Genomic DNA, 132500 nt, shown 5'->3' on the forward strand with positions numbered 1-132500 from the left:
ATAAACATCATGTATAGTAAGGCCATAAAAATCATAGTCTAGCTATAGAGAGTATAGTTATCTTATAGGCATAAAAGAAAAGTACACTTTTAAAAAGTCATAGTAAGTAAGGTACTAAAAAAAGTCATAAAAACGAATAGTTATAGTAAGGCATAAAAAGTATAGTATAGTAAGACATAAAAAAGTCCTAAAAACGACATAGTATAGTAAGGCATAAAAGCGAGAAGACATAGTATTAGTTAATAAGGTAAAAAACAGTCCTAAAAAAAATCATAGTATAGTAAGGCATGAAAAGTCATAGTAAAGTACAATAAGGCATAAATACATCAATAAATGTCACGGTACAGTCTTGCTTAAAAACATCAAGAAAACATCATAGTATAGTTAGGTATATAACTTCATAGTTTACTACGTTATTATAAATGTTAAAAAATTTCATAGCATAGTAACAGATATAACGTCATAGTATAATAATGCATAAAAAAAATTAAAAATTTTATATTATGATAAGGCATCAAAACGTCAAAAATGTCATAGCATTGTAAGGCATATAATGTCATAGTGTAATGAAGAATAAAAACATCAAAAATTGTCATAGTATAATAAGGCATAAAAATGTCAATAAACGTCATAGTATAGTAAGACAGTAAAACGTCAAAAACTGTCATAGTGTAGTAAGGCATAAAACATATAAGTACAGTCATGCATAAAAACGTCAAAAAACGTCATATTATAGTAAGCCATGAAAATGTCCAAAACCATCATAGTATACTAATTCATAAAAACATCAACAAACGAGTATAGTATATAACTTCATAGTTTACTAAAAAATGTCATCGTATAATAAGGCATAAAAATGTCAAAAAACGTCATAGTATAGTAAAGCATATAACATCATAGTATAACAAGGCATCAAAACGTCACAAAATGTTATTGTATAGTAATGCCTAAAAATGTCCAAATACAATATAATAATAATACAATATAATAAGCCATAAAAACATTACAAAACGTCATTGTACATTAAGGCCTTTCTCTTCTGTCTCTGATTCAGTCTCTCACGGCTAGTACCCATCTGCCCATAGCATTTGTTGGTTTGGTTGGTTAGTTTTATGCACAAGGATGACAGATCGTCAGTGATAGGGTGAGAGAGAGCGGGGCGGGCCAAGCAGCGAGTCTTTTCACAGACAAACAGACACTTTTTTGGGGAGGGGGGGTTCTTTCATTTGTGGTGAAACAGGAAACATAAAGGATGAGATATAGTTATTTTTTATCATTATTCTTTCTTTCATCCTTTTGTTCTCATGCGCTATACATTTTTCAAATATTATATATTTTTTTGTAGGCTACCAAAGCCTTTGTTTAATAGTACGTTAATAAATTAATAAGTAAAGTTTGAGTTAATAAGTTGATTTCAAGTTTAAGTTAATAAGTTGTAAATTGAATAGCTACTAGTTTATTTCATTATGCATACATTACTTTATCTGCTTTTCCACTTAGGATTTGTGTTTGCAGATTATATTTAAAAATTTGCACTGTGAAATGATCTGACGATAATCTGCTGTTCATGTTCCTCCAAAAACTTTTTTTTTTTTTCCAAAACTTTTTTCATGGTCTCTCTGTCACACTCTGATGTTGGCCTAATGTACTCAGCTATGATAAAATGACAATTAGAGAATCCTGTTGAGTTATAATAAAGAGATGGAGATCATTCCTCAACATTGACTGAAGTAGAATTTATTTTGGAGTTTCTAACTTAAAAGCTATTTATATAGCTTATTTCTAAAAACATTGTTAATAAAGCACTTCAAACTTTAAGTATGAATCTTAATACTTTATTAAAACAATGTTTTAAGTTACGATTTACCACAACTAGCGCCCCACCCCAACCTTGGGCCAGCAGTGATCGGGCCCACGGAGCGGCGCCCCTGCTGGGGGGGCATCCTTTATTTTGCTGCATGGAAGGTGGCAACCATAATAGTAAGGCATAAAATGTCATAGTAAGTCACCAATGAACCTTATGTGCATGTCTTTGGACTGCAGGAGGAAGCTGGAGTACTCGGAGAGCTCTCACACAGTCACAGGGAGAACACGCAAACTGCACATAAAAAGGCCCCAGGCCCAGGGTTCAAACCAGAACCTTATCTCTGTGAGGTGGCAGTTCTAACCACTACTCCACTGTGCTGCTCATAAATGGTTAAATAACATCGGTTGACATTTTTCTGGTGAGGTTAGGTATCACTGTGATATTTTCACGAGGTGAGCCTTCAAAGAGCCCCCGTCCTTTCAGTCAATCAAATGCTAGCATGCCTAAATCGGTTGTCTTGGAGACGTAGCCTCTTGGATGGCACATTGGAATGACCTAATATGACTTCGCTGCAAACATAGTGAGAACGAGTTCATGAAATCTTGGTAGGGATAATTCTGTCCTACCAAAATATGCAAACCGACGCCCCTGTGTCATTGACATGATGTGCAAATGAGCGATAGAAAACCAATTGCACCACGGTAACAATTTTTTTTTTTTTTTCTTTGCAGGTGCCCTAGATGTCGCCCGTATCTACATTGCCGTTGTTTATTTTGAAAAACAACACATCTCAGATTGGCTCTGGAACATGACAGGACAACATTATTTTTATTTTAAAAGAGGCTAGAGTACACCGGCTCTTATGTAAAAAGAAATGAATGCGTCTTTGATGAACACTAACATAAACAACCAGCATTGAGAATAAATAAAGAATTTTAATGTACATTTATATACTGTAAATGTATCCAGAATACATGTAGTAAACATAATTGTACACAGTAACAGGATATACTTTAACTTCCATACTTTGACTGATATTTCAAGTGTGCAGATCAGTTATAGCATCAGATATGTTGCACTGCTTTGTGGAAGATGGAAGAATATTCAAAGAATAAACAGCATAGAAGTTATCTGGAAGAATCCCATCATGCAGTGCAGTATATTGCAGAGAACTTTGGTATGTTATCAACCAAAACAAAGCATGTTAGTTAATTTACAAAATCAGAGAAAACAGCATCTGGATCCATGTGGATGTCAAACACATTTCCCCACAGTTCATTAGTCTGATTCCTTCTAAACTAGAATAAACAAACCACACCTGTTTCTACTTCTCTTCAAATCTGAACTTTGTGACAGGTTCACTGAGATATTTTGTCATTTCTTCATCGTGACTGAAATGAGACCATATTTAGGATTACAGTTTGATCCTTATTCTCTGATCAGATATTTTTTGATAATAAATCTTTACATTATGGAGTCTGTGCTGGCACTAGTATTGTATTGACACCAACATCCAAATATTTAAAATGATTGATATTGATAAGCTTCATTTATGGACAGTAAGAGCAAATGTAACAGATGAGAAAGTCAGTTGTGTGACAGCTGCCTGTTTAACCCAAAGACATCAGACTGGAGTTTCATTAATTTCACAGTAACTGCTGGTTTTAACTCTTAAGTGTCTATTGTGACAATCAGAAACCAGGAGTCAAACCTGTTGACTTGTGAGGTGTTAACATGTTTAGTTTCCATCCATCAGATATGGCCACCAGGTCTACTGAATGGTCTGGATCATTCAGGTGACGTCTGAAGAGAGACGGCTGATCTAGTTTCAGATCTAAATGCTGTTTTCTCTGCAGTTGAACAGCAGCTGGAGAACAACACGACACTGCAGCGTGCAGGTTAAAAACTCTGATTATCTCTAATAATCAATAACTCTGTACACATTATTATTGTAAACTCAGTCAAGTTTAAACTACTGACCACATCAACAGTTTGTAGTTACATTCAACAGTCATTCATTAACAAACACTCTGCATAAACATGTGTGAAGCTTCACTGTGACTCAGAGTGTCTGTTTGATTCACAGAAACACAGAAACACTCTGAACTCAGATTTACTGCCACCTTCTCCACTTTTTCTTGTTTTGTCACTTTGAATGTCAGTGGATTTTAATTGAAACATTTTCATTATGAGCAACAGAAAAAATATTTTAAACTCATTCTTTAAAAAACTCCAAACAGACCTAAATTATTTGAAATATTAAACACAAAAACTGCAACATTTTCTTGTTTCTGTCAGATATTTAACACTTTGGAAATTTAATTGTATTTCTGTTGTCTGATTGCTGCTTTAAACTGGACATAAATTATTTATAAGGTTAGATTTGTGGAGATTCTGCTGATCAGCATCAAGTTGATCCACTGATATTCAGGAAGACAATAAAATATAAAGGTGTTCTCTTCATATATTTTATATTTCCAACCTCTCACATACAAACATGTACATATTGTGACATTTTACAGCAGATTAAGCCCCAGATTCCTCTGAGTCAAACACATTGATATTAACACTCTGATAAATCATTATTGTCTTCTGATCAATACTTTTCTATTGCTAATGTTTCATCACATCTCTTTAAAAAAAAAAATGCTTGTAACTCTTAAAAAAAATTGTCTGAAGGAACGAGAATCTGAAGAAAATCTACCCGAAACTGATGAACTGTGGATAAGTCCCGCCCACCGACACCTGGACTCTGAGCAGGTGAGGTTAAAACTTCATGAGGCTCTCAATCAGTTTAAAATGTTTTAGTTTGTTTCCACAGACAAAACTTCTGTCAGCTGTAAATAAAGACACAAAAAACAGTTTGTTCTGCCTAAAACTTAGGCCTGATCTTCAGTTCTATTTGACTTTGAATCTAAACTGAAAGGATGAGGAAAAATGTCTCCAACTCCCAAACATCTGGAATTTCCAATGAAATCATCACAGATGTGACAGAAAAACTGATCGTCAGCTGAACGATGGCTATCAGCTAACTGTCGGCTGACTATCGGCTGAACGATGGCTGTTGGCTAACTGTCGGCTGACTATCGGCTGAACGATGGCTGTTGGCTAACTGTCGGCTGACTATCGGCTGAACGATGGCTGTTGGCTGACTGTTGGCTGACTGTCGGCTGTATGATGGCTGTCAGCTAACTGTCGGCTGACTATCGGCTGAATGATGGCTGTCAGCTAACTGTCGGCTGACTATCGGCTGAATGATGGCTGTTGGCTGACTTTCAGCTGAATCATGGCTGTTGGCTAACTGTCAGCTAACTGTCGGCTGAATAATGGCTGTCGACTGACTGAGTGCTCATTGTCTTGGCTCTGAAACAAAAACTTTAGGTGTCTTTGAAGTAAAACTTTTCGCTGTGAGCAAAGTTTTGTTTTATTTGTGAAGCTCTGACTGAAGCACTGAGTCAGTCTTTGCAGCGACAAACAGAACTACGCCAGCCAATCAGAGCACTGTCCTTTGACATGTCATATGGTTCACAGAGGAGACAGCAATGATGTCACTGAGGCCCTGGTGACATCACATTGTCCTCTCCTGGTTCCCAACAGTCTCAGTGAGAAAAACAACTTATTAACCAACAACAAAAATAAAAACAATAAGTTAATTTATGAATCCTGTTGAAATAAATGTAGCTGTAATAAACAGCACAGGGAGAGAAAACAGCTGCTCTGACTCACAGCTGTTCACTGAAGATGTATAGTATTACTGTGTAATATTTACAGTATTACTGTATTTTTACAGTATTTGTATTTATATTAACAGTATTACAGTATACAGACAGAGTGTACGACACACATGCAGAACAGCAGAAACCAGTTTCATACTTTCAGAATAAAAGAGTCACTTCCTGTTTTCTGCAGATTTCTGTTCGAACAGTGTTTTATAATAACACTGTATCGTATTGTAGATACTGTACTGTTGTTTTAGTACTGCACTATGGCAGAAACACAGATTATAAAGTTCTTTAAACTTTGAAGAGCTACATTTTATAAACGTTCTTCGTCAGCATTTAATGTAAAAGTAATTCATTTAAAATGACCTTCTCTCTCTTATTACTGCAGATACAGTTGTTATTTACAGTTTATACTCAGTTCTGAATATAAAACAGGTGAAAATCAATCTGTCTGCAGCACTTCCTGTCTGACCTGATGATAAATTCTGATGTTCTGCTTTTAAAACAAATGCAGCCATAATTTAAGGTATTAACCTATTACAGCCCTCCCTGTTCTCTGATGTGTTTCTATTACTTTTAAAAAATGTGAAGAGAGTCCCATCTGTCACCTGTGACATCATCAATCTGAATGACTGTGATGTCATTTTGTTTACTGTTTCATCACTGATGTTTCTCTGTGAAAGTGAAACAGGGTTAACTGAAACAGCTCCACTGCAGACACTGCAGGTGTTCACACAAGTGACACTGTTTCCAGGTGTTTCCAGGTGTTTCTATGACAACAAATCTTCATGATATAATTCCACTTTTTCCAGGATCCTATAAAGAGTCTTAAGTTTTAAATCTGTGCAGTGAAAATGGAAGACATCTGTTCAGTAAGCTTTAAATCATTAACTCATGTCTTTATCTCTTCATGTACTGAGGTGAAGCTCTATGCTTTTCTGTGATTGGTCAGATGGCTGCTGTGATTAATTACTGTGTCTCTAGGCTTCTTCTTCTTCTCTTGTTAGTTTTCTTCTTCTTTTGTTTTACCTCCTGTTCCCCAGCAGCATTTCCTCCTCCAGAAAAAAATCACCACTTCCTGTCCTTTCAGTTTCCCTTTGTCTGTCCTGTGACAGACGCCGCCCGCAGATGATGTCAGAAGAACAGATCCCACCTCCTGTGAGACCATTAGTATAGCCTTCGCCCTGGGGGTGTCAGAAGAGCAGACTCCTCCTCCTGGTCGGACTGTTTGCTGAACAGAAAAAAAAACTTTATTTTAAACCAATAAGTCGACAAATTTTACTCTTCCACTGTGGAGCTGGTCTGGAGCTTTCCGTCATATCACATGATTTCCTCCATGGATGGAGTTACCCTGTTGTCATAAGTTAAACATGAAGCCTTAAGGTATCCTTACCGATACTTAAGGCTTCATGTTTAACTTCACTCTTCACAGTTTACCCAGCTGCACCACTTCTATCTGTATGCGTTTCCCTTCATGTTTTCTGATTTCTTGTATGTGGTTTGTCCTCAGGGGCCACCGTAGTTTTCCCTTCAGGTGGACCTGGTCCAGCCTGATCTCTCATCCTCCTGTCCTCAGGCTGATGAGACTTGTAGTCCTGCATCTGTTTCTAGTTCTGGTTTAGATCTAATGGTCACTGACGGGGGGTGTGTGTGTATGTGTTACCTGTCAAGTGTGTGTATGTGTGTGTGTGTGTGTTAACTGTGTAACCTATGTCATTTGTGTGTTAGGGTTACCTGTGTCAGGTGTTGCTGTGGGTCTTGTTGTTTCTTTTTCCAGCTGGATCTCTGGCAGACTAAAGATGGACGTCGCTGAAAGAACAATCACAGTGACTTTGTGATGTCATTGTACACAGTGACATCACATAACTCTGGGTTAAAGGTTGTGTTTAAACTTACTGTCAGGAAGTGACATCACTCTGACTCCAAGGTTACTGAAGTAACGATGATTCAACGACTCGACTGCAGAGATCCTCTTCTTCCCTTCAAACTACAGTTCAAAAGTTTAAATTAAAATGTTATCATCCAGTTCTCGGTGAAAACAGTTTCAGATATGATGATGTCACTTTTTCTCTGTGACACATTTACTGACCTGCAGGAATTTTGACAACAGCTCCACTCCTTCACTGCTGAGCCTGAACCACACACACACACACACACACACACACACACACACACACACAGTGTTATTTTATTTGGTGCATTGAGCCTTTATTAATAGGGTTATTGTCACATTATTATATCTCCCAAATTTAAATAATGAAGGGGGGGGGGTACTGTTGTGTACCTGTGTGTAGTATTGTTGTGTACCTGTGTGTAGCACTGTACCTGGGGGTGTGGTTACTCAGTCTCTCTGCTCTATACTGAGGGTAGTTGTATGTCACAAACTCCTCATTAGAACTGATCCCAGGCCAGCTCTGCTCTGTCGGAGTACCTGCACACACACAAACACAAATACATCAAATACACAAATACATCAATGTTTCCATGAACAAAAATATCAGGAGCTTATTGGTTCTCACCAAGCAGTTTGAAGATGAAGTGAAGCTCCTCCTCCACCGTGGAACCAGGAAACAGAGGTCGACCTGTGGCCATCTCATAGAAGATACAACCAACACCCCTAAAGACAGTCAGTCAGGCAGAGAGACAGACAGAGAGATAGACAGACAGTTTAGAGATGAACAGAGAGATAGACAGAAGGACAGACAACAGTTTAGAGACAGACAGACAGAGACACAGAGAAAGAGAGGATCAGAGTCTGATAACTATAAAACACCTGAGTCTCAGGTCGTGTTCAGAAGAAACATGATTGTTGTTACAGTATATAATAGTAGTAATAGTATTGACACTACAGTACACTGTATTAGTACTACAGTATGCTGCAGTAGTAACAGTACTGACACTGCAGTATACTGTAGTAGTACTGAAACTATACTACTGTAGTAGTGCTACAGTAGTAATAGTACTGACCACATGTCGATGTGAGTGGAGTAGTCGGTGCTGCCCAGCAGGATGTCCGGTGGTCGGTACCACAGTGTCACCACCTCGTTAGAGTACGTCTTTGTCGGGATCGACTTTGCTCGAGCCAAACCTGAAACACACACAGCACCTGAGCAACATCGTCCCGGTGACATCATCATTATCTCAGTGACATCATTATATCACATTCATTTGTCCAATGACCACTATAATAGTGGGTCCTGATCTGACTGGTCACCTGTGGGGAATGAGTGGGCTTGACCAGAAGTGGGGGGCTGAATGTGAATGGCTACAGAGCAGTGGAGGATGACATCCTGTAAACTGTAAGGTAAGTTAGCATGTGAGAGCCAGCTCTCTTTGGGTGGAGGCCATCACTCAGGCGGAGAGGTACAGTACACAGCATAAAGGACTACACCCTCACTTATTCCTAACAAACTGTGATTTCTCTTTACACACAAAAACTCAGACTTAACCCATTGAATCACTCAGATCTGAATCACACAAACAGTTATAATTTTTATTGAACACAGACATTAACTTCTGGATTTAATAACTGGTCAAACTGTGACTCTGAGCTTCTTTGTTGAGCTTCTGGGGTCATCTCAGCTGGACGTCCACTTCTTTGGAGAGTAGAACTGAATTATCTCCATTTATAGACAGTTTGTATGGCTGTGGACTGATGAAGATCTAAACTCTGTGACCCTTTTAGCTTCATGCTCATCAACTCTTCTTCATCCACAGTCTCTGAGATCTTTGTTGTCAGGCCTGGTTCACATCAGATGTTTCTCTAAATGATTATATCTTGTTTAAGAGTCCAAGTGTCTCTAACCCACATCTCCAGTCTGGTTTCACTGACTGGACTCCAGGTCTGATAACTCCAGACTCCAGTTAGCTTCTATTCATGTCATTAGTCGAGGTTCACACACTGTTTCAGCAACACTGAGAATGTTTGAAGCAATGTTTGTTGCAATGATTTCGACACAAGAACAGCACGATCATGTGTGTTTTTAGTCACAACAGATTGTGTTTGTTCATAATTGTTACATATAGTTAGTTCAATCATGGAAATTTAAAGACAAAATTCAACCAAAACATAAAATTTGCAGCAAGAGTAAAAAATACACTATAACTGACTCATATCCAAGTTGTTGCTGCTAAAGTCAGGACTGCTCAGTCTCACCGTTACGACTGTGTGGTGTTTGTGTGTCTGTTGTGTTGCACTGATGTCCTTCATTTACCCTGTATGTTAAGCATTTGTGTGTAAATGACAAACCTGAACATGAACGTGGTGGACTCACCAAAGTCTGCCAGCTTGAGCTCTCCTCGCTCGTTGATCAGCAGGTTTTGGGGTTTCAGATCTCGATGGAGAACTTTCCTGCGGTGACAGTATGACAAACCTCGCAGCAACTGGAAAAGAAAGAGCTGGGGAGAGAAAAACCAGTTCAGTTCAGAGATGAGTTGATGGTAAACTGGACCAACAGAAAATAAACTGGAGAACAAAGAGCTGCGGAGAGAAAAGCCAGTAGAAAGAAAACAAACTGTTTAACTATGTTCAACTGTACTATGATCAGGGCTGCCACTAACGACTATTTTTCTATCAATTCATCTATTGACTATATTTTCAATTAGTCGATTAATCTAAACAATTAATTTTCCTCCAGAAAATCTAATTGACAAACTCACATGGTCCAGATTCAGGCCTAAACATTTTCTCAAACACTTATTCAGTGTAAATTCTTACAGCAGATGACTATGGCTTTATTTTTTATTTTTTTTATTTTTTTAAACTTTATTTTCATGAAGTCATTTTTCAGTATACTTAGAAAGAGAGAAAGAAAGGAAAATAACAAGAAAAGGAACAAGAAAGAAAAGGCACAGATAGAAAAATATACATACGCATATATATTATTACACAGGGAGAGAAGAATCATAGTAACAATGTGTACAATTATAGAGGTAGGTCCAGGGTTTAGAGATATTTCAGTCATATGTGATCCATTTGTCCATAGTCTATCCTTCATATCAAAACAGGACAGAAACATTCTCACACTAGTGCCCAACTACACTGAGAGAGCACATCAAATAGGACAGTAGGGGGCACTGTACTCAAGCAAAAAAGAAAGAAAATGAAACAGAGCACATTATTAGTTGTTATTAACTGCTTCCTGTTGTAAGTGTCACTTATTCAAGATGAGCTGTCCATTTCCTCCAGAACATAGTGAATTTGTCCATGCACAAGTTCAAGGAAAAAGTCAGTTTTTCCATGTCATATATTTCTTTCACAATTGCAATCCACTCCTCTTTAGATGGGGACTCTTTCGATAGCCATCTTCTTGTAATAGCTGTTTTACTGGCTACCATCATTATTTTAATCAAATACTTATCAGTAGCACTGATTGTGGGGGAAATATTACCAAGATAAATTGTGCAAAAATCATTATTAATCTCAAAGCCTACTATTGAATTAATTTTCTCCACTACAACCCGCCACTAAGTGGAAGACCCATTAAATGATTGTAAACAGGAGTAGATTCTGGAAATCAATTTCCGGTTTAATTTAGATTTGTATGCATCGATCAAAATGTTTATTAAATCAAAACTGCCTTCCTCTGTTGTTCTACATCACAGTTAAAATGAGCTCTAACTTGAAGGTATCTGAAAAAGTCTTGATTTTCTAAGTCATAATTGTCTTTAAATTTTTGAAAACAGTTTAGTCTCCCTTTATCAAAAATGAGACAGTATGTTGTGATACCGTTGGAGAGCCACTGTTTGAAGCGTCCATCCATCTGGGCAGGTTTAAAATCTTTATCATGTGCTATCCATCGTAATATTTTAATGTGGTTTTCCAGTTTGTTTTTACGGCATTCACTAAACCAAATGTTTAGGGGTGTTTTTGTCCAACCGCTTAAGTTTTGTTTGTACAGTAAGTATAGATTTCTGTCTCCAAGTAAGCTCTGGAGGGGAATGTCCAGTTGACTTGATTCTAGATTTTTCCATTTGGCATTGTAATATGGGTCGCACAAATAGATCAAGTATCTAAGCTGTGCTCATTTGTAGTAGTTCTCTATGTTCGGCAGGGTCAATCCTCCTTTTTCTTTAGACAATTGCAATGTTTTGTATCTGATCCTTGGTTTAAGGCCTCTCCATATGAACCCAGATAGCATTCTCTTCCACTCTATTAATTGTTTTTCAGGTATTTCTATTGGTATTGACAGAAAAAGAAAAAGCAATCGTGGTAAGATGTTCATTTTAACTGTATCTATTCGGTTATGCAAGTCCAGTGGTAATAAACTCCATTTGTTTAAATCTGCCTTTATCTCCTTCGTAATTGGAAGATAGTTAGTTGCGTAGAAGGTAGATAAATCCTTTGGGATTTTTATTCCTAAATATTTAATAATATTATTGACTATGGCTTTATGAGAGTATTTATCAGCTACAAGGACAAAAGATATTGAAAAGCTCTCCCCACAAATGAACAGACAACACTTGAAGGAATCCACATTTGTGACTGATTGCACTGTGCGCCATAAAAAATAATAATCAAAAAATAACACTATAAACCTTCTTCATAGGTGAAGATAATGGTGACCTCAGAAAACACTTTTTAGCCATTACTCGAGATTCACAAATTTCACACAAATGGTTCATATTTTATATGCCACATTTTCTGAGCATAGACTTTTTTCCACAGTGTGATCGCTTCCCACAGGTATTCATTTTTTTTTAAGAAAGAAAGAGACAATTTTATGGATCTCTGATACATCCAGTCTTACTTCAGTAAAAGCGCGTCCATGCTAGCTAGCCTGAATCACATGGTAGCACGACTCCAAGGTCCCGTAACACCAGAGTGGGTCCTGACCCACCTGGGGCCCTAAGCAAAATTCTGTTAAGGGGCCAGGGGCCCTCCTACTTCACCCATGAGCTATGTAAACCAGAAATCTGGCTAACCCTCAGCCAACAGTCCTCACCCATATGTGTCTTCCTCTCTGTTTGACTATGGACCTGCCAGTCTGCAGTTAACAAAGCTGATTTAATTCCTGCCTCTGCTTACCAGCTAACCCTTCAGCTTCTGGCTCTCACTGAGACCTGGATCAGACCTGAAAACTCCTCTCCACTAACTACACATTCTCCCATACTTCTCTCCCATACTTCCTGTCTGTCCGTCCGAGGAGGCGGGACTGGTCTCCTAATTTCCAACAAAACGACATTAAGCTGTTGCCTCCAAACAAATCCTCCATCTACAGTACCATTTTGTTATGGTGACTGCTCTGCTAAAAGTCTCTGTGGTTGTCATCAACTATACTCCGGGACAACTAGGTGATTTTGTGAATGAGTTAGACACACTGTTGTCTTCTGTTCCTGAGCATGTCTGTCTGTTACTGATTCCAGGTGATATGAACATCCACTCAAGACAAGCTGAGCTCTGTAGTGATGTGATGTGATGATATGATGAGTAGAGCAGTATAAATACACACTATCAGCAGCATCAGGAGAACTGACGGTAACAAATGAATAAAAGTGAAGCTTCCTCACTTTGACGTTGTGAACATGGATCATGTTTCCACAGTCGTCCAGGTACTGTTTCAGATCTTTGTCCTGTAACACACAACAGACTCACACATTAACGCACACATTACAGACCCAAAACGCTAAATACGGTGTGTGTATGTGTCTGAATATGTGTGTGTGTGTGTGTGTGTGTGTGTGTGTGTGTGTGTGTCTCACCAGGTACTCAAACACCAATGTGAGGGACTTCTGTGTGTGGATGATGTCATGAAGCGTGACGATGTTAGCGTGTTTCAGATCCTTCAACAGAGACACTGAGGGAGAAAACACAGTGAACACACTGAAAACACACAGCGTGTAATAAACACACACACTACAGTAGTAGTACTGATACTATATTACTACAGATACTGTAGTACTACTGATACTATATTACTACTACTACTGTAGTACTACTGACTACAGTAATAAAACAAATATTGTAGTAATACTGATACTATTGTACTGTATTGTAGTATGAGTACTGTAGTGCAGTATTAGTACTGTATCAGCATTGTAGTCCAGTATTAGAACTGTAGTATAAGTACTGTAGGGTGGTATTAGTACTGTAGTATCAGTACTGTAGTGCAGTATTAGTACTGTAGTGCAGTACTAGTGCTGTAGTATCTGTACTGCAGTACAATATTAGTATTATAGTATCAGTACTGTAGTTCAGTATTAGGACTGTATCAGTGCTGCAGTGCAGTATTAGTGCTGTACAGATACTGTAGTATTAGTACTGTACTGTGGTATTAGTAGCCTAGTACCAGTGCTGTAGTGTTGTATCAGTACTGTACTTTAGTATAATCACTGTACTGTAGTATCAGTACTTTAGTATTGTAGTATAATATCAGTACTGTAGTACCTTCTCTGATTGCAGTACATGGAGCTCCTTCTTCATGTTCCAGTCGAATTTCCTTCAGAGCCACAAGGTTTTCAGTCAGTTTACTGCGACCTTTATACACTGTAGCGTAGGTCCCCTACAGACAGGTGAGAAAGAGACAGGTGAGACAGACAGGTGAGAGGAGGACAGGTGAGAGAGAGACAGGTGAGAGAGGGACAGGTAAGACAGACAGGTGAGAAAGACAGGTGAGACTGACAGGTGAGAGAGGGACAGGTAAGACAGACAGGTGAGAGAGGGACAGGTAAGACAGACAGGTAAGAAAGACAGGTGAGAGCGGGACAGGTAAGACAGACAGGTGAGACAGACAGGTTAGACAGACAGGTTAGAGGGAGACAGGTGAGACAGAAAGTTAAGAAAGACAGGTGAGACAGACAGGTGACAGGGAGACAGGTGAGAGAGAGTTTAACTTAAAAATATTCAAATTCTAGTACTTTGAGCCCTTTGTTGTTTTGTTTAGTACTTGTACATGTCGGTACGTATGACATAACTGACAATAAAGTTGACATGTCTTTGAAACTTAAACAGCTGGAGATGAAAGTAAATCAACATGAACACAAGTACAAACATGTGTGTCGTCACCTCTCCCAGTTTGTCCAGTTTGATGTACGTTTCTAGTTTCCCAAAACCAATCTCTGACTGCAGACAGACAGACAGAGAGAGAGAGAGAGAGAGAGAGAGAGAGAGAGAGAGAGAGAGGATTAATATAATCTGTGTGTAGACCGCCTTTTGTGCTTATTACAGGAATTGAAACAATATTTCTTTACACTATTCACTACTGGAAAAAGTAAAGTTATTATTGGACACTGGTCTCCATATATGTCATATAAATCACATACATGATATATACATCATGTATATGATTTATATGATATATATGATATATATCACATCATGGAGACAAACTTCACCTCTCGACTCTTAGTAATCATAAATATGAAAAGTGAATGACAATAAAAAATTTCAAATATTTGGTTGTGACACCAACAGTAAGTTTTACACAACATCCACCCAGTGATATTGTTTCCATTATGACACTCACTGTATATCCATTCATTACTCCACCAATGTTAGTGCTACACTAACAACACACTGAAGAATATGAAATCCACTAATAAAGCACTTAACTTTATGTTTAAGTAACGAAGGCTTCTAGGACAGAGGCCCAGTTTCAAATAAGAAAATACTATACTGTAAGGCCATAAGGAAAAGATGTGTGGTGCCCCCTATTGGCCAATTTTAAGCCTTTAAGGTTTTACAAGCTCAGTTCAACATAAATAGCTGCCATGTTTCGTGATGATTGGACAAACTTATTGATTTATAGCGCAATTTGCATCGACTTCATGCACATGTTCCTGTGAATTTTGTAATGACCGGACAAACATTTTCTCATTTATATTTGTACATTCATATTTTTGTAGATTTGAATGAAACTTTCAGGGTGTGTTCCAGATGCTTATGGGGACACATCCTGCAAGTTTTGTGATGATCAGCACAACAGTAATTGACTCTGTACTACTCATCTGTTGAGCCACGTCCGCTTCATTGGTAAATATCATGACAAACAAATAAGATATCAACAAACTTCATACAATTATTGATCAGCTTGATCCAATAATGATCCACAATCCATTTGGTAGCAATCAAACCTACAGCTTAGAAGGAGATGTCAAAAATGTGCTTTTTTTTGTGTGTGTGTGTGTGTGTGTGTGTGTGTGTGTGTGTGTGTGTGTGTGTGTTAATTACTGTTAATTATAGCGCCACCATCGGGCTGATTCTAATCAGATTTCATGGGAAGCATTAGCAGATCATTTTCAGTTAGGGTACCAAGTTTCTTTTCCAGCTCACAGCAGATTGCGCAAAGGTATAACAGGGCACATAATGATGAATAGGCCACGCCCACATGCACCAATCAATATAGACAGGCAGACATACCAGAGACACTCTACGCAGCCTCCTGCTGATTGGCTGCTCAAACAGAGCTGGACCAATCAGATTAAACTTCTCCAGGTAATCATCAGGAAGACGAATATCAGCCGGTAACGAGAGACGTTTATTAATGTCCTGTAACACAACAGGAAACAGACAGACAGAAGGAAACAGACAGGAAACAGTTAGACAGACAGACAGACAGACAGGAAACAGCCAGACAGACAGGAAACAGCCAGACAGACAGGAAAGAGACAGACAGCCAGACAGACAGACAGCCAGACAGGAAAGTAAGTATAAGTGAGACCCCATTACTCCATATGAGTATTTACCCTCTCCACTTTGATCATTAACCAAACACTCGATAACTAGTAAATAGTATTTACTACTTACTAGTATTTACAGAGAACATCCGGTTCTCTGTGCTTCAGTCAAATTAAATGCTTTGTAAGTCACTGTCAAACAAAGTCTTGGTGTGTCACTCTGTCTGTGTTTATGTATAAGCGTTTGTTTGTGTATAAGTGTGTGTGTTTATGTATATTTGTGTGTGTGTGTGTGTGTGTGTGTGTGTTTGTGAACTGTGTGTGTACCTCAGTAGAGATCTTCTTGTTCCTCAGTCTGACTCTAACTGGACTCTGTACGTCATCTGAAGAAGAAGCCGGATCACTTTCTCCATCTGAACTCATCTTCACGTCTTCATGGACAATCTCTGAAAACACACACACCAGAGGTCTGTACTATGAAGCAGGATTTGAGGTTATTGAGGTAACTTAAGGTTTAACTCTGGGTTTTCTGTCCTACAATAACGGGGTAAATCACCATGGCATCTTATGCTGCACTCCTAACCTGCTTCGGAGCAGGTTAGGAGTGCAACATAAGAAGAACAATGACACACACACAGTTAAATATTTCTATGATTATAAATGAACATTTCAGTCTGACATTAACTTTAACTGTTTTATCTGATTTACATGTTCATAACAGTTTGTTCATCGTTCGAAAAAAGAGCGAAAATACCAGTGAGAAACTTCATGATAATTCATGAATGCACCCGTAACCAGATAGAAAAACCCAGGGTTAACTGAGCCAGTTAATAACCAGCTTCGTAATACAGGTTATCCAGGATGGTCACTGTTAGATTTAGTTAAACCAGATAACGAAAAGTTATCCTGGACATGTTGAACTTGCTTCGCAGTACAGGCCTTTGGTCACACACTCACACAATCTAAGTCTGAGCTGAGTAATGTACAACAAAGGACCTGTGCATCAATACTGACATATACACAAATGTGTGTGACACACACACACACACAAAAGTATATTGTATGTATAAATGCACATATATACATGCATTTAACTACTATTTTTATTGAATTCATTCACACAGTGTGATCAGACAACAGGGCCAGAATTTCTTCTGTGACAGTATTATAGTATCAGTGACCTGTCTGTTGGTCAGGTTGTAGTTCACACTGATCAGCCTCAACACTGAAGGAAAAACTTCAGCAGGTTTGAACCTGTGTCGGTCAGTTAGTTAGTTTGTGTTGTTGTGTTTACTTGTGTTATTCTTACTGTCTCTACTGTTTTTTAATCTGTTGTGTTTCCTTATGGAGCACTTTGTAACATCTGCTTTGAAAAGTGCTGTATAAATAATGATTAACTATTATTACTACTATTATTATAGTGTGGTATTTGTACACATGTATTTGCAGTATTAGTACCCAGTCTGTTGGTGTGGTTCAGGTAAGAGCTCAGGCTGCGTCCGAGGCCTCGAGGTTTCCTCAGTGAGCTGCTGTACGACTGAAGGAGAGACTGAACAGAAGAAGAAGAACCTCGAACCTTTAAACCACCAGAAGAAGAACGAAGAGACACCTCTGAGAGAGAAGAGAAGAAATAGGAGGTTACATAAGAATGTAGACCCCAGATCAGAAGGTCAGTGAGGAATCAAAGGTGCCATAAACGCAGAACAGACTTTAAACTAAATTTTTCAGTGTGGTCTACATCAGAGATCATTTTTCAGAGAGCAGATGTCTCCATGGAAATACCTTCAACACATTCTTCTGGTGATAGGGTCAGAAAACACCAACTGGAACCTCTGTGGTCCAGGGTAAACATCATCTTATATCTCATCTGTTTTCAGTTTATTTCTCCACACAAAAGGTATCTCTCACAACTCTGGAGAACAGAAAAGGAGAATAGACCTGCTACTGTAGCGGTGTTCTCTCTTCCTAATGATCCAGCCACTGAACTGTCCATTCAGGAAATGAAATCATACAGATCCTAACCTCAGAATTGTCCAAGACCAGGTTCAATACCAGGACCAAGTCCAGAACCAGGTTCAGGACCTCTAAGGGGCTTGGCTCAGTTATTCATAGATTTATAAGACAAACCTGATTCTGGATCAATAATCCCATGTTTGATTTGATGTCCAAGCTGTAAGTGATCTACCTGCTGATCACACATTAAAATGTCTGTTTGTGTGAGTGTGTGTGTGTGTGTGTGTGTGTATGAGAGACCTGAATCACTGTGCGATGTCACTTCCTGGTTGATGGTGTCACTCAGCGTCCTTTCCCCTCCCCCAGCCCCTCCCCTCCCCAGAGTGAGTGACAACTGCCGTTTGATCTTCCTCATCCTCTCCATGAGTGGGGGCCGGGGAGGCAGTGGGGGGCGTGACGCTGAGGGTGGCGTGGCAGCCAGCCTGGATTCCACACCTGGACAGGTAAATAAAGGAAATAAAGGCTAGAACACCAACGCTGTCTATCACTACTATTATGGCAACCGTCTTGATTCTCTTGTGAGATCAGAGTTTTCCCTGTTACAGAGGGGTGAACTTTGGCAGCTCAGTGAAGTCTCTCTATACAGGTCACAAGCTGCTCCACAGGGATTAAACACACTGTCAGAACAAGACAAGCATCACGTAGGTCCATCACAGACATACAGATCGAGCAGTGCTGCAGTGGCACCTGACAGAGCAGCATCAGGCTGCAACACAAACCCACAGCTATGAACAGTTGAGACTTTGGACATCAAGCCCACACAGACAGGTAAACGGCCCAGTATAAACAGAGTTGTTCTGATACCGATACTAGTGTTGGAAATGACTCAGATACTGCCTAAAATAGTGGATCAGGAATTAGCAAGTACACAAGTCTATGCACCAATCGGATACCATGTAATGTATTAATAAATTTTATAGTTTCACACCTGGATAAAATGGCAATTTATTTAAAACATTAGCCTACACAGGCTGCGCTGTACAGCCACTGACAACCACTGTTATAGAGCACTGAAGAAGAGTTCATTTCTGGTAAATAGTGTAGTGTTAGCTGAAGTCTGAGGTCACTAAGAGGTCCCAAACCCAGATGCTGTCCTATCCAGACCTTGACCTATAACCAATAAATTATTGAGAATTATTACATTTCGACTGAGTGTTTGTTTTAACTGGAGCAGCTTTTCTAGACTTCACAGCACTAGTCACATGATGCTACTTAGCCAATCACTAAGACTGGAGTCAATGAGTGACACACACACACACACACACACACACACACACACACACACACACACACACACACACACACACAGTGAACTCATGTAGGGATCATGTAGTGACGGTCGTTACACACTGTGTCTCCAAAAACCTTGTAAAATAATTCAGAGAGCCTCAGCATATGACAGCTGCAGTAGGAGACAACAACCGTTTTAGATTCTCCTTTCACATGTTTTCATGTATGAAAAGACCCTGAATGAACTGCTGGGTTACTATAGGCTGTTTGATCCATATGAGCTGTTTCCATTGTAATAAAACAGAGATTCTGTGTCATTCATGTATCTGTTCATGTTTTACCTGAGCCATACTACTTGATTACATTTCACTAGATAACCTGAAAAGACAGGAATGTTCACAATTACTGTGGAGGCACAGCTAGTACACTAAATACTAAACAAAGTAGCCCCTAAAAAGCTAAAAATGAAGACAGTACTGTGGTAAGCTTGACACCTCCATGTATCAACACCATGTGAAATAAAATCACCACAATTCACAGGGTCAGCAGACAACTGAAGTACCTGGTCTCTGAGGTACCTGGTCTCTGAAGTGAGACAGGCAAAGATGACGAGTCAGAGACTGACTCTGTTTTTACAGCGCAGGAAGTTAGGACTACACCACTGCTGTATCTCAGTACTTCCATAGTGCGTCCATCCTGGATACATAGCGAAATGGGAGAGACCATCAACGTATTTTCAAACTTGTGCCAGAGGAGGGAGGACACGTCAACAACACTGATGGCGTCCTAATTTCAATGCCATGTGAAACAGGAGGCACATAGGAAAGTAAAATGTTCATTTTGAGTCACCTGGACAAAGCAGCGGGCAGATATATTGGTGGGAAACTATCACAGTCAATGTTGTGATTGTGATTTCCACTAAGTGCACAACTGCAGTGTTGGATTTGAGACAACACTACACACTGTGTACTACATGTGAGTATAGTGTGTACACTGTGTACTACATGTGAGTATAGTGAAGTATCCTGTTCAGCACTGGTCTGGAGAAAGAAGGTGAATGTTGTTTCCACTCATGGAAACGCTGAAATATAACAGTGAAACTAAACTGAACAACACTAACAGTATGTATCTCTCATACAGCTAACAAGTTAATATGGTACAACCTGACTGGTATATTATATCACTGTTTGATGTTGTGACATCACGGTACGTCATTAACATGTCCGCCGAGACAACTGAACATAAATAATTAAAGCTTCATGAATGTTTCAGTTTAACCCCCAGCTAACAACAGCTAACAGCAACAGCTTACCACAGCTACAAGCAACTGCTAACAGCTAACAACAGCTAACAGCCAGTGTTTATATTATCGTGTTGGTTCTGTGTGGTATTGTTTATGTTCTGTGTCCTCTTTGTGGTACTGTCTATGTTCTGTATCCTCTCTCTGGTACTGTCTAGGTTCTGTGTCCTCTCTGTGGTACTGTCTATGTTCTGTGTTTTCTCTCTGGTACTGTCTAGGTTCTGTGTCCTCTCTCTGGTACTGCCTATGTTCTGCATTCTCTGGTACTGTCTATGCTCTGTTTCCTCTCTCTGGCACTGTCTAGGTTCTGTGTCCTCTCTGTGGTACTGTCTGTGTTCTCTTTCTGGTACTGTCTATGTTCTGCATTCTCTGATTCTCACTGTGTTCTGTGTTCCCTCTATGGTACCGTCTATGTGGTACTGTCTATGTTCTGCATGCTCTGGTTCTGTCTGTGTTCTCTCTGTGTGACCTGGTACCATCTATTTTCTGTGTGTTTTCTCTCTACATGTTTATGTATTAGAGGGACCCGTCTATTTGCTGCAGTTAATGTCCTCAGTGTGTGTTATAAATATCAGCGGAGGCGGAGCGGGTTAATCTCTGAGACGGTCGCTCCGTTAACGGCTCCGTCATTCTTTCATAAAACGGTTTCCCTGTCATAAAGGGATCGGCAGTAAGGGTTACTCACCGGGAAGGTTTGTCCCGGTCTGTCCCGGGTTATTTTTGGCTCGGTTCAGTCTGACAGAATCTTGGGTTTTCCTGGCTCCCAATAATCTGCAGCCATGTTGCTGCTCCGCTCCGCTCCGTTCCTCCGGTGAGTCCTGAAGTGGACATCCACCGCACCGTCAGTGACGTCACTGCACGGCGCCCCCGGCACGTGCCGTCCATTGGTTCTGTATTTATTTTAAATTAATCAGTTATAAAAACAACAAACTCAGTGGGAGTCAACAAGGTAAACGAATATAATGCAGACATATACACGAATTTGTATAAAAACTAAAAATTTAAGTATGATATAAAAAAAACATGTTGTGTATCAGTTCACTTTAAATACAATATACAAAATATTTCTAAATTTGAACTGTGATGTTCGAATAAGATAAATAAACTTCACAGGAGAAAAATAGCATCTGACCTCAGAAATAATTCATAGAGTTAAACGTGTGAGGTCATTAATCTTTATTTATATTTGAATCCGCTAACCTTATTCAAATTTGAACCCACTAGCCTTTATTTAACCTGCAAAGACACACACAGGTATCTGCGGAGAGACCGTGTTCCTGGTGCTCTGTTTGTCCCTCTCCCTCTCCTGTTCTGCCCAGGTGCTACCTGATTCACCTGGCATGGGAATTAAGTGTTTAAAGGTTCCTGTGCCAGCATCAGAAGATCAGAAGGAGGAAGCTCCTGGTATGGGCACTGCTGGTCTTGCTACCTCCCAGTCTGGGTCGGGGTTTCCTGGTTCTTTTGTATATTTATGTTAATAAATTTCATGAACTTTGTTTTAAAAAACTTTTCTGTGGTTGATTTGGGTCAGTGGTGGAGTGTTGTACACCCCATAGAGCCACCCAAGGGTGGGGCGAAAGAGACAGACAGACAGGTGCTGTACAGAGACAGACAGTCTGCAGGATTAAGAAGCTGATTGGCTGAAACAGGATTAAAATGAGCTGCTGATCAGCACTTTACTGTACTTCAGATTTACAAAGATATCAGTTTAACTCAGAGACAAATAATACAACAGACACAACGACAGACAGACAGGACTGAAGAAGAAGAAGAAGAAGAGGAGGGAAACTACAGAGGAAACAAAGGCCATCACAACAGCAGCTGGTACTGATACTGTAATACTGTTAATACTACAGCTACTACTGAATGCAGAAATTAGTGAACTGTGTGATAATAATAACTTATGAACTCACTCATCCAGGGAGATAATTATCATTACAGATAAGATCATTTTAGTCAAAGTGTGTATGACTTTAGAGGAAAAGATCTTGCTGAGGTCAGTCAGACTTCTGACACTGTTGTTAAACAGGATTATTTTATAGGAGCTAGTTCTCTTTATAGGCTTAGTAATTGTATTAGACTCCACAGGGTGCACACACGAGTCTTCTTGTGTTGTATTGCATATTTTGTCTCAGGGAGTCCTTGAATAAGAGAGCTTGCTCTCAATGGCCTTTCCTGTATAAATAAAGATTCGAATGAAAAATGAACAAATGTTGCAGAGTTGGGTCCAAATAAGAAAAGGCCCTGATGAATTTGTATTGTGCTGAGGCCAGAGGCAATTCCTGCTACCCGGGAGTAGACAGATTTAAAGTCTCTAAGTGGTATGTCACTCTTACAACAGTCACATGAGCAGTTTATAGATATGGCTTGAAGGATCAAAGGTGTCGGGTGGGTGTCCTGGTTCAGGTACTGTGCAGGACACTCAGCTAACTCTGGTGTGGAGGGTCAGGCCCTCCAGTGTCGTTGAAGATACTGCCGGACCCCCACAAGACAGTACTGATGATGACTGTCTGTCTCTGCCTGTCTGTCTCCCAGGATGTCTGTGCTCACAGTGTTGGTGGTCCTGGTCGGTCTGTATGCTGTGTGTCGTTGTATGATTCCCTGGTTGGTTCAGTCTAACTCCACTCTGGCTCTGCTGTGGTACGACTTCGTGCTGGAGATGACCCTTGACCTCCTGACACGAACAACACGACCTCAGGTGACCTCTGAGTACCTGTCTGTTCGCCTGTCTGTCTCTCTCTGACCTGTTGCTCTATCTGACCTGTCGCTTTCTCCGACCTGTCTCCCTCTCTCACCCGTCTGTCTCTCTCTCTGACCTGTCTCTCTCTCTCTGACCTGCCACTTTCTCTGACCTGTCTCTCTCTCTGAATCGTCTGTGTCTCTGACCTGTCTCTCTCTCTCTGACCTGTCTGTCTCTCAGCGCCTCCTGCGGGCTGTCATTATAAATGCAGTCAGAGGAGATCCAGACAGCGTCATCAGAGCCATCGATCACTTCTGTAAACACACAGAGTGGGCGATGAACATAGGAGACGAGAAAGGACACACACACACACACACACACACACACACACACACACACACACACACACACACACACACACACACACACACACACACACACACACACACACACACACACACACAAACACACAGACACACACATACACATACACACTCACCCAAACGTATTTAGAGATGTGTGTATTCTGTTAATCACATGGCACTCTGTCTCCCAGGCGCCATCTTGGACTCAGTTGTCATGGAAACATCTCCATCCACAGTACTGGAGTTGGGAACGTACTGTGGCTACTCTGCTGTTCGCATCACCAGGCTGTTGCCTCCGTCAACAAGGCTGATTACTGTGGAGATGAACCCCGAGTACGCTTGCGTGGCGCGACAGGTCATCCAACACGCAGGCCTGCAGGACAAGGTCAGAGATCAGGGGTCATCAATCACTCACATGTTCTCAGATAAAACTAACCTAATAAACATAAACATCGAACATGGCCCAGGAATTAGCCAGTACCTCAGCATCAAACAGGTGGATGGTCACTAGGTTTACCTGACAGGAAGCAGAGAGGACACATAAACAAGTTCTAGTCAACAAGAACCAGATCATCTGTAGTGAATTAAGTTCCACCAAGATGAGGCTGATCTGTCCCACCTGGTCTCTCTGGAGGAGTGGTTCAGGAGGCTGAAGGGAGAGGAGGCATAGAGGAGGCCCTATGGGCCCTATGTGATGGCACATCAGAGGTGCCATCACATCCATGTCCGAGGCAGGACCGTGACAGGACAGTGAGCTGTTTCCTAGAGGCAAAGAGACCAGCTACAGCTGCAGTAAAGCAGTCCCAGATCTCATTTACCCCCCTCTGGGTTCAGCCTCCATTATCCAGAGGAAGACCCCCCACATGGAGAAATACTCTTCATTAAAACAGTTAAAGCATCTGTTCACTTCCTTAAACAAAGTCTGATTTCTTGCGGGACAATTGCTGCACACATACAAAGTGAATCGCTTTCTAGATTAAAGTAGTTATGGGTGTGATTATTGATTACTGACGTCACTCCGGCAGGTGTGCGTCCTGGAAGGCCAATCAGCTGACCTCATTCCTAAGATGGCCGAAATGTTTGGGATCCAGACATTTGACTTTGTTTTCCTTGACCACTGGAAGGACCGCTATCTACCAGACATCAGATTGCTGGAGGTAATGACCTCTGACCCCTGAACCCACTGTATGTTCTGACCACTGACTTCTGACATTTAACCAACACCCCCCACCCTTGCAGGACTGCAGTCTCCTGGCCCAGGGGTCGGTGGTCCTGGCTGATAATGTGGTCTGCCCTGGAACTCCAGACTACCTGAACTACATCAGATCCAACCTGAATTACAAGAGCAGGTTCTACCAGGCTCACCTTGAGTACACCAGAGTCCTGGATGGACTGGAGAGGTCCGAGTACCTGGGGTGCAGACAGGGAAAGAGACAAGTAGACAGAGACACAGACAGGTAGACAGGGAGACAGACATACAAAAAATTAACGATATATGTCCTGAGTTTATCCTCAGAAACTGCCAATGTAGGAGAAAAGTCAAGCTGCAGTTTAACATGTTGACTGTTGTCAGACAGGAAGAGAAACAAGTGCTGTAGTTAATGTTTCTGAGTGAGTCCATCTGTGACAGTATCACAGCTGACTATGTTTTTCTATTAGACTCATTCCTTCCATATGTTATGGACAGCTCCTATGTCCTGTGTTCACGAATACAATTATTATTTATCATATTGTATTTGTCATGATGATTGATAGTATCATATTATTGTATATTTATTGCTAATCATCTGTCAATGTTAATAATTTCCTGTACTGCTCTGTCATGCCAATGAAGTATATTTAAATTTGAATTTGACACACCTCTTCACTGGTGCATGGAGGTTGGGGACAGTGCCTGTGGACTGGCAGACTGGGATGATGGTTCCCATTTTCAAATAGAGGACTGGAGGGTGTGCTTGAATTATCGGGGGATCACACTGCTCATTGTGCTGCTCAGAGAAAGCCTACGCCAGGGAGCTGGAGAGGAGGCTCCCACTGACTGTCGAACCTCAGATTCAGGAGGAGCAATGCATATTTCCTCCTGGCCATGTAACAGTGGACCAACTCTTTACCCTGGCAAAGTTACTAGCTTTTATCTATGAAGCAAGATGAGACTAATCAGTCAGTCAAACTTCAGGCATGTTATTCATCTGAATTCCTACAAAACTGAAGTTATTGTATTTGGCCCTAAACACCTCAGAAATACATTATCTGATAATATAGTTACTTAGGATGGAATTACCTTGACCTCCATAAATAGACCGCATCTTGTACCCATCCAACCTGTAAAGAGATAACTGGTGTCATTTGTTTTACTAGAGATTATTATAATCATTCAGTCCATTTGTGGAAGGTGTTTTATATTTATATTGCACATTAACACAGAGATTGTCAATCTGTTCACACTAATAACATAATTACCTTACCACTGCCAGTAAAGTTTAGTGTGCATTGATTCTTAGAAATGTATATATAGTTAACAAGAACTTTTGCTGTAATTACTTCATTATATCACAAGAAGTCCCTTAACAAATCAGAGACAGCAGGTTCCAAACAAGCATTTTAATCATAATATACAGGCCACATAATATTCTTAAACATGTTTTCCAAGACTGCAAAATAACAAAATGTAAAAAAAAAAAAAAAAAAAAGTGACTGAACACTTTCTCAATGCACCGTTATGTCTGATTGATTTGTCAGAGATATCTCTGTACTCTTTAACAGTCGCTTCCCACCAGGGAATTTCTCTAGGATCTAAAACTGCATGGTAAAAGGTTTTGAAAATTGGCATACTGATTGGGGACACACCCATGATGCTTTGAACTAAGTTTCATGTCTGTGTCTCAAGTGAGAGGTCTAACACATGACTTAAATAAAAAGCAGGTACAGGTGAGTGATGAGGGCATCACATTGATGATCAATAAGTGATAACAGATTCTAACCAGTGAGGAGGGAAAGTCAAAGGTCAATAAACAGCTCACTGAATTTTATTACAACAAACACACCAGTTCCAACGAGCTCATCAAGTCGTAAAGAACAGAAATTGGATAAAAAACTCATGATAAGTTGAAGAAAATATGCTCATTGGCTCCACCCCCCCAGCTCAGAAGGCCTGTGATTGGCTGGTGAAGATGAGTGTGTCAGCACAAGTTCATCACAATCTGCCTTTTGTTTCTATTGAAACAGTCCTGTCCAACAGCCAATCAGCTGTCTCTCTGCTGTCACTCTGATTGGTTTGAGTTGAAAATTTTGGTCAGCAGGGAGACATTTGATTGGCTCTTCTGCTGTATGAGGCGGGCCTTCTTCAGGTGTTTTGCGGTAACCGAGTCTTTCTTCTTCTTCTTCTTCATCTGGATCTCCTCCTCCGTCTGACGCTGAGTGAAGTCCCAGGTCTTCTCGTCCACCTGATGACAACACATAAACGTTTTACAACCAACGCCACCTACAGGAATTTTTTAGTCTGACTCTACCTGTATTGAAACTGTAGGTAGATTCAGGTGAGATAATCTGTAGTTTAGAGTTTACCTGTTGTCCGTCTTTCTGTTTCTTCCTCCTCATGTTGTCCATGTGGGCGCTCTTCTCCACATTGTTCAGGTAAAAGTTTGTTTCCCTCTTTGCCTGAGAAACTTCAGTTCTGAGTCTCTGCTGCAGAACTGTCTGCTCATAGGCCAGCCGCTCGCTCAGGTGAGTCCACTGGAACCTGTGCAGGTACTACAGACAGGGAGGGAGAGAGACAGGCAGGTGAGTCCACTGGAACCTATGCAGGCAATACAGACAGGTAGATTTGGTCTGACAGTGGTTCAAAGTGGTCAGTCTGTCCGTCTGAAATAAAATATGTCAGGGTGATGTCATGCGTTGCCGGGCAGACTGTACCTTGATGCACCACAGGTCAGAGGAAAAGCGTTGGCGTTTCCTGGTTCCCATCGGTGTGTTGTGGAGAGATGCAGCCACACTCTTTGCCACTCGTTTATCTCTGAACTCCACCCATCCTTCAGTGAAATCACACCTCCTCAAACCAGACTTCCTCTTCCTCATCCTCACCTGTCGGTCTGACAGTGTTGGAAACAAGGAGAGGAGAGAGGAAACAGTGATCAGAAAATCAACAGGTGTCTCCTCCTCACCTCATCATCAGACAGATCAATACATCACTGTATTGCTCTATCGCCATGGTAACTAATGCTGAATTCTAACTCTAACCTTCTCTGGAGCAGGTTACGTTTAAGATAACAGATCAGTGCATATAAAATCTCTGCCTTTGTTGTGCATTTGTTTAAACCAATCACAATCGTCCTCTGAGCCCAGGATGCAGTGACGGTGACCCTGCAAAATGGTTTCGGAGTGGAGCTTGTTTTGGGGGAATATTTGCACATGTGGAGGTGAGGACACAACAGCAAAGACTTACGTCGACTGTGTGACTACACATGATCCAAATCTCCATCAAAAACTCACCATCTTCAGTGTGGAGGTTTCAGCTTGTTGTTGTTTCCCGTAGTGACAGGGAAAACAGTAACAGGCAGAGAACGCCTCCACAACAGGCTTATACCTACAGCCTCCGTCCAGTGAGGCAGACTAGGCTGCTGGGAGAACTCCCATGATGCACTGAGCACTTCTTCTCTCTTCTCTCTCCCCATGCATTTATATCACACTACTGCATGTCATTAACTGTGTGTGTGTGTGTGTGTGTGACCCTGAGACAGGTTTCTTCCCGTTAAAGGGAGTTTTCCTGAGATGATGTCTGTTGATTTGAAGCTGATTTCTATGATTACAGCGTTTTGCGCATGTGTGTCTGTCTGTCTGTGTGTGTGTGTGTGTGTGCGTGTGTGTATTTTCATTTTACCTTCAGGTTGTAGAAATATTCGTCCAATCTCTCCAAACACTGACAGCAGGTTCCTCATGTGTTTGGGGCGGAGCCTAGGAGGAATGTGACCCAGGTAGATGATACCTGGAACACATTTCCTGTCTGAACAGGAAGTCTCTCCAACACTTTTCTGTTTGGTCTTCTTCTTCATCCCAGCAGCATCTTCATCATCACCTCTGTCTGTAGCTGCTCCCCCGTCCTCGTCCTCATCCTCCTCGTCCTCTCCCTGAGCTGTAGTCGTCCTCTCCTCCTCCTCCTCTTCCTCTCTTTTCTCCATCCCTCTGCACGGTGATCACTGAACAGAACCAGTAGAGACAAGCTAAAGACAGAATGACAAAAGTATGTGGACAGCAGTGCTGTAGAAATACACTAGATCTGACTCCACAGTCTGACCCGTGTATCTTTCCATTAGTTCACTAAACAGACCTCAGATCACTTTTTTCTGTTCACAGGACAAAATGTTCAGCATCATGTACTCAAGTCAAGATGTTGTGAAACATCTTACGAGATTCTATGAACTTACTAAACACATGGTGGAAGTGATGAACACAGTAACTCTCAGTCCCAGACTCAGTCTCAGTCCCAGAGTCTCTGTCCCTTTACCAGGCTCTGTTATGTTAGATGAGAGCGTGTGTTGAGTATAGTCTCAGACCTCAGGGAGAGATGATGGCTTCTCAGTGTTTGGTCTCTTACACTGACAGGTTGTATTTGTAATGGATCCACCAGGAAAAGAGAGATTTCTCCAGTTTGTTGACACTTTGATCTTATTTCTATTCAATGACTGTACATAAAAAAATAACTGGACACCTTCACAAGCAGGTGAAACTAACCTGTGAAAGACTCAAAGGCAGGTGAGATCATTTCTCAGAAGCTAAACACAGCTGAGAAAGTTGTTCCTTAATAACTATGACACATGTTCTTTGACTAGACTTGACTGATATTAAAACATTTGATGTTAACAGTCTTTACTTTAAATATAAAGGTGAGTTCAGAATAAACACTCTCATGTTTTCTCACACTAACTTTTAATGTGTCACGTACAAACCTTTGTATTGTTCTAAATCGCGTTGTGTGCAGTAGACGTCGCTGTGTTAACATCAACAAATGAAGCTTCGTGTCACCGTCACTACACCAACACATCTTAGTGTCTAATCAATAACTGAAAATAAGTGTCTGTTCTGCCTTCTGATCAGCTCCGTAATCATCACTTCCAGATTTCACTCTTTCACATTAAAACGCTGTAATTAAATGAATAAGAAATAAAATCTCACCTCCAGTTTGGCTTAAAAACTTCAACACTTTCCTCAAGACGAGTGCTGATCGCTCTCACATGTAGCAGCTCTGTCGCGTTTAAATGACGAAACAGAGCACAACGACCATCAGCTGTTATACAACTTCCGCTTATACCTTCAAAATAAAACTTTGATAACTGAAAAAAAAGCCTGGACATAAAAAGAGCGTTAACTTGACTCTTCTGTTGCCAGTTTATTTTACTGATGAGTCATTTTTTTGGTACTGGTGTTTAGTTGTGTTCAGTTTATCATTTGGTTTAGAAGACTTTTCTTCATTTAAACCCAAAATAAATATTTTCTCTTTACTTATTAATTATTATAGAATACATATATATAGTGTATCAATATAGAATATCAAAAACCCTTAAGCATACTTTACATACAAACAATATATTTAGAAAACAAATCTTTTTAGAGGTAAATTTCAGATGCGGACCTCATTGTAAGAGAAACAGACATATACTTTGTTGTGTTATTTAAAGAGCAGGCCGGACGGAAATACATTATCTACAACACTAACCTCTGAAATTTGAAGATGTAAGTGACATGGTACAATAAATAAAGGAAAATCTGTTTATATAATTTTTGAATTTAATATAGCCTATTAAAATTTGATTACTTGTAAACTGTCAAATCAATAGTTTTAAAGTATTCATTATTTCATCACCAGAGTTTTATTTCTTGGGACACAGATGTGATAAACAAAGACGTAGAAAAAATTACATTTATCAAAAGTTTGATTGAACAATGAATTAAATACACTTTGGAAGTCGAGTGTTAAAGCTTCTCGAAACTGAACACAAATTAAACTCTTACTTTGAAAAGTAAAACAGGAACTCTATACGTTTTTCACCCGGCTAGGTGCTGCCCTGCGGAGAAAGGCATGCTGGGATAGCAGTCATGGCGGTATGTTTTGAAGAGGAAGCTAACATTAGCAGTTAGCAGTGAAGATGCAGAGGGCAGTCTCCAGTTTGTCTTTCAGTCCCAGTGTAAAGGTGAAACTGGTCAGCGCTGGTTTCCAGTTCACCTCAGACCTGCTGCACCTTGAACCGCTACAACTCAGCAAAGGTAACCGTGGTGTTGACCCGCACTCCCACCAAACTGCATTCAAAATAACCCAGTTTTTAACATGCTGGTTTATGAGTGAACATCAACAACTTGTCGAAAGTACCGTAACTATGCTGAGAATCACGTGCAGTGTAAGGTCTAAAACACTTTAAATCTGATCACAGAGCTTTATTTACTGTGACACCGACTCTGCTGAAGCTCCACAGGACCGAGGTGTGTGTGTGTGTGTGTGTGTGTGTGTGTGTGTGTGTGTGTGAGAGAGAGAGAGAGAGAGGCGGGAGGGTCTCTGAACTTATTGTTAGTCACTTTAGGTAAAACTGTTAATACATGATGTTTCTTGTTGCAGAGGCTGGTCTGTCCCAGCAGGAGGCGCTGGAGGTGCTGCAGACTGTGACGAGAGCAGGAGAGGGGGTGTCAGCCTCTCTGACAGCTCTGGAGCTCCTGCAAAAAGAGGAGGAGACGAGGAGCATCGTGACCTTCTCCTCTCAGCTGGACGCTGCTCTTGGAGGAGGATTTCCTATCGGGAAAATAACAGAAATATGTGGAGTTCCAGGAGTTGGAAAAACACAACTGTGGTCAGACACACACACACACACACACACACACACACACACACACACACAAACAAACAAACACAGTTATCGGTCCTCCAAAGTGTCGTCAGATGTCATTAAAATAAAGGTTTAGTCATCAGTCTGACGTCTTTCCTATCTTCAGCTGCTCCAACAACAAACGATCCACAATCCTTTGCTCCATCACATCTATTTTAGCTCCACTATATCCTCATGTTTACATTCTGGGTCAGCATGCTGACAAGGCGCCGACCATGGGCCAATGGTGTGATGATGATGTGTGAGCTCTGTTAGCTTGTCTGAAGTTACAGCATGGTGTGTTTGGCATGTGTTAATTGATTAATTAAGACCTGTGGTGATGATGTCAGTGATCATGAGACCTGTGTGTTGATGATGACGTGACCCGTGTGTTACTCAGCCTGCAGCTGGCGGTGGACGTCCAGGTGCCCCAGTGTTTTGGGGGGGTCGGAGGTCAGGTGATGTACATTGACACTGAGGGCAGCTTCCTGTTGGAGAGAGTCATCGACATGGCCACCGCTGCCGTCAGACACTGCTCCCTATTGGTCGAAGATGACGAGCAGCGTGTTGCCATGACGACCTTCACTGTGGAGACCATCCTGTCCGACATCTTCCTGGTAATAATGACAGGTCATCATGGTAACTAAAATCACACTCAGATGTTAATGAGACTGATTCTGATTGCCCATCTGCCCCTCAGGTACGTTGCAATGACTATATGGAGCTGCTGGCCGAGCTCCACCTGTTGCCTGACTTCCTGTTAAACCACCCGAGGGTCCGCCTCCTGGTGATTGACAGCGTTGCGTTTCCATTCAGACAGTTTGACGACCTGTCACAAAGGACACGCCTCCTCCAAGGCCTTGCCCAACAGCTAGTCGCCATGGCATACAGACACCATGTGGCCGTGGTGATCACCAACCACATGACCACGCGGCTGCAGGGCAGCCAATCACAGCTTGTCCCTGCCCTTGGGGAGAACTGGGGCCATGCCCCCACAACCAGGCTCCTCCTACAGTGGGCGGGGTCACAACGACTTGCGGCCATTTTAAAATCTCCAGGTCATGTGGACACCACCATCCAATACCAGATTTCTTCTGACGGGTTCAGAGATGCCGACCAATCAGAGCTGCCACAGAACAAACGGCCCCGAACACATGCCAACCAATCAGCTGCCAGCCAGCCGGACTCCTGAAAAGAATGAGTGAATAAAAATCAATTAATACAACAGGATTCAAACCACAACCTCCAGGATGACTGTAGAGTCTGGTATGTGATACTGGTGCGGACTGTGTCGCTCTTTATATGATCTCACCTGACTTCTAAAGCATTTCTGGCAGAGGAAAGCAGATTCAAATTTGTGCCTAAAGGAAGGAACAGCAGTGATGTTATTACTGACCAACACACATTATATGAAGCTTGTGTTTAGAGTAGATGGAGAAATTAAAAATCACCTGGAAGGAAACAAATGATTTGAATCCAGTTTATACTGAGGTGAACTTCAACCTCTTGTGGCTGAAATCAATATTACAACAACATACACAGACACAACTGATGTGTTAATCAGTGAATAAGTGGTCCACTTTGAGTGGTCAATAAAACAAGAGCTCCAGTTTCTGTTCTGTTTAATGATTATAAATGTGAAAGTTTTTATGTCGTGTCTGTTGGTCCAATTCAAGTGTTCAGAAAAGTGATTTTAGTTTGTTTCACTTTACAAAATCTAAACCTCATGAAACATGTAAATGATTATGATTGTTTGACTCTGACTTGCTGCTCAACATGGACTGACAGTTACTTCAGGTGGAGAATAAACAGACTGATGTCACAACTACTCAGTCCAATAACAAAAGTTTTAACCAGCGTGCATTGCGTTAAGTGAGTTCTGTGCAGCACCACATGAAGCGAGAGAGAGAGCTGTCTTTCTCTACATACTCCTGTCTTTCCATTGGCTCACTGAGCTGAGGTCACACCTGAGGTTTGCAGGTGAATCGTGTCCTCACACGCTCAGTGTCTAACATCACCTCCAGAGTGTTCACCTGTTTGTCATGTCCAGGTACAGAGTGGTGGTTGTGTGTTATGATTCTGCCAGTTTACAGTCAGTTCTGATGTTGACATGAAGGTAATATGAGACTGGACCTTTGGGAGGTAAAGACTGTTGAAACAGGTGAACTCTCTCTGACAGCAGCTTCACCCTGTCTCTGTCTCCATCCTCACCTGTGGCTGTGAAACAACCTCTAACACTGTTCATCATGTAAAGTGGATTTTTTTTTTGGGGCCTTATTACGATAGTGACAGTGAGAGAGAGAGACAGGAAAGTCAGGGAGAGAGAGAGAGAGAGGATGACCTGCAGCAAAGGGCCTGAGTCGGATTAGAACCCAGGCTGCTGCGATCAGGACTAAGTCTAAATGGTATGAGCTCTACCAGGTGAGCCACCGGGGTGCCCCAGGTAAAGTGAATGTTTAATATTTTCATACAGACACTGATCCTGGAACTGTTCATGTTCAGGCTTAGTCACCATTACATGTTTGGGTAAACTACAGGCGGGGTTCTACTGTGAGATCCAGGTGTTACACTCAGGTGGGTGGATGTGTGTCCTGTTCAGTCTCAGTTGAACATCAAACCTCTCTAGGTTTATTTTCCTCATGTTTTATATTCTTTGATCATCTGTCCTCCACAGTCTGTTACTGTGCCCATACCTGTACAGGTGTGTCACAGCTACTGGACTACAACAGAAACACTAACAACAAACAAACTCTGTCTCCCATTATGTATTTCCACTGACCTGAGGTCTGTTCTATGAAGCAAGTTCAACATACCCAGGATAACTTTTAGTTATCTGGGTTAACTGAACCTCACATTGACCGTCCTGGATAACCTGTACTACAAAGCAGGTTATCAACTGGCTCAGTTAACCCTGGGTTTACCTGTCCATGAGCGCATTTGTGTGAAAGAGGCGGAGTTATTAATTATAAGCAACATCATCAGAACCAGGAACAAAGTACTTAATATGATATGAGAAGAAACGCTGATACCTGCAGGTAAATTTGTTTTTAACCACATCCAAAAGTGATATTAAACAAGGTGAGATGTAAACAATATGATCACATGACTGGGATGTGAAAAAAATGTCTAAATATGATTACTATTAAAGTCAGACTAAGGATATATTGTAAATAAGTGCATGAATTATCATGAAGTTTCATTTAAAATCATGTAAATATTTAACAGTATGTGTGTGTCATTGTTTTAATCAAAGACATCAGAGGTTTCGTTTTTATTTCCAGTTGTGGTTGTTCCCGTCAGGATTCTGTAGGAATGAGAATGATGACTCTGATGATGAGTTTTTCCAGTGATCTGATTGGTCAGTAGTTGGGTTGTTGACAGGTTTTGATATGATCTTCTGAAGTTAACCTGCGCAGGAGCAGGTGAGGAGTGCAGTTACCATGGTGATTTACCCCGGTAAGAAGTGAAGCACCGTCGTAGGCCAGAGTTAAACCTGAAGTTACTCACATGGAAACTTGTTTATTGTTTATAACTCAGTGAATATTTACAGACTTCTGCTCCCACAGCAACATATGCTGTTATCAACACACACAAGCAATTCTCTGTTTGTGTATGTGAGAGAGAGAAGATCAAAGTGAGTTCAAACATCAGGTGTAAACACTGAACACCTGTTTAACACTTCAACAGGTAAACATACAGACAGGTAGAGAGACAGACAGGTAGAGAGACAGACATTTAGAGACACAGACAGGTAAACAGTCAGACAGATGACACCTGATCAGAGGTCTTCTCTGACAGAAATCGTCTACTCTGAGTGACCTCAAACAACTGAGTAAAAATCAAAGGAGAGTCCTCACAGAACAACACACACACACACACACACACACACACACACACACACACACACACACACACACACACACACAAACACTCTGAACCTGACGGGTCAATATGTCCTCACTGTGCAGGAACGCCCTCAAACTGATAGTGGTCCTCACAAAGATAGATTGACACGCGCGCAGCAAAATGTTAATGTGCATGTTTCAATTAGAGACGGAGTGAGAGAGAGAGGAAGACAGGCAGAGAGAGAGACAGGTAGAAAGAGAGAGAGACAGACAGGCAGAGAGAGAGAGAGAGAGAGAGAGACAGGTAGAGAGAGAGAGATAGAGAGACAGGCAGAGAGTGAGATAGCCTACAGAAAGACACAGAGAGAGAGAGAGAGAGAGAGAGAGAGAGAGAGAGAGAGAGAGAGAGAGAGAAGAGAGAGAGAGAGAGAGAGAGAGAGAGAGAGAGACAGGTATAGAGACAGTTCTTCAGTCCCGCGCTGATTGGAGGAGCAGGACGTGAACCAGAGCTTCACATTAAGGGACTCACCGGGAGCAGCGGGTTCAACGGCGGCTCTGTGCGGAGCTGAGCGGGTTGAGGACTGTGATGAGACCGGGAGGAGACGGGTCCTGCTCCGGTAAGTTCCGCTCTGGTTGTTTGTAAATTAACGAAGTGACGGAATGAAAGCGGTTTAAACATCCTGATTCTGTTAAAGCTCGGCAGCTTCGTGTGAACTGAAGAGACACGGTAACTTGATATAGCTGCTTTTTTTTTTTAACTAATTGATGATTGATTATCATGATAAATTAAATCAAACATTCAAAAATACGTGATGCTAGAGTTATGTCAATTCATTAGTCAATAAACAGGAAATGTCTTAGCAGCTGTTTTTTGATCTATTGATGATAGAGATGATTGATCAGTAAAAGCTCCTCCGTCCTCTGAAGACAGGTGCTATCTCATCTGGATCTTTGTCTTCTGGACAAAAAAGACTTCGGACTTTTCAAACTGTTGAAGATATTTTTTTAACTAAACAATGAATCGATTAATCAAGAAAATAATCTTCAGATTAATTGATAGTGAAAACGATTATTTCATATATTGAGTTTATTACCTCAATTTGAGATCATTGTTCATGATCTAATCAATCTCTGTGAACCTCGGACTGTAAGAGTCGACAGCTGAAGACACTCAGCTCAGGTTCAGGAGTGAAACACACTGAACCAAACACAGACTCTCTTTTCCTTTTTTTCTCTTCATCTTTTCTAGAACTCTAGATCAAACTCCAAACTCAGGTGTTCTGAGATTGACAGAAAGAGTCCAGACAGATTCAATTACATTTAAACACAGAACAATCATCAGCTTGAGGATAATCAATAATCACACAGGTGATTATTGAAAAGTGTCTGACTGTCAACCTGATTCACTGAAAATCAAACTGATTGATGGATTGGTCTCTAGGTGTTCACAGCAGGATGAAAACTCTCACCTGAACATACCTCAGTATGACATCATCAGGCCCTGCCCACTCCCCCCTCCCCCACCTTCATCATCATCATCACCACATCTTACTCAGGATTGGACGAACATCCCGTCCTTCGTCCTTATGGCCCTGCCTCCTGCTCTCTCTATGGTTCTGGATTGGTGAAGAGGTGATCCAGGTGAGCGCCTCCCACCAGCACTTCCACCCCCACTCTATAAAGATACCTGGTGACATCACTCTGGGGGGGCTGTTCCCCATCCACGCTCGCGGCCCCCACGGGCTGCCCTGTGGTGAGTTGAAGAAGGAGAAAGGGATCCACCGTATGGAGGCCATGTTGTACGCTCTGGACCAGATCAACAGCGACCCTGAAGTCCTGCCCAACATCACGCTGGGGGCCCGGATCCTGGACACCTGCTCCAGAGACACCTACGCCCTGGAACAGTCTCTCACCTTTGTCCAGGCGCTGATCCAGAAAGACACATCCGACATCCGCTGCTCCAACGGAGAGCCGCCAATCATCCGCAAACCAGAGAGGGTGGTGGGCGTGATCGGAGCGTCTGCCAGCTCCGTGTCCATCATGGTGGCCAACATTCTGCGCCTCTTCGAGGTAATACACACGTGTGAATATCCAGGTAACACACAAGTAATACACCTGTGAATATACAGGTAACATGCAAGTTGCTGGTTGCTGAGCTGTACAGTAACAGATGTACAGTGTGTTTACAGAGACGTGTGTGTGGATGTTAACACACCGTGTGCAGTCATTGTGTTCATGTGGTTGTGAACAGACAGACAGGTGAACACACAGACACCATCAGTACTATCCTGTGTGGGAGTTCAGTCCAGGATCTTGGCCACAGAATCAACAGACCCAGGAGGACTGGCCATAACATGGCTTCACACCACCAGACCCTCACAGAGTCTTCTGCACAGTCCCTCAACCAGAACCCTGACCCTGAGACCCTTGATCCTCCAAGCCCTTTACAAGACCCAGCAAACGCAAGACCACCAAGTCACACTGTGAGCCCCAAACTTTTCAGACCAAGACCACTGAGACCATGACCAGTGTCCTACTGAGACCATGACCAGTGTCCTACTGAGACCACCTGACACCAACCTTTAAACTTACAATGATTTTGGGACAAGAACTGAAGGGGATCAGGACATGAACAGACATAAGACCCCAATCAGACAGACAGGTTAACAGTGAGAAAGATGAACAGACAGACAGGTGAACAATGAGACAGGTAAACAGTGAGATGGGTTAACAGACAGACAGTGAGTGGATGAAACAGTCTGGTTGCTGGATTAATGTTTTAAACAGACAGTTTGTGTCTGGATGACTGACTATCTCTAATGAAAGCTTCTAATGACTCTGTGTGCGTGTGTGTGTGTGTGTGTGTGTGTGATTTCGGCAGATTATTATATTATTATAACAGAGGCCTGTTAAAAACAGCAGAAACACTGAGGAACAGATGCATCATGGGATATTTTCAGAAGTATCTGATAACTGATCACTTCCAGTCAATACAGAGACAGATCAATACAGATATCTGTCATGTGGGTCAAGTTGATGTGAAATCTTTCATCAGGAGTGGCTCAGGTGATCAGTGTGTGTATTACATCATCATGTGATCAATCCAGACAAACACACACCAGAAACACACACTGATGTGTTGATGACCAGATCGTAGAGACTGAACAAGTTTCACTGGGGAGGTCATTTAACATCAACACACAACAACACACAACAACCACACAACAACACACAACAACACACAACAACCACACAACACCACACAACACCACACAACACAACACAACAACCACACAACACAACAACCACACAACACAACAACCACACAACACAACAACCACACAACACAACAACCACACAACACAACACAACAACAACACAACACAACAACCACACAACAACCACACAACACCACACAACACACCACACAACAACCACACAACAACACACAACAACCACACAACACACAACAACCACACAACAACCACACAACAACACACAACAACCACAAAACAACACACAACAACCACACAACACAACACAACACAACACCACACAACAACACTACACATCACCACACAACACAACCACACAACACAACAACCACACAACACAACACCACACAACAACACTACACAACACCACACAACACAACCACACAACACAACAACCACACAACACAACCCCACAACACAACAACCACACAACACAACCCCACAACACAACAACCACACAACACAACCCCACAACACAACAACCACACAACACAACCCCACAACACAACAACCACACAACACAACCCCACAACACAACAACCACACAACACAACCCCACAACACAACAACCACACAACACAACACCACACAACAACACACAACACTACACAACACCACACAACACAACACAACACCACAACACAACAACACACAACACCACAACACAACAACACACAACACTACACAACACCACACAACACAACACAACCACACGACACAACACAACAACCACACAACACAACACCACAACACAACAACACACAACAACCACACAACACAACAACCACACAACACAACAACACACAACACAACACACCACACAACACCCACACAACACCACACAACAACCACACGACACAACACAACAACACACACCACACAACACCACACAACAACACACAACACAACACCACACAACAACCACACAACAACACACAACACCACACAACACCACACAACAGCACACAACACAACACCACACAACAACCACACAACACCACACAACAACCACACGCCACACAACAACACACAACACCACACAACAACCACACATAAACCACACGACACCACACAACAACACACAACAACCACACGCCACACAACAACACACAACACCACACAACACAACAACCACACGACACAACACACAACACAACACCACACAACACAACACCACACAACAACCACACACCACACAACAACCACACGACACAACACACAACACAACACCACACAACACAACACCACACAACTACCACACACCACACAACAACCACACATCACACAACAACCACACAACACCACACAACAACAACACGACAACCACACGACAACACACAACAACCACACACCACACAACAACCACACAACACCACACGACAACCACACGACACCACATGGTCCACATGCAGGTCCAGGACCATGTGATGACAGATAGTTTCAGCTGGTACAGAATTATTCTTCTTTAACCAATCAGCAGCGACTCTGAGATCATGTGACACCATCATCAGTGTGATGGTTTAAATATGGAGAGAATCTCTGCCACGTTCAGACTCGCCCACTCTCTCACCTGCACACAGCTGACCAATCATTGACTGAGGATCTGTGATGTCACAGCATTTGATATTCAGGTTTGTTTCGCTCCACTGAAGCGTCTCTCTGACAATGATGATGATGATGATGAAGATGTCATAACGAGGTCTGCTTTTAGGAGCTTGTTAATGTGGAGTCCTTCATTAAGCTGCACGCTCACACACACGGAAACACACACACACAAACACACTAACACACAGTCTTGTGCACTAATGTGATTGTTATTCAGTTTATTGAAGCTCTGACACACATTCATGCTGTTATACAACACTAATCCTCTGTGTGTGTGTGTGTGTGTGTGTGTGTGTGTACACTTGTACTTCTATCTTTGTGAGGACCAGTGTGAGGACATGTTGGCTGCTCCTCACTCCCTCACAGGGCTGTTTTATGGTGAAGACCTGGTTTTAGGGTAAGGGCCTGGACAATGATTCATGTAAATGAGCGTCCTCACAAAGATACAAGTACAAGAATATGTGTGTGTGTGTGTGTTTGCGCATGCTCCACCACTGTTTACAGTTTGACCTGTGGTGTGTATGTGTTTGATTTGACCCTCAGCACTGACTGAAGGATGTTTGTGGACCAGACCTTGACCTATTTCTTCAGGTCCTCAGGTGGCCTCTGTGCAGGTGTTTAGTCCAACCAGTTTGATTGACAGGTTCAACCAGACAAACACACCTGAGTCCACCAGAATCTATGATTTCAACATGAATTCAAAAGCTCAGTGTTTTCTTTGTCATAAAATGTTACAGACACATTTCCTGGTTATTGATTATTGATCTGTCTCCCAGATCCCTCAGGTGAGCTATGCGTCAACAGCTCCAGAGCTCAGTGACAACAACCGATACGACTTCTTCTCTCGGGTGGTTCCTCCGGACTCGTACCAGGCTCAGACCATGCTGGACATCGTCAAAGCTCTGGGCTGGAACTATGTCTCCACGCTGGCCTCCGAGGGAAACTACGGAGAGAGCGGCGTCGACGCCTTCATGCAGATCTCCAGAGAAGCCGGTATGTTAGGGTTCTGGTTTGGTCTAGTCTGGTCTGGTCTCTTCTGTGCTGAAGACAGATTCTAAACAGCTGCCAAGCCACAGTTAGAAAACCCTGTCTCCCTCTCTCAGGCAGGGCGTTACCTGTCTGTCTCTCTCTCAGGTGAGGTGTTACCTGTCTGTCTCTCTCTCTCAGGTGATTGGTTACCTGTCCTTGCTCTCTCAGGTGGGGTGTTACCCGTCTGTCTCTCACTCAGGCAGGGTGTTATCTGTCTGTCTCTCTCTCAGGTGGGGTATGTATCGCTCAGTCTGTGAAGATTCCTCGTGAGCCGACAGATGGAGAGTTTGATAAGATCATCAGACGCCTGATGGAGACAAGTAACGCCAGAGGAGTGATCATCTTTGCCAACGAGGACGACATCAGGTAAAAACATACATCAAACACACCTGAGATCAGAGATCACATCAAGTCAAGCTTTATGTTCACATGACTCCTCCCCTCTCTTCCTGGTAGGTGTGTCCTTGAAGCGGCCAAGCGTGCTAATCTGACAGGTCACTTCCTGTTTGTGGGGTCAGACAGCTGGGGGGCAAAAAGTTCACCAATCACAGAGCTGGAAGATGTGGCAGAGGGCGCGGTCACCATCCTCCAGAAACGAGCGTCGATAGACGGTAAAAACAAAAACACTGTGTTACTGTCTGTAACTGTTTATTACTGTGTATCTGTCTATGTGTTACGTGGGTGGCAGCATCTGGGCACATAGTTGAAGCCAAGGGGCAAAAAGTCTCAGCTCACCTTTATTATTATTATTATTATTATTATTATTATTATTATTATTATTATACAGATAAACCTGCTCTCTCACTGGGCAGGCAGAGAAGTCATGACCAGGTTGACCTCAGATGGACAGGAACTGGAGTCAAACAGGCCTGACCTAATTCACAGTCTCTGTCTCAGTCCCACTCTCAGGACTCAGGACTCAGGAGTGGCTGCAAACATGCAGGACCTGACATTGTGTGTTACTGAGTGTGTTGTTGTGTGTCTGTTCTCCAGGCTTCGATCAGTACTTCATGTCTCGTTCTCTGGAGAACAACCGCAGGAACATCTGGTTCGCTGAGTTCTGGGAGGATGACTTCAGGTGTAAACTGACCCGACCTGGAATCAAACTGGACCCTGACAAGAAGAAATGTACAGGTATAGCCACACCTGTGGGGGCAGGGCCTGCGTGTTGAGGTGGGCCTAACAGACAGATTAAGTGGGATGTCATGTGACATGGTGTGTGTCCCTACAGGTGAGGAGAGGATCGGTCGGGACTCGTCCTATGAGCAGGAGGGGAAGGTCCAATTTGTGATCGATGCGGTTTACGCTGTTGCTCATGCTCTGCACAGCATGCACCAGGACCTGTGTCCGGGCAGCTCCGGAGTCTGCGGCAATATGGACCCTGTGGAGGGACGCTCACTGCTCAACTACATTAGATCCGTCAACTTTAATGGTAAGAAAACCCCCTGAAAAATAAAAATATACATTAGAGCAACATCTGAGATGTAGCACCCCACCTGGAACAGGGAAACCAGCGCCCCCCTCCTGAACTTGAGGAGGAAAGCTCACTGGTGCGCGTCTGTTGGCCAGGCCTTGATGAGCGGGCCCTGGTCAGACACAGCCCCACAGTTACATTGTGCTGCCACCCAATGGACCCACCACCTTCAGAGACTGGCGTCACCCTTGCCATTGTTAGCTGGTTCTTAGGAAAAGGAATATCACCCACTGGGACCCAGAGGTGGTGCAGGAGGCGGACCTGTACCAACCAGGTATAACTGGGCTCAGTTCTACTCACAGGACCAACTCTGGAAACCAATCTCTGGAGGGATGTGGTGGTACTCAGGTGTCCCGAGAGCTGCTGTGTTGTGATGTCTCCTCAGAGTAACACTGTCTCAGTGCTCCATACTTTTACTGGAGGATTTCAACCCGTGGGTAACAATGGACAAACCTGGAGGGAGGAAGGGTCTGATGTGAACCTGAGTGGTGTTTTGTTATAATTGAGCCAAAGATCAGTGATCAACTTTGTGGTGATTTCATCTCCTGTCAGCAGGATCTTAAAATCCCACCTTCAGAGGTATGTCCCATTTGCCCAGGGGAAGGCTGGCAACATGAAGTCTGGGACAGCTGCTCAGAGTTGCGGTCAGAGTGTCATTGGTGTCTGTTGTGGCGACAAGTGAAGAACCTGCTGGTGGACACCAGAAGTGAAGGAGTCCTTTCAGGTTTGAATGGTTCAGGAGACTCCTGGAGCAACAGACAGGTATCAGGAAGTCAGAAGTACTGCAGTCTCAGTGGTCACCAAAGCAAAAAAACTCAGCTGTGGATGGAGTTCAGGGTGAAGGGCTTTCAATCATCCTCAAGGTTCTGGCTCTGAACATTCATCAGATGAGCCGAGACGGGAGGTGAGGCTTGGCCCAGAACTGTTGACTTGGACTGAGGATATTATTGGACAGTCAAAGGAGAGCCTGACTGACACGTCCTCCAGAGAAAGCAGATTCTTTCTGATGACTCTAGACTTGAGTCCTGGTTGTTTTCTGGAGGTCTGGGACAGTAACTGTGGAATGGAGGTTGTGCTCTGCTCCACTTCCTTGGGAAAGCTTCTGTCAGATGTGGATTCTGTCCTGGTCCTGGATCAGTAGACCAGCTGTTTACTCTCGTAGGGATCCAGCAAGGGTCAAGGCAGTTTGTCCATCCAGTTTACATGTGGTCTGTGGACTCGGAGAAGGTTTCTGACCTTACCTGTTGGACTCTACTGGGTTGCCCCTGTCCCAGATTCAGTTTGTGGTTTTCATGAACAGGATCTGAAGTGGTAGTCGAGGTGTGGAGAGTGTTGGTGTGGTGGCCTCAGGATTGTATCTGTGTGGTTCTGTTGGTTTCATCAGACTGGGACAGTTTACAGCTCAGTGAGAAGCAGCTGTACGAGAGTCAGGACCGCCCAGTATGAGGTCCTGGTACTCTGCTGGAAACCAGTGGATTGTGCATTTCAGGTCAAGTCACTGCCCCAAGTGAAGGAGTCCAAGTATCTCAGGGTCTGGTGCACTAGTGAGGGTCAGATGATGGTGAGATAAAAAGATGGCCTGGTTCAGAGTCAGCAGTGATATGGACTGTTGTGGTTCAGAGGGAGCTGCTCTTGAAGGAGATTACTCTGGACTCACCAGGGGATCTCTGTTCCAGTTCTCTGTTGTGGTCCTGGTCTCGGAGTAGTGTCTGAAACAATGAGATAGTGGACTCAGTCTGGGAGACTGGGCTCAGAGATCCAGGACAAGGAGGAGGAGAACCACTGCTCCTCCATGTAGACAGGCTTTCCAGGCATGTCCAACTAGGAGGAAGCTCAGGGGTAAGCGCCAGAACATCAGAACAAGCTTGAGAGATTTAATACCTCATCTTGCCTGCAAACATCACACTTGTTGAGGTTAATTCACCTGGATGTCATCTAACAGTCGGTACAGTCCAGGTGTGAATTGAGATTGTATTGTAAGAGTCAGAGAGTCTTCAGACACTTTGTTCAGTCGGTTTAAAGTCCATCAGGACAAACCAGAACCGTTCAGGCCAGGATGAGGTTTTCAAAGATTTTCAAAGCAGCGGAACAAACTGCAGCAGCTTCATCCTGTGAGACATCAAATCCATATTTTATTAAGACGAGAAGCTGCAGCAGCTGGAAGAGTGAGAGTATTTAATCTGTAAGAGCCAGAACTGCACGCCATGAAACCGGTTTGTCCCTCTGCCTGTCTCACTGACTGCTCATCTCGCTACACGAGTCCTCGACTTCTCCGTTGGCTGAATATTTACCAGTTCAGTAGATGTGTGTTTGTAGTTAGGATGTTGCTGTATTTTGGGAGTTTGACTTTAATGAACTTCACATTTGCTCAAAGAGAACAGATGGAAACCTTAACAAGGACATCAGGACTAAGGCTGACACCGGTGGCCTGACAACTGATGGTCAGGCGGCTGGTGTTTCAGCAGCTTGTTGGTTCTTAGTCAACAGATCCTCTGATTTTAGGGTAAAACAGTCCGTCAACTACGTTGTCAGTTAATATTATTATTAGTTTATTAGTTAGATTATTGGTTAATAGTCTCTAAAAGAAGCTGGGATTGAACATCAAAGATAATATAAAGGTCTGTTTAACTGTAGTAAAGAAAGAAATGTCCAACACTTTGGTTTATGATCAGATACCTGCAGAACTAATGAGATTCCCATCAGCCTCAGCTGGATGCTGCGTTTACTGCTGACCATCTAATGTTAGCATGCTCACATGCTAACTAGTTTCTTTGAAGCAGACTGATGTATGTAAATGTCACAGTTTACAGACAAATCAAGACGCTGTTCTGTTCAGTTCTGGTTCTGGTTCAGTTCCGTTCTAGTTCAGTTCTGATGTGGTTCAATTCTGTTGTGGTTCAGGTACAGGTCTGAGCAGCAGGTTGGTCACAGCAGGTTTTTCTTTATTTAGAGAGATAATAAGTTAATGCACTTTGCATGTTTCCTCTGAGGACACTGTGTGTGTGTGTGTGTGTGTGTGTGTGTGGTGTGTGTGTGTGTGTGTGTGTGTGTGTGTGTGTATGTGTGTGTTAATAATTAAAGTGAGCAGCTGCTGAACACTGAAAGAAGAAGAAGAAAACATCCCTCACATGTTTTTATTCACATTAAAAGAAGAGAGATAAAACGTGTAGAAGAAGACGTTACTGATGAACTGAAATCTCTGATATTTGATTTAAATAGTCTCACTTTAGCCTGTCTGTCTCTCTGCCTGTCTCTCTGCCTGTCTACTTGTCTGTCTGCTTACCTGTCTGTCTGTCTTTCTGTCTTTCCATCTACTTGTCTGTCTGTCTGCCTGCCTGTCTGTCTGTCTGTCTGTGTCCAACAGGAAGTGCAGGTACAAGTGTTTTGTTCAATGAGAATGGAGATGCTCCCGGTCGCTACGACATCTTTCAGTTTCAGATGACCAATCACAGCCACCCCGGATACCGTGTAATCGGCCAATGGACCAATAACCTGAGACTCAACGTAAGAAGCTAATTGGACAAAACAGACACATGAAAAACAAAAAACATTAAATGACATCAGCTGGTTTTTAGTCTGTCTCACGCTAAGTCACTGTCTGTTTCTACCTGTCTCTCTCTCTCTCTCTCTGACCCGTCTCTCTCTCTCTCTCTTTACCTGTCTCTCTGTCAGCTGGATGAGATGCAGTGGTCCGGAGGAGATAGATCAGTTCCTGAGTCCATCTGTAGTTTTCCCTGTAGACCAGGAGAGAGGAAGAAGATGGTGAAGGGTGTCCCCTGCTGCTGGCACTGTGAGGTAAAACATCGCCATGAAAACACCTGACAACTGAAACAGAGCAGAAACAGACCAGCTGTAGTCCAGCTCCTCAGAGGGTCAGTGGTTCTGGTTTCAAACGGTGGCTTTGGACTTTTAGTCTTAATGGTTCAGATATTACTGTCTCACTCTCTGGGGCCCCCATGACAGGAGACATTGCGAGACAGGCTGAGTGATAGTCTGAGTGACATGATCACATCTATCCTCATGATGTCATACTACCACTGATAATCCTGAAGGAAAGATCTGTTTTTCTCCCTGACCTATCTGTCATTGTCTGTCTGTCTCTCTCTCTCTTTGACCCGTCTCTCTGACCTGTTGGTCTCTCTCTCTCTGACCTCTCTGTCTCTCTGACCTATCTCTCTCTTACCTGTCTTTCTCTCTGACCTGTCTGCAGCTCTGTGATGGGTATCAGTACCAGCTGGATGAGTTTACCTGTGAGACATGTCCGTCAGACATGCGCCCTGTCCCCAACAGAACCGCCTGTCGTCCGACCCCGATCATCAAACTGGAGTGGAACTCCCCCTGGGCCCTTGTTCCCGCCTCCCTCGCCATGCTTGGTATCCTAGCAACCAGCGCTGTGGTGATCACCTTCATCCGCTTCAACGACACGCCCATTGTCAGGGCATCAGGAAGGGAGCTCAGCTATGTACTTCTGACAGGTGAGTTCTACCGGCAGTTGAGTACTGCTGACAGGTAAATACTGACAGGTACTACGGCAGGCCAAAGACAGTAACAGGCAGAGAAACCAGGGCTGAAGGGAGCACAGGCAGCTGCATAGACTGGTGAGATGGGACCACAGGTGTACCGGGCAGTGGCTGGAAGAGACCAGCAGGGAGCTCTTGTGCCAGGACCATTAAAGGTGATGTCTGACTCTTTCGGTCATTCAGGTCGAGGGAAGGTTTCTCAACTTGTAGTTGACATACTCCTCAAAACTTTTCCAGAGAGAAACCCAACTGTTCCCACCATGATCAAGCACAAACCAGACTTAAACCAGGGTTAAACCAGATTCAAACCAGATTTAAACTAGATTTAAACCATGATTAAACCATTCATATTCACACAGGGATTTGACTCAGCAGGTTAAAACCAGGTCTGGTTTCCTGATGATAGAAATGATGACATCGCCTTCCATTCTGTCTGTCTGCAGGTATCTTCCTGATCTACCTGATCACATTTCTGATGATTGCGGAGCCAGGTGTGGTGGTTTGTGCGTTCCGGCGCCTCCTGCTGGGCCTTGGCATGGCCATCACCTACTCTGCCATGTTGACCAAAACCAATCGCATCTACCGCATCTTTGAACAGGGCAAGAGGTCGGTGACACCGCCCAAATTCATCAGCCCCACGTCCCAGCTCGCCATCACCTTCATCCTCATCTCCGTCCAGGTGAGAGCACAAGGGTCACATGACCTCCTAATACTGACTGCAGCAGCTCATCACATGACTCAGGTTCATCTGTCCGTGTATCTGTGTGTGTTTGTGTCAGGTCCTTGGTGTGTTTGTGTGGTTCGCCGTCATCCCCCCTCACACCACCATCGATTATGAGGAGCTCCGCCCCCCAAACCCTGACCTGGCCCGAGGCATCCTGAAGTGTGACATGTCCGACCTGTCAATCATCTGCTGCCTCAGCTACAGTATCGTGCTCATGGTAACGTATTGATTAAGTATTGATCTGTTATTGCCGATCTGTCATTTATCTGTGACAGAGAACTTGTATGAAATGTTGTAGAAGTCTGTACTGTCTGTGTTGCCAGGTAACCTGTGCTGTTTCTGTTGCTAGGTGACGTGTACGGTGTATGCGGTGAAGAGCCGTGGTGTCCCGGAGACGTTTAATGAGGCAAAGCCAATCGGTTTCACCATGTACACCACCTGTATCGTCTGGCTTGCCTTTGTACCAATCTTCTTTGGTACCGCCCAGTCCACAGAGAAAGTAAGAGCCAGCCCAACACCAGGAGAGACTGGAGTACCATGCTGAACCAGACCAGAGTCAGACTGGATCAGGGTTGTACAAGTGCTGAGTAACAGTCCGCTGAACTTGTTTTAGACTCTTTTTTTGACTTCATTTCATATCCGACAGTCCAGAGACAGTAAACGGGTGGGGGAGGGGTATGCAACAAATGTTCTCCCAGCCAGTAACTGAACTGTGGTCCCCCCTAGTGGACGCACCGATCACATGGCTCACACCCCAACCACTAGACACCCTGTTTGAGATCCTTTCTGGTCTCATACTGAATTCTTCTTAAAGCAGAACTTAACAGTAAATCTGGGGATTCAGCTGTTTCTGCTCTAAATGAGACAATGTGTGTCATCTGGCCCGTCTCCAACTCTGATGACATAGACAAGACTCTGTTGTCTTCATTGAGCCCACTTAACTGGGGTAACAGATGCAGGACCCAAACGGCAAGTTCAACCAACAAGAAACAGGACTCAGAACAGAGGAGCAGTAGGACAGATAGATTCAGGTCCACAGAGAACGTGAAGACCTGGAGTAGGGAAAAGAAAAATCAATTAGGGAATGGGAAACAGGAAGAAACAGGCGGCTGGGTGTGAACAGTCAGAGCCTCTCATACAGTCCATCACTGCTGGTGGTGTGATCAGTAACTGAGGCACCATGTCATACATGAAGGAGATTTATGACCACAACACAATTTACTGAGTGGATGAGAAATGAGCTGCGTGTGAACACAGTAGAAACATGGTGAACTCAGAGTCACAGACAGTTTAGTTTCCTGTGAGGAGAAAATAAATCAGTGAGTCAGTTCAGTGTGAGTTCAGGGAGGGACAACAGATACACAACAGCAGAATTAGACACAAAGTGCAGTCATTTCCAGGCAGAGAGGAACAGATGGATTATACAGATTATAATCCAACACAGGATGTCATTATAGAATAATAACTTCGTTAAAACCACTGTTACAAAGAGCTTCAGCAACTAGATAAAAAGAGACAATAAAGCCAGAAATAACACGAAGAGAAACAGCAGCATCAGACTGAAACACAAGAGATTTAACCAGAAGAGCAAAGAAAAGAAAATAATTAACAGATGATTCATCTCCATGTGTCTGGTTCTGCCATTTAGATTATCAATTTATAGATCATTTAATATCAGTTTATAGTTAATTTAATATTAGTTCATAGATCGTTTATATCAGATAATTTAATATCAGTTTATAGTATTTATATTGATCAGGTGTTCAGCTGATGGTATCTCTGGAAATGTACAAAGATATTTCACCTCTCAGAAGCTATTCCACCCCGAGGACACAGCAACGAGGAATATACAGAGAAAACAGCAGCTCTATCATAGGGAAGAGGAATCCCAGGAATCCTGGAAAGAGAGGGAAAGAGAGAGAAGTAATAACTAGAATTAGAATTAAAATCATAGGAAATCCTCCTCCTGCTTCTCTGTGATAAGATTCAGTCCCCTTTCCTCATTTCTTCTGTTTGAGTCTCAGAGTTGAGGAGCATCACAGAAAATAAAAGAAGGGAAGAAGTATGTTTTCTATCTGAAAAGGACAGAACAAACACAGAGCTGCAGGAGGATTAACACTCAGAGTGTGTGTTGAGGTTTTTACAGCTATGTAAGACATGTAGGAGTTCTGCTATTGTCTAATGGCTTAGCAGACACACACAAACTTAAATCCCTATAATAAAGAAACACAATGGAAACAGGCAGCAGTCTGTGTGTGTGTGTGTGTGTGTGTGTGCGTGTGTGTGTGTGTGTGTGTGTGTGTTCTGTGAATCACCAGCATTTGTTGTGTTTGTTGTACAGACAGGTGACTTATTGAAGCAGAGGGATCGCCATCTCATCATGATGGAGGGATGTTTGTGTCTCTATAACCCTGGGGTCTGTGTTGTTGGAAACAAGGAACAGCAAAGGCAGAACTTAAATGCACAACAGTTCCTTTAGGTGGAGGTTAGGTTCTAGAGGTTACTGGGGAAATTCTACAGGTGGTTCAAGTCGTCAATGGTGTCACATGCTACGGAGCACTGGAGCTGTTCTGTAAATATTAACAAGGTCCTACTAGTTCTTCAGGAGGTTCTTCCTCACTGTGTCTATCTCTGTCTCTTCAGATGTTTATCCAGACGGGCACCCTGACTGTCTCCATGTCTCTCAGTGCGTCTGTCTCTCTTGGGATGCTCTATATGCCGAAGGTTTACGTGATCATTTTCCATCCTGAGCAGAACGTCCAGAAGAGGAAGAGGAGCTTCAAGGTCTCAACTCAGCTTTACTGTGTCACCTGTTGATTGCTGTGTTGTTGTGGTGCCCTACAGTTGCTGTGTTGCCCTACAGTTGCTGTGTTGCTGTGTTGCAGGCTGTTGTCCAGGCTGCCAGATTGTCTCAGAAATCTTCAAGTGAGAAACAAAACGGAGAGACAAAGATTGAACCTGACAGAACGCAGTAATACTGCATTAATACTAAGTAATCCTACAGACTACAGGTACTGAAACACCACAGTACACACTGATACACACAGATCAACAAATAAAACCACAGTAAAAACATTCACTTCATCTACACCGCTTTGGTCCAGACCAAAAATCTCAACAACTGTTGGATGGATTGTGATAAAATGTGGTTCGGACATTCATGTTGCACTAAAAGATGAACTGTAAAAACTTTGGTGATCCTCTGACATTTCATTAGATTAACATTTCAATTTCTCCAATACATTTGATTTATGACCAAATAACTGCAAAACTACTGACATTCTCATCAGCCTCAGTTGTATGCTGTAGGCTCTCAAGAGTTAGAGCCTGGTTTACTCAGAACTGAGGCTGAGTCACTGTAGGTCTTTATTATTTTTTATTCAGTCTGATGATTGACAGTTTTTTTTATGTCCTTGTCCGGTGAGGTTATGTCCCTATATGGTCAGTAGGTGAGTTTATGTCCTTATATGGTCAGTAGGGGAGGTTATGTCCTTATATGGTCAGTAGGCACACTTTCTGTATATGACCTGTGGGTGGACCTAACATGAATAGGATGTGATGAATCCTGACTTTTGGAAGCTGCTGCAGATATTTATAGAGATTCTGATGAATATTTCAGCTGCTGGTTAATGATTCATGTGTATGTTAACAGTGTAGTTGCTCTGTGTCCTCTCAAGCAAGGCACTAACACTGCAGGGTGATGGTTCAATTCTTTTTAGAATAGGCTTTTAGAATAATAATAATCATAATCATCCACATCGTTATTACATTATGTTATCACAGAGAGACAGGTACAGAAAGATAAACTCAGGTACAATCAAGTCAGTCTCTTACAATCAGATATAGACAGGTACACTCAGGTCAGTCAGCTATAGTCAGGTCAGTCAGGTACAGTCAGGTCAGTCAGCTATAGTCAGGTCAGTCAGGTACACTCAGGTCAGTCAGCTATAGTCAGGTCAGTCAGGTACAGTCAAGTACAGTCAGGTCAGTCAGGTACAATCTGGTACAGTCAGGTCAGTCAGGAACAGTCAGATACAGTTAGGTCAGTCAGGTACAGTCAGGTAGAGTCAGATATAGTCAGGTCAGTCAGGTACAGTCAGGTCAGTCAGGTACAATCTGGTACAGTCAGATATAGTCAGGTACAGTCCGGTATAGTCAGGTACAGTCAGGTCAGTCAAGTCAGTCAGATACAGTCAGCTATAGTCCGGTATAGTCAGGTACAATCAGATACAGTCAAGTCAGTCAGGTCAGTCAAGTACAGTCAGGAACAGTCAGGTACAGTCAGATATAGTCAGGTCAGTCAGGTACAGTCAGGTACAGTCAGATATAGTCAGGTCAGTCAGGTACAGTCAGGTACAGTCAGATATAGTCAGGTCAGTCAGGAACAGTCAGATACAGTCAGGTCAGTCAGGTACAGTCAGGTATAGTCAGATATAGTCAGGTACAGTCAGGTCAGTCAGGTACAGTTAAGTACAGTCAGGAACAGTCAGGTACAGTCAGATATAGTCAAGTACAGTCCAGTATAGTCAGGTATAGGTGTTTACAGCTGTGTTGAAGTTGAGGTTAGGCCCCAGGAGTTTGTCTTCAAATCTGAATCTGGACTTGATGATCTATGTATGACTGTTTTACTATGTATTGCTGCTGCTAAAATAGATAGTGAACCAGATCAAAGTGGCTCAGATTAAAGTGTGATCAATAACAGCTGTTGATTCTCTTGAGGAAGGCACTGAACCTTCAGTTTGTGGAAGCACACCTGATGGTTTTATTCTCTCTTCTCAGATTGCTGCCGACCAATCCCTGTACAGAGCCTGATGACATCATCGTCAGGAAGATCACATGGCTAAACACACACACATAAACACTGATTGATCTTCAAGATAAAACTATCCACTGGACTTTAATTGTGAAAATCTGGAGTTTTCAGACAGGCAGTTCTCAGAAGGATGTATTGTCATCACAACAAAGTGAAAGAGTGAAACTGATCAGAGGTTTGTACAGTTTGACTCTGAGCGCTGTGTTCAGGTGACAGCATGAAGCTCTGGTGTTCAAATGTTCAGTCTCATTAACATGCAGATAAACTGAAACTGAACCAACAAAAAATGTACATCTTTGTTGAGAGAGAAACCAGAGGAAGTCTATGACACCACCTGTTCCCCACCTACAACCTACTGTCCTTTCCTCCTTTGCCAGGAAATTTAACAACCATTCACACTTGGCCTCATATGACTCCAAAAACTCTGAGAGGCTAGATACCTGGGTCTCCTCACCAGTCAGCCAGAACTGAAGAAGCCTTGGATGAGAGGTGAAACGTCTTAAAGTATCTACAACCAGGTCCGGTTGCCCTCGATTCAACTTTTTTTTGGATAATTCATTCAACTTCAACCAAACATCTCAAGACAAACATCTCAAGACAAACGGCTCATTAAAACAGGAGGAGAGGTTAGGAATATGATTGTTCAGCGGTTGAAAAGTGTAGTGCCAAAGGAAAGTGCTGTTTTCACGGGAAGATAAACAGGTGAAAAGATTCTACATGAAGCGTACATTTAAACGGATATTGGATACATACGGATATATATCTTTTTTTCATGGTCCCGTGCACAGCAACACATAACTCTGTCACACTCAGTCAGGAATCCTGTCAGATTAAAGAATCTGCGTTCAGTTCAAATGAAGCTATATTAGTTATTACGTAGTTTTTTAGTGTGATAAACTCTCCTCTGTTTGTTAGAAGCTCTGTTTTAAAACCTGAGTGGACGCTTGGAAAGACTCAAATAGCAAAACCATACAGTGATTTATACAAACATTACTGATCTTTATTATTTATCACTTAATTGTAAACTGTTTTGTTCATCGCAGGAACCTGTGGAAATGATGACTCAGTTTTTCCCCTGATAAAAGAATATAGATGTCCTGATCTAAATTTACAGACCTGTGGTGTACGTGTGTTGTTACCATGGTAATAGGGGTCCTCTCTGATTGGTCAGGGGTGTAGTAAAGTTGCTGACAGAGAGGAGTATCTTTGAAACCTGGGGCATGTTCAGCCTCGACAAAACACTCATTTACACAGAAACGGTGGCGCATTGAACACTCTGTTGTGTCACACATGCACGCTGGTGTTTATATACACGTCTGCTGATTGGATAAAACCTCGGACACACCCACCATACGTTCAGACTGGACGTGCCCCTGAACCGAATCAAACTGAACCAGCTAATGTGATCACAGAATCTTAACCAATCAGGAGTCGGACACAGCTTTGTATGGGCGGAGTCTAACACATGGACCAATCACAGCAGGTGTGTTCAGATGGTCTTCTGTCAGAAACAGGACATTCAGAAACAACTTTTAACCTAAAGCTCCTCCTGTGCTGCAGCTGCATCACTGCTTTTAAACCTCCTCATTTGTTCATTCAATTATTCATTCATTCATTCATTCATGTTCAGTTTGGTTCAGACACGATTTAATATTTCAGGCAGAAAAGCTGATGAAGTGTGTCTGGATGGTCAGTGAAACTGGCTGCAGCTTGTCCAGGATCAGAGTCTGAGCTGTGTGTGTGTGTGTGTGTGTGTGTGTTTTCATTTTGAGCAAATTCAGATCGTTAAAAAATCATTCCAGACTGGGTTGTTTAAATTCTCCGTACGATCAGGTTACACTCTGTCAATCATGTGACCCAAACCTCTAAACTCAGGATGAAGTGTCAAGAAGTCAAATTAGATCTGCAAATACTGTATGGTAGTTCAGTTGTTTATAAGATGTGTCTTATTATTATTATTATTATGATTATGATTTGCTTCCACCAAAAACCAGTATGATCCCAATCTTTTCCAGCCAGAGTCAGATCCTGATCCTGATTTAAGAAGTTCAGTTTTTATTTTGAAAACAACTCAATCTCTGGAAATCACCAACAAAACACATCAAAGGTCCATTTAGTATGCAGCTGTTATAAAGCTTTCGATCTCTTGTCATTATCCTCTATTGATTCCAACTGGACAACTCCATCTGAGGAAGATCATGTCATATGAATTGAATGCTCATGAACAGCTACTGAGTTAATTCTGAGTTAGTAATTAAATCAGTAGAAGAAGAAAAACTATAGAAGGAGAAAGATGAGTGATTTCTGTCTGAATGACATATTATTCAGACAAGGTGAACAGGAAGTGGTATCTTTCACAATAAAAGGGTCCTTACAGAGACAGAAGAATCCTAGTCTGTAGTTTTTCTGCTGCCCTGCTCACAGGCATGTCTGCAGCTGCAGGTACAACCCTCAGTTTCCTGTCTGTAAGGAGACAGATTAATTTCAATTAGATATTGAAAAGTTATATAATAACATCAATATGTTTTTCTTTTTTTATTCTTGTGATGACCTGTTGACCCCTCAGATTTATCTGAGACCCTATAAAGGGTTGTGATGCTCAGGTTGGAAACCATTGTGTCAGACAACAGTTTGTTTCAAAACTGAATCACTGCACTTTCACTTTAAAATCCCATTGATTTACACATTAATAATGATATTAAGGTATTCTTACTAAGATTGATTACAGTTATCTGCATGGTGTAAGGGGTTTCAGTGTAAAAAATAATCAAATAAAATGAAAGCATCCCTTAATTATACCTTAAAAGATCTTAATAAAAAATAATTTTTGGATGTGTTAATGTTTTGTGTTACGTTTTAAGTGTTTTTAATGGGTCCAGCCTACTGTTATGAGGATATTTTTAAACTGCTGAGAAAAAAAACAATCTCTCACCCTTTAAATTGAACTTGTTAGGTAGACAGCAGGTTGTAAGATACCAAACTCCTCATGAACTTAAAATAAGATGAAATTAAATAATTAAGGTATATTTTATTACCTCTTTCCTGTTTCAACACAAAGATCATAGAAAAAGCAGATTCATGATCATTGTGTCATGTGTTCACCTGTCCACATATTTCTGTCCATGTGTCTATGTTTTATATTTCTGTGTATTTCTAACGTTGATGTTTCTGCACTAAAATAAACAAATGTTTTTGATTCAGAATCATATTTCTGATGGTAATATACATGTAACATACACACAACATATACACAACATACATGAAACATACACACGAAACACATGTAAAATATACATCTCTGATATGATATTGATATGATTTCTCTCTATTATAATGTTTTCTTCCATCCAGCCAAGGTCTGGATCTTTGGGGACACCTACAACCTCTTGCAGCAATGATGGAGGCCCTGCACCACCTCCACCTGCAGTATCCACACATGAAGATCTTCTCTTCCCAAACATAGACACAGTGTCTTATATGATAATATAGTATTTTTTAATGTAACACTTGTGGCCATAACATTGTTCAGTCTTATCAGCTATGCTCTTCCTTGTTCCCTACACCCTCACTGTCGTATTACACTCTCTGCCTCATGTCAGACATACAATCACATGACTTTTGGACTTCACTGTAACTGTAACAAACTGTCAATAGTTTAAAACATTAGAGTCCATATTTCATAGTCCTCAGCCATTATAGTTAATATCAGTGTACTGTTCCAACAGCATCACTTATGTAGAGGGAGATTGTTACTGGAGCAAATAAATATTAACTGTCTCACACATTAGGACTATGAACTATGATGAATAATGATTATACTTGTTTCTAAAAATTCTGTTGCACTGTTGATTCAACTACTTTTTATAAAGCAAACTTACATATTACAGTGAAATTCAGCTTTAACTTCATCCACAATATTTTTTGATTTTAAATAGTTAGCTGATTGTAAATTGTACACTATAATATTTAATTAATCCATTTATTATTCTTTTATACATGTTTCCAGTGTTGTAAATTATTTAAATTAGTGTAGTTTATAATGTCCAATAAAGTTATTTATGAAGCTCTTGCTTTAACTTTGTTGATGGTTTTTATAGAGCACATATGGTATGAATTTTCACAATAGTAACAACATAAATAGTAGAAATATTTAAATGTTGTCCGACAACACTGACAATGAAGGATCAAAAAATATGCTGATGTCAATTGGCTTGAAAGACTCAAATAGCAAAACCATACAGTGATTTATACAAACATTACTGATCTTTATTATTTATCACTTAATTGTAAACTGTTTTGTTCATCGCAGGAACCTGTGGAAATGATGACTCAGTTTTTCCCCTGATAAAAGAATATAGATGTCCTGATCTAAATTTACAGACCTGTGGTGTACGTGTGTTGTTACCATGGTAATAGGGGTCCTCTCTGATTGGTCAGGGGTGTAGTAAAGTTGCTGACAGAGAGGAGTATCTTTGAAACCTGGGGCATGTTCAGCCTCGACAAAACACTCATTTACACAGAAACGGTGGCGCATTGAACACTCTGTTGTGTCACACATGCACGCTGGTGTTTATATACACGTCTGCTGATTGGATAAAACCTCGGACACACCCACCATACGTTCAGACTGGACGTGCCCCTGAACCGAATCAAACTGAACCAGCTAATGTGATCACAGAATCTTAACCAATCAGGAGTCGGACACAGCTTTGTATGGGCGGAGTCTAACACATGGACCAATCACAGCAGGTGTGTTCAGATGGTCTTCTGTCAGAAACAGGACATTCAGAAACAACTTTTAACCTAAAGCTCCTCCTGTGCTGCAGCTGCATCACTGCTTTTAAACCTCCTCATTTGTTCATTCAATTATTCATTCATTCATTCATTCATGTTCAGTTTGGTTCAGACACGATTTAATATTTCAGGCAGAAAAACTGATGAAGTGTGTCTGGATGGTCAGTGAAACTGGCTGCAGCTTGTCCAGGATCAGAGTCTGAGCTGTGTGTGTGTGTGTGTGTGTGTGTGTTTTCATTTTGAGCAAATTCAGATCTAAAAAAAATCATTCCAGACTGGGTTGTTTAAATTCTCCGTACGATCAGGTTACACTCTGTCAATCATGTGACCCAAACCTCTAAACTCAGGATGAAGTGTCAAGAAGTCAAATTAGATCTGCAAATACTGTATGGTAGTTCAGTTGTTTATAAGATGTGTCTTATTATTATTATTATGATTATGATTTGCTTCCACCAAAAACCAGTATGATCCCAATCTTTTCCAGCCAGAGTCAGATCCTGATCCTGATTTAAGAAGTTCAGTTTTTATTTTGAAAACAACTCAATCTCTGGAAATCACCAACAAAACACATCAAAGGTCCATTTAGTATGCAGCTGTTATAAAGCTTTCGATCTCTTGTAATTATCCTCTATTGATTCCAACTGGACAACTCCATCTGAGGAAGATCATGTCATATGAATTGAATGCTCATGAACAGCTACTGAGTTAATTCTGAGTTAGTAATTAAATCAGTAGAAGAAGAAAAACTATAGAAGGAGAAAGATGAGTGATTTCTGTCTGAATGACATATTATTCAGACAAGGTGAACAGGAAGTGGTATCTTTCACAATAAAAGGGTCCTTACAGAGACAGAAGAATCCTAGTCTGTAGTTTTTCTGCTGCCCTGCTCACAGGCATGTCTGCAGCTGCAGGTACAACCCTCAGTTTCCTGTCTGTAAGGAGACAGATTAATTTCAATTAGATATTGAAAAGTTATATAATAACATCAATATGTTTTTCTTTTTTTATTCTTGTGATGACCTGTTGACCCCTCAGATTTATCTGAGACCCTATAAAGGGTTGTGATGCTCAGGTTGGAAACCATTGTGTCAGACAACAGTTTGTTTCAAAACTGAATCACTGCACTTTCACTTTAAAATCCCATTGATTTACACATTAATAATGATATTAAGGTATTCTTACTAAGATTGATTACAGTTATCTGCATGGTGTAAGGGGTTTCAGTGTAAAAAATAATCAAATAAAATGAAAGCATCCCTTAATTATACCTTAAAAGATCTTAATAAAAAATAATTTTTGGATGTGTTAATGTTTTGTGTTACGTTTTAAGTGTTTTTAATGGGTCCAGCCTACTGTTATGAGGATATTTTTAAACTGCTGAGAAAAAAAACAATCTCTCACCCTTTAAATTGAACTTGTTAGGTAGACAGCAGGTTGTAAGATACCAAACTCCTCATGAACTTAAAATAAGATGAAATTAAATAATTAAGGTATATTTTATTACCTCTTTCCTGTTTCAACACAAAGATCATAGAAAAAGCAGATTCATGATCATTGTGTCATGTGTTCACCTGTCCACATATTTCTGTCCATGTGTCTATGTTTTATATTTCTGTGTATTTCTAACGTTGATGTTTCTGCACTAAAATAAACAAATGTTTTTGATTCAGAATCATATTTCTGATGGTAATATACATGTAACATACACACAACATATACACAACATACATGAAACATACACACGAAACACATGTAAAATATACATCTCTGATATGATATTGATATGATTTCTCTCTATTATAATGTTTTCTTCCATCCAGCCAAGGTCTGGATCTTTGGGGACACCTACAACCTCTTGCAGCAATGATGGAGGCCCTGCACCACCTCCACCTGCAGTATCCACACATGAAGATCTTCTCTTCCCAAACATAGACACAGTGTCTTATATGATAATATAGTATTTTTTAATGTAACACTTGTGGCCATAACATTGTTCAGTCTTATCAGCTATGCTCTTCCTTGTTCCCTACACCCTCACTGTCGTATTACACTCTCTGCCTCATGTCAGACATACAATCACATGACTTTTGGACTTCACTGTAACTGTAACAAACTGTCAATAGTTTAAAACATTAGAGTCCATATTTCATAGTCCTCAGCCATTATAGTTAATATCAGTGTACTGTTCCAACAGCATCACTTATGTAGAGGGAGATTGTTACTGGAGCAAATAAATATTAACTGTCTCACACATTAGGACTATGAACTATGATGAATAATGATTATACTTGTTTCTAAAAATTCTGTTGCACTGTTGATTCAACTACTTTTTATAAAGCAAACTTACATATTACAGTGAAATTCAGCTTTAACTTCATCCACAATATTTTTTGATTTTAAATAGTTAGCTGATTGTAAATTGTACACTATAATATTTAATTAATCCATTTATTATTCTTTTATACATGTTTCCAGTGTTGTAAATTATTTAAATTAGTGTAGTTTATAATGTCCAATAAAGTTATTTATGAAGCTCTTGCTTTAACTTTGTTGATGGTTTTTATAGAGCACATATGGTATGAATTTTCACAATAGTAACAACATAAATAGTAGAAATATTTAAATGTTGTCCGACAACACTGACAATGAAGGATCAAAAAATATGCTGATGTCAATTGGTAAGGTGGTGGTTGTGCTGTAAAGGTGCAATATAAGATCTGTCCAGAACTTTAGTTCAAAGTGTGTGAAGCAGCCACAGTGATGATGTCATGATCAAGATCTCCATCTGTTGTATTTCGGCTAGCTCGCGCCCCCGACTTAGCCCCCGGTTCAAATTAGGCACAAAATGATTGAGCTTATAAAGTAATGTTTACTAATAATTCCAATATTTGTAGTTGTAAATCAAATTTTGTAAACCTGGAAAATAAATCTACATGAGAAATTCAAGTTTGTGCATGTGAAAACAAATTGTGCCTGTGGCAAATAGATTTGCATTTGTTAAGACAGTGTGAATCAAAACTGAACAAATGATCAGTGGTGAGGTTAAACAAAGACACAGGGAAAGAAGAAATGCTTTTGTGGACATCTGTGTACAGAGATAAAAAGCAGAAAACTGTAAAACTCAGTGTGCAACATTCCTAGTGTGACACTGACCAGTACAAATTTTGATCCTTGTCACTTCAGTGTCACACTGTGGGAACTTTTGAACAGAGTTTCACAGTTTTCCTCTCTATCACGACAGATGCTGACAAAACCACTTCTTTTACAGTGTCTTTGTTCAACCTCAACACTGATCAGTTGAGTTTTGATTCAGACTTTCAACAAATACAAATCTCTTTGACACAAGCGCAATTGTTTCACATACACAAACTTGAATTTCTCCTGCAGATTTATCTCTCAGGTTTACAAAGGTTGATTCACAACAACAAACATTGGAATTATTTGTAAACATCACTTTACAAGCTCAAAATCATTTTGACCCCAATTTGAATTGATATACATAAAGCACACCTGGTGGGTCCTGAATGCAGCTGAGGTGGCGCCTCTGTGTCTCCTTATGTCCTGGACGCAGAGAGAATCCAGCAGATACGTCCTCCAACAGTGGAGCCTCCACTCCTCCCAGGAGATCCTCTGGATCAGCCAACAACAGTTTTGTTTTTAAAAAACATCTCCTGCTAACTAACACACATCTCTCAGCATAAAGCAGGCTATGTTAAACCTTACATTTACATGGTAGTTTACTATTTGTAGAGCTTTCGTCAGTGGAGTGATAAACAGTTGTTACTGAGTAGTTCCGCATTACTCCATCATAAGTTCCTTAACAACAAATCAGACACAGCAAGTTTCCAAACAAGTATTTTAATTGTTCAAGTCAAATAATCACATCCACATTGTTTTCTGATGCATTCAATATGACGACAACTTAAATGTAATAAACAGATTATTTTAACTCATCTTAAACATTGGACTATGATCTGTGTGGAAATGTAATTACACAAAATACAAACTGCTTTTAACAAAAATTAACAATCGTTTAACTCATTTTGTAGTTCAAGTCAACCTTTTTAAACCTGTGAAATAAATCTGCATGAGAAAGTCAAGTTTGTGCATGTGGTGGGGGGGGGGGGGGGGGGGGGGGGGGGTTGGGCGGAACAAAGATTTGCATTTGTTCAAGAAAAATAAATCAAAACAGCAGAAAACTAAAAGTCGGCACACAACTCTACAGTTTTCCTCTGTGTCAGGACACAGATGTTGACAAGACCATTTCGTCCTTTTACATGTTTTGGTTTAACTTCACTGATCATTTGTTCATAATTTACATTCAGACTTTAATACAAACCTCTTCTACACATACAGAAACTTGAATTTGTCATGCAGATTTATTTTACAGGTTAACAAATGTTGATTTCCAACTACAAACTTTGGAATTATTAGTTAAGGTCACTTTACAAGCTCAGTCATTTTGACCCTAATTTGAACATATATACACATACGGGGTGGAGTCATGTGCATGACTTACCATTTCTTGCTGGGTTCTGCAACATGTGGTTCTTGCCTGAGGTGGATTCTGCCATCCCTATGAAAACACAAAAGGAAAAACATCATAAGCAGCTGCTCTTTTGACTGAAATGTTTTTGAAGCATTCTAAGGACTTCAGAACATAAAGTATACCAGTCATCCATTTAAACCTCATTTAGCATATACTGTAATAAAAACAAGACTTTATGAATAAATGATACAGGTACATGTGACAAATTTGTAGAAGAGATTAATACACACACACACAATTAGTGGTGAGGCAGCAATTTAAGTGTTTTAGAATGACAAAACTCCTGCTGGTCAAGATGTGCAAAAGGTATTGATTAGGGGATGTGCAAAAGATCACAGTATAGACAATATCTGTCATGTGCAGGGATAATACCTCAAGGTATTTGATGTAATGTGGTTGTTGATTGATGAGGACAGATGCAGAAGAAAAGGCAGGTGCTGGATCATCATTGGTGGTGATTAGACCGGAATTGATCATACAAGTTCTTCATGTTCAAACATGTGAGGTCTGTTGTGTGAGTATAATAAATTGTGAGGACAGATATTAATATGCAAAAATAAATACTGTATGAATATTATGAAATGTAAATGCAAAGAAATGAGGGGTAAACAACTAGAGGTATGATGAATTCAATTTACACACTATGTAACCAACAAATTCAGTAATACAAATATGGATATACTGTAAAATACATTATAGGTAGTGGTATATTCATTATTAAGAATCAGCAGTATGAACATGTATACACTGTAGGTCTGATTTAATCATTGGTATAGACAAGTCTTACTTTTCAAAGTGAATGATAGCATGTTACTCACCTAGAACCTCATCGTGTCTGGACTCTGACGTTGGTGAGACGGGTGGAGGCGGTATTGCATCTGTACAGGTTTAGGTCCTGATAAAGACAGAGGTATGATGAAATCTCCTGAGAAATGTAAAGACATAGTGCACTTTCAATCATGGCTGACCTCCTAACAGTAATGTAAAGTGGTAACAACATGGTCTACTGGGTCCATACAATCTCAAATTAGTCAGTTACAAAATGAGCGTAAAGTTACTGACGTAACTAGCTGCACAGCAGCCGAGAGCAATAGACAATCCTACTAACCGCTGAAAAGTCTGTCGACAACGTCAGTATCACCACTTGAAATGTTTGTCGGTACGGTTTGTCAGTAGTTGCATTGATTATACTTTTAGCTAAAAAGCTAACATTGATGCTACTCACTTGGCTAACAGGAAAGTTGCGAGCTCGGAATCAAGCCGCATCTCTTTACACTCAGGAGCTGTCTCCAGCGGTGGAAAGCCACACCGAGATTTACTCGTGTTGCTTCTTTTCTTTGCCGTTGAACGTGGTTTATTGTCAGGAGCGGTCCTTTGGGATGCAGATGAATATCATCTGAGGAGGTTCAGCCATCCCTGTGTTTCTGTGATGCTAACTTGAAGCGCTGCCGGAAGTTGTTCTTCTTCGTGGGACTGAGGGCAGACTTGACGCGCCACTGACTCACACAGCGTCTAGTGTCAAAAAGTGGCATTACAACACAGGACAGGTCGGGGCTAGCTGGTGAGCATGCGCATTTCAGTAGATGACTGAAAAACAACAGATGGAGATCTTGATCATGACATCACTGTGGCTGCTTCACACACTTTGAACTAAAGTTCTGGACAGATCTTATATTGCACCTTTACAGCACAACCACCAAAGTGGACATTTAAAAGTAAAGCTATATGTTCTTTGCCCACATTGCAAACCAACTTAAAAGTTTAGACACTAAAGTTAAAACAAAGACATTGAGCTTAACTTGATTGATATTGACACATTTGATGCATACAAAACATTTTTGTTTTTACAGTATATAAATCTATGCTTGGATTATAAAACACAATCATGTTTTCCCTTATAATTACATTCAATTTGTGACACACAAACATTTGTATTTGCCCATTTTGCATTCAGGCCAGTAGATGTTGCAGTGTTCACATGAAGCATCAAGATATAAACCCTTTGTGTAACCACTTTGCTGAGAAAGTAAAACCCAACACTGTGGAACTCACATCCAGTACCAGGCAGTTGATTTCTGCAAGCAAAGAAGATACAACAGCCCGGGAAATTTTACTCACCGAGCATTTCACTTACTGACTGAGGACTGCTCACAGAGCCAGGTTTCAGTTCACTGCTGCCATGTTGGTTACTCTCGTCAGTATATGAAGTCATGGTGGTGTCTTCCCAGTCACCGTATGTTGGCAGTCTTTATGTTACGACCCAGCTAGGGGAAAAGGGAATAAACATAAAACCCAGGTGTTATTGGTAAATCACATTTACTGATTTAATTTATTGCGTAACCAGGAGAGTAAATAAGTAAACAAAAATACAAACAAGGCTAGAGGCTGACTGAAGTAGGGGAACAGGAGCCAACAAAGAGCCTAACTATGCGATTCTAACCAACCCAAAAACACAAGAAGCAGCCCCCCTGTTCCTAATGTGTCAAACAGTCTTTTCTAAGGGTGTGATGCACAATCAGAATGTTAAACCTAGCTCAGTCCACATTAATCANAAGCAAAGAAGATACAACAGCCCGGGAAATTTTACTCACCGAGCATTTCACTTACTGACTGAGGACTGCTCACAGAGCCAGGTTTCAGTTCACTGCTGCCATGTTGGTTACTCTTGTCAGTATATGAAGTCATGGTGGTGTCTTCCCAGTCACCGTATGTTGGCAGTCTTTATGTTACGACCCAGCTAGGGGAAAAGGGAATAAACATAAAACCCAGGTGTTATTGGTAAATCACATTTACTGATTTAATTTATTGCGTAACCAGGAGAGTAAATAAGTAAACAAAAATACAAACAAGGCTAGAGGCTGACTGAAGTAGGGGAACAGGAGCCAACAAAGAGCCTAACTATGCGATTCTAACCAACCCAAAAACACAAGAAGCAGCCCCCCTGTTCCTAATGTGTCAAACAGTCTTTTCTAAGGGTGTGATGCACAATCAGAATGTTAAACCTAGCTCAGTCCACATTAATCACAACCAGCATCTCAAACCAAATCACAAATTACACACAAATGTTCACAAAGACGGTACAGAGGCGAGCTGCATATCATGTCAGCTGCCACTAATGATGTATGGGCTGGGCTCTTAAACTCTCTTCCTCTGATGCTCAAACGGCAACAGCTGTGGAGAGGACTCGCAGGATCATTGCCGCACCAATAGGAGAAGCCGACCGGAGGCTCCTCCTCTCTGCTCCGACAGGGACAAGTAATCCATCCGTTAATGTTAAAATGCCCGAGCTTTGTGCAGCAAGAGTCTGTAATAACAAGACAAACTGTAGAGAGAGTCTTTGCTATGCACGGCCGCCTACACCGGTTAGCTGACCGCAGCAGGCTCCTGGATACACAGTATGAAGTCGCTGCTAACACGGTTAGCATTCATAATTCGAGGTAAACTTTATATTTTAGTGTTAAAATAATCTCAGTAGCGTTAACTCAGGGCGCCCCATATATAGAGGCTACAGCCCTCGCTGCAGCTGGCCCCCGGTTCGACTCCCGCATCGGACGGCCCTTTCCTGCGCGTCACTCCCCCTCTCTCTGCCTCCCTATTTCCTGTCTAGCTACTGTCCTGTCCATTAAAAGGCACAAAAAGCCCCAAAAATTCTTAAAAAAAAAAAAAAAAAGATCTCATGTCTACATTCGGTAAATATCACATATATGAGGAGAAACCTTGTAATATTAGCTGAAGTTACTGTGTGTAAGATAACTGTGTGGTGTAACCGCTTGTATTAAAACCATAGACCAAGGGAAAACATGTTATAACGTGTTTTACAATTAGTTCTGCAAAGCGAAGGTGACGTCACCGACCTTAGTGTTAACAGTGACAGCGGGTTGTCATTGTCGGTAAGTCACGGTCACTAAACGATCCCGTTATTACAGTGAACTGTCTGTCTGGACGTGCTGTTAAAGAGCAGAGCAGCGGACGTGTGTCGTGTTTGTTCATATTAAGTTTGGTTCAGTGTTAGTCGGCTAGTTTTCAGCTCTAGTTCATTTGATTATTGATGACAGGAGTCAAAACATCTGTTGGAATGATTCTGTCTCGGTTTCAGAATAAAGAACATCACTGAGAGCTGAGAACCATCATCACGTGCACCTGCACAAGGACTCCAAACTAAGGATTAGTTTCTATTCTATTGTTATTTAATGTAAAACGGTTCAGCAGACTGTTTATTACAACTAAGCTGAGGGAATAATGTACACGTTTGTCCAGTTCTCTTTGGCCTTATCGTGAAAACCAAGTCTTTTTTTCCTGGTAAAATATTTGATTCTTTAATAAACTTTTTATTTGACTTTTTTTTAATTTTTTTTTTATCTTTAATTCATATTTAATAGAAATAAAATAAAGTTCTGTTTCCTGGTTTGACCATCGGGTCCGGAATCTCCGAATCAGGATCGGCTGTTTCTGCCTGATCCTGGTTCTTAACTCTACTGCTTCTGTCTGTCACATCCAACATGGCGGCCTCCGCAGCTTCACGTGAGCTCTTCACGGAGGGAGTGAGAGCGGTTCTTCATACCTGGCCCGTTCTACAGGTAACTGTCCGCATAGTTGACAGGTTGACAGACAGGCGACAGACAGACAGGTGACATCAGACAGACAGGTGACAGACTGCAGTCACTGCGGTGCAAACGGGCCGAAGCTAACGGGCTAAAGCTAACAGGCTATAAGGCAGTGATGGTGAGATGAAGCTATATTGAACACAGAGAACAGGTTTAGTTCTTCATGTTAGAGCGACATCCACTGGACACAACTTGAAATAGACTAATGCAAAGGTTTGTATGTGACACATTAAAAGTCAGTGTGAGGAAACATGACTTTTTATTCTGAACTCAACTTTACAGTCTAAGTAAAGACTGTCAACATCAAATGTTTTAATATCAGTCAAGTCTGCTTTAACTTAGTCAAAGAACCTGTGTCACTGTTATGAAGGAACTTCTCAGCTGTGTTTAGTTTCTGAGAAATGATCTCTGTCTGTCTGTTCTCATTAACACCTGTCTGTCTGTTCACATTGAAATCTTTCTGTCTGTTCCGATTAACACTTGTCTTTCTGTTTACATTAACACCTGTCTGTCTGTCTTCCTCAGATTGCTGTAGATAACGGGTTTGGGGGCGTGTATGGGCAGCAGAAAGCAGATTGGATGGTGGATGTTGTTCAGCAGTATTTCCACGACAATGGTAGGTAACCATGGTAATCAGTCAGTTCACAGCCTGTGATTGGTGAGGTGGACTGTTATGTTCAACAGGTGTTTACTGTATTTGTTTATACTATTAATCGATCAGCTGATCACCAGATCACCAGACCTGCAACCAACCATTGTTTTGATTGGCCAATAATCTGCAGGTGATAATCGATTATTGGTTTATCTGACGGCCTCAGGTGCATCTCCCTGTTAGCTCAGAGCAGTAACAGCAGCTAACAGCTAATCCAATAATAATAGTTGAATAAAACACTGTTAAAGTTTCCATAGACACACTTTGATCAGCAGGCCATCAAGGTAGATAAAGGAAAATCCAAGCATATGTTGTTAAGTGTTGCTAGACAGAGTTCCATTCCATTACTGTGGTTTATAGGATTCACTGCTCAGTAACCATGGTAACTTATATTGCTGAACTAGCTTGCTCCATAGCAGGCTAACTGTCAAGCTTCATGTAGCTGTGTTTCAATGAATTTCCAACAGCTGGAAACATAATCTCAAAAGACAGTTCCATCAAGTCTCTTTTTGCGCTCGCATCACTTTTTTCATGTCCATGTTTTGAAATTAGGGTCAGTGTTAGATTCTGATTAGATTTTGCTCTTGAATACAAAAGGATAGTTTGATTTTGTGTATGTGTGTGTGTGTGTGGATCAGCTGACCTGCAGCAGTGTGAGGTTGAGGACTTCATCGCTGACCTGATGGATCAGGAGTTTGACACAGTGGTGGATGATGGGAGTTTACCTCAGGTACGCACTAAAAGTAACACATACGCACAGACAAATTTGTTAGATTATTCCTATGGGGAACACCCATTGACATAATGCATGCCCTAACCTGATGCTCCACCTGTTTACAGATGTAGATGTTAACCCTGCTCCACCTGTGCACAGGTGTAGATGTACGTTAACTCTGCTCCACCTGTGTACAGGTGTAGATGTTAACCCTACTCCACCTGTGTACAGGTGTCCATCAATCTGCTGCAGATGTTCACTCAGTGGCAGCAGGGGGCATTGCAGCAGCTCCAACACAGCATCGACAGTTTAACACAGAAGAAGAGTCAGAGAGTGAAGGTGACAGCTCCACCGACACAGTCTGATGAAGAGAGCGATGATGAAACACAGGTACGTCTCCCCTGTCAGGTAATGAGCTCTGATTGGTCAGTTTAGACACAGGTGAGTCCAAGAAAAGTGACCTAAACATTGATTATTATAACATATAACAGGTAACTGTTACAGAAGCTGCTGTATGAGGCTTTTTGTTGAATATGATGTACTGTTCTAGATAAGTGGTTCCCAACCTTTTCCAACTTATGGTCAGAGTACTTTTTATTTTAATAGTAACAATCGAACAGTCAAGACTGAACTGAAAGCAGGGAAAACATGTAGGTCTTCTGTTAATTCACCATCTGTCTCTTGACTCTTTCCTTTTTAATTTTTCCTGTTGCTAACCAGCTATCCATTTTGATGCTCCAGTTTTTGCCATAAATGTAATCTGTTAGCATGCAATCAGACTGAGATAGCAAACAAGTATACGATGTGGTCCCATTATTGGCTTATCACAGTGATAGGCTTTAACACATGACAAAAACAAGAATCATAGCATTTAAAAACATCTAAAAATATTATTCATGTTTTTATTATTTATCTTTTTATAATTATAAATGATTTGTTGGCCACTTTAAGGGAACCACTGTTCTAGATTAAACTGCGGCATAGGTTACCATGGTGATGTACCCCAGTTAAAAATAGGTGAGGCAGACAGAATAGAATAGAAAAGAACAGTGAGGATGAACTGTGATCAAGTTTTTGTGTTCTCAGGAGATGGAGTGTGAATCCTCCAGTTCATCAGTCAGCAGGACAGATCCTCCACCTCCTCCTCCTCCTACTCAGGATGAAGAGGATGGCTGGACGGTGGTGAGGAAGAAGAAGTGAAGAGGAGGATGAAGAGTACTATGAACTGTTGAACTCAGAGACTGAAGCAGCTGACCTCTGACCTTCAGGATGAGAGTGTGTGACCCACTGAAGCAGATCTACGTCAGTCTCAGATCCTGCCGGGTCAAGCCAGTCGAATGTGTCTGATCTGAACCTGATGTTTGGACCATGTAAACCTGCAGACACAAAGTCTTTAGACCAGAGTCACTCTGGTTTTTTTTATATTAAACCTGTTCTACACACTGTGTCCTGTGTGATGTCATCATACTACACGTTCACAGCTACTACACCGTCGCATCATACTATACATTTTACTATACTTTTACACCATGCTATACCTTATACTACAAAATTACATCATAATGTACGTTTTACTACACTAGACATTCAACTACTTATTAAACTGACATTATTATACCTTATTACACTATGACATTTTTATATCTTATTATACTATAACATTTTTATGCCTTACCATAGAATGTCATTATTATACCTTATTACAGTGACATTTTTATGCCTTACTATACTATGACTTTTTGGCATTTTCATGACATACTATACTGTGTAGTTTTTTTTATATTTTTATATCTTAATATACTATGACGTTTTTTGACGTTTTGATGCCGTACTATACTGTGACTCTTTGTGGCATTTTTATGATATACTACACTGTAACATTTTTATGCCTAACTATACTATGATGTTTTTTGACGTTTTTATGCCTTAATATACTATGACTCTTTGTGACATTTTTATGACATACTATACTATGACGTTTTGACATTTTTATGCCATACTATACTTTGACATTATATACCTTACTATGCTATAACTTTTTATAACATACAATACTATGAAGTTTTTTCACATTTTTATGAAGTTTTTTCACATTTTTATATCTTCATATACTATGACTTTTTTTGGAGTATTACTATACTATGACATTTTATGTAAACACTGTAATATTACAGTACAGTCATTGTGTATGGAACACAGTAAAATGAAGGACTTGACCAACAGGAGTCTAACTTTAAAGCTCTGATGTCAACATGCTGAGTACATGACGCTGTTATGAAGTCAACATTTCAGTCAGTGGTTTTAGGTCCTGGCGTTGTACATCAACTTACTATACTGTGACATTTTTTGACGTTTTATGCTTTACTATGACGTGTCTTTTGTTTGTTTTTTAAATTTAGATTTTTATTGTTTCCCATCTGGGACACCTGAAAGAGCAGTATGAAACCTTTTACATAGATCACTCACTTTTTCATAAGAATGAGAAAAGAAGAAGACAGTATAAATACAATTGAATAAGCTGAAACATTAACACAATCCAGACAAGAAATGAGACGATATAATAATGATAATAATAATAATCGTAATAATGATAAAATAATAATAGCAAAAATAAAAATGACACCACCAATAACAATAATAATGAAAACAATAATTACAATGATGTTTCATGCCTTAGTGTATTGTGACGTTTTTTGACATGCAATATTATAATATGACTTTTTATGACATTTTTATGCCTTATGATACTATGATTTTTTTTACATTATTATGCCTCAGTCTACTGTGACATTTTTTGATGTTTTTTTTACACATTTGTACCTATATATAGTATGACCTTTTTTTTTTTTTTACATTTTTATGATGTAGTATACTACGACTTTTTATGCCTTACTGTTTTTTTTTTTTACATTTTTATGCCATAATATACATGACGGTTTTTTTACACTTTTGACGTTTTTGACATTTTTAAAAAATTTTTAAAGTATATTTTTTGGGATTTTTTAGGCCTTTATTTGATAGTACAGAGACAGGAAATGGGGAGGCAGGAACCGGGGCCAACTGCAGCGAGGACTGTAGCCTCTACACATGGGGCGCCTGCTTAGACCACTACACCACATGACGCCCCCTTTTTGACATTTTTATTACATAATATTTTATAACTTTTCATGAAATTTTTATGACATACTATACTATGACTTTTTATAGCATAATATACTCTGACATTTTTTGACATTTTTATGCCCTACTATAGTATGATGTTTTTGACAATTTGATGTCTTAATGTACCATAACATTTTTTGACATTTTTGTACCCCATTGAACTATGACATTTGTATACTTTAATATACTTTGCCGTTCTTCTGCTTTACTCTACTATGACATTTGTAACCTCAGAGTAGTATTACATTTTTATACCTTACTATATAATAACATGTTTAGGCAGTATTATATACTATTTGATTTTTCTACCTTATTATAAGTGGCTGAAACAATGATGATAGATTGAGGCACCTGAATGAGTTGCTTTGGCAGAGTGTGTGGACTCTGAGATCCAGGAGGAGGACCACTGCTCTTTCATGCTGAGGTGGTTGAACATCCAAATCCTCCTGGACTCCCTGTGGACACGCCCATGTCTGTCACTGTCTGAGTTGCTTCCTGTTTAACTACAATACAATCATTTACATTATAAAACATGATGATGATGATCTGACAGATCTTACACATTAAACAAGTATAAACTAAATTTCCCGACTTGTTGATAAATCTTTAGAGATCAGTTAAGTAACAACAGATGGGACAAATCTCAAATAATAAATCATTACTTACCAAAAAATTGATTGATTGTTTGTCATGTTTTGTCCAACAGATTTTCACTGAGACATAAATAGAAAAACAAATGTCACTGTGACACAGGAACAGAAAATATTTACAGATCAATTAGTAGAATAGCTGCTGATAAATATAAAGTGTGATGCAGGAAGATATACAGACGCCACAATGTTATAATGAAGGTGAAATAACTGATCAATCATTGATTTATCAATGACTAATAAAGTACTTTGCAGTTTAAAAACCCTTTATGATCATATTCATTCTGACCACCAGAGCAGCAGGCGGACCACTTTCCTGTTCAGATTGTTGATTTGACTCAATCCTGCAGGCTGAGTGAAGAGCAGCTTAAAGTCAGAGGTCAAAGGTCATGACAAATGTCAGACCAGCTTTCAATATCATCTTTATTTTCACAGAAGAAATGTTCCACACAGATGACACATGTAGAAAAAACTATGTCTCTGGTGATGTCACTGTGACTGGGAGGAGGGGGTGGGGTCAAGGTAATTTCAAGGCACTATTTCTTATATGAACATAGAAACAGGTGAGAGAAGGTGAACAGGTGAGGAGGTCAGATGTCATCTGAGGACGACTCAGTTTCAGCTACAGAGATCAATACTGTGATCAATACGATCGATACTGTCGTCAGAGTCAGTGAGAGGTCGGCCGCTGTCAGGAAGCTACAGTGTGCTCATCTAAACCAAAACTCATCACCATCATTACAAGTCCTTAATCAATAACCAATAATCAAAAATCCTCTCACAGTTTTCATAAAGGTACAGCAGGAGTCAGTTCAATACAAACTAAAATCAACAGAAATCACAGAAATCAGCAGAAAAACAGGAAAATTCAGTCGAACAACATAAAGAACAAAGTTTACAGCAAATTCATAAGAAAAGCAGAAAATTTCAAATTAGAAATCAGCAGAAATTTTCAGAAAGTCAGCAGAAATCAACAGAAATCTACAGAAATCTACAGAAATCTGCAGAAATGGTTTGAAATCAGCAGGTACAACAGAAAGACTGATCAGTTTACAGAAGATGCAGCTGATTCCTGTTTTGTTTTCGTTTCCTGTCAGACTCTGTTTTTAATAAATCATCAGATCAACATGTTGTGATGTGAAATCTGCCGACTATCACTGTGGTGACATGATGGAGGTCAAAGGTCAGCAGGGAGGAGAAACCCAAGGCTGAATCCAGATGTGTCCATGTGTTCTCAGATGTGTACATTTGTTGGTTGTGTCTGTGGTACATTCAGGTCTGGACTCTGCAAAGAACCTGGAGTTCATATCTGCTCGGATCAGGATCAGGATCATGAGACTTGTTCTGCAGCACAGCAAAGAGGACTAGACAGTTTGACCTCCTGTATCTTTATACTATTCTAATGTTTAACATTTACAAACTTATCACAGATAAAACACCAACTGTTCTTTATTAAACCTGAAGTCTCTGATCTGTTTATTTACCACATTTAAAACTGAAGAAGCTACGACACTGCTGTGAGGATGATGAAGTCCACCTTCATCCTCTTTATTTCTCTGTGCAGCAGATCTAAGACCTAATCCGACCTGCTCAGACCTGTTCAGAGTCTAAGAACTGGATCATCACAGACATTTGGATGCAGCCTCAATTAAATCTGTTGACCTGCACAGCCAGCCAACAAATTAACCAACTAACCAATCAATCAACCAATTTAGGAATCAGTCCACAGAGCATTCAGACAGTCGAGATGATAATTTCCTACATCAAATTAAATCACCACCGAGATAGAGACACTAAAACTCCTCAACCACTGTGTCTGTGTGTGTGTGTGTGTGTGTTTGTGTGTTCATGTGTGCAGCCATGCGTGCTGTAGACACTGAGCTGCCGTCGCTCTGCGTTCAGGCTGCAGCTCCAACATGGTCAACAGGAAGTCACTGAACTGAGCCGCCTGGTCCAGAGGCCACTCGTACTTCTCCAGCAGGACTTCAAACAGTCCCCAAGGCTTCAGGCTGGAGATGTGCCGCAGCTCACCTGAGACAGGTAGACAGGTACAGAGGTGAGACTAGTAGAGAATTAAACTGACTAAACTGCCAACTACAATCCCAGGGTGCATTTCACTAACAAACAGCCAATCACAGAGCAGGTCTGCAGGTCTCACCTCTCCTGTTGAAGTACTCTCTAGAGTACCTGCCAGACAGAGCAAAGGGCAGAGGGATGGGTCCGAGAAGCTCCATGATGTGAGCGATGTGATCTGAAAAAAATACACACAGTGAAGTACTCTGAAGTACTTGATAGTACTCTATAGTTCAGTGTAGTCCTGTAGTACTCGGGTACCTTCGTCTCTGGTGTAGTCTTCTCCTGAATGAGGTTCAAACAGATAATCTCCTGTTGCCAACTCAAACGCCTGAAACACAAATAACAACCAATCAATACACTGATCGATCAATAGTTTAACATGAAGAGCAGTTAGTGGAGTCCAGAGTGAACCTGCTGAACACATGAGGGCGTGGCTAAACACTGAACACCAGAAGGCGTGGTTAAACACTGAACACCTTTAAAACGAAACGGCCTACACTCTGTCAGAGGATCTGGATTGAAGGAGACTGATGATAATTCAGGAGCTAAAGACCAGAGACCACAGCAGCAGGAGACTCAGACCTGACACCAACAACTTTACTTATCTGACTTTAAAAGATGAAACAGGTGTTTCACAGGTTCACGTTAAAGATCCAGACTTGATTTGGTCTGTGTGATGTTCGGGTTGGTTACCGATCAAAATGCTCCAGTATCAATAAATGATTAGGTTCCACATACACTCAGTGATCACTTCATTAGGAACACCACACTAGCACTGGGTAGTTCCTCAGTTTTTCATGTCATGGATCCACCAGATGTTGAAACATTATCATCATCATCATCATCATCATCATCATCATCATCATCATCATCATCATCATCATCATCATCATCCAATCTCCTGTCCTACCACATCCCAAAGGTGTTCTACTGGATTAAGGTCTGGAGACTGGGGAGGTCACTCAAGTTCACTGAACTCACGTTGATGCAACCAGTTTGTGACATGGAGTATTATCCTGCTGGAAGTAGCCATTAGTAGATGTTAAATTGTGGCCATGATGGGATGAACATAGTCGAAGCAATGCTCAGATAAACTGTGACATCACACTATTACACCACCACCATCAGCCTGGACTGCTGACACAAGGCTGGTCTCTGACCCTACCATCTGCTGCCTCGGCACAAATCCAGATACATCAGACCAGGTCTTCAACTGTCCAATGTTGGTGAGCCTGTACTCATGTTAGTGTGTGTATCGTTGAGAGAGGGAGTGCGTGTGCGTGTGCATGTGTGTGCGTGTGTGTGTGTGAGTGTGAGTGTGAGTGTGAGTGTGAGTGTGTGTTGTTGTGTGAGTGTACCATGCAGGCGGTGCTCCAGATGTCAGCAGGTGGTCCGTACTCTGCTCCAATCAGAACCTCCAGAGCTCTATACTGTCTGGTCTGAATGTCTTCAGTGAAGTGTTTGTGCTGAGAGAGAGAGAGAGACAGAGAGAGAGAGAGAGAGAGAGAGAGAGAGAGAGAGAGAGAGAGACAGAGAGAGACAGAGACAGAGAGAGATAGAGAGAGAGAGAGAGAGACGGAGAGAGACAGAGAGAGACAGAGAGAGAGAGAAGTCTGATTGTTCATAAGATGAAAATTACAGAGAGAAAAAGGAGGAGGAGATTATGAAGGTGTCTCACCACCCAGCATGCATTTCCCAGATCAGCGATCTTCACTTTCAGTTTGTCCGCATTTTGAGGATCCAGAGGACTGAGGACGAAGTCTGACGCACTGAACACTGAGGAGACAGAGGGCAGGTATGTCAGGTGTGTCAAGTGTGTCAAGTGTGTCTGGTATGTCTGGTGTGTCAGGTATGTCAGGTGTGTCAAGTTTTTCAGGTGTGTCAGGTGTGTCAGATGTGTCAAGTCTGTCAGGTCTGTCAGCTGTGTCAAGTGTGTCAAGTTTTTCAGGTATGTCAGGTGTGTCAGCTGTGTTACCTTTGTGTCTACATGTATCTGTTTTCTCACCGTCTCGCCCACTCGAGTATCCTGACTGAGTAGAAAGTGCTGATTCAGACGTCGCTGACATCACAGAACTGGAGAAACCTGATAGGCCAGACGCAGGGCTGGAGAAACGACCAGGGGCGTGGCCATTACACCTGTCCTCCAGCCAGGAGCAGGTGGACTCTGGACTGGCTTTACTGTTGGCTGTGGAACAGATGGTGTTGCCGTTGATAACGAGAGAACCTGAGAACACAAACACTGTGTTTATAATTACATGTACTGTGAGTACTGTGAATACTGCATGTACAGTGAGTACTGCATGTACTGCGTGTGTCGGTGTTTATCAGTGTGTACTTACAGTGTGCATCTGTGTGTGTTAGTGTGTTTCAGTGTGTATTCACAATGTGTATCAGTGTGTTTCAGTGTGTACTCACAGTGTGTGTCTGTGTCCTCAGGTTGATACACTCCTTCTTCCTCCTCCATCTTCTGAACACAGGAGAAAAATTTAACTTATTTTGAAGGGGTCATTTGTCATTTCCTGAATTATTCTGATTGTCTAACTGCAGTATTAGTAGTAATAGTAGCAGTAAATATCGCTGTAGTACAGTAGCAGTACTGTAGTACAGTAAAGTACCTGTATATCTATCAGTCTCTCTTCCAACAGTCTCTGCTGACGCTTCGCTTTCCTCTTCAATTTCTTCTTCTTATTCTTAGACAGTTTACCAACCTACACACACACAGACACAGACACACACACAAACACACACACACGCACGCACACAGGATGATTAGGGAACACAGTAACTCAGCTGTTTAAGTGCTCACACACACACACACACACACACACACACACACACACACACACTTTGTGTTGCTAACACTGCAGCGTTGGGGGGGTGACATCATGCATGGTGTCTCCTCTCTAGCTGCACAATGCTGGTCACAGCTGGTTACAAACACCTGAAACAGGTTCTCAATCTGAAATGGCAGTAACCAATGAGAACACAGCAGGCATCACATCTGGACACTTACCTGTAGATCCCTGGGAGCCGTGCTAACTAGAGAGAGAGACACATAGAGGCAGACAGACAGGGAGAGAGAGAGAGACAGGAAGAAAACATCAGAAACACAGGAAAGAAAAGATGGAAGAGTGGAACAGACAGACAGTCTACAGACAGACAGACAGGTTACAGAGAGAGAGACAGGAGGAAACAGAAACAGAGGAAAGAAAAGATGGAGGAGTGGAACAGAAAGACAGGTCACAGACAGACAGGTTACAGAGAGAGAGAGACAGGAAGAAAACATCAGAAACAGAAGAAAGAAAAGATGGAAGAGAGAGAGACAAGTTAAAGACAGATAGAGAGACAGACAGGTTACAGAGAGAGGCAGGCTACAGACAGAAAGACAGATGGGTTACAGACTGACAGGTTACAGAGAGAGAGAGAGACAGGAAAAAAATCAGAAACAGGGGTAAGAAAAGATGGAAGAGAGAGACAGGTTACAGACAAACAGAGAGACAAACAGGTTATAGACAGACAGAGAGACAAACAGGTTATAGACAGACAGAGAGACAGGCAGTCAGACAGGGTACAGACAGATGACAGACAGATGACAGACAGAGAGACAGTTAGACAAGTTAAAGACAGACAGAGAGACACACGGACAGGTTACAAATAGACACGCAGACTACAGACAGACAGGTAGACAGACTACAGACAGACAGGTTACAGACAGACAGGGTCAGGTCTATGGTCTGGGACTTCAGTTCTGACTTCTTGTATGCGATAGTATGAAGATGTGTTCTGTCGTGTTCAGTCTCAGTCCCACCAAAACTGTCTAAAGAAACAATAAGGTCAATCCTATCGGTCATGTCTACCTGATCAATCACATCACTGCTCCTCACCTGATGATCCTGAGGGGGGTGGGGCTCCAGCTCTCTGCCAGACGGTGGCCTCAGCTGCCAACCTCCTAATGTAGACCTCGTCTACATCCAGTAAGATGTTCTCTGGTTTGATGTCGGTGTGGATGATCTTACACTTGGTGTGAAGGTAATCCAGACCCTGAAGCACCTGGTGGCAGACACAGCCCAACGATGGGAATTGAATTTTATTGATAACAATTTCATTATCGATTCTGCTTCTCGGTCTGATTATTGATTGTGTCCCTCCTTTAAAACAGCTGGCTCCATCTGTTGACCTACACACAAACTACATCTATACAATCCTCAGATCAGTGAATATTTACATTAACATAATAACAATAACACCGGTTATTAGTCCAGTCCTCACAATAATACAATTAGCTTTAGCTACACAATGTGAATTTTAGCCTATTGACTATGGCTGCAGCTTTATCATTATTTAATTAATTATTAATTGGCTGCTTCAGGTCCATTGTTATGACTCTGTCCATGTCACTCTCATGGACGTGACCTCTCAGGAACAGCTCAATAGAACTTCTTCAAATTTGGCACAAATGTCCACTGGGACTCAAAGACGAACTGATTCAATGTTGGTGGTCAAATGTCAAAGATCAAGGTTGCGATGACCTCACATAACACATTTTTGTCCATAACTCACAAATCCATTCACTAATTATGACACAATTTAACTCAAATGTCTGTAAGGATAAAATGGAAGTTACATACATTGACATAATAATGTTCAGCAAAAAGACTTCTGGCCATTATTCAACACTGTAACTCAAGAAGAAGACACTGTGTTTCCTGAAACTTGACTGATTGGTGGAGGAAACAACATGAGGAGGTGATTCTACTTCAATATAAAATACTGATTCAAAGATGTTTCTGGCCATTAACCAGAGACAGAGACAGCTCGTTACAGACAGACAGAGACACTGTCCAGCTTGGTAATTTGCATGGTCCTTGTGTAATTTGCAGGGCCTTATATAATTAGCGGGGCTTTACGCAGCCTGTATGGCCACCCGGCACTAATGAAAGGAACGCGATTCCAGTGGTCCAGACCAATTTGAACCAGTTCTCAACTAGACCTATTTCTCAATTTCCATCACCATCCCAGTGACTGCTGAGGTGAACTCCAGGTACCTGAGGTGATGTCAGAGTCACAGGTGTTACCTGTTTGATGATGGTCTTCACACACAGCAGAGGAAGTCCCATGTAGTTCGACTTGATGATCCACTAGACAGGTGGACAGGTAGACAGACAGGTAGACAGACAGACATCTAGGAGAGGCTGAGGAAGTAAAATATAGACAAGTGGACAGACAAGTGGACAGACAGGTGGACAGAACGACAGACAGACAGGCGATGAAGGATACGGACTCCATTGACTCCAGAGATCTTGAAGTCATCGATCAGCTGGACGATGGTTTCTCTGTGGGGGTCAGAGGGGTCACTGTCCCTCACCTGGAAACAATGAATCAGTTCAGTCTCCTCATCTCAGGACATGCTACCAGTCTGTGTTTGTGTGCATGTGTGTGTGTCTTACACATCTGAGCAATTTGATCTCATCCAGAGCCGTCTCAGTGTAATGTGGAGCACTTTTTACCACCTTCAATGCCACAAAACGCTTCTTCCTAAACACACACAGAGAGTCAGAAGAGGTGTGATATGTGTGTGTGATTGATGTATGTGATTGATGTGTGATTGATGTGTGACTGGTGTGTGTGTGTGTGTGTGTCGTACTGCAGATCCCACCAGAGCCAAACAGTAGAAAAATGTCCCCAGCCCAGTTTTCTGACCACGTGGTATCTCCCATTAAACAGGTCACCAATCTTCACCGGGTAGTAACCACCTGCAACACAAACACAACAGACATTACAAAACACAGTGGGGTATCGATGGGTATCCCTCAGAGTTCAGCCTCCTGGACTCACTAGGTGGAGTCCTGGAGACCTCAACACTACTGAGAGGAGGAGGTGACTGAGAGGAGGAGGAGGTTGGAGGTCACAGAGACAGAGACAGAGACAGAGACAAAGTCAGACACAGAGACAGAGACAGAGACAAAGACAGAGTCAGAGATAGAGATAGAGACAGAGACAAAGTCAGAGACAGAGACAGAGACAAAGACAAAGGCAGAGTCAGAGACAGAGACAAAGACAAAGACAGAGTCAGAGACAAAGACAGAGTCAGAGACAGAGACAGAGTCAGAGTCAGAGTCAGAGTCAGAGACAGAGTCAGAGTAAAAGTCAAAGTCAGAGACAGAGACAAAGTCAGAGTCAGAGACAAAGACAAAGATAGAGTCAGAGACAGAGATAGAGACAGAGACAAAGTCAGACAGAGACAGAGACAGAGAGAGTGTCAGAGAAAGAGTCAGACACAGAGACAGAGTCAGAATCAGGGTCCAAGTTAAAGTCAGACACAGAGTCAGAGTCAGAGTCAGAGACAAAGTCAGAGACACTGACCTTTACAGTAGTCTGACGGGTCTTCCTGCTCTTCATCATCTGAGCCCAGCAGCTGAGCAGGGGGCGGGGTTAACTCAGGAGGGGGCGGACTCAGAACCGGAGAGGGTGTGGTCAGTTGATGGGTAGCTGATGACATCATAGGAGGCAGACCAATGGGAGGACCCAGAGAGTCGAGGGAGCGGAGGAAGGAGGCAGATGAGGAGCAGAGTGGGGAGTAGAGGTGGGAGGAGGCACTGGAGGTGAAGGTCACTGACGTCAGCAGCAAGGGGTCAGGGTGGGAGGGGCTTAATGGAGGGCTAGGAGGGGCTTTGACAGGATGTGAGATAGACAATGAAGGTGATTGAGGTGCATTGTGGGTAACATTGTGGAGTAGGATTGGAGGTGATTCCAAGGGATCTGTCTCAGAAACACTTGGATTAACAGTCTGAAGAGTTCTGTGAGGCAATCTGGAGGAATTCTGGGTAATATTTTCGTTTACAGTTGGCGGTGATTGGCTGGGACTGTGGGTGGGACTTTGAAATGTGGCAGGGGGTGATTGGGTGAAGATCTGAGGAGTCAATGGTGCTGTCAAGGGCGTGTTTGAACGGGGCTGCGGGGCAATTAACAGGGTAGTTCCAGGAGGTACCAGGGGTGCTACATCTATTGCATCTAGAAGGGTGGATGTGGTCTCGAGTGTGTCCTGGAGAGGTGGGGAGGAGGTTCTGGGGACACTCTGGGACTGCCGGGTGGTACGTAGAAGATTTTGTTGGGCTGGTGAGGTGGTTTCATGGAGATCTTCTGGATGTGATGATGTGATGGTTTTTGGAGTACTTTGGGGGCAAGTCTGCATTGGTGTGGTGGGAAAGCTACTCTGAAGGTCACTGAGGTCCTCCAGCCTGAAAAAGACAAAAATAAGCGATTACATCAGAGCTCAACAGGAAGGGCCTGAAGCTGGCGCTCTTCAGGTCTGAATGTCTGTGGTGATGACACAACATCAGGAATCGATAAACTGGGAGGGGCATACAATTCCGATAGAACTGGTTCTCAACTGGATCTGGTTCTTGATTCCCATCCACAAGTGAACATCTGTACAACACGCACACACCTGGACCACACACACACCTGAACACCTGTACAACATACACAACCTGAACACCTGTACAACACACACACCTGGTCACCTGTACAACACGCACACACCTGAGCACATGTACTACATACACACATATAGCAATGTTTCCAGTCTGAACACGGTCATTCTAACCATGTTCACTCAGCGCACACACACACACTCTGCTGCTCTGAGTCATGGACATTGTTGGGGTCAGACTCGACTGCACTGAAATAGATTGAAGAGTGTGTGTGTTGTGGGATCATGATTCAAGCTCTGGGTCTATTATTGGAGCTGAGTCTCTGCAGGCCCAGCACCAAACCTGTTTCTGTAAGCAGGACACCAGTTAGCTAAGCACAATGACTGGGAGCAGGGGGAAACTGTTAGCCTTGCTGTTTCATTTACACGCTGATCTTGTTTAGTGAACAGGTGTGTATCATTCATCAAAGACTCCAGCAGTTTTATGTCATCACTGAGTCGTTACCATGACACGCAGTCTTCTTCATGAACTGTTTAAACCCAGAGTGCAGTAGATGTTGTTGCCCTTAGTTTATTCTGGCAGGCACAGCTCTTCCCTTTATGCCATGTAAACATGCCATAGACCATCTGAGCCTTTATAGAGATCAGCTGTTTCTCTGATGGGATCAGCCAGAGGCAGCAGATGAAGAGAAGAGGGACTAAACAGGTGAGACCACCTTCAGACAGCCATCTCCCCCTGTCAGCAGAGACTCCAGTTTGGAGTGGATATTACCCAGTAGTCCAGCAGTCAGCTGACAGCCCTGACCTCCCACTATAGAATGTGATATATCAGGGGGTCTTTAGATGGTACCACCTCCTTAATGAGCATTAAATCACAAAAACCACCTCTGAATTTGAACTCTTGAACTGACGTCAATTTTTCCAATTAAGATCCAGAGTCAGGGAAATCAGGACCTAGTCACTGTGATGGGCTGGACCCCAGATTTGGGGCTAATTACAGGATAATTAATGGATGTAGATATATTCTAGTTTTTTGTAATGTTTTCTATGTCTGATTAGACCTCAGCTCAGGTCAAAGGTCAGCAGGCCAATCAGCGACACATGAACTTAGAGCTGCTCGATCTTATCATAGTAACATCATCCTATCAGCTAATCACAGAGATCATCAGCACAACCCTACAGGAACCTGGTCCTGAACCATCAGGACGGTAAAGATCAGTGGACTGCACAAAGAGACAAAGACAGACAAGAAGTCAAACACACACACACACACTGCTAAATATAGCCTCTGAGTGTGGTGTGTATGTTTGGGGTAATCAGTAAGTCTCATCTAACATCTCTGCTGGTTTCTCACCGTTGCTCGTCGGTCCGGACTCTCCGGTGCTTCTTGCCTCTGCGCCGGTGTTTCTTCCCGGTGGCAGCAGAGTTTCCAGTTCCAGCACTGACCGCTGCTAAGGGGAGGAGCCACAGAGTCAGAGTCACATTCAGTCACACTAACAGATCATCACAAAAATCTGGAAATGTAGGGATTTGATTAACAGGAATATAACTCCTGAAATATGAGTTAACCCCTTTACAGACTTATGAAGAGTCACTCTTTATTTTTACACCAAACTGCACTTCTACATTTTCCTTCAACATTAGTAAATTTATCTGCTTAGACATTCAATGACACCCAAACAGAAACATTATTACTCTGGCATAAAGTTCAATTAACAAAATTTCAGACCACAGGTCCTCATTACAACAAAAACATAAAATATTAAAGCACACATTCACAACTGTTCAAACATACATTACCACTTACATAAACCACACACAAGGCAAAAATCTTAACTGTTCAGATGTGATTGTGTTAACACACCGCTCAGTGTGGCAGCCACCACAAGGAAGCAAACACATGTGTCATCTGGAGGAATTTACCAGAAGACATTAGTGTTTGATACTCTAGCTGCTGAAGGTAATCACCTGTTAATACAAGATTTTTTCAACGGAGTCTGGCAGTGAAGCCCTGAACCACAAACCCGTTATGTGTGTTGTGTGTGTGTGTGTGTGTGTGTGTGTGTGTGTGTGTGTGTGTGTGTGTGTGTGTCTGACAGCAGCAGCAGTCACAGCCTGGTACCGTTAGCTAATGCTAACTAGCTTAACAGAGTTCAGCGACACTGAATCAGATACAGACTGCACCGACAGCACTGACAGTTGACCCGGGACACCGACCCGGGCCAGGAAATCTTTACCTATCAACATTGTTGCTCCTCAAACGGAAACGGGTCAAAGCGGTCTCTCTCTCTCGGCTGGACTGACGGTACTCTGACAGTTAGCTCGTTAGCCTCCGTTAGCCGGCTGAACTTCACCAGAGACCGGCGGTGAACCGGAGACAGTCCGGCTGGAGACGGTTCAGGAGGTCCACAAACTAACCCGGGTCAGGACGTATGAGTGCAGTGCAGCGTGGTGAACACGAGTCAGTGGCCTGTCCGTTAGCCTGTTAGCCCGTTAGCCCCGTTATGACAGCTGACGGTCTGCTGCCAGTTAGCCTGTTAGCTCCAGCTGCAGATCAGCGGCTCCCTGCAGTATCCGGCCCGGTCGTGTTCTACCTCTGGACCTGGTCTGTACTGGGTCCGCACCGGGACCACTCGGTTATTCTGGGTGTGTTTTCTCTGCTGTGTCGGTCCTACCGTTCATGGTCTCAACAGCTGCTGACAGTCTGACACCGGACACCGGGCTGCGCGCATGCGCAAACACCGGGCACGCTGCTACTGGACCCAAACTGGGACCAGTGGCGGATCTACAGTAAGGAGGGAGGGGGGCAGATTGCAAACTAAAAGTTCTCATAAATATAATAATAAGTCAGAGTTAGAAACACTTCCTGTAAACTCCTCTATTCTAGTGAAACTAAAAACATGTCATCACTGACATGAGACAAACTCCTCTATAACTGTCTGAGAGACAGGTTTAATTGTTCATTTTCTACATTTCATATGTGTCATATAAATTCATGATAATTTAAGTACATAAGGTAATTAAATTAATGTAATAAATACGATATGAAAAGGGTAACATTGATGGATGGTTTGATTAAGAATATACGAGTTTGGTTGTAAATTCGATGCCCTTCATGTAAGGTTTTGTTTTTTTTTTAGTAAGAGTCACATGATCAGAACTTGGCTAGGTGTATGACCATGGCATTGTGGGTCAGCGCAGAACACTATGGTGGCAGAGGAGGAATATGCAGCTCCAAATTGACATTTTTCTGCACATTGTTCAAGAGGCACACACAGTAATTGTATTGGATTTATATTTGTGTACATTGTAATTAACATGCTTATATGAACATTAATGAGAAGTTGAAACAACAGAGAGACATGTGCTTCAACTTTCATGTTTTTATTTTTGGTAGTTTTCACAGTGTCTTCTGATGTCATCGAGAGGGAGAGAAATAAATGTTGAAAGATATCTGTATGAAGCATGGCCATTATTGTTGAACCAGTGTAGCTACATCCTCTATTCTAGTGAAACTAGAAACATGGCATCACTGTCAATAATGTACTGAAGTCAAGAAAGAGGATGACTGAGCAGAAGTTATTATCAAGATTAAAGATAAATAGTCAATAAAAACAGTGTCAAGATATAACATGTGTGACATCATCAGTATGTTTGTGACATCAACAGATATTTTTGGATCTTCAAGAAGATAAAACGGCAGCAGCTGACAGTGAACATCAGCCTGGTCTTTGATCATATTGATCCTGATCTGAACTAAAACTCCAAACAACACAAACTGTTAAAATTATAACTTTATTTTTACATGATACAAACTGTGTTTGGCCTTCTGCCATTTCACAATAAAAACACATTTCCATTGCAGACGGAGTCGTATTCACCATCATCATCAGCATCATCAGACAGGTATTTACAGGAACATTTACACACTGTTAGCAAACTGTACAGGGTCAATAGAAAAGCAGTCTGTGCTTCATTACTTCATCAACTGATCCTGGATTTATTTGTACAAACATGTTAAAGTTTTTATTCCCTTGTAGAAAAAACATTTCAGTAACAAACAGCTCGCCCAATCAGAGCTGAGGATCTGTTTCATTACTTCCAGAAGATTAGAAAACTGTACAGAGACCAGATAGAGATAGATATACATCATCAGCGACGCAGCAGAGTTTAAACACCGCCTCCCGTCTTCATTTAAAAAACAAAATAACAAATTAGCTTGAAGAAGCACCGTAAATTATCATCATCATCATCATCACACGCATGCAAAGTCTAATCTGATCAGAGAACTACAACTACGGGTCAAACACAGACTCAAAAAACACGCAAGGCAAAAACACAGAGAAGATCAAAGAGCGATAATCAGAAATACCAGAAGAAGAAGAAACGTAGAGAAGCTGCAGGAAGATCGTTCAGATACGAAGACCTGGTTCAGGTTTCTGAGTCAGACAGTCAGAGTCTGTTTGTTTATTTATTGCCTGGTGGGTTCAGTCTTCAGTCAGAGTCCATTTACACTTAAAAACATAAGTCCAGGAGAGTCCCCATGAAGCATATTTTCAAATGAAGACTAAATAGTACAGTGTCATCCACACAGAGAAAACACCCCAACAGGTAAAACAACAAACTGTTGCCATGGAAACACAAAAATCTCCAGGATGAATCCAAACCTTGAATGTCTTGACTCACAGACTGAGTCCTGCAGACAGTTAGGTTGGGGGGTTAAACTGTAAGATCAGATCAGATCTATGTCCAGGTTCTTGTGGGAACTGTTTCTTCATGCTGAAACAACACTGAAACATCATAACGACATCATCTCTGATGATCCTGTTCTCTGATTTAAAGTGAAGTCTGATGAGGGAACTATGGTGACTGAGTCTATGACCCTCTGATCAAAGTGTTGTAATATTTATGTGTCTGTGTTAAGCTGCTGCTGATGACACTGATCATTTCCTCCTGTTGCAGGTTCACATTAACAGCATTTTACTAGTAATACAGGAGCCAACTTTTATTATGAAGTGTTCACAGAAGATGCAATGTGTTTGACAATAGGCTTAGCACTTGTTCTGTTGAAAATACATGTACAAAACAGAACAATATCAATTTTTAAGATCAGTTTGAAATGTTGCAGGGAGTGATGAAGAGTCAGGAGCAGCCAGAGTGAGTTGACGAAGAGCTGCACAGCTCCACCTGGTCAGCCAGGTAATCAGCTCCTGTCACTGTGCTGTTGTTCAGACTCAGGCCATGTGCAGCATCAAACAGACCACAGCTGCTCCCACAAAGATGGAGACAGGCAGTTTATTCTCTGACTTATTTATGCCCCCATAATTCTGGGAGCTTTAGTGCTAAATTGTATTTGCTGTTACCACCAGAAACTACAGGTGTCGCCAAGTTAACCAAGACTGAAATCAGTGATTTTGACTTTATTATTGCTGTTAATGATTTGAGGATATTTGGATTCAGCCTGTCAGATGGTTCAGCTGGCTGAGATCAGAGCCAAAAATATAACATACCTGTACAACTCATGTTGTTAAACCATCAGCTACACACACCTGAGCCCAGTGTTCAGATGGGTGCTCTGTTAATTCAGTGAAATTAGTTTTATTCTACTGACAAAATTCATCAGTTTTTGTCTCAGGTTGTGTTCAGGTTAAACAAACAACCTCCATGTTTGTATTGAGCTGAGCCTGAGGATAAACAAACATTTCAAACAATTAGCATGCCAGATGTTATGCTAAATGTTTCATAAAATCTCACATGCTACCAACTACAAACAGCTAGCTGTTTTTCACTAGCTGCTTGTTTTAATATACATTTAATCAGGGTGTTTGTTGATACCTTATGCTTTCTACAAGCAGCTAGTTTCAAACAGCTCACATATCTGACATTACGCAGGCTGTAAGGAGCCATCTTTGTTTAAGGATGTTACATAACCATAACCTCTTGTCAATGCAATCATAGCTCAATATAATTTATTACAGACCTCTAACAGCTTATATAGTTGTTGCTACCAGTAACTCCTCATGTAGCATTTGAACTTGACAGATCATTGTTGATGACAGAAACAGCAGCTGACACAACAATCTCAACTCCAGAAGTGAACCATGAGTTGAGACTAGCCTAGCATAATGTTATGCTAGCTATTCTATAATATAGCATGTTATGCTAGCTGTTCTGTAAAATAGCATAATGTTATGCTAGCTGGTTCTGCAATATAGCATAATGTTATGCTAGCTGGTTCTGTAATATAGTATAATGTTATGCTAGCTGGTTTTGTAATATAGCATAATGTTATGCTAGCTGGTTCTGTAATATAGCATAATGTTATGCTAGCTGGTTCTGTAATATATGTTCAGTGTTAGACTGGGTTCAGTGTGGGGTATTAGTACATAATGCAGGGTTTGTTGTTTTCCCTCCCTGGTTCAATAAAAGTTAAACATTAAAATGAATTTATGTTCCCATGATGCTCTGGGACACATGCTCAATAAGGCTGCTGTCAGAACAGACAGACAGTGCCACCTAGCTGCAAGAGTGAAGGCACAGCTGGGATAAATAGGTATAAATAGGACTTACAGTATGTACACACAATAAGTTAGTGACTCTCTCTCTCTCTCTCTCTCTCTCTCTCTCTCTCACACACACACACACACACACACACACACACACACACACACACACACACACAGTTTAAACCCCCAGATTTCAGATTGTTTTGATCGTTCTTCAGCTCTTTGTTCATTCAGCAGGTTCGACTTAAAATGTTCAGTCTGATTCTAGTTTCTTGTCTCTAAACTTTTTATTTTACATACAAAAACTTAACCAGCAAGTTAACTTCAGTCAAACTACCTGTTTCAGCAGTTCAGGTAGATCTCCAGCTATCAACCTCCTTTTATCTTGTAAGTTCAGGTTTTATTTGAGCAGAGAAAACAGTATGTCATCATCGTCAGTTCATTTCAGGTGACCTGCCTCGATCAGAAAGTTAAACCTCCCTGATCATTCAGCTACAGAGTCTGGCTCTGATTGGTCGGTTTGATGATCAGACTGGGCTTGTTGAAGTTACATGTTGAATGACTTATGTTACCCGAATATGAGATCAACTCATTCATAAAAATAAAAACCCATGAACTGGACCTAGACCAGACTGGACCAACAAGCAATGAATCCAAACCTGAATGGACCTAAAGAAAATCCACCTAATCCTGAACATGCTGCAGACAAGAGGCCTTCAATGACCAATGGAAACCCTTCTCAGACCTGACATGACAATACTGAAGATCCACATGAGACCCAAGGTTAGTCATTCAAATCTGATCCATAGAGTTTGGAACACAAGGAAGGAGGGACACTCAGGCATGACCTGGAAATCTACTTGGGACCAGAAGGACCATTGAACCCAATCCAAATGAGGTCTAATGAAGCTGAACTGGAGCCAAGGACAACCAGACCCAAGCTAAAAGGGAACCAAGGAAGCACAATCAAACTCAATTTGAAAGAGACTCAATAAAAGGTGACCTCAATCGCACTATGGTCTCCATAGTAACAAGCATCACTGAATGATGCTCTTCCATCTTTCTTCAAGCCACTCATCTGCTACACGCTGATTGGTCGATAAATAAAAATTCAGTGCTTGTAGCTTGAATTATCCAAACCTGAGAACCCTGGTGAGTCAATCTGGACTCAACCTGGAACTGAGGAAGACCGGAGAGACTGGGAACCAGTGCAGGCCTGATCCTGAGGTTGTACTAGAACTTTTAGCTCCAGCTTGTGTTGTTAAAAAACGACCAGAAACTGGAATCAGACTGAAACAGTGTTTTCAAACCACTCCCTGATTCTGTTATTGCATTGAGTCAAACCTCCACATGTGGGGGGAGGGGGCAGACCTGCATCACAACGCTGGTTTCAGTAGTGAAGGCAACAACACTGTCGATAAAAAACATCCAGCAGATCAATACATGTCATCAGTAAAAACTATTACAATTGTGCTTTTTGACTCTTGACAGACAGCAGAACAGCACAGCAGGGAACTCTGGGAAATGTAGTGCAAGGCAGCAGGAGACGATATTCCCTGATCTGATTGGTTAGATTGTCATTTTACATCACAGACTGGTGTCAGATGGGTCTAACATCTGGTTTAAGTATGGTTTAAGTCTGGTTTAGGTCTGGTTTAAGTCTGGTTAAGTTTTGGTTTGATTAAGTTTCAGGTCAAGCAGGTTCAGCTGCTGCTGCTGCAGAGTGAAGGGATCTAAAGACATCCTGAGTCCAACTATAAAAACCTTGTATATTATATCCCAAGCGGACACGGACACACACACACACACACACACACACACATACACACACACACACACACAGCAGGAAGACACAATGTTAACAGGAGTACGATGGTTTCCAGAATTTCAGTCTCTCAGAGCTGCTGAAGGAGCTTCTTCATCCTCTCCTCCTCCTCAGTGGGGCTCCAAGTGTCTCCAGGGGTCAGAGGTCATCAGAGGCCAGTTCTTCCTGTGGGCTGGTTGATGGAGTCAGAGGTCAGTGACCTTGTTCTCTACCAGGGCAGCAACCTGCTGCAGTCGGTAGGCCAACTGCATCTTCTGACCCGAACTGTCCTCCTCCAGAGACATGATGATCTTAGAGAGAGACAGGTACAGAGACAGACAGGTGCAGAAACAGACAGGTGTAGAGACAGACACGTACAGAGACAGACAGGTGTAGATCTGTTAGTGCTTTAAAGTGTCTATCACAGATCTCAGTGGTTGAGAGTCTCAGAGTCTCAGTCTTCTTTAGTCTTAGTCCTGGAACAGCCAGTGACCAAAGGAGTCACATGGCTGCAGCAGCTTTAAAGGTGCAATGTGTAAGATCTGAATTTTAGCTTAAAATGTTCAAATGAACTAACACTATCAATAGTATGTGAAGGAGCCACAGTAATGATGTCATGACCAAGGACTCCATCTTTTGTATTTCAGTGATATCGACTGAAATGAGAATGCTAACCAACTAGCTGCATCCCGCACCGTGTTGTAATACCACTTTATGACACTAGATGCTGTGTGAGTCAGTGTAGCTTCTAGTCTGCCCTCAGTCCCATGAAGAAGAACAACTTCCTCCAGAGCTTGAAGTTACGCAACAGCTCCCAACTTAAAAAAAAAAGTTCCCTACTAGCATCACAGAAACGCAGAGATAGCTGGAGCGCCTAGAAAGCGATCTTTATCTCCGTCCAGAAGGACCGCTCCGACAAGAAACCGCGTTCAATGGCAAAGAAAAGAAGAAAACGTATGTATATTTATCTTTTTGACTGTTGCAGTATTTTATCTTTTTATTGTTATTTCCTATAAATGTGTTAATTGGATACTTCACCATACACCAAGCCAGATATCTTGTAAGTAAAAAACTACCTGGCAATGAACCTTATTTTCTGATTCTGCCTTTGTGATGATGTCATCATCTCTTCCTCATGCTGCTAGAGCCTGACACACATGTGTCATGCAGAATCCCCTTGCCTTAATATTTTTATAGGTAAATAAAAACATACTGTTTATATTACAAGTACTCATAATTTGTTTCAGTGCTATCAACAATTTTAACAATCAACAATAAATGCACATATAAATAATAAATTATAAAGAACATGGGGAAAACAACAACATAATTACCTGGAGGTGAAATGCTGCCCCCTATGAAGGTGGAGCAAGTAGCACAATCTTACACATTACACCTTTAATGCAGGCAGGTGTCAGACCATGAAAGGCTCTTGAAGTGTAAACTCATCGGCTCTCAGGACAAGAAGGCTAAAGATGATGCTGAACCCAACCTTGCTCTAAAGATCATGTTTTTCAATCTGATACCTGTGGTGATGTCAGGTCACATGACCTACGTGTGTGTGTGTGTGTGTGTGTGTGTGTGTGTGTGTGTGTGTGTGTGTGTGTGTGTGTGTGTGTGTGTGTTTTACCTGGTCATAGTATTTGTTAATGTACTTGTAGAGTTCATGAAGAGCAACAACACTGTTCATCTCCGAGGCGAAACTCTGAAACAGACACAGAGAAGTTCATGCTGATGTGAAGTTGTTTTCTTCAGTCACATCTGTAGTTCAGGTTTGAGTTCACTGACCCCTGAGAGTTCAGTCAGAGTGGAGTTCATCTCCTGGTAACAGCCTGACGCAGCGCTGTGGATGTCACTGTAGTACCTACACACACACACACACACACACACACACACAGTTTACATGATGTGACATTAGTGAACACATTTCTATGGGCATTTCTATGGTATGAGTGTGTTTCTTTAGTAACTGTAAACCAGAGAGCGTGTTTCCACAGCAACTGAACTGTACATGTTAAAACTTAGTGCACCCTGACAGGAAGGCGCCTCACCTCTCTACCAGCTGTTTGTATCGGGGGATCTCTCTGGCGTACAGCAGCTTGTTGACAGGAGAGTCCTGAATGGACAGAAATATATTATGAGATCCACATAGAGTTAATATGTGTAGAGCCAAATACTACATGCTATAACGGACAGCGGGACAGACAGAGAGACACACAGATCATACCCGTCCCACTTTGTGTTCAGAGGTGGTGCAGGAGTCGATGAAGGTCTGAGCAATGACTGACAGGACGGCGTCGATGCTGTCGGTCACCTGAACATCCAAAACAAACTGAGGGTTCTTCAGGATGTTCACCCAGAATCTGAGAGGGAGACTAGAGACAGACAGACAGGTCAGAGAGACAGACAGGTGACCAAGTATGTCAGATGATCAGGTGTATGTCTTACCTGTTGGTCTTCCAGATGTGAACCGTCTCGGGGTCGTCAATGCCGTGTTTCTCAGCCATGTCGTCCAGGAAGTCAAAGAAGAATCTTACGGCAATTGGAGGAGGACGCTTCGTACTGAGGATGGCCACAAAGACATCGTCCACAAACTTCTGCAGCGTCCCCTAGGTAGAGGGAGAGAGATAGAGGGAGAGACAGGTAGAGAGAGAGAGAGAGAGATGTTGCAATTTTGTGTGTGTGTTACCTTCATGGACAGCAGTTTGGTCAGGTAAATCTCAGATATTAATGTGTGTGTTACCTTCATGGACAGCAGTCTGGTCAGGTAAATCTCAGGTATGGCCTTGGCTCGCTCTCTCTCCCTCATGCTGCTCTTTCTGTGTTTTGGAATTTCAGGATCTTCGCTGCTCTTCACCAGGTGCCACAGACGAAGACCCTCCTCCTCCTCACCCTCCAGCATTGGTGTTTCTATGACAACCACACACAGAAACCGTGTTGTGTTGGGTCTGGGTTCTGTGTATTTTTGATACCCTAAATGTTCTAAAATGGTCTGTTATTGTATATGTTCTATATATTTCTCTTTATAGTTGTTAATGGTGTTCTTTGCATTGACTCTGGGTTCTAGATGTTCTACATGGCTCTCTTTGTTCTGGTTCTGGTTTCACATGTTCTATAAGTTCTAGACTGTTTGGACGTGTTATGGTCTTACTCTCTCCAGTCTGGAACACCTGATTGATTCCAACTCCACCTGAGTTCTGAGAACGAGGAATCAGAGCCACAGTCGCACCGTCTGGAACCTGAAGAACAAGAAGGAGAAGTAAGGATTGTAAACAAGGACGTAAAGAGGAACAGAGTACACGAGAGAACATGAAGAGAACATGGGAGAACATGAGAGAACATAAGAGAATGTGAAGACGCAGCGTGATTGGTCAGTCGTTGCTACCTTGTAGTGCTGCAACGTGTTGATCCGTTTCCAGCGACCCTGAACCACTGCTGTGACATCATCATCTGACAGGGTCAGGTGACCCGCCTGACCTGAACGCCACTCTGACATCAAACACAGACACACAGGTCAGTATGAGCTGTCAATCAAACCACAGACAGGTAAGACAGGTGAAACAGGTGTGTGTGTGTACCCAGGTCCAGACTATCAGCTGCTGGTCTTTGAGAGAACGGAGCTCCCCTGTAGACTTGATCCAGGATCTTATCCTTCACCTGAAAACAGGCAAACAGGGAGACAGAGAGGTGAGAGACAGATAGGTGACAACAAGACATGCAGGTGGTAATCAGACAGACAGGTACCTGTGTGATAGTGTCGGTGTCGAGCACTTTAACAGGACACGGCTGAACCTCAACTCCGTTCTTCACCAAGACTGTCAGGGTCTGAGAGACAGACAGATACAGAGAGAGACAGGTACAGAGAGATGGACAGGTAGAGAGAGACAGACAGGTACAGAGAAACAGGTACAGAGGGACAGGTAGAGACAGACAGGTAGACATGTTAAGGGTAAAAAAAAAACATGACTCATGTATTGTTTGCGTATACCAATCAGCACACCTGTAGTCCATTATGACTTACCTATATTGTCAAGGTGAATATGAATGAATAATACAGACAGGTGAGATGTGTGTGTTGCTGTGGTTACCATAGCAGAGTAGTCAATGTCCTCTCGCAGCAGGTGACTGTCGTTAAGTGTTCGTTTGGCTTTTCCTGTCACGGCGTCAACTGGCCCTTTGTCTACCTGATACTTTATAGCTCTGTAGAGCATGTAGAGAGGCTCGCCTGCCACCTCCTGACAGACAGGTAGAGAGGTAGACAGGTGAGGGTGAGACAGACACAGCTCAATGCAAACACACACATATAGAGACAGACGGGCATTTACCTTCAGGAAGGAGTAGAGGCAGATTGACATCCAGTTGGTCAACATCTTCTCTACAACTGTCTCTGTCCTGAAACACAGACAGACAGGCAGGCAGACAGACAGACAGGCAGAGACAGGCAGAGAGACAGAGAGGTAGACAGACAGAGAGAGAGAGACAGAGAGGTAGACAGACAGAGAGAGAGAGAGACAGAAAGAGAGAGACAGACCAGCAGACAGACAGGTTAGTTATCAGCTGACCGTCTGGATGAACTAAGGACCAAATCAAAGTCCTACAATCCACCAATTTCTGAAAACACTGGATCAGAGCAATCACCCAGTCCCACTGTGGATGCCAACACTGACCCAAAACTGGCCCCAGTGTGAGTCAGCTAAACCCTGTACCCTTGGGACCTGGTTGGTGATGCTCCCACATACAGACGTGGTATCTGAGGCTTGCTGAAGGCTACTTTGACTTATTGTTGTGGTTGGAGGAGGCGGTCAAGCTCAGGAAGGAGGCCTCTCAAGCTGGTTAGTGGAGGACTGCTGACCCAGACAACAGAGGTAGATACAATTCATCTTTTCTATGTGGGTGTTGGAAACAAAGAAGCAGAACACAGGGTGGTGGTTCACATTCTTAAAAAAGGAGGCTCACAAAACCCAGACTCCATGGCAAAGTCTCTGTCAGGCTGCTGAATGAACACTGGCTGATTGTTGAACCTCAGATTCAAGAGGATTTGATGTAGATTCTTTCCTAGTCATGGACCAGTGGACCAGATGTTTGTCTTGCAGACATCCTAGAAGGATCATGGGAGTTTGTTCATCCAGTCTACATATGTTTTGTGGAGCTGTAGAGGGCTTATGACTGTGCTCCCCAGGGTATGTTGTGGGGTTTTCAGTGGGTGTTGGACCAGGGTTGTCCATCATCACAGATTCTCTTTTTGGCTTTCATGGACAGAATCTGAAGATTTGGTGACCTCATTGCATCTTTACTTTTTGCTGTAGTGGCCTCCAGCAAACAGTTGTGTGGTTTTTAGCTCAGAGCACACTTGAGGGATTACGTATGACATCTAGTCTGGGGAGACCTTGAAATCCATTGGGTCCGTTAGGTGGATTTGAAGCAGCAGAAAATAGATGGGTTGCTAGACTTTGTAGTTTTCTAGCTACCATCAAGTCTGCCTGTGCAGCTTTTCAGAAAGCAGAGCAAGAAACCCTGATGTGCTAAGTCTAAGGCAATAGAATCAAGAATCTAAAGAAAGTCCAGCTACTGTGAACTAGATGCTGTTTGTCCTGGATGATTGAGGATTTTTACTGACATGTTTTCAAGCCTATAAAATGTTTCCATGGTGTTTAGACCCAACGGGCTCTTTCTGAAGGACTGGCTATCTGTGGTGACTTTACTCAAGCTGTGATCTAAAATCTGATGGTATTTGGAAAATGAATCAGTTTGAGGATGAAACAACTCCTCTGTAGTTGTTTGAACTTTTCTAAGGTTGACTCATTTCACAGATTAAGGTGTGTTTGTTTTACGTACCGGCGTAGCATGAGTTTGGGGTTCTTGGCAACATACTGCTGGACCAGGTCCTGCAACAGACTCTTCATGACCTCAGTGAAGTACTCCAGTTTATCATGAAGGGCCATGGTGAGCAGACTGGCAACATAACCCCGGTCTCTCTGAGAGAAACCCTGCTGGGCCTCCAGAGTGTGGATGAACTGAGACAGAGACAGAAGACAAACATCACCTGCAGGTCTCCTGATCCGACACTAAGTTACATCAGTATTACATGACCCTCCTGCCCCCTCGGCTAACAACCCACTCTAGTAAGGAAGAGTCTGTTGTTGAGCAGGTTGTTGAGCTGCTGGAGTCCCTGCTCCACAGTCTGCCTCCTGGACTCTGGAAGATCCAGCTGGCGGCTCAATGGTGCCGTCTGCTGGCCGGGAAAAAAGACTCTCTCTGCATACGTCCTGTAGTCCAGCAGGGGGAGTCCTGGTCCTCCAACATCACTGCTCAAGTCCATCATCTCTGTCATTAGGTCTACACAAAGAAGGAGAAGAAATTGCAGCTGAAGTAACTGAGATCCAGTGGGAAAACTGATTTAATGTAAATTCATGATTCTTTACGCTTAAAATTTTAGATCGTGCTGTTGAACTCAGGAAACTGAGATCCAAAGTTAATTCTTGACTGTGGTTGCCACACTCAAGAACGAACTTTAATTCTCAGCTTTCCAGCCAACATATACTGAGGAAGACCATGTGACGCAGTCGAAATCTTAGATCAGCTGCTGAGTGAATGTTGTGGTGACATTTCTGTCCGACTGGACCGTCTGCAGAGTGTGTATGTGTACCAGTGAACTCTTTGCGACACTGATCTCCAACATTGATTTCCAGAGTTTCCAACTGCAGCAAAACCTTCTTATAATCTCTGAGCGCCTGTTTACTCTTCCTCCTGCACACAGACACACAGACACACACACACAGAAACACAAGTCATGAAATACAACAGCTGTGCTTAGTAAAAACTCCTTGTACATTAAAGTATTATATCCTCTCAAGCAAATGTATTAACCCCAGCAGATACCTAAACACACATTGTCTAAACTTTATTAAAGCTTTCAGCGGAGATCCCAGAGTTAAATGATAGTATGTAGAATATTTCCATCTAATGGAGCATTGAAGTTTTAGACAAGATGAAAAAGATCTAAAGGGAAACTTCAAACCATATCTACCTTTTTGAGTAAACGATCTGTACAGTCACTTTTTATTACATACAGTCACTTGTTGCCTCAGTCTAGAAAAGTTAGACAGCACTGCATTGTGCTGCACTGCACTGTGTAATACTATACTGCACTGTATTGTAATGCACTGCACTGCTCTGCACTATACTGTACTGTATGGCACTGTACTATACTGCAATGCACTGTATTGCACTATATCATACTGCACTGCACCACACTGCACTGTACTGTATTGTTCTGCACGGCACTGTATCCAACTGCACTGCACTGCACTGTTGGTAAAACAGACTGAATAACACTAAGACAGAAGGTAAAACAGCAGGAAACTGCAGTAAAAACCTGCAACCTGCAACTGAACTCTGAAGACACATGGAGGCAGACAAACGGGTACCTACCTGTACATCAGGATGACCACTAGCACTGACAGGATGATTACACCTGTTCCTGCCCCCAAACCGATCTGAGCAGCCAATGGAACGGGAGACAGCAGAGAGTCACTGTCGTACTGAACCATTCCCAGGTCCACCTGCAGGTTTCCCATAAACACCTGGGAGACAGACAGGGAGATAGGGAGACAGGGAAATGGGGAGGAGCCAAACAGACAGACAGGGAGACACAAAATGTTTAAAAACTTAAGTCTGAGCTGGAGCGTGAAGATTCTCAACACTGAAGAATAAGTCTGTTTGCTCTGTTCACAGAGACCATTTGTGTTTGTGTGTGTCATTGTAGCTGACACATATATCTATCTTTATATATTGATGCATGTGTGTGTATTCATATGTACTGTATGTATGACCTTGTGAGGCAGCTCCTTGCTGATGTCCAGACTGTGTGTATACTGTATGTGTTATGTATATCAGGTGTATATCAGGTGTATATAAATACATGTGGGAAGCTCGACACTGTTACAAACGTGTTCTGTGTGTTTATCAGCATGTAGGTTATGTATTCATGGCTCTGTGTATATCCTGGTGTAGGGTATATGAATGTGCTACCTTGAGACTTGGCAGGTCGTTGCTGTCGTCCACACTCATTGGTTGGATCTCTGGAGGTTCACAGTACAGGTGTGTGTTGTCCAGAGTTTTCACCTCACACTCCTGATCTCCAAGACGAGCGGTTACTTCCTGTCTGGACATGGCTCTGGTCAAGTCCTGACCCTGAGAGACCAGAGCAGACATCAGGACTGATTCATTGTGTGGGTTCCTGAACAGACGTCAGTGAACTGGTTTTGTCGGTTTACCTCCACAGCGATCACTCCTCCCGGTTTGAAACGATACGGAGCATCTGGAGCTTCTCGATTCAGATGAAAAAACTCTGGGTTTGGATAATAAGTGAAGCTTTTACCCTGAGAGACAGACAGTAAGGTGGACAGAGACAGACAGGTTACTCTATTAGACAGACAACTGATGATCCTGTACAACCCCATTCATCCTGGATCTCTGTCTGTAGGGGAGGTTTGTCATCCACCACCACATGTAGTCAAACGGTCTGATTAACAGCATCTAAATCAACAGTGATCAGCTCCTGTCTGCAGTGTATCAAGATGTTGAGACAACTATCACTGCATTACTGTGATACTGAAGGACACTTCAAAACAGGAGGCTTCTGAATGGACTTCTGCAGCATCTGTTTTCTCTGGAGCTTTTTTGGAGGGTCATCAGACATACTGATATCCTCAGGAAGTGACGTCACACTGAATCAGATCAACGTGGTTCAGGTGTGTGGGTTCAGGTCTGACTCAGTCAGGAGGAGAAGGACCATTTTGACTCTGTATCTTTGCTCACCCTTCCACTCTCGGTGCCCCCCCTGGGGAGACAGACAGGCAGACAGGTAGAAAGACAAACAGACACGTAGACAGGCAGGCAGACAGACAGACAGGTAGAAAGGCTGAGAGGTAGACAGACTGAGAGGTAGACACAGACAGACTGACAGGCAGGCAGGCAGACAGACAGACAGGCCGGCAGAGAGACAGGTATACAGACAGACAGGTAGACAGACAGACAGACAGGCAAGCAGACAGACAGGTACCTTGATGCTCTCGTAGTGTACTCTGACGTTGTCCAGTTGAAACCAGACACTTTTTACTTTGACCTCTGGGGTCACTGTGGGGGTTGGACAGGTCATCTGAGAGGATGAAAGGACCGAACAGTGCTCCGATACCTGAGAGACAGATGAAGACACACACAGGTGTAGAGAGAGACAGGTTGAATAAAAGTCAGCACAGTGAGCAAGATACATCTGATTCGTTAGTTCATCTCACCGTTGTCATGGTGCTGTTGAAGACCAGCTGCTGCTTGGCGGTGAGGAGAGCCAATCGTCTTCTCCGTTTCACCCTCTGGACCTCCAGAGGCTCCACCCACACAGATATGATTGGCTGCTGGACCACATCCAGGTTCCTGCCTGTCACCATGACGATGCGCCCCCCTCTGTGGACAGGAAGTCAGCACGTTATTATGACATCAGGTTGATTAGTGATCGATTATTGGTGACAAAGTTCTTACGCATAGAAGCTCTCTGAAGGTGTGGCGTCAGTGATGACGGGGTCATCAAGGTAACGGAAGGTAACGTTGGGAACAATCCGCTCTGCTTTACCGAACAAAACCCGAACTGTGACTCCACCAGTCTGAGTACTGGCACCAGTCTGACACACCAACTGGGTGTCATTCACCTCCTCCACACTGAGAGGAGACAAGGAAAACCAGAGGACAAGGAGACCACGAGGGGGAGTTAACATGTCAGTCAGACATAACTGTTGTTGAACAGCAGAACCAGTAGTAGTACTATAGTACTGTAGTATTCACATGTAGTAGTAGTAGTACTGCAGTACTCACATGTAACAGGGCTGTGGACCCACGAAGGCGCTCAGGTCAGACGTCTGTCCAGTCAGCAGCTGCCATCCTCTGATGGTCAGTCTGGTTCCTCCAGAGACTGGACCTTTATTAGGAACCAGATCCAGGAGCTGAGGGTCCTGAACAAAAGAACACACAGGAGTTAGAGAGGATCTGGATCAAACCCTCTGTCCTCTCTACTTCCTCATATGAGCAGTAGAGACTGAGACTGTGGGGGGTCACATGTGTGGTCCTGGTTTCTGGACAGTGACTGAAACAATGAGATGGTGGATTCAGGCAGCTGAAAGAGTTTTCTTGGCAAAGAGTCTGGACTCTGAGATCCAGCAGGAAGAGTAGGAGGAGGAGGTGGAGGAGGAGGAGGACCACTGCTCCTTTAACATCTCTGCAGGACCCACGTCACACTCACCTGATAGGTGAAGATCTGCGTTGACCTCCCAGGTGGGGTTGTTCCCACGGTAACCAGGATAGGTCCCTCTCTCTGCTTCCCACTGGGCTGCAGCTCACACACAACCCTACACACACACACACACACACACACACACACATTATTGGATGTATTTTAAAATGGCTCTGCATAATGTAAAACACTGTGTCAAGACTGCATGTGCGTGCATGCGCGTGTGTGCGCGTGTGTGCGCGTGTGTGTGCGTGTGTGTGCGTGTGTGTGTGTGTGTGTGTGTGTGTGTGTGTGTGTGTGTGTGCGTGCGTGCGTGTTACCTGGTGGAGATCTGGTATCCTACAGATTGGGGCAGACACTGAACACCTGCCACTGTGACTCCATCCACCACATCCTGGTACCTCATCCCCAGATTTGACCCTATGATTGTTACCAAGACTCCACCCTCGAGAGGACCAGAGAGAGGTAACACCTGCAGACAGACAAGTGGACAGACAGTTTGAAAGTTTCCATCGCAACAAACTAGCCCTGTGACAACAAACTGATCATTAGATTCACCTGAGTGATCTGAGGAGGTGGGCAGGTGTCTTCAGGTATGCCAGTACATGATTGGTTGTAAACACAGCTGGGGGTGGGGCTTCCCGGACACCACACGCAGCCATACTCCTCAGGTACCGCCCTGCACTGCGAGCAATCTGATTGGCCAGCTGAGCAGTCGTACAACTGGACTGAAGAACACAAGAGATAGAGAGACAGTTAGTGATACCTGTCTGACAGACACACACACATGCACACACACACACACGCACACACACACACACACACGGTTCTTACGTCGGAGGCCAGGTGAGGCATCAATGCGTCTCTCTCCTTTTCGCAGGTAGACGGGGGCAGAATACTGAAGCTGACTGACTGCATACTGAAACTTCAGAGAGACAGACAGGTGAGAGAGAGAAAAGTGAGAGACAAATGAGGGAGAGACAGGTGAGAGACAGACAGGTAAGAGAGAGAGACACAGGTAAGAAACAGGCAGGTGGATAGACAGACAGGTGAGAGAGGTGAGAGACAGACAAGTGAGAGAGAGACAGATGAAGACAGACAAGTGAGAGAGAAGGGAGGAGAGAGAGATGAGAGACAGACCTGTGGACAGAGAGACAGTAAACACACCACTGTGTGCATTACCTGGTGTGGGCTGCAGGTGAAGGTGTGTGTGTTGTCATGTGATTTCTCCACAGCAGCTGTCAGGTTGATCTGGACTCCTTGGATTTCCACAACACACAGGTACTGAGCTTCATCCTGCAGAGACACAGATGGAGACTTGCTCTGATCCAGGTCCTGTGGTAAACTGGACTGATCATAATCCTCACACAACACCTGAGGAGTCACCTGGTCACTATGGTCATTTATTTTTACAGTTGTCACAACAACACATCCACATTCACAGAGTAATGACCCTCTGGTTCTGGTTCCATGTGATACCATCTCTGAGTCTAAATAACAAACAGGTCTCACGGTGTAGATGTCCAGGTTTCGTCCCTCTAACACCACAGTGGTGCTCAGGCCCATCGGCACTAAGGCAGAACTCTGCAGGGAGAACACCAGGGGACAGGGACCAGGAGAGTCCTGCAGACAGACAGGAGACAGGGTGAGACAGGCAGACAGACAGACAAGCAGGTAGACAGTCAGGGTGAGACAGACAGAGAGACAGACAGGCAGGTAGAGATACAGACAGGTAGTCTCACTCTCTGGTTCAGGATGATGTGTTGGTTGGGACAGCTGTGGTTGTGAGTGCAGAGTTGATCCAGAGGACACCAGTTACACTTCCACACACTGCTGACACAGGCCAGACACCTGAAACACACCATCATCATTATCACCTTCATCATCACCGTCATCATTAACATCATCACCATCATCATCATCACTATAGACACACTACTGTGTGTGTGTGTGTGTTTTCTTACTGGGAGCTCTGGTTGAGTCGGCTCACTGCTCCACAGTCATAGAAGGTCATGTGACCTGTGGTGATGGTCACGTGACTGAACCTCAGTGACACAGGCAGGATCATGTGATCTGGAAGCAGAGCAGGAAGTTCTGAGTCCTGATCAGCTGATCTTGAAACATGAATCCCTACGAACATGCTGTTTCACTCACCACTTCCTGCGGGCATGGGTGGCAGGAGCTCCGGTGCAGGTGATTGACAGGTGATGCTGGTTCCCATGACAATAGCTGGCTGAGGTGGGAGGAGCCCAAAGGCACAGGACAGAGACTCGGCCTCAGTGAGGGTGGGAAGTTGGATGACTGACAGCGTTACCTTGGATAAAACAGAAACACACACATGGTCATATCAACATCAGAGGCTGAGGAGACTCTCAGGATAGAGGTCTTCACAGATCCACTGAGACCCTACCCAGGAAACCAGTTTTACTGCAGTGGGTCTCGGGTCTGTGTGTCAGTATCTATCTGGATCTATATGGACCCAGTGTATCAGCTGTGATCACGTGGTCTGACACAGTGAGACCGACACAAGCTAAAACCAGGAAACAAAAATCAGCCCAACAACAGACCTGTACCTGGGTCTGCTCATCTTTGCTCTGATTGGCCGGCTGCAGGCTCTGTACTGTCACACACTGATTGGTTGGTTCGAAGCTCCAGAGCCAGTGATTGGACTGAAGGTGACGCTGACACTGATGTTTACGGGAACATCTGGACAAAAGAAACACAGACAGTCAGACAGACAGGCAGCCAGAGAGAGAGAGAGACAGGCAGACAGAAAGGCAGATGGATGGAGAGACAGACGGACAGGTATGCAGACAGAAAGAGAGTGAGACAGGCAGACAGTGAGACAGACAGGCAGACAGACATACCTTCCCTCCAGAACACACCAGCCACAGTATGGATCTCTGACGGCGAGACAGGACTGACAGTCTGTCTGTCTCTCACATGACGACACAGGAACCTTTGACAACTGAGAGGAAACAACAACATGTCAGTTTGATCATCAGAGAGAGAGAGAGAGAGACAGGATGAAGACAGAGACAGACAGGAACCATGGAGGAGGATGTCTCTCACCCTGCTGCTGGTTAAAACATAAATGTACTGCTGGCTCTCGTCCAATAGGAGGTCAGCACTGACGGCGCTGCCGCTGTTCACTAACACACTGCCATACAGATCACCTGACCAGTCAGTGCGCACCAACACCTGGAACACAGGGGAGTTCAGTTATTAACATGTAATAGTAAGAGGTTCAACATGTTTGTGTTCATCATCACAGTGATGATGATGATGATGATGATGATGATGATGATGATGATGATGATGATGATGATGATGATGATGATGATGATGATGATGATGAAGTGGCCTCACTGGTTTTAAAGAGACTAAGAAACCACTGCACTCAAACAAACCTTGACTCAACAGGAAGTGCTGTTTTAGCAAGTGGCCAGCAGGTGGTGCTGTTTCACCACAACCACAGATCCTACACCCTCATCTATCATGTAACTTATAGAAAATGAACAGAGTCCATGCTGCTGCTTCGATCCACCTCCAGAGTAACAGATCACATGACCACACCTGGATCATCACAGGTAGTCGCACCTGACAGTGGCTGATCTCTGCTGCTGGTCCCACCTCAGCACACCTGGATAAATGATGCTCAGCCGGAACCAGTCCAGGTACACTGGTCTGACTCCAGGTGCCGACACTGGGCTTCTTAAAACACTCTGATATCAGAACCACGCACTCATTGATTGGTTCATTTGTGCAGAGGTTATAAAGTAAGTGGGGTTTTAACTCCTCTCTCACTGAGGTGACAGTGTGAAGATGTTCTCTACAAATATAAACGATTTGTGTCGAGACAACAAAAAGAAACAAGACGTAAAGACTCAGAGTTGTTGAGAGGAGGGGGGCGGTGATGAGACTGAGTCCACCACAGACAGAATCCAGACCAGGACACATCATAGGAGGAGGAGCTGCTCTGTTTCACCTTAACGCTGCGTTCACACACAGATGAGGAGTAGTAATCTGTAGCTCTGTGTTGTGTTGAACATGTCTACTGTACATCCTCTGCTCTGATTGGACAGTGTGTGAGCTGACAGATGGATCAGTGCTGTGGTCTGTGGTCCTGTATCTGAGCTGGTCTCATCTCTGCGAGTGAACAAGCTCAGAATTTATCTGAACAGAGCAGAGCTGTAAACTGCTGAGAGCGTGTGTGTGATTAAATATTAACAGGATGAATCAAAGCTCTGCTGTTTACCTCATTAACACACACACACACACACACACACACACACACACACACACACACACACACACACACACACATACACACAAACACAGTAAATGTTTCAGAGGTGTCCTTCTGGATCCTTACCCAGAGTGCACCTGGGGGACCAATAACCAATGAACAACAAGAGTCTGAGCATGCTCCCCTGTGACAACCCCAACCCACCCAACCCCCCACCCCCCGAGCTAAACGCCCGTTAGTCATCACACTAACAGCCGTTTGTTTGTTGATAAAGAGCCTCAGGCTACAAGCTGTTCACTGTTTATGTGTGTGTGTGTGTGTCTGTGTGTGTGTGTGTGTGTGTGTGTGTGTCTGTGTGTGTGCGTGTGAGAGATGTAAATTTGTTGTGTTGTGTAGCTGTGTGTAGTTCCTGTGTATTTTCAGCCTGGGAGGTGTTTCCTGGTGCAGTTACAAACAAACACAAACAGGAAACTTCAGGTCCAGAAACCGTCACAGCTGTGATCTGATGGTCCCTGGACCAGCTGGGGGTTTCAGGCCTTGCTCAAGGGCACCTCAGTGTGGCAGTACTGCTGTTCTTACCCTCATCCTGCTGATCCAGGAATCAAACTGACAAAAGGGAACAATGAAAAAGTATATACTGTGCTCATGTTGTCACCTTGTGCAGTTGTCCCTCTCTGTCTCCCAGGAAGGTGATGGTGTGTCCCGCCTCTGTAGCCGTGGTGACGGCGGTCAGCTGGGTGGTGGAGGTAAAGGTGGGCGTGGCCGGGAGTGGCACAGCACTGGCGATGGGGTTCGGCGTGTGTTCCCCCCCACAGGGGTACTCAGAGAGAGAGACCTTACAGATAAATGGAGAGAGAGAGAGAGAGAGAGTCAGTGACTCAAACAAACGTCAACATGCATGCGAACAGTGCTGAGGGGAAATAACTACACTAGTGGAAGTTTTATGACAGTGTAATGAGACTGTGGTGTCAAGGTCTAAAAGCCTCCTGGTCCTGGTTTCAATGTGACCAGCAGTTGCAGGGACGGTCTGGCTCAGATTTCCCTCTACTGGAGGGATTTGTGACGTAGGTAATTTGAGTGAACAACACTGTGTTGTGTCATATTAGATAAAATGTTTGCTTCATCCTCATAAACCTGGAGCCGCAGGTTGTGTCTCACCAGAAAAGAAACAGGAATATAGTATCTTGATAAGTTCTACGCTCAAACACCAACTGTACTAATGACGTGTGTGTCTGAGCTGTGAGCTTCTTTACTTTAATTATTCACCACTCATGTTGATCTTTTATCCAGAGGAGCTTAAACTTTACCGTTCTACAGTTCTTGAGCGGAAATGTTTTTTAATCCTCTTGATGTTGTTTATCATCTCACGGCCCCTCTGGACAGACTTTAAGAACTCCCATCATTTGAACTAAAAGCCACAGATCAAATCCCAGGACCAGCTCTGGGTGATTTTGGCGTAGTGACCACACTCGGCAGCATCATGTGGAAGCTGTTAGTGCTGTTACTGAGCATCACAGAGGAGAACTTCAGTGAGCATCCTGCTCTCTGCTCTCTCTTCTTTAGGGCTGTCCACAAACTTCTGGACATATGAAGGTGTAAAGTGCTACTACAGGTGTGAACAGATGTGCAAAAAGACTCATGTGTCCATTCACCTTTAACACTCCTGTTTTTATCCACTCAACAACACAAAGGCAATGCAGTTAATCTCTGTGTGTGTGTGTGCGTGTACACGATAATATCTGGGTCAGATCAGTCCTACCAGCTGTGTGTGACTGTGTATTTGAGTGACAGCTGTCTAATGATAAATCCAGCTGCTGAAGATAACAGCTTTAATCCACACACACACACACACACACACACACACACACGCACACACACACACACGCACACACACACACACGCACACGCACACCATCCAAACCATCTGATGTCATCAGATTTAATCTGTGATGTCATCAGTCAGACCAGATCAGAATATTTACTGATCGACAGTCAGACTCATTGCTATGGAGACAAACTCCTGGTGACTGTGGTGGATACGTTCAGGTGTCACCCACAGTGACAGCAGAGAAGGAAATGAGATGTGTGTTTACCTTTGGTAGTTTGAGACATTTCGATGACACGGCGTACTCGATGTAGGCTTCTTCCTGTCCGCTGCTGCCTCGTCCTCCCTCTGTGTAACACACTTCCTGTGCCTGTCGCAGCATGGCGTCCAGCTTTGCCATCCCAAAAACACACAGTGCAGATCGACCAGTCGCTACAGGTGTGGACGCCTGCCCCACTGCCATGACGACAAACAGGGCGGGTTCACCTGAGTGGTTTCCTAACCACGCCCCCTGAGCCAGGTTGTATCCACCGTGGCACAGCAGTGGCACCTCCACATATGAGTAGAAACTGCGGTCAGAGGTGCAGAGGCGGGAGGCATAGGTCCGGTACTCCTTCTTGTGCCACATGTCCCGCCTCGAGAACAGGAAGTAGACGTGTTCACCGTGGGCAACAGCCTTCACAAAGTGGTTGTTGTACTCAGAGTAACTTCCTACGACAAGTTTCCCCAGCTCCTCCTCCTGAGAGAACGCCCGGCGAGGTGGGACCACCGGGAACAGACGCCGCGTCGTGATTGGTGGGATGTCACCGGGACCTTTACTGGTGTAGCCTCGACCAACCAGCATGAGACGCAGCACGCCGTTCACTTCCTGTTTGTTCTCTATGGTTACTACCACAGCGACAGTGGAGACCCGGGGGTCGTTGGCGGCGACGTACTGAGTGTCTACGGGGTTAGACGTCTGATAGATGAGCTGAGAGATATTGGACAGACTCCTGCAGAGAGAGAGAAGGCCAGACTCAGTGGACTCCCTTAATACAGTTCATGATTTAACTAATCCAGACCACATGACGCTGTCAGGCTAAAACCACTCTGATAAAACAGTAAGAGGACTGAAAGGTCGGCTAAATGTCGGCATAGTCTCGGCTAAATGTTCACTAAATGTTGGCTAAATGTTGAAAGGGATGTAGGGAAGCCTCCCAGCATGCACTGGGCTGTTAGAGTCTAATCTCTCTTCATCGTTACTGGTCGTCCTCTGAAAGGAGGAAATGATGTCATGCTTAAAGTCATGATGCAGCTGACTGTTGTTCTTCTCTTACTGACTGATTCAATCATGATGAACTCTTACCTTTTATCACAGATGCCCTGATAGAGTGAACCACAGACGATCAAACTCCCTGGCTCCGCTCCCTGCCCCGCCTCCATCAGCAGCAGTTTGTTGTGGTTGTGTGTGGGTACAGCTGAGGGACAGTCCTGAGGGACAATGGGGGGCAGGCAGTCCGGGGAGTCCAAGTGAGGGCCGGTCCTAACATGTGACATCACTTCCAGGTCAGATGTCAACTGGTAAAGGTGGTCAACCCCGCCTACATACAGACGCCCTGTCCCCGGGTCCAGCAGTAAGTGAGAGAGGGGGGCGCCATGTAGCTCCACCCATCGCACTGAGGGGTCTGAGGTCACAATGACATCAGCAGAGAAGGAGGGAGGGAGGAGGAGGAGGAGGAAGAGAAGAGACGGGAGGATGGAGGAGGCCAACATGGCAGCTCCTCTTTACCTGTAACAGGTGAGACAGAGAGACAGAGAGAGAGAGAGAGAGAGAGAGAGAGAGAGAGAGAGAGAGAGAGAGAGAGAGAGAGAGAGAGAAAGAGAGATTAAAAACAGAAGAGGAACTGGTACTTGTCAAAATCTTAGTCTTAATCTAGTGTTATCAGCAAATAGAAAAACAGACACGCTGATCATCAACGAAGTGTTGGCTAAATGTTGGTTAAATATTGACAAAGTGTCTCAGCATGTGTACACACTGAAAGATTAGAGTTGACACACACTGCAGTGTTAGACATCATCAGTCCTGTTTGCTTAGGGTTAGGTGAAAGGTCCTCCAGCTCCAGCTGTTCGACATCAGACTGAGACTGCTACAGAACAGAGACTCTGCAGAAAATGATCTGTGATGTGAGCCTTATTTTAAATCCACAGAGGGATTTGTTCTTGACTTCACCTTCAGCCCACAGAGACACTGATTTCTGACTGAACACTGAGCTCCCGCTGCTGTTTCAGAGCAAAGCTGAACCGTAACGTCTCAGATTAAAGTCAAGGAACATGAATCTGTTTCACAGCCTGAAATATCAAATATAAATATGTAAATACACCTGAGCAGGTGAAGCTGAGCCCTGCAGACTCTCTCTGTCTGTTTCTCTCTCAACTTATTAATAAAATATTTTGCTGCTTCACACTTTTCATGTGACGGTCAAACTGTAATTGACTGTGGTAACGTCACCATGGCAACACATCCGCAACCACGGCAACACAGTGAAATGACTCAAACCTCAGTGGGTTGGTTGGTTTTTATGACAGACTGGAGACTGGTGTCAAACTGGTTACAGTCTGAAGGCAGTTTTCTGTCACCAGTCACCAGACTGTAAAACTCTTACCTCTGACCACAGCCAACATCCCAGCAGGTGTGGTCAGGTGTGATCTGCTGCACCTGTGACCACACCCAGATATTAGACTGTTACTGTTCACGACTAGATTCAGGACTCAAGGGGACCTGGTCTTTGCTGTCAAGACTCTTTGTATTCATTCTGTCAATAATCTGTATGTTCATTAGAGATGAAATGATTGGTCAGTTGATCAATAAGTTGACTGACAGAAAATTAATTTTGATGAAGTTGAGATTCTGTTTTATGTTGTAAACTACTGTTTGATCAAATAAAATATCTGAAGATGTCGTCTCCGTCTGTGATGAATTATTTTATACATTTTATTATATTTTTTTATCAGTAATGAAAATCATTATGTTTTTTCCTCTCAGATTTATGTGATGTTCCACTTGAGACAAAGCACACCTGTATGACCCCATGACTGGGTCATGTGACCTGAGGATGAACATTTATAGTGTCATACTTTGGCTGTTGTGACGTCTGCAGCCTGTAGGTGGCGCTGTCAGGACCTCACTCTGGTCTTATGACCCAGTGTTTTTTTTTTTACAGTGCATGTTTCCCTCTCATACAAAACACTATTCATCACTCTCTCTCTTGTGTTTGAGTCATGCTCGCTCGACCCTCCCTCCCTCCTGCTGTGTGTTGGTTCAGACTGAAACTCTCGCTGTTTAACTTGCCCCAGTGCATGCTGGGAAACACCAAGAGAGGCCTCAGGACATACACACACACACACACACACACACACAGATGCTTCAACATTTCCATGGTAATACTGAACATCCTCACACTGTCTGTATGGTAATAACTTCCTCCTTCAGCCTGATGGGGGGCCTGTGTGTGTGTGTGTGTGTGTGTGTGTGTGTGTGTGTGTGTGTGTGTGTGTTGGGGGATAGAGAGAGGTTCATCTATAATTCATGCAGCTGAACAGAGAGAGAGAGTTGTCGGTTGTCAGAAAGTAAAATGAGAGAGTTAAAGTTGGAAGAAAGAGCGAGAGAGAGAGAGAGAGAGAGAGAGAGAGAGAGAGAGAAAGAGAGAGAGGTCTGGAGAAGGACAGAGGGAAGAGAGAGGGGTAAAGTGTGGGGTGAAGAGAGGGAGGGGAGAGAGAGGTAGAGATGAAGGGGCGTAGATGGGGGGCTTCTGGAGGTAACGGAGCGTTAAAGTCAAAAATGAGGAAAAAGACAGACAGAAAATAAATTCATGTTTGATCAGTCACCTGTCTGTCTGTTCCTTTTTTTCTATCAGACTCAAAGGATTCTGAGGATGAATGAGCCACACCCTCTCTGTTCACACTGACTTAGTCTGATAACATCTGTGTTTGATCATCAGATCAATATAAAGATTATTGAAAATATTTCGTAGTTCAGGTCAGAAGATAAAGGTGTTTCACAGAGGAACAGACACACACACACACACACACACACACACACACACACACACACACACACACACACACACACACACACACACACACACACACACACAGACAGTAAGCTCTTAGCTGCTGGTCAGACTGGTGACATGGATTCATCAGAGGTTGGAGCTCCTGTGTGAGACGATTCGATCAGTGATTGGCTGCAGCTCTAGTGTTTCTGTTTAACAGCACCTAGACAGGTAGGAAAGGGCTAAGCGCTGTTCACCTGATGTCATGTTTATATCACTGCTGATCACAGCTGATAAACACCTGGAGACTACTGTAGAGTCATGTGACCTGGGAGTGAACGCTGATTGTACCTTTCAAACTGATGACAGAGGCCAGGGGTTAGCGGGTGTTAGCAGGTGTCAGCAGGTGTTAGCGGGTGTCAGCAGGTGTTAGCAGGTGATAGCAGGTGTTAGCAGGTGTTCAGTTGTGGTTTGAAAGTCCACCTTTGCTGCTCAGAGCATCAGAGAATCCAGTTGCAGCTTCAATGAGGACACGACTGAACACGTGAGAGCTTGCAGGGTTATGTGAGATTCAGAAACATGTCTGAGAGAATCCAGCATACTTCCTTTTTCATACCTGTCAGCTCGCACCTTCAGCGGAACACCTCAACATGTCTCCTGAGTCACACCTGGACCTGATGATCTCTGACGACATACCTGACCAGCAGGTGAGCCACCACAAACCTCCTCACACCTGACTCCTCCTCATCATCAGCTTCACCTCGTACCATAGCAATGAAGGGTGCTGCTCTCTGATTGGCTGTCATGTGTCACACAGTTCAGGTGTAACTACAATCTGATTATTAACCGGCAGGTAACCATGGCAAAAGGACTGATGCTCCAGGTTCTGTCAAGAGTCAACTTAAGGACACCTGGGAACCATTCCATGATTTCTGAAAATTCATCAGCAGTTTCCTTGAAAAACAAATGGAACCTCTGGTACCTTCCTCACGCCTGGAAACACATTAAAGGTTCCTGGAACATCTATAAGTCTGTTTGGAACCTCCTTAAAGGTTCTTCCATGACCCCTGGCAGCTCCTCAAGGAAAGCTATTCAAGAATCACTGAAACCACGTACTGGACCACTAGAACCTGCTCTGGTACCTCCTCATCCTCAAGGAACACTGTAACATCTTCCAGGATCCAAGGAGTGACCTGATACTTTCTTAGGGACCCCTCCAGGCTTCTCAAGGACTCCCAGAATAAATTAGGACCATAAAAAATGCTTCCAACTGATTGGCTGTTAGGTGTGTGTTGTAATCCTGGTGTTTGTTCCAGATCTCCAGGTGTGCTAACCTGCAGGTAACCATGGTAACATGACAGATGCTGCAGGTGCAGTGGCACATTCAGCAGTTTACTTTGGTAAACACTGCAGTTTGTACTTCACTCCTCTTTTGTTCCCATCACCTCCCCACCCCTCCACCCCCTCCCTCCCTCCCCCTTTCTCTCTCTCTCTTTTAATTTTCTCATTGGACCCCCCCCCAATCTCCACTCCTTCCTCCTCTCTCTGTATGTAAATGAAGGACAGGCTGCTTTCAACACGTCGAGGTGATGATTACAGGCTGCCTTACCTCAGGCACACACACACACACACACACACATACACATACACACACACACACACACACACCACCTCCACCCCCATATTATCTCTGTGGTTTGCTGCTGACTCTCACACTCACTCTTCAAAGAGATGGCACAATCCAACACAGCTGTGTGTGTGTGTGTGTGCGTTGCGTGTGTGTCTGTGTGTGCGTATGTGTGTAGTTACATTTCCTCTCTTTGTTTCCTCTCCCTTGCTCTCGGGGACTCTCCCTCAGTGCATGTGTGTGTTCAGTTTGTCCTACTTTCTCTCTGCTGAGGAGCCTCAGAGCCAGGCATCTGCAGACTGACCCCAGCACAGCCAGTCCACTTCAATCCAGGACTAGGACTGAGCCTGGTTGTGGACTGGGTGTGGTTTTGTGCTGAGGCTGCAGCAAACGAATGACATTCAACATAATTTAATTTACAAAAACATCTGAGAAGAAGAATAAGACATGGACATCTGTGATTAAACATGACATAGCCCCGCCCACTGTCACCAGCCCCGCCCTCAGACACTAATTACTCATCATCATGTTGTGTCATCACTAGCAGGTGTAAAGTCACACTGGAGAACTGATACATAGGACTTTAGAGTAAACAGGGAGGGGGCGGTTACATCAGAGTCCAAATCAGCTTCACTGATCTGGATCTAGACTTTGAACTGAAAATGTGTCTCCAGACAGTCTACTTCCCCAGAGACCACACCAGACTAGGAGAGGCTTTGACCAGCTGGAGCTGACATCACCGCCGACAACAGGTCAAACACTGTGAACTGACCTGAAGTGTTTTGACCACAGGCTGTATCTCTGAGAAAATGAATAAGCTTCACAAAGCGTCATTATGATCTATAACCTGAACGGACAGGATTCACTGCGATGATTCATGTCTTTGTTCACTTGTCACCTGTTCACCCTGAGGGAGGCTTTTCAGCAGATGATGATAAAGTCAACCTGCTGGTTGTTGTGACCAAGAATGTAACCTCAGTGGTAGATATTTCACTTATACATTTAGTCATATGTCAGACACTTTTATCCAAAGAGACAAGTGAGGGGCACCACTAAAGCATCAGTGCAGCAGGAGACCTTGGTGTAAGTGCTAAGTACTTAGAGTAGAGATAGACAGAGAAAGACAGAGATGATAATAGACAGAGATGGATGGACAGAGATGAGCAGAGATAGAGATTGACAGGTCCCTCTTTCCTGGTTTGAGTCCACAGGAACAGAAGCTCTGTGAGTTACATACTGTCAGTACTACATCAGTACTTCATCAGTACTACAGCAGTACTTCATCAGTACTACAGCAGTACTTCATCAGTACCTCTATTTTCTCTGCTTCTTTCTTTGTTTCTCTATTTGTCTTTTTCTTAGTTTCCTTCTTTGTCTTTTTTTCACCTTCAGGATGCCTGTTCAGATTTATTATTATTCTCTCTCTCTTTCTCTCTCTCTCTCTCTCACACACACACAGGAACACACACTCCCCTGGTGAGCTCATGAATATTTTTCGGTGCTCAGAGAAACGAGGATGTTTTGATATCATCGAGTGTGTGTGACAGCCGTGACACACACAGACACACACACACACACACACACACACACACACACACACACACACACACACACACTTTTAGTCCCAGTGGGATTGATGTTGTCAGTGGTTGTCAGAAAATAAAAATGTAATTTCCCAAAAAGGCGTTTTTTCTTCTGTGTGTGAGTCACAGAGCTGACTGTACACACACCTTCATCATCATCGCTGTCCCCACAGGAAGTCAATTTGTTGCCGTGGTGACGCAGCGTGCTGCCGCAGGGACACAATGAGCTGTTTACACACAAAGACCTCGTCACACCCCGACACAGATTTTAAAGTTTAGCATTTCCCTCAGTGTCATGTCTCCGTCCTCCATCTTTGATCCGACAGCTATACCACGGTCTGAAGATCTTCGCCATCATCATCTTCACTGAAGAGTCCAAACCCTGCCGCCTTTTTTAGATCACTTAGCGTCTGGGCCTCTTGAAACTGTTCGGACCAACAGGCAGCTCTGATGCTGTCAGACTGAACCACACCTGCAGAGGACAGGACAGGGTTAACTGCTCCTCATCCTCTTTGACCAGGGTCATTCAGTCTAAGTGAGGCCAGGTGAGGCCAGGTTAGACCAGGTGAGGCCACGCCTTCTACATGAAAACACATTCAGACTGGTGTGTGTGGTAGAAATAACATGAACATGATCCAGACAGTAAACATCAGACAACCTATCCTGATTTTCGCCTGACGTTACCTGAAACTTCCTGGAGCCTCAAAGACTCACACGGTTCTGAAGAGTTCAGGTTCCGGCGTGAACCAGGTGAGTCCCTGAGACTTGTGTTATGTGTTGGTGAGTGTGAACAGTCTGATCCTGCTCTGTCAGGACTTTAGTCTGTTTCTGCAGCAGAAAGAATCTCTGATTCTGGGCCATTGTGTTCTGATCCAGTCCGAGCTGAATGGAGCTAATTCCTCTTTTCTCCTCAGACAGAACAATAAGGGGCTGTCACATAATCATCAGTTCATGCCAGTTTATTTTATTGATGACGAGGCTGCAGAGCTGCTATTCCTGCCTCTCTGTTTCTAATCTGGATTAAATCCTGTTTGTACTGATGTAAACACACAGAGTTCAGTGTTTGACAGGAGGATCAGATGAGAATAAGAAGAATTAGAGATTCTCCTCAGTTTAATCCAGGACAGAAGATCAGAATAATAAGAGAATAACAACAGATCTCAGAACAGATTAACAGACTCAGCTCTCCCTGCAGCAGGAAACAACTGCTACAGTCTAAAAATATCAGAGGAATTAGAGGCATCAGATTCAGTCTGAGGCAGCTGCAGTTTACATGTCCCACAGCCGGGACCATCAACACCGATCTGGACCTGAAGGGACAGTCCAGCCTTCAGTGGATCCCCCTGTTCTCAGTGTAATGTACAGGTCACAACAGACCCCAGACCTGGACCTGTCAGAGCTGTTCATTACGCTGCGGAGACACCGACAGTGACAGTGGTGTTCAGGTCATCACTACTAATAACTACAACTACTCCACCTTCATGACAGGCAGCTGACCAGTTACAGATGACGAACACTGTGGTGTCAGAGCAGCAGGAGATGTCTCCTCAGGACTGACAGGTGTCGTCTTTTCACTGTAAAATCTTTTCACAGTAAAATCTACACTGGTGAATTATTCTGGTCCAGTAATTAAAGCTGAGACTGTTTCTACTGCAAATCTGTTGTGTCTACTCAGTAAAGACAAGCTGTCTTTCAAATCACCTTCTCAGCTGTCAGTTTTATTTTTCCTGTTTCCCTAAATTTGATGTGTTTTATTTTATTATTACAGTTCTGAGGTAAAGCTGATTCTTCTCAGAGGTGCACTCTGCGGTTAAAGCACTGAACAGTGAAGAATCATGGCCTCTATTATACAGTAACTGCCTCTCCTTTAGTCTAATGTTTTTCTACTGTACTCTACTGTAAGTGGTTCTACTGTGTTTTACTGCAGAGCTCTGCAGTAGCAAACTGATCTGAGCCAAACCTCCACAGACTGAATACTGATCACTGCAAACATGAAATATTAATAACTATGAGACTTTGATACTCAAACATTATAACACACACACACACACACACACACACACACACACACACACACACACACACACACACACACACACACACAGAGTGATGGAATTAGCATCAATATCATTAACGCCCATCACCTCTCTCTGCTTGTTCACACATTTCCCCTCAAACACACACATCTGTCTGAGAGTGTGTGTGTGTGTGTGTGTGTGTGTGTGTGTTTGTGTTAATGCGTGTATGAATATATTATCTCTGCAGCCTCCTCTCCAATTAGTAGAGTGTGTAAGTGGTTTTGATCAGCAGGAGATGACGGGGGTTTACCTCCTCCACCCCCGCTCACAGGTTCATCACATCCACACTGAGGCTGTTAAAACACCTCACTGTATCAAACACACCTCACTGTATCAAACACACCTCATCTCACTGTATCAACCACACTTGACTGTATCAAAAACAACTCACTGTATCAAACACACTTCACTATCAAAACACAACTCACTGTATCAAACACACCTCACTGTATCAAACACACCTCACTCGTATCAAACACACCTCACTGTATCAAACACACCTCACTGTATCAAACACATCACACTGTATTATACACACTTCACTATCAAACACACCTCATTGTATCAAACACACCTCACTGTATTAAACAAACTTAACTATCAAACACACCTCACTGTATAAAACACACCTCACTCGTATCAAACACACCTCATTGTATCAAACACACCTCACTGTATCAAACACACCTCACTGTATCAAACACACCTCACTGTATCAAACACACCTCACTGTATCAAACACAATTCTCTGTATCAAGACAGAGATGAGCCCAGCTGTATCTGTCTTGTATCAATGAGATCCCATCTCTCCAGGACCAGGTTCTGCTGTTGGGTTCTATTTCACCTGAGGTTACACTTTCTTCTGACCAGCAGGAGTGGATAAATAAACAGGCAGACATGTCTGTGGCTTAGAAAACATATTACATAACTGTCAGATCAAAGCTCTTCATCGCACTGACGCACAAACTCTGTAAATCCAATATGACCACAACTCAGCTCTGATTATTAACATTTAACATAGCACACAGTGACCTGCAGTGTTTTATAGTGGAGGCAGAGCACCTCGCACTGACCGGTTACCTGAGGGAGACCCTGTAATCCTGCTTCGTATCAGCCAGCCAACCAACCAGCCAGCATCACACCAGAGCAGATTCTCATTCAGGTCAAAGTCTGACCCCCAGGCTGCTTGTTTCTGCATTTCATTTTCAAATCCACAGATTGAAGCCTTGTCTGAGCCCTGACCTGAGACCAGTCCACCCTGAGAGACTCACCTGGAGCTACAGGATCCAATAACATATCATCTATTCAGGGCCCAGAACTGCAGCTGCTGGCATAACTCCTGAGCTGCTGCACTGAGACCCTCCATTAAATCACATGTTTAGTTGTCATGACAACAACACAGAGACGAGTCAAAGACAACAGCTGGACAGAGACACTGTAACATTAAAACAAGAATCAAACAGGAAGTCGACCTCTGAACGGCGTCAGTGACTGGAGATAATCCGGCGTGAGGATGGCGGTGACAGAGGAAACACCAGATTACTGAGGACCAGACTCAGAGAGGAAGAGCATCAGGGTGGAGATGGAGTGTGAAGGAGAAACAGGAGGAGAAAGAGGAGGAGGTGCAGTTTTATTAAAACCAATCCTGAGTGTGTTTTACAGCTCAGTGTGTGCTGCCCCTCCCTGTCTCTGCTCTCTGTAGTTAACAGGCGTGAACCAGCTCCATAATGTGTTTATGAGAGCAGAATTTTACAAGATTAAAACAAGGCTTTGAAGAGGAGGGTGTACGGAGGGGTGGGGTGGGGGTGGGGGGGTAATATACGACAGAAATACCATAATAATAAAAAGGGGGGGGGCTGAGTCAGAGAGGAGAGACAGAGAGAAAGAGGGAGGAGATCTCTTTATTTAACTACAACAATCTGTTTCATTCACTGCAGATGAAAACACAAAGAAACTGAATGAGAGACTTAACATGCGTCAGCTGCTCCACCCTCTCACCCTCTCCACCTGCCTCACCTTCTCCATCCTCTCCACCTGCCTCACCTTCTCCATCCTCTCCACCATCTCCACCTCTCCGCCATCTCCACCTTCTCCATCCTCTCCACCTCTCTGCCATCTCCACCTCTCCGCCATCTCCGCCTTCTCCACCTCACCGCCATCTCCACCTCTCCGCCATCTCCACCTTCTCCATCCTCTCCACCTTCTCCATCCTCTCCACCTCTCCGCCATATCCACCTCTCCGCCATCTCCACCTCTCCGCCATCTCCACCTTCTCCATCCTCTCCATCTGCCTCACCCTCTCCACCTCTCCACCTTCTCCAGCTGCCTCACCCTTAACCACACCTTTTAGTTCAGTAACTATAGTAATACCACAGTGTAGAAATACTGCATTCAAACATTTTAATAAGTAAAAATATATATATCAGAATGACCCACTTCATTATCATATATTATATTATCATTAACAGTTCATCTCTTCATGAGTTTGATGAAAACACATCGAGCTCTGAGGACGTGATCTGATCTGTTTAAATATCTTTGTCCGGGCTGGACAGGATATTGAGAAAATACAGGAAAGGAGGCTTCAGCAAAAGTTTCATCAACCTAGAGATCATCAACCGGTCCCTGTCGGGCTGTGGAGCCAACAGGTCTAGAGAGGAGGCCTTCACGCTGCACTGACCAACCTTGACCACCAGGGGAGCTACTGTACGTGCCTGTCTTGAACACCATCACCCTGGGCTGAAACGTCACTGCCATACTAACTCAGGATTTTACCGACCCACCTGCCACTGACAGACCGGCCCCAGACTGTTAGACTAGGCCCCACCCCTCCTCCACTCCCACTGCCACTGAAAGACCATCATCTGTTTGACCCGCTGCCCCCTGGTGGAAGCCTCAGGTCCAGCATATCACAGACAAACAGAACCAACAAAGAGCTTCCACCACGGAGCCAACCGGAGCTGAACACTCCCAGACACGGACTATCAGGAGCCAAGAGACCATCTGCACTACAACACTTACATCTACAGGGCACCTGCATGTGTTTACATTCACCTGCACCTGTGTGTAACTTCCTGACTGCTCTACCTGTTCATAGAACCACTGTAACTCAGCAAATCCTCCAGTCTCAGCGGCATCATGTTGTTTTATATCTGTAAAGTTTTTCCAACATTAAAACAAAAAAATCTGCTCTATACACAGTTTGAATTACACTCATAAAATGCACTTTAAATTAGTTTAGTTTGAACTCTTCTTTCTTTAGTTGCTGTTTCTGAAATTCAGATCTTCTCATTCTCAGTTGTACTCTGATGGAGGTAAAGAGCTGATTCTCCAGTCGCTGCCATTAAACCACCAGAGGAAGAGGTCATTAAAGATTTAGTCAAAGCTCAGATGATGATGGAGAACATGATGGAGATCTATTGGTTCATGTGAGGAATTTTCCAGAAGAAGATGCAGCGAACAAAGAGCTGAGGTTTCACCTCTGAGATCATCAGACACTTCACACAGAGGCTGCGAACTGCTGCAGCTGTGAGATGTGTCAGTCTTACCACAGGAAGACAAACAGGTATCATAACACATAACATATTTCTCTTCCTGCACAGTAACGCCTTCACAACTTCACATCTTCACTCTGTGTCTGTTTCCTGAAATGATTTAAACTGCTGAGCAGACAGTTTACTAACAACAGCTGCTCTCTCCTCCTGACTCACTGCTTCAGAACCTGGACTCATCTGATCCATCTGTCCAAGAGACACTACACAAACCGCGTGTACACCAGTCTCTCAAAACGTCACTGAAAATTTGATGCATATTTTCAGATGTCAATCTATCATCTCAATGAATCAATTTATCTTTGGCCTTAAAATGTCCTGGGGGTCTCATTTTTAAGACCACCCTCTGTTTCCTATCTGCTTCATCCAATAAACACAAAATGATAAAAAATAAATAAAAAATGAAAAAGGTGTAAACTAAGACAATTTACAATAATTGTGTTTGTAGAGTTTATATTTTAAATATAAAACAGAAATTAAAGTGTACTATAACAGTTTAAACTACACCTCAGTCCACATAATACAGTTAAAGCTCCACCTCGCCCCACGAGAACATTATAATGCTGCTGATATGTTATAATAACAAACCACTTTCAAATGCTCAGTGAGAACTTTGAATTTTTCATACTTCAACTACATTTTTCTGTTTTTGTCCTGAAGTAAAATGATAAGAAGCAGAACGTCAGTGTAACAACACGACTGTGTACTGTTCTGAATATCATGAATCACCCCAGTGTGTTGGATCAGAGACAATACTACGTGCTGTACAGTCAGACAGAGGTACATTTAATATCACACTTCTCTTCCATACATATGTTCATGCCTTCTGTTCCACTGATCCAGTTCACTGTACATGTCTTTATTCATAACCATATTCGAAACCATATCACATCTGATCGTGAACACTTCACTACTTCACTGAGGATGTTACAACCCAGAAACAAACATCTGGTGCTGGATATGAAACAGTGATACAAACAGTGAATCTGTGAAACAGGTAAACAGTGAAAAAAAACAGTGAATCCGTGACATGGTGAATCAATGTCACAGTGAAACAAACAGTGAATCAGTGAATCAGTGAATTGGTGACACAGTGAAACATGTCAGTGCAGGAAGCTGCATCGTGTCTTTTCTCTGTGAGGGAACTTATTCACAGAGACAGAGAGAGAGAGAGAGAGAGAGAGAGAGAGAGAAAGGGAGCGTCTATGTCTCTCTACCAGTGATCTGATTCCTGCTCCGCTAATTAAATCACAGCGCAATTAACGAGAGTCAGCTGTCAATCAAAGCCTCATCACAGAGAGAGAGAGTGAGAGAGAGAGCTAGAGAGACATAAACAGCACATTAGAGAGAGAGAGGTAGAGAGACACTTACTTCCTTCAGGAAACAGTCCGTCTTTCTTTCATTCCTCCAAAAAACAGACGACAAAAACTGAAAGAACCTGCACACTGGGTGAGAGAGAGAGGGGTCGAACGACTACCGACAGACAGATGGAGGGAGAGGGAGAGAGAGAGAGAGAGAGAGAGAGAGAGAGAGAGGGAGAGAGAGAGAGAGAGAGAGAGAGAGAGAGGGGCAAGTGAGCGAGCAGCCGGCTAGATGGCTGTAATCCCATTATTGTGAACGACACATTGTTCTGAGAGAGAGAGGGCGAGAGACATTCAGACACACACAGAGAAAGAGAGAGAGAGGGGGCGAGAGACTTTCATACACAGAGAGAGAGTCTCACTGGGAATAAAGGGGGTGGGGCTTATCTGCACACACTGTGGTGGGAGGGGCAGACTCATTAATAATTAATCAGGGGTTTGAGGCGTGAAGTTAGAGAGAGAGAGAGAGAGAGAGAGAGAGAGAGAGAGAGAGAGTGATAGAGCGAGGCAGTAAATCAATGGTTGGTGGTTCCGTGTGAAGGACACGCCCCCTCTGACTGAAAGACTGAAGACCAGTTCTCTGTTGAACTGGTCTCTAGTTTCCAGTCAGTGACAGTGACACAGGATCAACAAAACCACTGTGTTAAAACCAGACCCACATGACTGGGTTAACCCAGTACATGGACTGGTTCTGACCCAGTAACACTACACAACTGAGGAGCAAGTGAGGAACCCATCAGGAGCGACCTCATTAATGAACTGTGACTGATACTGATGAGTTAGACCAGACTGACTGTATTAATGAACCATTAGATTGACTGTGAACCAGCTGCTGAGCAGAACTAACTACAGACCATCATCAGTCACTAACCTCATCACACCTAACATGGTCAACCCTCATGGTCCCATGTGGTCTCTGACTGTGATGACCTCACCTTAAGACTCTTTTTGCTCCTAGTTCTGGTTTTGGTCCATGGATGGACTCATGCTGACTCTGCTCAGGTCTGTGTCTGAGATCCGTCAGAGAACGTCATAAAGACTATGAGTTGTTGTGGGTTCAGTCTCGTGGGTTCGTGGTCTCAACACACCACAGTTCTTGTCTCCGCAAGACCAGTCCCACAGCTGAGCGGCTCCTTTGATTCTGTGGGTGTTTTGTTAATCCCACTGTGAGCCCAATGCATGATGGGAAACAGTTTTCACAGTCATCAAACAGCAGAAGAAGAACGTCCTGTTCTCACTGTGGTTCTGTGGTTCTTCTTCTTCTGTCTTTGTTCTGTCTGATCACTACCAATCAATACTGGTCAGTTGGTGTCCTGTCCTCCTCAATTATATAAAATACTTCTGATAGACTCAGGATCAATACTCATCAATACTGATCAGTTAGTGTAGCAAGGCTCCCATCTCTGCTCAGGTGAGTCCACATGTCATCTGATTGGTTCACAGCTGACCGGTCACAGCAGGTGAGAATCATAAAGTGTTCAGGTCGTCATGGCGACCACAGAGAGTTTAATGTGATGTGAAGACAGCATGAAGAGTGTGAGTGTGTGTGTCTTATCGACATAATCTTATCTGTGACACAACACACTGCTCGTAAAACGTGTGTGTGTGTGTGTGTGTGTGTGTGTGTGTGTGTGTGTGTGTGTGTGTGTGATAGAGCTCAGCTGGGAGTGTTTGTCCAACTCTCATCAGGAGCCTCATGCAATATTAATCTCTCTCACACACACACACACACACACACACACACACACACACACACACACACACACACACACACACACACACACACTCACACACTGAGGGTCACATGCACCACTGAACACACACACATCAATCAAACACACAAAGAGAAAACACACACACACACACAGCCTGAGGTCTGACCATGTGTGTGTGTGTGTGTGTGTGTGTGTGTGTGTGTCTGTGTGTGTGTCTGTGTGTGTGTGTGTGTGGCCGGACAGCTGGTGGAGCAGCAGACATAAATATTGTGTCTATGATGTGATTTTATTTCTGCATTAAGTCAAAAGAGAAAGTCACAGATCCGACCAATTACAGGCCAGCTTCAGATGCTCAGCAGTGACCGAGGTCAGAGAGCCAGAAACAACAACAACAATAATAATAATTCAAAAAGTCACATTTACACAAACTGAACATCAGTTGATGAACTCAGACTCAGACAGTGATTGGCTGCTTCATTAGAGGTTAGTTCTCTGTGATGATCAACAGAGTCTCTTCACACAAACCAACAACAGCCACATTTCATTCAACACTGATCAGACTCACTCATCACTGCTCCCTAATAACAATAATGACAACAACAATAATCACAACAATAATAATACTTGAGACAGACTGACTGACTTCATGCAGACACCACCAGGCTGAGGAGGATCCTCTCTGAGATAAATCTGTGATTCTGAATCTGAAGATAAATATTGAGATTAAACAGAATTTAAATGATATTTTCATGTCATATTGTTATATTCATTTAAAAATGGTCTTAAATGTTTTATTGAAGAGGAATGAATTAAATTTGATCCAATAAACAGAAAAACTCAAATGTGTTAAATAAAATATCAAAAACAAATCCTCCATATATTATATTACATTATATGTTGCAGGGTGCGGTGTGTGTTGTTTTTCAGGTATCCGAGGCTTTCAAGCAGAAACAAAAGCTGAAGGACAAGTGAAGAGGCTTTAAAAGGGGGAGGAGGAGGAGGAGGGGGAGGAGGCGGGGGGGGGGGGGGTGATACAGGGTGGGTGGGTTGGGGTGGGGTTAGAAGAGCGTGAAAAAGCAGCTTGTAGAGAGACGAACCAACCAGGCGGAGTAATGAATGCAGGGGGAGAGGAGGGGGAGGAGGGTGAGGTGAAAGGTGACACGCAGTAATTGGGAGGAAATGTATGTGTGTGTGTGTCGGGTCGGCCCCCGTGCACAAGGCGGACACGCTAAGCCTGCCACCATCTCAACCACTTCCGCCAATCTGTTGCTGTGTGATGTTGCTGTGTGTGTGTGCATGTGTGTGCGTGTGTCATACCTACTACACATGAGACACTCTACTTCTCCTATCGGCCTATAAATCCACAGTAGCGCTGCTGCTCAGCTATCCTGAGACCTGTGCCGCAAACATGAAACACATTTTATGTGTGTCATGTGATGTGTGCATGTGTGTGTGCATGTGTGTGTGCGTGTGTGTGTGCGTGTGTGTGTGCGTGTGTGTGTGTGTGCGCGTGTGTGTGTGTGTGTGTGTGTGTGTATGTGATGGAAAGAAAAGACAGAAAAATAACAAGTGAACTTTACTCAGAAGGTCTGATAATGAACACTGACTGAAGCGCTGAAACGTTTTATTTTGAAAATCCTCTGTAACAGTTCAACTTTGTTCATATTAATAATCTATCTGTTCTTCGATCACATGATCACTGACTGACTGACCTGATTGGATAGATGTCTGATCCATTAATTATCTCTGCACAGCTTCCTGTTTGAGTTTTTTTTTTTATTGATTATTGGATGTTAACATTCACCACCAGAACAGAAAATTCAACCCAGTTTCTAAATGCAAACATTAATTTAATTCAGTGAGTTTAAATGAAAACTTTCACTTTGTCAAACTGATTTTATATGTTACCATGACGATGCCTCAGACTGTCTCTGTGTTTCCACCGTGTCCTCATGTTCAGACAACAACAACAACAACAACACAAAGACTCCGTGACAGTGTGTTCTGTCAACTGAGAGACACAACAAAGACTGCTCTGTTACACACACACACACACACACACACACACACACACACACACACACACACACACACACACACACACACAGGTCAATGAGGCTGAATCTGCAGATTCCTCTGAAACAGCCAATCAGATCACTGCATCCTCCACCAATCACTGAACAGCAACTTCAACCTGCACCTCCATGAAAACACAACACACTTTATCTCTGATGGGTTGATGACATCATCGGTCACCATGTGGCGGCTGTGTGTGAGGTCACGGGTTGCTATGGTACCATGTGGACGCCCTGACTCAGCTGTTGCACCAACAGACAGAGAGATTAGAGTTGCACCAACCTGCTGCGTCTGCGATGTGGAAACTGAGGAGGAACCTTCTTCATCAGGAGGACGTTTCCTGCAGGAACACAAATACAGACGTACGTCAGGTCACACAGAGGCAGACTGAACTTGAGGCCTGACTGTACACTGGACCAGTGTCTGTGTCCTCACCCGACATACAGGTGTTGTAAATGACTCCAGGACAGTTTCACATCTGTCCCAGATGTTTCAGTTGAGGACAGCCGACAGCTGCATGTCGGTATACCTGAGGATACCCGCTCTGACACATGATACAGGCGCTGTGTCACTCAGCAGAGTGACAGTTCATCTGATGTGGCGTAGGAAATAGGAATACGGTCCTTCAGCGGTTGAGAAAATGTAGTCCCAAAGGAAAACCTTCTCAATAAAGAGAAGCTACATTTTAGAGGATGTTGGATTGTTTCTGTGGACATTTGTTAAAACTGTCTAACAGGTTTTTTCTGCTGGCCCCGCCCACAGCAGCTCATCACTCAGGTAGTGTACCCGTGCTCCTGCTGCCTCTCCTCACTGCAGGTAATACACTGACTATACATGACTACCTCACACAACCTGAACTGTCACTTGAAACACAACTGAGAGATGAAGCTGGTCACCTGTCAGTCACCTGTTAGACAATAACGAGAGGTTTAACAAGTCGAGCTAAACAATCATCTACAAACTTCAGTCTGAAGAAATGTTAATGAGGTGGCCATGATCAGATGCACTGCCCGCCCGCCCCCCCCCCGCCCCGTAATGACTGTACTCCCCCAGGTAGAGGTCCCACCTACACTTCACAGTGTTTATGATGTAAACCAGATGGTGCGTTCAGGCGTCTCTCTTAGGATTGTTCATCAACCATCTGCCTTCAAGGTCAACTCAGGTCAAGCAATGAATCACTTCCTGTTTGTCTGCCGCAGCGTGTAATGAGTTAATGAGCACAGATAATCAATCACTGCACATATTGATTGATGATCTATCACACTCAGCTGTCCTCGTCAATACAGCTGCTCTGACCAATCAGCTGCTTCCTGTTCTTCACTGTTATTAATGCTCACATAGAAAAAAGTGCAGGACTGTAAGATCCTGGTCCTGGATCAGAGTTGATCAGATCCTGGTCCAAGCTCCAGCTCCATCAGAACCAGCGCCCTTGTCACTGTGGTCCACATAAACATGTTGTTTTATCATGTGACAGTCAGAGTCTCTCTGAGCCTTCAGAGAGAACAGACCTGCTCTAGTATTATCTAGATCTGATCCTCATCACAGAACTGGACTGAAAAGTCCCCACTGTATGTAATTAGACCAGCAGGTGGCGCTGTAAATGCTGTGATAATCCACATTCATCTACTGCTTAAACCATAAACTCGTCTGAAACCCGATCCATGATCAAAGACTTCTGTCCACCGAGTCCACTGAGTCCCTCTGTTTACACACATACATGAAGAAACTGATGTGACAGAAAACACTAAGTTGTTTAACAGAAAATCTGAGTGAAGGACTTTTATCTGCAATAAACCTCAGACCTGATCAACACACAGTGAGGCTCCGCCCCCTGTCAACAAGTCGCTAGCACACACTCAAACACTCCTTCAGCAGCTTTAGTCTGTTTGTGTCAGATGGTTTGTAGAGTCTGAAGGACGACCAACAATACAGGCGCGCACACACACACACACACACACACACACACACACACACACAGACAAACACACACACACACACACACAGCCAGCTGAGCCAGGAGTCGTCCTTGAAGACAAAAACCAGGGATCAACAACCACCTCCCTGTGTGTGTGTGTGTGTGTGTGTGTGTGTGTGTGTGTGTGTGTGTGTGTGTGTGTGTGTGTGTTTTTATTCTTGTATCTTTGTGAGGCCCATATTAGTGTTCCTGCTCTGTCAGCTCAGCTACTCTGACTGAGTCTGACTGTGGGCTGACACTGCACCACTGAGACCGGCCCAGACAGGAGAGCCAAAACCAGGATCTAAAAGAGGCTGAACCACTGATCAGTGGATTATCATCACACCAACAGTAAGATCAGCAGTGTGTGTCTCAGAGGAAGTGGTCCTGTAGTGAGGTCAGGGGGTCTCAGTCAGACACAGAGGATCTATTCACTCACACACTGATTCATTCATCACAGTAAAGATCAGTTATGTCAGTCTGAGCGTCACTTCACTTCCTCTCACTTCACTTCCTCTCACTTCACCTCCCCAGGACTGACGGACAAAATCACCCTTCACACATGGAGGGTGAAGTAATTATTGATCAGTCTGATCAATAATTTTTGTCAAATCAAGAGGAGTCAGGTGAGGATCTGGACTGAGATCAATCACCTCTCATCAAGACCTTCAAGAACTTCAGGATGAAGAACGTAACTCACACCATCATGAGGACGTTTGATCCACCTGATTTTGTTCATGTCCTCATGTTGAGGAACTCAGTCCTCCTCTGTGGAATGACACAGACCTAAAACTACAGACCAGGTCTCTGGACCACAGGACACAGAGGGACTGGACCACAGGACACAGAGGGACTGGACCACAGTGCAGAGACTGGACCACAGGACACAGAGGGACTGGACCACAGGACACAGAGGGACTGGACCACAGGACGATGTATTTAATGACCTCAGGACGTTTTTACCACTTCCTCCGCGTCACCATATCTGTCACTCTGAGCTGCCCTCTAGTGGACATATGGACCCTTGATCCAGTCTCATCGAGGGTCTGTCTATGTCCGATCATGGACCAGAGATAAACCTGAACCAGACTTAAGAGAGCCAGGTGCTTATTGTTCCCAACAAATTACTTCAAATGTGTGTGTGTGTGTGTGTGTGTGTGTGTGTGTGTGTGTGTGTGTGTGTGTGTTTGTGTGTGTGTTAGTATTTCACAGTGTTACATCATCAGCTGACAGAAAGTCATTGGTAAATATTTGATTAACTAATAACTAATGACTCTCATCTGCTGCATGTTAAAAAAAACTACTACAAGTGAGACTCGAGTTCAGTTTCTGGCTCTTTGAACTCACAGCTCACAGATGCATCAGGACTAGGATCCTCCATAAACCTGATCAGAACCAGGAGGCTCATGTCCCTATGTACAGTCTGAGTTACATCCAGTTTGGATCTGGTTCTGGTCTGTGATCTGCAGGTCTGCGGTCTGCAGGTCTGGTTTGTCGGTCTGTAGTCTGCAGATCTGCAGAAACCCCTAAAACACATGACACGCCTGAAGAGACTGTCGTCCTGTAAAAAACAAGCCCATAGGTTGTCTGTGTAGCTGGTTATTATGACCCATAGTTACATTTTGTTGTTAGGTGACTAGTGGCCATAGTATCTAAGACAGGAGCAAATGGAAAAGTGCGGTGACGTAATATAAAGACCGACAAAGTCAGCGCCTGGAGGAGGTTGGGGTGGATGGATGGATCAACAAAACACAGGAAAATGACACAGGAGAGTGGTGTTCCACTCCCATGTGAAACCAGCAGTTTATGTTGTTACTTTTATCCATGAACATTCAACAAAGTTTACCACGTCGTTATTATTGTAACCATCACAACAAAGATCGTCTGTTGAGGAACTATTTATTTTAACCCATATCACGACCTTTTCCTGAACCTAACCAAGTAGTTGTAGTGCCTAAACCTAACCAAGCCATGACTGTTATTTTAGTAACTGCCATAGGGGTGCTATTTCAGGAGGCGCCTGAAATAGCACCCCTATGGGTCGTATCAGAGGGTAGAAAAATATGGTTGTTTAGGTTGGAGGACTTGTGGCACCTGAAACACCTGAAACACCTGAAGATGAGTTGCCTTCACTTCATGTTACTGTCTGACAGTTGTTCACACAGTTCAACTACCAACACTGAAAAAGTTCATGAAAACAAACTGTAAAATTGACTGGTGTTTATACTGGATTTACTGGGAGCTGTGGTCCTGGGAAAGTTTAGTCAGAGGACCTCTACTGGTTCCACTGGTTCTATCATCTGGACTTTAAACTGGGCTCAGAGTTTTATTTTTACTTTCTGTGCAGAAAAATTAAAACTGCATCCTCCAAATAGGCCACCAGTGGATTTAATCCCCATTAAACCTGACCCCAAAACACACACACACACACACACACACACACACACACACACACACACACACACACACACACACACACACACACACACACACACACACACACACACACACACAGTAGATTAGGCTGCCTGCCTTCATTCACTAATCTGTGGAGTTAATCTGATGGTTGTAACTCTGCAATGAGACATTATAGAGCTGTAATCTGCATATATAGAGCACACACACACACACACACACACACAGTAACACACTCAGCCATATGTGCAACAGTCTCAGAGCTCTGATGCAGTCCTCCTGTTTGTCTCCGTCACTTATCTCAGTCTGGTATCTGGTCTCCGGAGAACATGACTGTACTAAGTGATCTGGTCTCAGTCAGAGTCTGGACTCTGTGGGACTGGAGAGGGTTCAGACTGACTGTGGGTTCGACCTGTGTTGGTCTTCTGTCCACATCCTGGTCTGAACCCGGGCCAGCATTCACAGGACTGGGTTTTATGAGCCTCTAATTGTAATGTGTCCATGAGGACTTGGTGAGTCCAGGACTCAGACTATCTGGATCCTGTATTTGACACTTCACTGTTATTTTTGTGTTCTGTGCTACAGAGCTTCATTTAACATGTGAGACAGTGAAAACAATCAAGACAATTAGTCAGTCAATGAACTGATCAGCTGATCAACTGATCAATCAATGAACTGATTGACTGATCATCAGAAGATCAGAGGAATACTTGTTTTTTCTTTGTCTTTACAGTGGAACCATGAGAACAAGAAGCTGGTTAACGTGTGTTTGTGTGTGTGTGTGTGTGTGTGTGTGTGTGTGTGTGTGTGTGTGTGTGTGTGTGTGTGTGTTTCTAAGTTGGGGGTGTAACAGATGCCAGCGACTGAAGACAGCTGCACACCAACATACCAATTATACACACACACACACACACACACACACACACACACACACACACACACACACACACACACACACACTCTCTCAGTCAGACAGTATAATCTTCACTGTGATGGCAGTGACACCACATTATTCCACAGTCTGTAATCTGAACATTCACACTGAGACAAGGGAGGTCCTTAAAGGAACAGTCAGCCAGTCAACAGTAAGATATTTAACAGTCTGGCATTTAAAGGAACAGTCCGACATTTAAAGGAACAGTCTGACATTTAAAGGAACAGTCAGACACTGACTGAATAATTAACCTGAAGATGAGGTTGAGGTGTTTTGATGGAAGTGAACTGCAGGTAACATTTCAAATTAAAGGCTCTGCCCTTTCCTATTTGTTCAGTCAGACAGTGATTTCAAAATACTGTAGATGCTGTTGAACTATAGTATTAATATGTTTTGTTGTTAACACATTTAAATGTACTTTTTCACTGTTGATGCTGTCTGTAGTGTGATTTGACAATGAATGTATCTGACTACGGTCATGTTAACAATGCTTCTTTGAATCTGAATTTGACATAAAAAGACAGACAGACAGACAGAGAGACAGAGAGAGAGACAGATGTAGACGAAGAAGGAAGGAAGAGGCTGTGCCAGCAAAGGAAATGGAAACAGAGCCACAGTAAATACAGCTCATTTTACCATACAAGAGGAACTTCCTCCTTCATTACAAACAGTAGGACACACACACACACACACACACACACACACACACACACACACACACACACACACACACACACACACACAGTATTTCGTGTTGTGAGCTGGTCTGGAGGGTAGCTCAGTGTGAAGCTCATGCTCTTATGTTTGATAGAATAAACTATTAACAAATAATGAGCTGATTAATCATCAGTAATCTGAAGCTTCAGCCTGATACACTGATGCATCAGCAATAATAATAATGCAGTAATATCATTACTTGTACATGTTGTAGATGATACTTCACCGAGCTGGTGAATAAACCAAACAAACCTACTCATTAGTTGTGAGACAGCAGCCTGTAAACACTGAAGGTCTGTGCTGTCAATAAAGCTTGTTCAATCTTTTGAATGAATCTTTTCACTGAACTTCATTTTGTTTGTCTTTGTTCACAGACCATGTTTAAATAAAGCTTCTCTGTTGAAGCCTGACTGTTCATTAACACTGCTCACCCCAAGCTTTCAATAAAGTTCATTTAAATTCAGATCCTTTTGTCCAGGTGGTCTTTGTTCACAGAGCTCGTTTCAATAAAGACACAGTGTCAACTCGCTCCATCAGCTGAGGTCAGTCTGTGGTGACTGACAGCGTCCCCTGCATGCTGCTCTCTACATCCAGATGTCACTGAAAACTTTACAGAGATAACAATGGGTTTAGTCCAGCATTTAGTTAAAACCTGCAACCAAAGAACCCGACAAAGATCCAAACCAGGACTTCAAGTGGAACCAGAAAAAAACAGAACAAACTGTTACAAACCAACACTATGTATCAACCAATCAGAACATCAGATTGACACACACCCTCGTCTCTTTATACAGACCTGTCCTCATTATAATTATTATTAATAATATTATCATCATTATTATTGTGGTCTGTTTACAGGCTCCTGGCAGACTTGTTCCTGACTGACTGTTTGCTGACTGGTTTCTTGCTGACTGGTTTTTGACTAGTTCGTGACTGACTAGTTCCTGACTGACTGGTTTACTGAGTGGTTCCTGACTGACTGGTTTACTGAGTGGTTCCTGACTGACTGGTTCGCTGACTTGATTCCTGGCTGACCGGTTTGCTGACTGGTTCCTGACTGGTTTTTGAAGCACTCTGACTTCACTTAAACATCAAAGAGAATTTTTCATCACAGCCAATTTTAAACACACACACACATGTGTTGGTATTACTATTATTCTGAGGTCCCTCTGTCCATGCCGTCAGCCATACTCCTCATCACCATGGTTACCCTCAATCTTCACCATGGAAACCTCGACCATCAGAGGGACATGAAGGAGGGCTGCACAGACACTGCGGTGTCTTCTTTTTGTGCGATTATAAACTGTGTGTTGTGTGTAGATAGACAATTACAGGAACATACACATACTGAACACCTGCCTCCAGGTGACGTGTTTCCAGCAGGTGATGTGCAGACTCAGGTCTCTATGTGCATTTGATCAGTTTATCAAACAGCCAGAGAAGGCGACACTCATGTTCAGGTGGTGTGGGTGGTGAGAGATGCATCTTGGGAACTGATCAGACTCTTAGCTCTGTCGTGGAAATCAGTTTCCTTTGTGACAACTGTAGTCTGACGAGTTTTAGCTCATTATCACGTGACTACTGCACATTTTCACATGGTGACATCATGCAGCCATGAACAGTTTTATTCCCAGCTGGTACCAGTTCAGTGAGGCGAGACCTGGGTCACAGTCCTGAATCTAAACCCAGTCCAGGTCTGAAAGTCTGACCTAAAACGTTTGCACAGGTGTTAATGTTGCAGCTGAGTTAATGTGAACCACTTCACACACAACCTCCTTAAATATAACACCTCTCTCACACATCTCCACCATCCTGTCTGTCTTACAGACAGTGAGACAGCCGCACACGCTTGTGTGTGTGTGTGTGTGTGTGTGTGTGTGTGTGTGTGTTGACTCCACAGGGAGTGATCCAGAGAAACCAGCTTCTTTATGGATTATTAATATCACCTCCAGCTACACAGTCGGTGTGTGTGTGATCTGACACACAGGGAGGGGGAGGTGCTCAGCAGTTGGTGTGATCAAGGACGCTTCATTCACACTCAAGTGAGTGTGTGTGTGTGTGCATAATCTGTGGAGGCCACGCCCTAATCTGGGATCAACAATAGACCCCCCCCCCTCCCCCCTCCCCGGTCTTTGTGAGTTTCTTGTTTGTTTCCACTCGTTCTCGAGTCACTCTGCACCCCCCTTCACACACTCACAGTGTGTGTGTGTGTGTGTGTGTGTGTGTGTGTGTGTGTGTGTGTGTGTGTGTGTGTGTGTGTGTGTGTGTGCAGGTTCACCCTGACAGAACACAGAG

The 132500-nt window shown here is 43.1% G+C and overlaps 8 protein-coding genes across 8 annotated transcripts; 4 read left to right on the forward strand and 4 right to left on the reverse strand.

Annotated features, from left to right (window-relative positions):
• Nucleotides 1-2722: 2722 nt before the first annotated feature.
• Nucleotides 2723-21489, reverse strand: LOC111235412 (cyclin-dependent kinase 16-like). The gene is made up of 17 exons (XM_022763873.1): nucleotides 21372-21489; nucleotides 18397-18591; nucleotides 17602-17754; nucleotides 16471-16589; nucleotides 15887-16015; nucleotides 14534-14590; nucleotides 13916-14030; nucleotides 13231-13325; nucleotides 13039-13101; nucleotides 9804-9927; nucleotides 8497-8617; nucleotides 8049-8146; nucleotides 7855-7960; nucleotides 7619-7661; nucleotides 7426-7516; nucleotides 7264-7338; nucleotides 2723-6760 (listed from the first exon to the last, which is right to left on the reverse strand). The coding sequence occupies exons 2-17, from the start codon at nucleotides 18518-18520 to the stop codon at nucleotides 6723-6725; spliced, it is 1551 nt and encodes a 516-aa protein (XP_022619594.1). The 5' UTR covers nucleotides 18521-18591; nucleotides 21372-21489; the 3' UTR covers nucleotides 2723-6722.
• A 929-nt stretch (nucleotides 21490-22418) lies between these two features.
• Nucleotides 22419-25838, forward strand: LOC111235413 (catechol O-methyltransferase-like). The gene is made up of 6 exons (XM_022763874.1): nucleotides 22419-22510; nucleotides 23222-23384; nucleotides 23607-23724; nucleotides 23923-24116; nucleotides 24757-24888; nucleotides 24971-25838. Exons 2-6 carry the CDS (start codon nucleotides 23223-23225, stop codon nucleotides 25190-25192), a joined length of 828 nt encoding a protein of 275 aa, XP_022619595.1. The 5' UTR covers nucleotides 22419-22510; nucleotide 23222; the 3' UTR covers nucleotides 25193-25838.
• Nucleotides 25839-26369: 531 nt separating this feature from the next.
• abt1 (activator of basal transcription 1) lies at nucleotides 26370-29971 on the reverse strand. Its single transcript, XM_022763922.1, has 5 exons — nucleotides 29900-29971; nucleotides 28608-28947; nucleotides 27644-27819; nucleotides 27296-27481; nucleotides 26370-27174 (listed from the first exon to the last, which is right to left on the reverse strand). Exons 2-5 carry the CDS (start codon nucleotides 28903-28905, stop codon nucleotides 26992-26994), a joined length of 843 nt encoding a protein of 280 aa, XP_022619643.1. The 5' UTR covers nucleotides 28906-28947; nucleotides 29900-29971; the 3' UTR covers nucleotides 26370-26991.
• Nucleotides 29972-30823: 852 nt separating this feature from the next.
• LOC111235454 (DNA repair protein RAD51 homolog 3-like) lies at nucleotides 30824-33318 on the forward strand. The gene is made up of 4 exons (XM_022763921.1): nucleotides 30824-30988; nucleotides 31335-31563; nucleotides 31979-32195; nucleotides 32279-33318. The coding sequence occupies exons 1-4, from the start codon at nucleotides 30871-30873 to the stop codon at nucleotides 32768-32770; spliced, it is 1056 nt and encodes a 351-aa protein (XP_022619642.1). The 5' UTR covers nucleotides 30824-30870; the 3' UTR covers nucleotides 32771-33318.
• Nucleotides 33319-36908: 3590 nt separating this feature from the next.
• On the forward strand, nucleotides 36909-51025 carry LOC111235416 (metabotropic glutamate receptor 6-like). Its single transcript, XM_022763878.1, has 14 exons — nucleotides 36909-37493; nucleotides 41080-41296; nucleotides 41563-41698; nucleotides 41789-41943; nucleotides 42326-42466; nucleotides 42564-42764; nucleotides 46171-46310; nucleotides 46479-46601; nucleotides 47017-47281; nucleotides 47770-48005; nucleotides 48106-48267; nucleotides 48400-48549; nucleotides 50694-50834; nucleotides 50936-51025. Exons 1-14 carry the CDS (start codon nucleotides 36909-36911, stop codon nucleotides 51023-51025), a joined length of 2742 nt encoding a protein of 913 aa, XP_022619599.1.
• Nucleotides 51026-66676: 15651 nt separating this feature from the next.
• tsr2 (TSR2, ribosome maturation factor) lies at nucleotides 66677-69622 on the forward strand. The gene is made up of 5 exons (XM_022763929.1): nucleotides 66677-66783; nucleotides 67336-67426; nucleotides 68101-68192; nucleotides 68409-68567; nucleotides 69264-69622. Exons 1-5 carry the CDS (start codon nucleotides 66706-66708, stop codon nucleotides 69375-69377), a joined length of 534 nt encoding a protein of 177 aa, XP_022619650.1. The 5' UTR covers nucleotides 66677-66705; the 3' UTR covers nucleotides 69378-69622.
• Nucleotides 69623-73310: 3688 nt separating this feature from the next.
• Nucleotides 73311-80692, reverse strand: srpk3 (SRSF protein kinase 3). Its single transcript, XM_022763892.1, is given in 15 exon segments — nucleotides 73311-74020; nucleotides 74148-74240; nucleotides 74324-74393; nucleotides 75424-75531; nucleotides 75744-75841; nucleotides 76071-76289; nucleotides 76481-76529; nucleotides 76681-76773; nucleotides 77079-77104; nucleotides 77950-78115; nucleotides 79141-79247; nucleotides 79343-79430; nucleotides 79513-79600; nucleotides 79710-79818; nucleotides 80429-80692. Coding segments are annotated over 15 exon segments (1638 nt in total). The 5' UTR covers nucleotides 80568-80692; the 3' UTR covers nucleotides 73311-73835.
• A 9140-nt stretch (nucleotides 80693-89832) lies between these two features.
• LOC111235431 (plexin-B3-like) lies at nucleotides 89833-111000 on the reverse strand. The gene is made up of 40 exons (XM_022763895.1): nucleotides 110891-111000; nucleotides 108806-108858; nucleotides 107509-107827; nucleotides 106432-107155; nucleotides 104994-105173; nucleotides 103162-103290; nucleotides 102957-103057; nucleotides 102663-102795; nucleotides 102244-102403; nucleotides 102054-102162; nucleotides 101832-101940; nucleotides 101602-101712; nucleotides 101272-101385; nucleotides 100924-101014; nucleotides 100648-100817; nucleotides 100410-100561; nucleotides 100099-100204; nucleotides 99675-99811; nucleotides 99345-99521; nucleotides 99104-99269; nucleotides 98872-99003; nucleotides 98084-98188; nucleotides 97839-98000; nucleotides 97239-97390; nucleotides 96454-96554; nucleotides 95926-96143; nucleotides 95643-95821; nucleotides 94133-94199; nucleotides 93896-94042; nucleotides 93552-93632; nucleotides 93386-93464; nucleotides 93193-93296; nucleotides 92959-93046; nucleotides 92551-92717; nucleotides 92256-92416; nucleotides 92035-92182; nucleotides 91859-91923; nucleotides 91596-91671; nucleotides 91438-91512; nucleotides 89833-90118 (listed from the first exon to the last, which is right to left on the reverse strand). Exons 1-40 carry the CDS (start codon nucleotides 110998-111000, stop codon nucleotides 90014-90016), a joined length of 5763 nt encoding a protein of 1920 aa, XP_022619616.1. The 3' UTR covers nucleotides 89833-90013.
• Between the last annotated feature and the right edge of the window lie 21500 nt (nucleotides 111001-132500).

This window comes from Seriola dumerili, unplaced genomic scaffold, assembly GCF_002260705.1.
Source record: "Seriola dumerili isolate Sdu_G_001 unplaced genomic scaffold, Sdu_1.0 BDQW01000493.1, whole genome shotgun sequence".
Taxonomy (NCBI): domain Eukaryota; kingdom Metazoa; phylum Chordata; class Actinopteri; order Carangiformes; family Carangidae; genus Seriola; species Seriola dumerili.

Bases quoted from the DNA above. Each gene is read 5' to 3' on its own strand.
- LOC111235412 (XM_022763873.1), bottom strand. From the start codon at position 18,520: ATGGAGAGGATGAGGAAGATCAAACGGCAGTTGTCACTCACTCTGGGG. The intron at 16,016-16,470 runs GTACACACACAG...GTTGTGTTACAG, and splicing joins ACAAGAAGATCTCTACTGAG to GACATTAATAAACGTCTCTC. The intron at 7,339-7,425 runs GTAAGTTTAAAC...TTGTTCTTTCAG, and splicing joins AGTGATGTCACTTCCTGACA to CGACGTCCATCTTTAGTCTG.
- LOC111235413 (XM_022763874.1), top strand. From the start codon at position 23,223: ATGTCTGTGCTCACAGTGTTGGTGGTCCTGGTCGGTCTGTATGCTGTG. The intron at 23,385-23,606 runs GTGACCTCTGAG...TCTGTCTCTCAG, and splicing joins CACGAACAACACGACCTCAG to CGCCTCCTGCGGGCTGTCAT. The intron at 24,117-24,756 runs GTCAGAGATCAG...TCACTCCGGCAG, and splicing joins ACGCAGGCCTGCAGGACAAG to GTGTGCGTCCTGGAAGGCCA.
- abt1 (XM_022763922.1), bottom strand. From the start codon at position 28,905: ATGGAGAAAAGAGAGGAAGAGGAGGAGGAGGAGAGGACGACTACAGCT. The intron at 27,820-28,607 runs GTAAAATGAAAA...CAACACTGTCAG, and splicing joins AATATTTCTACAACCTGAAG to ACCGACAGGTGAGGATGAGG. The intron at 27,482-27,643 runs GTACAGTCTGCC...CCCTGTCTGTAG, and splicing joins CTGACCTGTGGTGCATCAAG to TACCTGCACAGGTTCCAGTG.
- LOC111235454 (XM_022763921.1), top strand. From the start codon at position 30,871: ATGCAGAGGGCAGTCTCCAGTTTGTCTTTCAGTCCCAGTGTAAAGGTG. The intron at 31,564-31,978 runs GTCAGACACACA...TGTGTTACTCAG, and splicing joins GTTGGAAAAACACAACTGTG to CCTGCAGCTGGCGGTGGACG. The intron at 32,196-32,278 runs GTAATAATGACA...TCTGCCCCTCAG, and splicing joins TCCTGTCCGACATCTTCCTG to GTACGTTGCAATGACTATAT.
- LOC111235416 (XM_022763878.1), top strand. From the start codon at position 36,909: ATGACATCATCAGGCCCTGCCCACTCCCCCCTCCCCCACCTTCATCAT. The intron at 46,311-46,478 runs GTAAGAAGCTAA...TCTCTCTGTCAG, and splicing joins CCAATAACCTGAGACTCAAC to CTGGATGAGATGCAGTGGTC. The intron at 47,282-47,769 runs GTGAGTTCTACC...GTCTGTCTGCAG, and splicing joins CAGCTATGTACTTCTGACAG to GTATCTTCCTGATCTACCTG.
- tsr2 (XM_022763929.1), top strand. From the start codon at position 66,706: ATGGCGGCCTCCGCAGCTTCACGTGAGCTCTTCACGGAGGGAGTGAGA. The intron at 67,427-68,100 runs GTAGGTAACCAT...TGTGTGGATCAG, and splicing joins GCAGTATTTCCACGACAATG to CTGACCTGCAGCAGTGTGAG. The intron at 68,568-69,263 runs GTACGTCTCCCC...TTGTGTTCTCAG, and splicing joins AGAGCGATGATGAAACACAG to GAGATGGAGTGTGAATCCTC.
- LOC111235431 (XM_022763895.1), bottom strand. From the start codon at position 111,000: ATGACAGCCAATCAGAGAGCAGCACCCTTCATTGCTATGGTACGAGGT. The intron at 108,859-110,890 runs GTATGTCGTCAG...GTGTGGTCACAG, and splicing joins GTGGCTCACCTGCTGGTCAG to GTGCAGCAGATCACACCTGA. The intron at 94,200-95,642 runs GTACGTAAAACA...TCTGTGTTTCAG, and splicing joins CCCAAACTCATGCTACGCCG to GACAGAGACAGTTGTAGAGA.